Consider the following 144179-nt stretch of genomic DNA (forward strand, 5'->3'; position numbering starts at 1 on the left):
ATTCAATTCTTAAGACTATAAGAAAGGGTACAAGAAATAGGAAAACAAAGGAACACATGAAAGGAATTTACGATTCCGTTTCTACCTATAAGTTTATGTTTAAAGAGAAGTAACCTAGCAATCAAACTTCCTTGGTATCATATACCGCTTGAGGTTCTTACTTCGATAATAACTCAAACAATGGAAGCTAGGATACACTAATGACCTACAAGTGGAAAATGAAGCATGGCAATGCTACATTAGTTGTAGGGTCATCTAGTTTGTTTTAAGTCCTTTCAAAGAATGAACTTAATGGCTATTTTGTTCCATAATCAGCATACCTAAATTTCTGCTTCAAACACAGAAAGACTCACATTCAGAAGAACAAAAACAATGCTTGATTGTTTGTTCATTTGAATGAAATGGTCATTTACAGAATGAGTCAATATGCTTGATTAAAACAAACAACTCTTTAAAGAACTTTACTAGGTTCAAATCAACCCCTTGATTTGAGTTCCACTAATCTTTGGCATTGTTGCTTAGACCATATCAACAAGTTAACATTCAAAAGCTCTATTTTAACGGACTTTTAAAAGTTGGTTGATTTCTAGATCAACTTAAGACAAGCAAGTCTTACTTGTTGAAAGTAACAAAAGATATGAACTATTGTTAGAACGCCTAGACGATAGAGTTCAAAGCTAAAGAAAGATTTTATGACTTTATTATTTCACATGGATTTGAGTGAATATAGGTTTATTTACTCAAATGTGATATAAGTTGAATCTGTTTGGCTAGTTCAAAGATTCAGAAGTATAAAATCCACTTGGCAAGAAATCATAAAGATCTAGGTTAGATCATGTTGATGATTACTTGAGACCAAATATGATCATCAATGATTGTGTGTTGTAATTTCACAATCTAGCTCCATAAGATATGGCATATCTAAGTTGGAATGATCGAAGTCGATTAGTACTTGATTCAATCAATGATGGATCATAAAGACTTTTCCTATAATTTCTAAAACAAAATGCTCAACTACCACCAAACTAAACCAAATTCGTCAAAGCTATTGAAAAGTAATTTCAGAATATCTTTTCATAATATATCTAAAGAGTTCTTAAACTCAGTGGGAGCTTAGTGTTTTTTATTCAACAAACTAAGGTCCAAGTATAGATATATGTTTCATTGTGATTTATTCAAATGAGACACAAGGGTATTGTTTCTACCACGAATTTTTGAGAACATAATGTTTGTTTGCTCGAAATAATGTCCTTTTGGAGATTCGTTTCCAAAATGACAAGTGGGAGAAAATAGACCTCGAAAGTCTTCGAGGCGAACAACAAACATAAACGGACATTCCGGAGGCTTTTCGAAGTGCTTCAGAAAATCCGAACTTATTCTTTAAGGACTTTAGAAGTGGCTTTAAAGAATAGATATCTCTTAGAAGACTTTACAAGTGCTTCAAGGAGAACAGAATATTCAAAGGACTTTCAAGTGGCTATTGATATTCTATTGTTTGATGTTCTATACCCAAGTAGGCATAGAATTCAAGTCACTGAAACTATGAGATTCTTCTATTAGATAGTAAAGAAACATAGAGATCAGGTCAATGAAACTATGAGATTCTTCTATTAAATAGTGAAGAAACCTACAACTTGCAGTCAAACTATTATCATGTAGATTAATGAGTTTGTGACTTGTAAGAAAGCTATGACGAAACCTAGATTCCCTAAATTGGTTAGAGGCCATATATAGACTCAAATGTTTTAAATGGTTAGAGGCCATAAAACATACTCAATGTTTTGATGACAAAATTGAAATTTTGTTGATTTGCAAGAATGGGTTCACACCTATTGGTTGCAAGTTTGTTTTAAGGATAAAAACCATCAAACATGGAATTGTGTTCACACACAAAGCTAGATTAGTTGCTAAAGGTTACAAGCAAATTCATGGCATGGATTGTGTTGAAACCTCATGCAAAATCGTAATGCTTAAGTCTATAATTCAAGCAATGTTTGCATATTGGTACATATGGCAATTGGATGACAAAACGTATTCCTCAATCAAATGATGGAATACAATATGTACATGGTATGTCATAGAGTTTGTGGATCCAAATAAATGCTTGAAAAGGAAATCTAGCTTATAAAATCTAAGTACAGATTTAAGCAAGCAATTGGGAATTGGAACTGTATTTTAGTGAAACTAATAAGTATTTTAGTTTCATAAAATATACATGATTCTTATAGATATATAAGAAGTTTAGTGGGAGTACTTAAAACTTAATTGGTCCTATGTGTATCACACACATATCTCTCTATTGTGAAATAACATTCAAATGCTAATGACTTAGATTTGAAATTATTCATCAATAATGGACCATGGCGAAACTTAGTACATACTGGGTATTAAGATCTATTTACAAAGATCTTATGATATTATTTTGGATTAAGTAATGGCATTTACTAAATCAAACACGAAAGTCTCCATTGGAGATATTCGACCCATGTGAATAAATCTAAGTAAAGAATGTTTGAACTATGTATAAGCATTTACTATGTTAACATCAAAGAATCTAATGAGATTCTTCACCTATATTATATGTCAAAGAATTTAGCTGGATTCAGTATCTACTGAAATTGAATGAGCTAAAGTTACATGAATAGAATTCAATTGGGAATTATTCTACAAAAGAATTTATCATGTATGATATAATATGAGGATCGCCAAAAACGTATCGTATGACTTTAGGCATGACGAACATATACCAATCTCTATTGATCTAAGTGAAGATCAACTAGATTGAGATCAAGAATACTTATGGTACTTGAAAAGGTACATAGGAATAGTTCTTGATTCAAGGAAATAAAGATATGCTAAATATTGATGCTACACGCATAAACACTGGCAAAGGATCAAGCAAGACCCTTTGGAGTTAACCATTGATAAGGACGAGCTATAGAGCATCGTGTTTTGAAATGGCAACATGGATTGGAGACCATGAGTTGTTGCGTGGGAAATTAAAATAATAATTTCTATGTTCTAAGATATAGTTGGAGAGTCTTCCACATATCTATGAACTGCTTGGATAGGTAAATCCAAACAAAGCATCACTAGCAACCTATACAGTTGAAGTAAAAGTGATTATTGCCTAAGAAGCAATAAAACAGGGTTGTTTAAAGTTCTTCACTGAACTTGGGTAGATCACCTATCTGCTGGCTTGATGGTTCTTCATTGAAAAATGCGTAGAACCACTCTTGAAGCAAGAAAAACGTCTGCTAACTTGATGGTTCTTCATTGCAAAATGAGTAAAACCACCATCGAAGTAAGAAAGACTAGATCACATAATAAACAAACTCGAAAAGATCTTATCATCATATCTCGAAGAACATTCGATGAAAAGGATATTAAGATTGGCAAAGCATGATAACTAAACCTATGCAACAAGTGAGAAGCAACACTCACGTTGTAGCACTAGAAATCAAGCATAGCTTTGAATTCCATGAATTGTTTTAGAAGATGGGTTTGAGGCCCATGGTTATAAAACATTGGGGTTGAACATTTATCATATATGAAATGTGTTTTCATATTCCATTTAATCTTGGTTTAGTATTAAATGATGAGTCCCTTCAATTTGATAATATATTCAAGATAGACTGTCAGGACCAGTCCTGTGACTAAGAAATGTCTATCAAGTGAACTTGAATGTCAAAGGTTGAAAATGGTCCCTAGTCGGAGTTTTCTATAAAATTGGACGCATAGAAAACGTTAGACGATTAGAATGCAAGATGACTAGTAGTTCTGTTTCTTGAACTATGTGGACATGGCAATGTCATAATCATTTGCATAGATACTTACTTTGGGAAGACTAGTATCGGACAAGACCTATGAAACTTTACTGTAAGAGATGAAAATCTGTCATAAGTAAATTTCATTAAAATTATTAGACACTAAATCCTCAATACCTGAGTGATTTGAGATTACTTGTTTGAGAACTGGTTGCTTTGACGTTGACCAACCGTCGCACCGTAAAAGGAGGCTATAAAGGCAACGCTCAGGTAATCACCTATCAAACGAAGTCTAATCTCAAGATCGCAAGATTGGGATTGTCCTCCCATAAATCGGGATGAGATGCTTAAAAGTTGTACAAGGCCACTCGGAGAGCTAGAAACTGTGAAATGCATGGCCGTGCTCGGATGAATCATAGGCTATGATTATCTGTTTATTTGATCAGTTGAACTCTGAAACCGAGGAACACCTCTGGACGTAATAAGGGTGACAACTCTTACCTTATGTTCAAGAGCAAGCATCGAGCGACAAAGGAATTAGGAAATGCACACTTGTCCCTAAGGACAAGTGGGAGACTGAAGGAAATAATGCCCTTGGTCCAAGTATGCATTCTATGATAAGTCTAATAAATGCGGTTCAGTATTAATTAACAAGTTAATAATTCAGTGAGATCAAGTGAGCTGAATGCCTAGCTAGAGGCCGCTTCAGTTCAAGTGGAATTAATGATATTAATCCACAGCTTACTCTTGACTGAACCCGTAGGGTCACACAAATAGTACGTAAACGGATCAAGTATTTAATGGCATTGAATACTCCATCTATGAATATTCGGAACCGACGGATCTTGGTTTCAGTGGGAGCTAAGATCGTCACAGGCAAGAAATGAATACTCCGGAAACGATGATATTGCCGGAAACGGAAATATGGATCGTATCGGAAATATAAATATTATCCAAGTCGTAGATGTTGCCGGAAACGGAAACATGGTACGTATCGGAAAATATTATCGGAAATGGAAATATTACCAGAATAGGAAATATTGCCGGAAACGGAAATATTGTCAGAATCGGAAATATTACCGGAATCGGAAAATAATTCCGGAAACGGAAATATTAAATATTTGTTCGAAACGGAAATTAATTCCGGAATCGGAAATATTAAATATTGTTCGTATCGGAAATGAATTCCGGAATCGGAAAATTTAATCGGAAGCGCATCGTACGAATAAGCATCGGACGAGGCCTGCCGGACGAGGCCCAGCACGAAGCCAGGCCATCGCCCAGCAAGCCAAGCGCGCCGCACAAACAGCCTCGCCAGGCCCAGCGCAAGGCCAGGCCCAGCAGGCTGCGCAGCGCGCACAGCGCGCACAGCACGCGCAGCGCGCAGCGCGCGCGGGCGCTGCGTGGGCTGCTGCTCGCGCGCACGCATGGGGGCCCATCGTGGCTGCCGTGCGTGTGTGTGCAAGTGTTTGTGTTCGTGCACGTTTCCTAAAACATGCAGAGTTCGGTTAATGATTAAATTCCTAATTCTATTTGATAAATTAATTAAATTAGAGTTCTTGTAGGATTCTAGGTTTAATTAATTTGTATCTGAGTAGGATTTCGATTCCCTTTCCATACCCCTATAAATATGAGGCTAGGGCTCACAATTTATAACAAGTTTTCAAAGTATTCAAAGTGAGTTTTTGAGAGAAAAATTCAGTCACACATTTGCCTATAAAGTGCCGAAAATAATAGTACCTTAAGGGCGATTCTAGTTGGTCAATCTTAAGGCGGATCCGGACGTGCTGTGGACTATCTACGGAGGGACGACACTTGGAGTCCTAAAGACTTGTTCTTGTTCGGTTCGGGCGCAGCTAGGGAAGGCACGCAACAAAGAGTATGCATCTAAACTATGCTAAATGATTATGTGTAAATAATATGTTTTCCTGGCTTTATGGTTTTTCCGCATGATTTATGAATTGTCATATGTATCATAACCTAACAAATGCCTTCCTAATAGAGTAAGGATCAAACTTTTGATAAGTCAGTCCACTTGTAGCCTCACTAAGAGGTTTAAATTCCAACCTAATTTGAATTAGAATCCTTTGGGGTATTATAAGGATACTTTGTGCATTTACGGAGATGAGCCCAACACGAACTAGCTAGTTCCAGATTTCTTAGTATTATAATTGTATTTGAGTGAACAGTACTTACACTTAACTTTTGCACCTCCATCTGCAATACCGCCTTCGGCAATTTCAAAATGATCCCAAATTTCATAACGACCCTTCATCGTCTTCCTCTTTGATGCAACTTTTTTTTGCTTAGTATTTGAGACCTGAGGGATGTCGTCCAAGTCAATACGAACAACATCAAGATGATCATTTGACATCTGAGGAAAAGTAAAGAAAAATCATAAAATTAAAGAAAATATCAAAAGAAACAAAAAAATAAGCCATCTTGATGAGTTGATACGAAAAAAGAATTAATAAACAAAGTAAATCATCAAAATAACGGCGATAAGTAGTGTAAAAGTATATATATTACCTTGATTACTGGTGTTATGTTGGAATTGATGATAATTAATGGACTTTGTTTAGAAATTAAAGCTTGAGCTTTAGAATAATGTCGAGAAGAATGGTGGAGAAGTAGAGAAAGAAGGCACACAACCACCAAGCTAGAGAAAGGTTGAAAGTATAAGTTCAGTAAAAATATTAGGTTTAAGAGTTTTATATGGAGTGGTAAAGATAAGTTCAGCACGACCTGTTTATTAAAGGATCAAATGATACCATCATCTTTTTTGTGAAATACTTCATCCTTAGACAATACTTTTTAACGTTGATGTAAAAGTTTGTACTCGCTTTCTTCTAAAGACATATATTATTGAAGAGTTACTAGAATCACAACTTTCACAAGACGTTGCGAGAATAAACTTGCTTCTTTTGAGAAAGAGGCAAGGGGTGAGAAAAAGAAACCAAGCATTAGTTTAAGCATGTAAAGGTCATTAAGGCATAAATAACTTTAAAAACATTTTAAAAATCCCCGTTGCCAAATTTAGTGTATATATATATATATATATATATATATACATATATATATATATAAAGGTGTGTTCTTACGGTAAGAACACTATATGATAATGACATTTTCGTAATTTTTATGAACAAATATTCCAATTTAATTATTCTTTAACCGTTTTTTTTCATTATTTCCAGCCCTATTTCTCTCTCTTCAATTCCTCTCTCTCTCTCTTCAATTCCTTGCTGCTCAGTTCGCCGCCGTTGCTCGCCGCCGCCTCTCGTCGCCGCCGCTCACCGCTGCTCCCAGCAACTCCATCTTTGGTCGCCGAACCTGAAATCGAACAAAAAATGGTGGTGGCGGTAGTCGTGGCTCGCGAATCAGGTAAAAAAAAATTTCAATTCAGCAATTCAATCTCGTTGAAATTCAATTCAATCGATTTCTTAATTCAATCTCGCTGAAATTCTTCGAAATCGAATTCAATCGAAATCGATTTTAATCACGCCAAAATCGATTTCTCAATTCAATCTCGCCTAAATTGATTTCAATCTCGCCGGTCGCCGCTCGTACCTTGCCGGTGCCGCTCTTAGTTCGCCACTCGCAGCAATCCGGCGACGTCGCATCCTCCTCCTTCCTTCTCCAATTCCTCAATCAACACTTTCAATTCAAAATCAATTCCTTCTCGCATCCTCCTCCTTTCTTCGATTCTAAAATCAATCAATTTTGATTTTCTGAGATTCTAAAATTAATCGCTTTTTTCCGTTATTAAATCAGTCGATTTTCGATTCTTAAATAAATCAATTTCTCAATTCAAAATATTAACCGATTTAAATTTTGGTGGCCACGAATCAGATCTCGTTTGAGCGTATATCAGGATTTAGAACACTGTTAGATGAAGTTTAACACATTTGAATAAAATTTGAAATTAGTACACGCTTTAATAAATTTAGAACATATTTGATTAAAGTTCGAACATGCTTGAATAAAGTTTGAACATGCTTTAATAAAGTTTTAACATGCTTGTATAAAGTTAGAACATGCTTGAATAAATTTAGAACACTGTTAAATAAATTTAGAACATGCTTGTATAAGTTTATAACATGCTTGAATGGATTTAGAAATGCTTGAATAAATTTTGAACATTGTTGAATAAAGTTAGAACATGCTTGAATAAATTTTGAAACACGGTTGAATAAAGTTAGAACATGGTTGAATAAATTTATAACATGTTTAATAATTTAGAACATGCTTGAATTAATTTAGAACATGCTTGATTGAATTTAGAACATGCTTGAATAAATTTAGAACAAGGTTGAATAAATATATAACACGTTTAATAATTTTAGAACATGCTTGAATTAATTTAGAACATTAAATTGAATTTTTAGAACATTGTATATATGTATATGTGTTGACTAGGTTCCATGTTCTAAATTTAGAACATTGTTGAACAAATTTAGAACATGGTTGAATAAAATTAGAACATGGTTGAATAAATTTATAACATGAGCTTGAAAATTGAGAACATGATTGAATAATTTTAGAACATGCTTGAATTAATTTAGACATGAGCTTGAAAATTTAGAACATGGTTGAATAAAATTGGAACATGCTTGAATAAATTTAGATCATGTTTGAATAAATTTAGAATATGGTTGAACAAATTTAGAACATCGTCGAATAAATTTAGAACATGTTTGAATAAATTTAGAACATGAGTTTAAAAATTTAGAACATGGTTGAATAAATTTAGAACATGATTGAATAAATTTAGAACATGATTGAATAAATTTAGAACATGATTGAACAAATTTAGAACATGCTTGAATAATTTTAGAACATTATTGAACAAATTTAAAATATTTTTGAATAATTTTAGAACATGGTTAATAAAATTTAGAACATGCTTGATTAAATTTAGAACATTAAGAGTGTGAAAGTGTTCTTACCGTAAGAAGTGTTCTTACATAAGGAGGTGTTCTTACCGGATCCCTCCCCTATATATATATATATATATTAAAGCTGATCATCATGGGCCCGACCCAAAAATTAGAGGGTTTTGGGCAGCCTATTCCAGCCCGGTTTTCGGGCCCGACCCGACCCGAACTTTTAAAAAAAAAATTGCGGGCTTTGGGCAACGCAAAACAACATTTTTAGTTATAAATTTGGCCCGGCCAGAAAATAGCCCGAAAAGCCCGCTAATTTTGGCCCGAAATAACGGGTTTTGGACACACAGAATTGGCTCGAACCTTGGTCCGGCCCTGCTCGACCCAAATTTTTTTATGATCAGATAAAAAATTATTTTCAGAACACAATCTTGTTTGCTGGCATATTTTAAGTTGTGATCAGATGCAACATTTTAAGCTTTCCATTTGAAAAAAGCTTTATAATTCTTTTTGTAGTTTAACGTATTCTAATTGTACATGTACATCAGAATATTTTGATTTACTTTTGCTTTATTATGATTTACTTTTGAGTTTCTTTTATTTACTTTTTTTTTTACTTTACTTTTCGAGACAACCTATGTAGGAATCGAACCTACATCCCCTATGCATATGCTTATTTGAGCTAATAGGTTTAAGCACATCTACTAAAAAAATACTCAACTCCAAATGACATCACGCCATACATAGAAACTTTAATATTCAAATCGGAAAGAATCTATGCCATCAACAGAAGCTAATGCTCCAAAGGAGACAATATTAAAACATCTTCACATTGATTGACAATAAAACATGCTCTAAAGCCTAGCATGTCAATATTCATTAGAGATCAAGAGCTTATACCTGATAGATACAGGGGTTAATCTTGCACCAAAGTCAACGAGTCAACTTTGGTCTACTAAAACAAAAAAAAAATCAGCTTCAGCCCGACCAGAATTTGCCTTTTCTTTCATCTAATCATATTGTCCATAACCTGACCACAAGAAGTGCAACCATCCTTATAACGAAAGCCTAATGCAAAGCTTCTACGTAGACTGTATCTGATGTGAAGTATATCAAGTTCATACTACTGATCTATACCAAGAACTAGGTGCTCATCTGAGCCACACCAATCCTCAACTTGCAGCATCATGTATCAATTGAACAAAAAGTAAACGGAACTAATTTAAAAGTAAATGGAACTTATTTAAAAGTAAATAGAACTGATTTAAAGTAATTCACATAAACAAAATCTCAAGTTTCATCACATTTTCAAAAGTAGATAAATAACTAAAAAAAAGTAAATGGAACTAATTCAAAAGGAAACAACTAATTGCAAGCACATGCATCATGGGAAATTGCATTTCTTCATCAGCATCTCGGTTCAAATTCCTAAATGACCGACACCATATGAACTTGAAGTTGTAATTTGTAAGCTACGCACAGCTCGAAGGCAATGGGTGCTTATATTTAACAGAGTCTTCCACCAACAATGTTGAAAGAAAAGAATAAGAAAACTTTGTAACAAAAGTAATACTCAGTACACTTTTCAAATGTAAGAGACTGAAGCAAAAGCAAATGTCAATCGGCAGGGTAGTATGGAAGAAGTTCCTTCTTTCCTTTTATCTGTGCTGACACATGATTTTATGAACAATGTTGGTTAATAAATGACATCTAGATAAACCAATAGCAATGGACAGTTTCTTGCTTTGTGTTGAGAGACAGGATTGAGACCCCTGCGCAAATGGAATATAACAGTGAGAGGCGTCAAGTGATGCTGGACAGGCTTATATGGAGTACTCAGTTTGCGAGTTTCTTAGCAACTAAGTGGACTACAATGCGAGTTTGCGAGTTTCTTAGCAACTAAGTGGACTTTGGTCTTGAAGGTTGTGAAACTCTCATTCCTTGTATGAAGGAGATGTTTGATAGATCAACATATCTTGGGGTTGAGAATATTGTCATTGGAATGTCTCACAGAGGTAGGTTAAATGTGTTGGGTAATGTTGTAAGAAAGCCACTTCGACTGCAACAACTAGACGCTTCAGACAACTATGAACCTAGTCCCTAGATTGATTCTAAGCCACCAACACTTAACAAACTGAAGTGACCCTGATGTTGGCCTGCTGCTAAGCAGAAATAAATCCCAAGATCACAAAATGTACACTCCAAATTCAAGCCAGAAAAAAAAAAAAAAAAAAAAAAACAACTCCCAACCACGAGCACTTACCTCTGTCTTTGAGAAATTTTATCAACATCTCTAAACATTGCACGTTTTTTAGCATTTAATTTTCTGCAACTACGGGTAATCAACTACTTACTTTTCTGCACTTTTCTTCTGCAACACATTTAGCTTTCCGATTGATTTAAGATATTTCTATGACATCAAATAAGCTTGGCCATTATGTTCTAACAAGGAAAAGAGCACAAGTGGGAGTGGCGAGTGCTAATTTACTTCTTTAGGGGAATTTTTTTGGACAACAGATGCAAATATGTATAAATTGTTAGGTTATGATACATATAATTGAATATAAATCATGCAGAAAAACCATAAAAGCCAGGAATCCAAATTAATTGCCACATAACAATTAGCATAATTTAGGATGCATACTCTTTGTAGCGTGCCCTCCCTAGCTGCGCCCGAACCGAACAAGAACAAGTCTAGGACTCCAAACGTCGTCCCTCCGTAGATAGTCTACAGCACGCTCGGATCCGCCTTAGGTTTAATTAACTAGAATTGCCCCAAAGGTACTATGAAATTTTTGGATTTTTGTGACAAATAAAAGTCTGAGTTTTAAGCCTAAAACTTGAATGAATACTTGAATAACTCGTTATAAATTGTGAACCATGATTACCTATTTATAGGGTATGGGTATCGGATATTTGAATCCTACTAGGAAACAAATTAACTAATCTGAATTCAACTTAAATTCATTTAATTAATTATCTAGTAGATTTAGGAAATCAATCTAAACGAATCCTAATCGATCAAGGTTTCGTACACAAGCACAAACTCACACACACGCACAGCAGCCCACGAGGGGCACCATGCGCGCGCGCTGAGGCCTGTCCCAGCAGCTGCTCGCAACCCATGAGGCGCGCCAGCTCGCTGGCCTTGCTCGCGGTTGGTTGGGCTTTGCTTGCTTGGTCGCGCGGGCTTCGCTAGTCGTTGGGCCTAGCTTCGTGCTAGGCCTTGCGTCTAGCAAGCTCGTCCGATGTTTATTTCGTACGTCGCGCTTCCGATTAATTTTCCGATTCCGGAATTCATTTCCGATACGAACAATATTTAATATTTCCGATTCCGGAATTAATTTCCGTTTCGAACAAATATTTAATATTTTCGTTTCCGGAATTATTTTCCGATTCCGATAATATTTCCGATTCTGGCAATATTTCCGTTTCCGGCAATATTTCTGATTCTGGCAATATTTCCATTCTCGATAATATTTTCCGATACGTGCCATGTTTCCGTTTCCGGCAACATCTACGACTTGGATAATATTTATATTTCCGATACGATCCATCCGTTTCCGGCAATATCATCGTTTCCGTATTATTCATTATTTGCCTTTGACGATCTCAGGTCCCCTTGGAACCAAGATCCGTCGATTCCGAATATCCATGGATGGAGTATTTAATACCATTAAATACTTGATCCGTTTACGTACTATTTGTGTGTAATCCCCCGTAATTTTATACATTTCATTTATATATTTTAACGTATATTTAATATATTTAAATAAGAATTTATGAATTTTGGAAATAAATATATAATTAACGTATATTTATTTATTACATGTTAATATTTTCAACGATTTACGAAATCGAAAATGATTTTAGAATTTTAAGTAGAAAAGAATTTGAATTACGAAAATTGATTGAATTTAGAAAATGATCCTATTCAGTTTTGGATTCGAATCATAAAAGCTAAATCCTAATTCTACCCCACTTGGGAAAGCCCAACATTAAAACCCAAAACTCAAACCCTCCCCTTACTCTAATTCACGTGAAACCCAAGCAAGCCATACACTCCTCCCTTCAATATCACGTACAGCAAACCCTCATCCCTAGCTCTCAGCCGATTTCTCTCCTCCTTCACGTCGTTGCTCCAGTCGCCGGTCAACCACCGCCCGCCGCCGGTAAGTACCCTTTTCTTCGACCATCTTCTTCGTCGTTCTCCTCCTTTGCTGTTCTTCTTTCTTTTCCTTTCGTTGTTCTCGCCATTAACTCCTCCCCTTGTTCGTTTCTCACAAGCAGCCACCGCAAGTGTCGCCGTCCTCCACCTTGCCGCAGCCCCGCCGTCTAGCACGGTACATCTCCTTCACCTTCTCCTCCTTCTTCGTCTTTCTTTCTTTCCCTTCACGTTCTGTTCTCCTTGATTTTCGTGGCTGACCCTCTTCTACTCGCGCAGCCGCCACCAACGCACCACCGTGTGCCGCCATCCTTGCCCCTGTCGCCGACAATCTCTCTCTCTCCTTCATTACTTGGTTATTTCTTAAACCCTAAGTAAACTAATTACTTTAATTATATTTTATTAATTTAAATTTATGCTTTGATTCAATATATTTATAAATTTTATGGTTTGATTATGATTTTCAGATTGGGTGTTGATATTATTATAAACTAATTATTTTCAGTTGTGGTTGATTAAAATATAATTAGGGCTTAATCATGTTTTATTAATTCGAATTATGTTTCTTGAATTAAAGTTATAGTTTTTGTGATTTAAATTATAAATTTTAGATTATGCAAATTATATAATAAAGTTATTAATTTTCAGATTATCAAATTACTTTGAAATATTAATTTTGATTGTTTAAAGTATGAAATTCAAGGTTTTTATGATTATAAATCATGGTAGGTTGAGTATGGATTATTTAATTTCTTGTTTTGAGATACTAGGAACGTAGATTGACCTTCGTGAAGCTTTTAAATGAATTTATATTGCTGAAAATTTAAAGTACGATGTTTGCAAAAAGTTTTCAACGAATTTCAATCACTAGTTCAATAATTATGGTGCTAGGAAATCAAATGTTTAAGTTTTGATATTGGGGAACGTTCTAAATATGCTTAGGATGCATTTAGAATGTTTTATTATGGTTGTCAATGATTAGAAATTGATTGGGATTATTTGTTGGTTGTTTTAGGCGGAGAATTCTCTCTAGGCGACTTTTGAAAGTGTTAAAGTGGCCTATCAGTTTGTTTACACAAGGTACGTACATACCTGTGTGCTTGGAATGTGTGCTAATTGTTGAAACCATGTTGAATTTGTTAGTGAACTTGGTTGTGTTGAGATTGTTGTTGAACTTGGTTATGTTGATATTATTGACGAACTTGGTTATGTTGAAATTGCATGTTTAATACTGTTGGACGGACATATTAAACTTATTTGCATTATGAGAATTGTAACATGTTAGTATGGATGATTGATACAAACATGTTGGTTGGGAACGCTAGATTATTCTATATATGTTGGTTTGGATCGATTGATTGTTGTTCCCTTTTTAGCTTTTCACTACTTTATAAGGGCGGTGGACCTTGTTTATGTTAGGTTATGATTCATATGACAAAACATAAATCATGCGGAAAAACCATAAAGCCAGGAAAGCATATTATTTACACATAATCATTTAGCATAGTTTAGATGCATACACTTTGTTGCGTGCCCTCCCTAGCTGCGCCCGAACCGAACAAGAACAAGTCTTTAGGACTCCAAGTGTCGTCCCTCCGTAGATAGTCCACAGCACGTCCGGATCCGCCTTAAGCTTGACCAACTAGGATCGCCCTTAAGGTACTTAGAATTTTCGGCTATTGTAGGCAATTATATGACTGAATTTTTGCTCTCAAAAATCACTTTGAATACTTGAATACTCGATATAAATTATGAGCCCTTAACTCATATTTATAGACCATGGAATAAGTAATCGAATCCTACTAGGATACGAATTAATTAAATTAGAATCCTAGTAGAATTCTTATTTAATTAATTTATCTTTTAGGATTAGGAATTTTAATCATTAAACAAATCCTATACTCTTTAGGTTTCGTATGTGAACACAAACTCTACACGAGCATGACCCGCAAGCGTGTAGGCCATGCCCGCGCACAGCCCACACGGCCGCTCGGCCCACGCGAGCTACAAGCCCACGCGAGCTGCAGCAATGCTCGCAGCCCATTGCTGCGCGCGCTGCGCGCGCTGCCATGGCCTGCTGGGCCTGGCCTTGCGCTGGGCCTGGCGTGGCCTTGGCTGTTCGTGTGGCGCGCTTGGCTTGCTGGGCGATGGCCTGGCTTCGTGCTGGGCCCTCGTCCGGCAGGCCTCGTCCGATGCTTATTCGTACGATACGCTTCCGATTAAATTCTCGGTTCCGGAATTCATTTCCGATACGAACAATATTTAATATTTCCGATTCCGGAATTAATTTCCGTTTCGAACAAATATTTAATATTTCCGTTACCGGAATTATTTTCCGATTCCGATAATATTTCCGATTCTGACAATATTTCCGTTTCCGGCAATATTTCCGATTCCGGCAATATTTCCATTTCCGATAATATTTTCCGATACGTACCATGTTTCCGTTTCCGGCAACATCTACGACTTGGATAATATTTATATTTCCGATACGATCCATATTTCCGTTTCCGGCAATATCATCGTTTCCGGAGTATTCATTTCTTGCCTGTGACGATCTCAGCTCCCACTGAAACCAAGATCCGTCGATTCCGAATATCCATAGATGAAGTATTTAATGCCATTAAATACTTGATCCGTTTACGTACTATTTGTGTGACCCTACGGGTTCAGTCAAGAGTAAGCTGTGGATTAATATCATTAATTCCACTTGAACTGAAGCGGCCTCTAGCTAGGCATTCAGCTCACTTGATCTCACTGAATTATTAACTTGTTAATTAATACTGAACCGCACTTATTAGACTTAACATAGAATGCATACTTGGACCAAGGGCATTATTTCCTTCAGTCTCCCACTTGTCCTTAGGGAGAAGTGTGCATTTCCTAATTCCTTTGTCGCTCGATGCTTGCTCTTGAACATAAGGTAAGAGTTGTCATCCTTATTATGTCCAGAGGTGTTCCTCGGTTTCAGAGTTCAACTGATCAAATAGACAGATAATCATAGCCTATGATTCATCCGAGCACGGCCATGCATTTCACAGTTTCTAGCTCTCCGAGTGGCCTTGTACAACTTTTAAGCATCTCATCCCGATTTATGGGAGGACAATCCCAATCTTGCGATCTTGAGATTAGACTTCGTTTGATAGGTGATTACCTGAGCGTTGCCTTTATAGCCTCCTTTTACGGTGCGACGGTTGGTCAACGTCAAAGCAACCAGTTCTCAAAACAAGTAATCTCAAATCACTCATGTATTGAGGATTTAGTGTCTAATAATTTTAATGAAATTTACTTATGACAGATTTTCATCTCTTACAGTAAAGTTTCATAGGTCTTGTCCGATACTAGTCTTCCCAAAGTAAGTATCTATGCAAATGATTATGACATTGCCATGTCCACATAGTTCAAGAAACAGAACTACTAGTCATCTTGCATTCTAATCGTCTAACGTTTTCTATGCGTCCAGTTTTATAGAAAACTCCGACTAGGGACCATTTTCAACCTTTGACATTCAAGTTCACTTGATAGACATTTCTTAGTCACAGGACTGGTCCTGACAGTCTATCTTGAATATATCGTCAAATTGAAGGGACTCATCATTTAATAAACCACAAATTAAATGGTAAAATGAATTCTCTTCATTTATTGTGAATGATTAACCAATAATGTTTTACAAAGATTTAAACTCTAAAACTTTAAAACATTAAACAGGGATATCAAAGCCATTCTCCAATATGCTTGATTCCCATAGCTGCAGTGTGCGAGTTGTGCTTCGCCTGCGGCAGAGGTTTAGTCAATGGATCTGATATGTTGTCATCAGTTCCAATCTTGTTTATCTCGACTTCTTTTCTTTCAACGAACTCTCGTAGAAGGTGAAATCTACGAAGTACATGCTTGACTCTCTGGTGGTGTCTAGGCTCCTTTGCCTATGCAATAGCTCCGTTATTATCACAATACAGGGCTATTGGTCCTTTAATGGAGGGGACTACACCAAGTTCACCTATGAACTTCCTTAGCCATATAGCTTCCTTTGCTGCTTCATGTGCAGCAATGTACTCCGCTTCAGTTGTAGAATCCGCAATGGTGCTTTGCTTAGCACTTTTCCAGCTTACTGCACCTCCGTTGAGGCAGAAGACAAACCCAGACTGTGATCTGAAATCATCTTTGTCGGTTTGGAAACTTGCGTCCGTATAGCCTTTAACAATTAATTCATCATCTCCACCATAGACCAGGAAGTCATCTTTGTGCCTTTTCAGGTACTTCAAAATATTCTTGGCAGCAGTCCAATGCGCCTCTCCTGGGTCTGACTGGTATCTGCTCGTAGCACCGAGTGCGTACGCAACATCCGGGCGTGTACATATCATAGCATACATTATTGAACCAATCAATGATGCATATGGAATCCCATTCATTCGTCTACGCTCATCAAGTGTTTTTGGGCACTGAGTCTTGCTTAGAGTTATTCCATGAGACATGGGTAGGTAGCCTCGCTTGGAGTCTGCCATCTTGAACCTATCAAGCACCTTATTGATATAAGTGCTTTGACTAAGTCCAATCATCCTTTTAGATCTATCTCTGTAAATCTTGATGCCCAATATGTACTGTGCTTCTCCTAGATCTTTCATCGAAAAACATTTCCCAAGCCAAATCTTGACAGAGTTCAACATAGGAATGTCATTTCCGATAAGTAATATGTCGTCGACATATAATACTAGGAAAGCAATTTTGCTCCCACTGACCTTCTTGTATACACAAGATTCGTCTGCGTTCTTGATGAAACCAAAGTCACTGACTGCTTCATCAAAACGTATATTCCAGCTCCTGAATGCCTGCTTCAATCCGTAGATTGATTTCTTTAGCTTGCATACCTTTTTAGCATTCTTTGGATCCTCAAAACCTTCAGGCTGTGTCATAAACACAGTTTCTGTTAAAACACCGTTTAAGAAAGCAGTTTTGACATCCATCTGCCATATTTCGTAATCGTAATATGCAGCGATTGCTAACATTATCCGAATAGACTTTAGCATTGCAACTGGTGAAAAGGTTTCATAGTAATCCACACCGTGGACTTGCCTGTAACCTTTTGCAACCAATCTAGCTTTGAAAACTTCAAGTTTCCCATCCTTGTCCTTTTTCAGTTTGAAAACCCATTTGCTTCCAATGGCTTGGTAGCCATCTGGCAAATCGACCAAATCCCATACTTGGTTTTCAGACATGGAGTCTAATTCAGATTGCATGTCTTCTTGCCATATTGCTTGGAGCTAGGGCTCGTCATAGCTTGTTTGTAAGTCGCAGGTTCATCACTTTCAAGTAATAGAACGTCATAGCTCTCGTTCGTCAAAATACCTAAGTACCTTTCCGGTTGAGATCTATATCTTTGCGATCTACGCGGGGTAACATTTCTAGATTGACCATGATTCTCACCAGATTCTTCTAAAGATCTCTGAGTTTCATCCTGAATGTCATCTTGAGCATTCTCTAGAGTTTGTTGTTCGACTCGAATTTCTTCGAGGCCTACTTTTCTCCCACTTGTCATTTTGGAAATGTGATCTTTCTCCAAAAAGACACCATCTCGAGCAACAAACACCTTGTTCTCAGATGTATTATAGAAGTAATACCTCTTTGTTTCCTTTGGATAGCCCACAAGGATACATTTGTCAGATTTTGGATGAAGTTTGTCTGAAATTAATCGTTTGACGTATACTTCACATCCCCAAATCTTAAGAAAAGACACATTTGGAGGCTTTCCAAACCATAACTCATATGGAGTCTTTTCGACAGCTTTAGACGGAGCTCTATTTATAGTGAGTGCAGCTGTATTTAGTGCATGTCCCCAAAATTCTAATGGAAGTTTGGCCTGACCCATCATTGACCTGACCATGTCTAGCAAGGTTCTGTTCCTCCGTTCCGACACACCGTTCCATTGTGGTGTTCCAGGAGGAGTCAATTCTGATAGAATTCCACATTCTTTCAGATGGTCATCAAATTCATAGCTCAGATATTCACCGCCTCTATCAGACCGCAGTGCCTTAATCTTCTTGCCTAATTGATTCTCTACTTCACTCTGAAATTCCTTGAATTTTTTAAAGGATTCAGACTTATGCTTCATTAGGTAGACATAACCATATCTACTGAAGTCATTAGTGAAAGTGATAAAGTAGCTGAAACCACCTCTAGCATTTGTACTAATTGGTCCACATACATCTGTATGGATTAAACCCAATAGTTCATTTGCTCTTTCTCCAACTTTAGAGAAAGGTTGCTTTGTCATTTTTCCAAGTAAACATGATTCGCATTTACCATAATCCTCTAAGTCAAATGGTTCTAGAATTCCTTCCTTTTGAAGTCTTTCTAAGCGTTTCAAGTTTATATGGCCTAATCGACAATGCCACAGATAGGTGAGATCTGAATCATCCTTTTTGGCCTTTTTTGTATTTATGTTATATACTTGTTTGTCGTGATCTAATAAATAAAGTCCATTGACTAATCTAGCAGATCCATAAAACATCTCTTTAAAATAAAACGAACAACTATTGTCTTTTATTAAAAAGGAAAATCCCTTAGCATCTAAGCAAGAAACAGAAATGATGTTTTTAGTAAGACTTGGAACATGGAAACACTCTTCCAGTTCCAAAACTAGCCCGGAGGGCAACGACAAATAATAAGTTCCTACAGCTAATGCAGCAATCCGTGCTCCATTTCCCACTCGTAGGTCGACTTCTCCCTTGCTTAACTTTCTACTTCTTCTTAGTCCCTGTGGATTGGAACATAAGTGTGAGCCACAACCTGTATCTAATACCCAAGAAGTTGAATTAGCAAGTATACAGTCTATAACGAAAATACCTGAAGATGGAACGACTGTTCCGTTCTTCTGATCTTCCTTTAGCTTCAAGCAATCTCTCTTCCAATGCCCTTTCTTCTTGCAGTAGAAGCATTCGGATTCAAAAGTGGGTTGACTGACCTTCCTCTTTACAGATTTGGCGCCAGTTTGCTTAGTTGGGCTGGCCTTGTTTCCACCTTTCTTAGCATTCCTCTTCTTTCCAGATTTCTTGAACTTGCCCCCACGCACCATAAGCACATCCTGCTTATCACTTTTGAGCGTCTTTTCAGCGGTCTTCAGCATACCGTGAAGCTCAGTGAGCGTTTTGTCCAGACTATTCATATTGTAGTTCAGTTTGAACTGATCATACCCGCTATGAAGAGAATGGAGGATGGTGTCTATAGCCATTTCCTGAGAAAATTGCTGATCCAGCCGACTCATATTCTCAATGAGTCCAATCATTTTGAGAACATGTGGACTTACGGGCTCGCCTTTCTTAAGCTTGGTCTCAAGAATTTGCCTATGAGTCTCGAATCTTTCGACTCGAGCCAGATCTTGGAACATGTTCTTCAACTCACTGATGATTGTGAAAGCATCTGAGTTGATGAACGTTTTCTGCAGATCTGCACTCATGGTGGCGAGCATTAGACATTTCACATCCTTGTTGGCTACAATCCAACGATTGAGGGCTGCCTGAGTGACCCCGTCGCCTGCGGCTTCGGGCATCGCCTCTTCTAGGACATACTCCTTTTCTTCCTGCATAAGAACTATTTGCAAGTTCCTTTGTCAGTCAAGGAAGTTTTTCCCGCTCAACTTCTCCTTTTCGAGAATTGATCGAATGTTGAATGAATTGTTGTTTGCCATAGTTAAAACTACAATTGAAAAGAATAAACAAATAAATAACCATTCACAGTTTCTCTTAATAAACTTAAATTCTAGCATACATGCATAATTCAATGTTCATTAAGCATTTTATTCAAGTTATGTGTTCCGGCAGGTGTGAATAAAATGATTCCAAGATCCTAAAATCATTGAAGAACTAAGCACAGTTTGTCGACTTAATCCTAAAACATCTTAGGTAAGCAAAAGCCTTTTGCTAATAGTCTAGAAACTATTCTTGGTTGATAGGTACGTTTAAGAACTTATTAGGTAAACCTATCGATTTTGCCACGACATATAAGGACTCCTTACTTATATCGTTGAGTTTCACCAAAACTAACATGTACTCACAATTATTTGTGTACCTTGCCCCTTTAGAACCAATAAGTAACACCTCGCTGAGCGAAAACTATTACTAGAATGATGTAAAGGATATCCAAGCAAGTGTATATTTTGGCATGGCACCTTTTAACTCAATTTTTAAGTTTGGAACTTAAGGCTCTTACTATGTTGGTTAGATTTTAAGTGAACTAAAATCCTTAATCATGCAACATAATCAAGCTTTGATCTCATGCATTTTAAGACATATTTAAAAGCAATAAATAACTTAAAACATGCATAAGATAAATGTGATCTAGTATGGCCCGACTTCATCTTGAAGCTTTAACTTCAAAGTCCGTCTTGAAAATCTCCGTGGGAGGCACCATTTTCTTCAAATAGGATAAGCTATAATTAAAACTAATTACAACTATTTGATGGTACGCATACCATATTTGAATTGAAAAACAACTTTGGTACTTTAGACCAATTACATTCAAATTAATGGTACGCAGACCATATTTTCTATCCTATTTGGGCCATACTAGTCACTTCATAACCTGCAAAACAGTACATATACAATATATACCATTCACCCATTCATTATCATGAATGGCCCACTTAGCTGGTTAGTGAAACACATTATGCATCACATAAACATTTGCAGCAACTAATCAAGGGCACCAATAATCTACAAATTATTCAGTCCTTATTAATTCTAATCAAGTTGTTTTAACCTTAAGGATTTGTAGACCTAATCAAGAGTTTATGACTAAAAAAGGGCTCCCACTTAAACCAATAAATTCATATGCTTTACTAATTTTAAACATAAAAATGTATTTCTAGTCTAACCGGAAACATACAAATTTAATTAAAATTTAAAGCTCATATATAATTGAATCCGAAAAGTTTAATTTAATTTCAGACGTATTTAAATTAATTCATGATTTTAATTTTAGTAAAATAATTAGAATAAATAAAATTTATTATAATTACAATATTCAAAATTAAAATCCAAGAAAATAATTTAAATTATTAATTTTAAAATTAATTAAAATTACGTAAACTGAAAATTTCAAATTAAAATTTCAAAACGATCTAATCGCAACGCAACAATCCCACGCAACGCACGCCCATGGGCCACACGCACACAGCCATCGCTGGCCATGTGCGCGCAGCCCATGCGCTGCGTCGCATCGCTGCTGCTCACCATCGCAAGGCATCAATCGAACTCGCGAGCTGGTGCTCGCTGCGCGCGCCAGCGCTCGATGCACGCGAGCCATCGCTCGCTGCGCTCGCTTGCCAGCGCTCGATCCATGCGAGCCATCGCTCGCTGCGCGCCTGCCTTTCCCGCACGCGAGCTTGCGCTCTTCGCACGAGGCAGCAGTATGCGAGCTGGCGCTCGCTGCGCGCGAGCCATCGACGCTGTGCGTAGCGCTCGTGGCACGCGAGCTTGCGCTCGCTGCGCGCGAGGCTCCGCATGCTTGCGCGAAGCAGTGCGCCCTGTGGCGCAGCACGCTTGCTGCCCACACGCGACTGCTCGTGCCTTGCTCTCGCCCCTGCCCACACGCCCATTGCTCACAGCCCACGACACAAGGCAGGGCTACTGCCTTGTGCTCGTGCACCATGCCCTTGCTCGTTGCATTCGTACCGCATGGGCGACGAGCTCCCTTGCTCGTCGTCGCATGCCCGCACTATACAACACCCCTTAAGGGTTACACGTAGCGTCCATTGCTTTGTGCGTGCAAGTTATATGAGCTAGTCGCATAAAAATTAAAAATTTATATTCAAAATTAATGACAAATTAATAAATATATTAATTTCATAATTTTAGGGCGAAAAATCGAAAATTTATTATTTAATTGATTTCCGATTAACATGGATTCAAGTCTAGGTCATAAAAATTAAAATTTAACATAAATTTACAATTTTTATGGTGGTTTTTAATCATAGGTATCTAATTAAATTATAACTAATTATCAAAATCAAATTAATTCTAAATTATTCCAATTTTCAACAAATTAATCATAATTACAAATTAGATTGCATAATTAACAAGGCTAGGCATTCAAACTTGTTAAACATATATAGTAGGTCAATCAAAAATTCAAGATTTATCAACAAGAATCGCAAATATTTAATTTAACATCTTAAATTTACGAAATTTTGCATTCGAAAAACTAAAACCTCCGAAAAGTCATAGTTAGGCTTCGAATTTAAGAATTGGCCTTGGCTGTTCGTGTGGCGCGCTTGGCTTGCTGGGCGATGGCCTGGCTTCGTGCTGGGCCCTCGTCCGGCAGGCCTCGTCCGATGCTTATTCGTACGATACGCTTCCGATTAAATTCCCGGTTCCGGAATTCATTTCTGATACGAACAATATTTAATATTTCCGATTCCGGAATTAATTTCCGTTTCGAACAAATATTTAATATTTCCGTTACCGAATTATTTTCCGATTCCGATAATATTTCCGATTCTGACAATATTTCCGTTTCCGGCAATATTTCCGATTCCGGCAATATTTCCATTTCCGATAATATTTTCCGATACGTACCATGTTTCCGTTTCCGGCAACATCTACGACTTGGATAATATTTATATTTCCGATACGATCCATATTTCCGTTTCCGGCAATATCATCGTTTCCGGAGTATTCATTTCTTGCCTGTGACGATCTCAGCTCCCACTGAAACCAAGATCCGTCGATTCCGAATATCCATAGATGGAGTATTTAATGCCATTAAATACTTGATCCGTTTACGTACTATTTGTGTGACCCTACGGGTTCAGTCAAGAGTAAGCTGTGGATTAATATCATTAATTCCACTTGAACTGAAGCGGCCTCTAGCTAGGCATTCAGCTCACTTGATCTCACTGAATTATTAACTTGTTAATTAATACTGAACCGCACTTATTAGACTTAACATAGAATGCATACTTGGACCAAGGGCATTATTTCCTTCAGTTTTGTAAGTTGAAACTTTATACCCATATACAGGGGTTGATCATGGTTAAAGGAAAGGTTGGATAAATTGGAATGAGTCTTGATTGATGCCTTTGTGATCACTTACTTAATTCCAAGATAAAAACAGTTGTGAACAAATGTGGATTGCATGCCTTATGTCATTGTTGAGTCATAACATAGTCTCAATTTGTTAATCATGTAAAGTGAAACTGAGTAGCAATAGCTTTAGACCGTGCACGTCTAAAGTGACGGACAAACAGGAGTTGGGGTTCATGGTGGTAGCCCATGGCCTTTTCTGGGACCGGATTGATCATCGTGTTCTATTTTTATTCAAACGTTCCTCGATATCGCAGGTCACTGAGGTTACGGAGTCGCGCCCGTACCTCGTCTTCCTTAGTGAAGACTTCTGGATGGACAACTCGGTCCATTGTCTATTTCAACTAAAATAATATTATTGTTATAAGTCTAGCCTAGTCTAGTCTGGTCAAGTATGGTCGTCAAACTATCATGTTTTGTCTGCCCTTATTTATGTTCATTAGTATCATGTTAGGGTTGTTCGTTTAATAGTATCATCTTAGGATTATTATTGTTTTAGTATGTAGTACTCAGCTTTGCTGATTACGTGCTTTGTTTGTGTGTGTTGATCATGGCTATGCCTTATTGATCCTGTGATGACCCATCTTTGGTGAGCAGTCTCTAAGGATCAATAAGCGTTGCCCATCTACAGGTTTGAAGATGATGCATCATTGGGATCGGGATTAGAGAGCTTGTAGTTATATTTGTTTTGTTAAGTGATTTGGTTTGTTAATTTGGATTTGAAATTTGTCGTACTATTCACGTTTCCTTATTTCCGTTAATTGGTTTTTTGACTTAATATGTAATCGATTATTTATGAACCTAAAAGTTAGTTTTATGTTTTCCGCTGCAAAATTCTGAATAAGCCGTTACGTTTTCACACGGGCGATAATACTTTGATAATTCTCTATAGTTATATTTATAAAAGGGTTGTTTTAGAAAAAGGGAATTGTCGGGGTGTTACAAAGTGGTATCAGAGCTAAAGGTTTTACTGACATTTCGTGTCTACCTTTTTAAATTTTAGGCGCCTAACTAACTAATTAGTTACGTAAAAAGAATTTCGTTGAATGAAACTACAACTAGTGAATAAATTGAAAGTTATTAGTTAGAAATGTTTGAATTTATTTTAAAATTGACTCTTGAATTACGTGCTTTGAAATACGTTCTTGATTATGTGAATTAATGTATTTCGTTTCTTTTTCTAAAATTTAAATTAATATTTTCGGAATTATTTAAAAAAAAAAAAATTACTGCTGCTGCTACAGTACCGTAAAAAAAATTGATTTATTAATTATTTGTCGTTTAATAATTATTCGTTTAATCAAATTAATTCTTATAAATCATTCTTGTTTTATTCTTTTTATGCTTCAATGTTTGATATATTATGTTTATTTTGAGAGATGGGTAGCATAGGAAAGGGCATATAGAATAGAAGAATTGTGTCTGCATTATGTCAACATGATTGTACTTTCTCTACCTGCTAACTGTCGTGTCTTTCCTATGCTTTGCCATTGATATATATTCTTACTTATTGTGTATTGTGGGATCATACGGTAAGTGAGAGTACTAATTACTAACATAGAAACTATGTTTAATTGTTATAGATCACTAATCATGTCTGGCATGGAAGAAAATAGAATAGGGAGCAATCCTAACCCTATTGTTCTGAGCGATGATGAAAATGAAATGGATTATGAGTCTGACATTAATAGTTACACCAGCTATGAACTTGTTCTGCGTCAAGTTTCAAGAGCAGGAGAACATGATACTCTGATAGTGATGATGAAGCCCTTCGTGAGTTTGATCGTGCTATAGGGCAAACTAGGGTCGATATTTATCAAGCTGTTTTGAGACCTGAAAGCGATTCGGAGCCTGAGTTTGAGCCTGAATTTGAGTTTGAGTTTGAGCCTGAATTTGAGTTTGAGCCTGAGTTTGAGCCTGAGCCTGAGCCTGAGCCTGAGCCTGAGCCTGAGCCCGAGTCTAAGCCAGAAGAAGATAATCATCAACTTCAAGGTCTACGAAGATCCTCAAGGCCAAGAAAAGAAGCTTATTATTTTGATATGGATGATGATGATGAACTTAAATATGAGTTATTCACCCTAGAAGGTTATAGCGAATCAAAGGACAAGTCTGATGATGTCTCCCTTTAGCCTTGCTTACATATTTAGTTGTGTGTGAGAAAAATGTTGGACAATTCGCCCAACCATAGTTTATGTTTATATCGTAGAACCTTTTTACTTTATTTTGAGAACAGGTGTGTGTTAATATTTAGGATTGTTATCGACATTCTTCTGAGGAATAAAAGTTAGATTATTGACTATCTAAGGGATCAAAGTTTATTACGGGCACGCAAGGGGAATGTTTTCTTCTTTTATTCTACCTTATTATTCGTGATAATTGAAGTTAGTCCTTGTCTCTCAGTTGAATGTTCTGCATGATTGTTCATTTTGTGTGAATTTTGAATGTTGATGTGATATTACATTTGAAGGAAATAATGCCCTTGGTCCAAGTATGCATTCTATGTTAAGTCTAATAAATGCGGTTCAGTATTAATTAACAAGTTAATAATTCAGTGAGATCAAGTGAGCTGAATGCCTAGCTAGAGGCCGCTTCAGTTCAAGTGGAATTAATGATATTAATCCACAGCTTACTCTTGACTGAACCCGTAGGGTCACACAAATAGTACGTAAACGGATCAAGTATTAAATGGCATTAAATACTCTATCTATGGATATTCGGAATCGACGGATCTTGGTTTCAGTGGGAGCTGAGATCGTCACAGGCAAGTAATGAATACTCCGGAAACGATGATATTGCCGGAAACGGAAATATGGATCGTATCGGAAATATAAATATTATCCAAGTCGTAGATGTTGCAGGAAACGGAAACATGGTACGTATCGGAAAATATTATCGGAAATGGAAATATTACCAGAATCGGAAATATTGCCGGAAACGGAAATATTGTCAGAATCGGAAATATTACCGGAATCGGAAAATAATTCCGGAAACGGAAATATTAAATATTTGTTCGAAAACGGAAATTAATTCCGGAATCGGAAATATTAAATATTGTTCGTATCGGAAATGAATTCCGGAATCGGAAATTTAATCGGAAGCGTATCGTACGAATAAGCATCGGACGAGGCCTGCCGGACGAGGCCCAGCACGAAGCCAGGCCATCGCCCAGCAAGCCAAGCGCGCCGCACAAACAGCCACGCCAGGCCCAGCGCAAGGCCAGGCCCAGCAGGCCGTGGCAGCGCGCACAGCGCGCGCAGCGCGCGCGGGAGCTGCGTGGGCTTGCAGATCGCGCAGGCCTCGCTGCGTGGGCTGCTGCTCGTGCGCACGCATGGGCGGCCCATCGTGGCTGCCGTGTGTGCGTGTGTAAGTGTTTGTGTTCGTGCACGTTTCCTAAAACGTGCAGAGTTCGGTTAATGATTAAATTCCTAATTCTATTTGATAAATTAATTAAATTAGAGTTCTTGTAGGATTCTAGGTTTAATCAATTTGTATCTGAATAGGATTCCAATTCCCTTTCCATACCCCTATAAATATGTGGCCTGGGTTCACAATTTATAACGAGTTTCAAAGTATTCAAAGTGAGTTTTTGAGAGAAAAATTCAGCCACACATCTTGCTCAAAAGTGCCGAAAATTCTAGTACCTTAAGGGCGATTCTAGTTGGTCAATCTTAAGGCGGATCCGGACGTGCTGTGGACTATCTACGGAGGGACGACACTTGGAGTCCTAAAGACTTGTTCTGGTTCGGTTCGGGCGCAGCTAGGGAGGGCACGCAACAAAGAGTATGCATCTAAATTATGCTATATGATTATGTGTAAATAATATGTAATCCTGGGTTAATGGTTGTTTCCGCATGATTTATGTAATATCATATGTATCATAACCTAACAGTGGTATCACGAGCCCCTTATTATTTTCATAATCTAAATTGCATGAACATGGTTAAATATTACAAATTTGCAAGAATTAAAAGGGGTGATTAATTTTCGTAATTGTTAATTAATTGCAAATTGCGTTTATTTAATTATACGTACGCAGTTTTTCGGCAGTTTCTTCGTTACTCATCCAAATCGAGTGATTTTTGTGTCAATTTCGCATGTAAAAGGCATTCTAAAATTTTGACAAAAAAATAGTATTTTTCTGCCGAACCCAGAATTCTCAAATTCGAAGCCTAACTATGACTTTTCGAAGGTTTTAGTTTTTCGAGTGCAAAATTTCGTAAATTTAAGATGTTAAATTAAATATTTGCGATTCTTGTTGATAAATCTTGAATTTTTGATTGACCTACTGTATATGTTTAACAAGTTTGAATGCCTAGCCTTGTTAATTATGCAATCTAATTTGTAATTATGATTAATTTGTTGAAAATTAGAATAATTTAGAATTAATTTGATTTTCATAATTAATTATAATTTAATTAGAAACCTATGATTAAAAACTACCATAAAAATTGTAAATTTTTGATAAATTTTAAATTTTTATGACCTAGACTTGAATCCATGTAAATCGGAAATCAATTGAATAATAAATTTTCGATTTTTTCGCCCTAAAATTATGAAATTAATAATATTTATTAATTTGTCATTAATTTTATAAATTTTAAATTTTTTATGCGATTCGTTCATATAACTTGCACGCACAAAGCAATGGACGCTTCGTGTTACCCTTAAGGGGTGTTGTATAGTGCGGGCATGCGACGACGAGCAAGGGAGCTCGTCGCCCGTGCGGCACGAATGCAATAAGCAAGGCATGGTGCACGTGCACAAGGCAGCAGCCCTGCCTTGTGTCGTGGGCCACGAGCAATGGACGAATGGGCATGGGCGAAGGGCGAGCCAAGGCAGTCGCGTGTGGGCAGCAAGCGAGCTGCGCCACAACGCGCACTGCCTCGCGCAAGAGCGCGCAGCCTCGCGCGCAGCGAGCGCAAGCTCGCGTGCCACGAGCGCTGCGCCCAGCGTTGCTCGCGCGCACAGCGAGCGATGTCGCGCGCCCAGCGAGCGATGTCGCGCGCCCAGCGAGCGATGGCTCGCACGCACAGCGAGCGATGTCGCGCGCCCAGCGAGCGATGTCGCACGCACAGCGAGCGATGTCGCGCGCCCAGCGAGCGATGTCGCGCGCACAACGAGCGATGGCTCGCGCGCACTGCGAGCGATGGCTCGCGTGCGACGAGCGCTGGCGCGCGCGCAGCGTGCGATGGCTTGCGATGGAAATGCAGCAGCTATGCGACGAGCGCATGGGCTGCGCGCACATGGCCAGCGATGGCTGTGTGCGGGCGGCCCATGGGCGTGCAATGCGTAGGGTGTTTGCGTTACGATTAGATCGTTTTGAATGTTTAATTTGAAAATTTCAGTTCACGTAATTTTAATTAATTTTAAAATTAATAATTTAAATTATTTTCTTGGATTTTAATTTTGAATATTGTAATTATAATAAATGTTATTTATTCTAATTATTTTACTAAAATTAAAATCATGAATTAATTTAAATACGACTGAAATTAAATTAAACTTTTTGGATTCAATTATAAATTTATATGAGCTTTAAATTTTAATTAAATTTGTATGTTTCCGGTTAGACTAGAAATACATTTTTATGTTTAAAATTAGTAAAGCATATGAATTTATTGGTTTAAGTGGGAGCGTTTTTTAGTCATAAACTCTTGATTAGGTCTACAAATCCTTAAGGTTAAAACAACTTGATTAGAATTAATAAGGACTGAATAATTGGTAGATTATTGGTGCCCTTGATTAATTGCTGCAAATGTTTACGTGATGCATAATGTGTTTTACTAACCAGCTATGTGGGCCATTCATGATAATGAATGGGTGAATGGTATATATTGTATATGTACTGTTTTGCAGGTTATGAAGTGACTAGAATGGCACAAATAGGATAGAAAATATGGTCTGCGTACCATTAATTTGAATGTAATTGGTCTGAAGTACCAAAGTTATTTTTCAATTCAAATATGGTCTGCGTACCATCAAATAGTTGTAATTAGTTATAGCTTATCCTATTTGAAGAAAATGGTGCCTCCCACGGAGATTTTCAAGACGGACTTTGAAGTTAAAGCTTCAAGATGAAGTCGGGCCATACTAGATCACATTTATCTTATGCATGTTTTAAGTTATTTATTGCTTTAAATATGTCTTAAAATGCATGAGATCAAAGCTTAATTATGTTGCATGATTAAGGATTTTAGTTCACTTAAAATCTAACCAACATAGTAAGAGCTTAAGTTCCAAACTTAAAAATTGAGTTAAAAGGTGCCATGCCAAAATATACACTTGCTTGGATATCCTTTACATCAATCTAGTAATAGTTTTCGCTCAGCGAGGTGTTACTTATTGGTCCTAAAGGGGCAAGGTACACAAATAATTGTGAGTACATGTTAGTTTTGGTGAAACTCAACGATATAAGTAAGGAGTCCTTTTATGTCGTGGCAAAATCGATAGGTTTACCTAATAAGTTCTTAGACGTACCTATCAACCAAGAATAGTTTCTAGACTATTAGCAAAAGGCTTTTGCTTACCTAAGATGTTTTAGGATTAAGTCGACAAACTGTGCTTAGTTCTTCAATGATTTTAGGGTCTTGGAATCATTTTATTCACACCTGCCGGAACAATAAAATCGAATAAAATGGTAATAACTTGTTTGAATTGCATGATTGCTTTAATTTCAAGTTATTATTCATGATAAATGTTTAGACTTTGCATGCTTCAATATATGTTTTAATTATTGTTTATAATTAAATATCTTGCACTGAAGTAAATCCTTTTAGAAAGGTAACAGTAAATTTCCTCGATTGGTAGTGAATCCAAGAACGATTCACGGAAATGAGAGAAAGTGAGCAATTTAAAATGTACGTTTCTTATAGCGACTTTCATGGTTGTTTTCGAATATCAAAGTTGAATGGCAAACCAATTGGTGCTTGTGAATTCAAAATACACTGTAGTTTTGAGATCATAAAGCATTGAGTCTAATACGCTCAGCTTTACCAATGGTTAACAACCTAATATCTTTGTCCATTTAATTCTCGAATGAGTCTAGTCCCTAGACATTCGAATAGATCGATGCTTAGAGAACTTTAGAAGCTTCTGGTAAGATCATCTAGTTGAAACTTAATATTCAACATAAATTAAATGTTAAGAACCTTGTTGGTGACATTGGACATGTCTAACAAAGTATAAAAGTCAACACTAAAGAATTCAATTCTTAAGACTATAAGAAAGGGTACAAGAAATAGGAAAACGAGGAACAAATGAAAGGAATTTACGATTCCGTTTCTACCTATAAATTTATGTTTAAAGAGAAGTGACCTAGCAATCAAACTTCCTTGGTATCATATACCGCTTGAGGTTCTTACTTCGGTAACAACTCAAACAATGGAAGCTAGGATACACTAATGACCTACAAGTGGGAAATGAAGCATTGCAATGCTACATTAGTTGTAGGGTCATCTAGTTTGTTTTAAGTCCTTTCAAAGGCTGGAACTAAATGGCTATTTTGTTCCATAATCAGCATACCTAAATTTCTGCTTCAAACACAGAAAGACTCACATTCAGAAGAACAAAACAATGCTTGTTTGTTTGTTTATTTGAATGAAATGGTCATTTACGGAATGAGTCAATATGCTTGATTAAAACAAACAACTCTTTAAAGAACTTTACTAGGTTCAAATCAACCCCTTCATTTGAGTTCCACTAATCTTTGGCATTGTTGCTTAGACCATATCAACAAGTTAACATTCAAAAGCTCTATTTTAATGGACTTTTGAAAGTTGGTTGATTTCTAAATCAATTTAAGACAACTAGTCTTACTTGTTGAAAGTAACAAAGAATATGAACTGTTGTTAGAACGCCTAGACGATAGAGTTCAAAGCTAAAGAAAGGTTTTATGACTTTATTATTTCACATGGATTTGAGTGAATATAGGTTTATTTACTCAAATGTGATATAAGTTGAATCTATTTGGCTAGTTCAAAGATTCAGAAGTATAAAATCCACTTGGCAAGAAATCATAAAGATCTAGGTTAGATCATGTTGATGATTACTTGAGACCAAATATGATCATCAATGATTGTGTGTTGTAATTTCACAATCTAGCTCCATAAGATATGGCATATCTACGTTGGAATAATCGAAGTCAATTAGTACTTGATTCGATCAATGATGGATCATAAAGACTTTTCCTATAATTTCTAAAACAAAATGCTTAACTACCACCAAACTAAACCAAATTCGTCAAAGCTATTGAAAAGTAATTTCAGAATAACTTTTCATAAAATATATCTAGAGAGTTCCTAAAACTCAGTGGGAGCTTAGTGTTTGTCATTCGACAAACTAAGGCCCAAGTATAGATATATGTTTCATTGTGATTTATTCAAATGAGACACAAGGGTATTGTTTCTACCACGAATTTTTGAGAACATAATGTTTGTTTGCTCGAAATAATGTCCTTTTGGAGATTCGTTTCCAAAATGACAAGTGGGAGAAAATAGACCTCGAAAGTCTTCGAGGCGAACAACAAACATAAACGGACATTCCGGAGGCCTTTCGAAGTGCTTCAGAAAATCCGAAAATTATTCTTTAAGGACTTTAGAAGTGGCTTTAAAGAATAGACATCTCTTAGAAGACTTTACAAGTGCTTCAAGGAGAACAGAATATTCAAAGGACTTTTAAGTGGCTATTGATATTCTATTTGTTTGATGTTCTATACCCAAAGTAGGCTTAGAGTTCAAGTCACTGGAACTATGCAATTCTTCTATTAGATAGTGAAGAAACCTACAACTTGCAGTCAAACTATTATCATATAGATTAATGAGTTTGTGACTTGTAAGAAAGCTATGACGAAATATAGATTCCCTAAAATGGTTAGAGGCCATATATAAACTATATGTTTAAATGGTTAGAGGCCATAAAACATATTCAATGTTTTGATGACAAAATTAAAATTTTGTTGATTTGCAAGAATAGTTTCACACCTATTGGTTGCAAGTTTGTTTTAAGGATAAAAACCATCAAACATGAAATTGTGTTCACACGCAAAGCTAGATTAGTTGCTAAAGGTTACAAGCAAATTCATGACATGGATTGTGTTGAAACCTCATGCATAATCGTAATGCTCAAGTCTATAAATCAAGCAATGATTGCATATTGGTACATATGGCAATTGGATGACAAAACATATTCCTCAATCAAATGTTGGAAGAAAACTATGTACATGGTATGTCATAGGATTTGTGGATCCAAATAAATGCTTGAAAAGAAAAGCTAGTTTATAAAATCTAAGTACAGATTTAAGCAAGCAATTGGGAATTGGAATTGTATTTTAGTGAAGCTAATAAGTATTTTAGTTTCATAAAATATACATGATTCTTATAGATATATAAGAAGTTTAGTGGGAGTACATAAAACTTAATTGGTCCTATGTGTATCACACACATATCTCTCTATTGTGAAATAACATTCAAATGCTAAATACTTAGATTTGAGATTATTCATCAATGACGGACCAAGGCGAAACTTAGTTCATACTGGGTACTAAGATCTATTTACAAAGATCTTATAATATTGTTTTGGATTAAGTAATGGCATTTACTAAATCAAACACGAAAGACTCCATTGGAGATATTCGACCCATGTGAATAAATCTAAGTAAAGGATGTTTGAACTATGTATAAGCATTTACTAAGTTAAACATCAAAGAGTCTAAATGAGATTCTTAACCTATATTATATGTCAAAGAATTTAGCTGAATTCAGTATCTACTGAAACTAGATAAGCTAAAGTTACATGAATAGAATTCAATTGGGAATTATTCTGCAAAAGAATTTATCATGTATGATATAATATGAGGATCGCCAAAAACGTATCGTATGACTTTAGGCATGACGAACATATACCAATCTCTATTGATCTAAGTGAAGATCAACTAGATTGAGATCAAGAATACTTATGGTACTTGAAAAGGTACATAGGAATAGTTCTTGATTCAAGGAAATAAAGATATGCTAAATATTGATGCTAAACGCATAAACACTGGCAAAGGATCAAGCAAGACCCTTTGGAGTTAACCATTGATAAGGACGAGCTATAGAGCATCGTGTTTTGAAATGGCAACATGGATTGGAGACCATGAGTTGTTGCGTGGGAAATTAAAATAATAATTTCTATGTTCTAAGATATAGTTGAAGAGTCTTCCACATATCTATGAACTGCTTGGATAGGTAAATCCAAACAAAGCATCACTAGCAACCTATACAGTTGAAGTAAAAGTGATTATTGCCTAAGAAGCAATAAAACAGGGTTGTTTAAAGTTCTTCACTGAACTTGGGTAGATCACCTATCTGCTGGCTTGATGGTTCTTCATTGAAAAATGCGTAGAACCACTCTTGAAGCAAGAAAAACGTCTGCTAACTTGATGGTTCTTCATTGCAAAATGAGTAAAACCACCATCGAAGTAAGAAAGACTAGATCACATAATAAACAAACTCGAAAAGATCTTATCATCATATCTCGAAGAACATTCGATGAAAAGGATATTAAGATTGGCAAAGCATGATAACTAAACCTATGCAACAAGTGAGAAGCAACACTCACGTTGTAGCACTGGAAATCAAGCATAGCTTTGAATTCCATGAATTGTTTTAGAAGATGGGTTTGAGGCCCATGGTTATAAAACATTTGGGTTGAACATTTATCATATATGAAATGTATTTTCATATTCCATTTAATCTTGGTTTAGTATTAAATGATGAGTCCCTTCAATTTGACGATATATTCAAGATAGACTGTCAGGACCAGTCCTGTGACTAAGAAATGTCTATCAAGTGAACTTAATGTCAAAGGTTGAAAATGGTCCCTAGTCGGAGTTTTCTATAAAATTGGACGCATAGAAAACGTTAGACGATTAGAATGCAAGATGACTAGTAGTTCTGTTTCTTGAACTATGTGGACATGGCAATGTCATAATCATTTGCATAGATACTTACTTTGGGAAGACTAGTATCGGACAAGACCTATGAAACTTTACTGTAAGAGATGAAAATCTGTCATAAGTAAATTTCATTAAATTATTAGACACTAAATCCTCAATACCTGAGTGATTTGAGATTACTTGTTTGAGAACTGGTTGCTTTGACGTTGACCAACCGTCGCACCGTAAAAGGAGGCTATAAAGGCAACGCTCAGGTAATCACCTATCAAACGAAGTCTAATCTCAAGATCGCAAGATTGGGATTGTCCTCCCATAAATCGGGATGAGATGCTTAAAAGTTGTACAAGGCCACTCGGAGAGCTAGAAACTGTGAAATGCATGGCCGTGCTCGGATGAATCATAGGCTATGATTATCTGTTTATTTGATCAGTTGAACTCTGAAACCGAGAAACACCTCTGGACATAATAAGGATGAAAACTCTTACCTTATGTTCAAGAGCAAGCATCGAGCGACAAAGGAATTAGGAAATGCACACTTGTCCCTAAGGACAAGTGGGAGACTGAAGGAAATAATGCCCTTGGTCCAAGTATGCATTCTATGTTAAGTCTAATAAATGCGGTTCAGTATTAATTAACAAGTTAATAATTCAGTGAGATCAAGTGAGCTGAATGCCTAGCTAGAGGCCGCTTCAGTTCAAGTGGAATTAATGATATTAATCCACAGCTTACTCTTGACTGAACCCGTAGGGTCACACAAATAGTACGTAAACGGATCAAGTATTTAATGGCATTAAATACTCTATCTATGGATATTCGGAATCGACGGATCTTGGTTTCAGTGGGAGCTGAGATCGTTACAGGCAAGTAATGAATACTCCGGAAACGATGATATTGCCGGAAACGGAAATATGGATCGTATCGGAAATATAAATATTATCCAAGTCGTAGATGTTGCCGGAAACGGAAACATGGTACGTATCGGAAAATATTATCGGAAATGGAAATATTACCAGAATCGGAAATATTGCCGGAAACGGAAATATTGTCAGAATCGGAAATATTACCGGAATCGGAAAATAATTCCGGAAACGGAAATATTAAATATTTGTTCGAAAACGGAAATTAATTCCGGAATCGGAAATGTTAAATATTGTTCGTATCGGAAATGAATTCCGGAATCGGAAATTTAATCGGAAGCGTATCGTACGAATAAGCATCGGACGAGGCCTGCCGGACGAGGCCCAGCACGAAGCCAGGCCATCGCCCAGCAAGCCAAGCGCGCCGCACAAACAGCCACGCCAGGCCCAGCGCAAGGCCAGGCCCAGCAGGCCGTGGCAGCGCGCACAGCGCGCGCAGCGCGCGCGGGAGCTGCGTGGGCTTGCAGATCGCGCAGGCCTCGCTGCGTGGGCTGCTGCTCGTGCGCACGCATGGGCGGCCCATCGTGGCTGCCGTGTGTGCGTGTGTAAGTGTTTGTGTTCGTGCACGTTTCCTAAAACGTGCAGAGTTCGGTTAATGATTAAATTCCTAATTCTATTTGATAAATTAATTAAATTAGAGTTCTTGTAGGATTCTAGGTTTAATCAATTTGTATCTGAATAGGATTCCAATTCCCTTTCCATACCCCTATAAATATGTGGCCTGGGTTCACAATTTATAACGAGTTTCAAAGTATTCAAAGTGAGTTTTTGAGAGAAAAATTCAGCCACACATCTTGCTCAAAAGTGCCGAAAATTCTAGTACCTTAAGGGCGATTCTAGTTGGTCAATCTTAAGGCGGATCCGGACGTGCTGTGGACTATCTACGGAGGGACGACACTTGGAGTCCTAAAGACTTGTTCTGGTTCGGTTCGGGCGCAGCTAGGGAGGGCACGCAACAAAGAGTATGCATCTAAATTATGCTATATGATTATGTGTAAATAATATGTAATCCTGGGTTAATGGTTGTTTCCGCATGATTTATGTAATATCATATGTATCATAACCTAACAACATTGCTAGAGGATAATATAAGTAAAGTTTGGAACCTGAATTAGAGTATATTAATTTCAAGTCGCGCTCTAGGATGGCCAGTAATAACGACCTAGCTGCTGCTATTCGCCTCTTGGCGGAAAGATTAACCCAGGAAAGAACTGAGCGCCCCGATTCTGCAGGGGACATGTTTGAAAGGCTTGCGAAAGTTAAGCCACCATACTTTAAGGGGCAGACAGACCCCACCTTCCTTGAAAACTGGATCAGGGAGTTTGAGAAACTATTTGGGGCGGTAAACTGTCCTGAGCATATGAAAGTAAGCCAAGCTGTCCTCTACCTGAAAGATGAGGCCGACCTTTGGTGGAGGGAAAATGGGACTAGACTAAGTGCTGCTGAGGGGTTCAATTGGGACTCATTTATTGTTGCCTTAAGGGGGAAGTTTTATCCTCCTTTTATGAGGAAGCAGAAAACGCAGCAGTTTATCAACCTTAGGATGGGGAATATGACCATTGCTGAATACTATAGTAAGTTTGTAGCTTTGTCGAGGTTTGCACCTGAGGTGGTAGCTACTGAGGAGCTAAAGGCTCAGAGGTTTGAGCAGGGGTTAACCGATGAGATCCAACTGGGATTAGGCGGAAAAACCTTTACGTCCTTAGACATTGTGTATGGGAGAGCTGATCATATTTATGGCCGGCAGACCAGGAGAGACAAGAAGAATGTTGTTGTTGGGGATAAAAGGAAAGAGTTTAATGCTGGGGAAAGTCAGGGGAACTTCAAAAGTAAATGGTAATGGTAATGGTAATGGTAATTTCCAGGGAAGAAACAACCAGGGGAATAACTATAACAACATAAACCAAACTGACAGGGCGTACCACTGCAGGAGGTGCAACAACAACCACCCTGGGAAGGATTGTAAGGGGGAATTGGTAATTTGCAACTATTGTCATAAGAAGGGACATAGGGAGTTTGAGTGCTTCACAAAGCAGAAGAAAGAACATAATGGTAGTGGGAATAGTAACCAAGGGAAACCAGGGTTTAACCATTCAGGGAACCAAGGTTCGAAGCCGTCTGGGGCACCAAATAACCAGGGAAACCAAAACAAACCTGTCAATGTGAACAACAATAACAACAAGGCTCCGGGAAAGCTGTTTGTAATGAGTAGAAATGAAGCTGAACGTTTTGCAGATGTAGTTTCGGGTACTTTCTCTGTTAACTCCTTACCTGTTAAAACGTTGTTTGATTCAGGGGCAACTTATTCTTTTATTTCGACCTCTATTGTTAAAAGTTTGAAGTTAGTAGATTTTGAGGCAATTGATTTACCTGTTAGTATGCCTACTGGTGCAACCATAAGGTGTACGAAATTATTTAAGAACTTGCCTTTGAAGATAAAAGATTGCATTTTTCCATCCAATTTGATAGAATTTAGTTTGGGGGACCTAGATGTGATTCTGGGTATGGATTGGCTAAGTTTATACAAGGCCAGGATAGATTGTGAGATTCAGAAAGTAAGCCTAAAGAACTCTACTGGGAAATCGATATCATATAGGCGTTTTGAGAAGTCTAAGAACTTTGGGGTGATCTCTGCGATGCAAGTGAGGAAGTTGGTCAATAAGGGGTGTGAATTATTATTCTGTAGTGTCCAGGATGTAAGTAAAGAAGTTGGGGTGAAGATAGAGGATGTTCCAATCGTAAATGAATTCGTAGATGTATTTCCGGATGAGATTTCAGGTATGCCACCTGCTAGAGCCCTTGAGTTTACCATAGAGTTAAATCCCGGAACTGCACCCATATCCAAGGCACCCTATAGAATGGCACCTCCAAAAATGAGTGAGTTGAAGACCCAATTGCAAGAGTTGTTCGACAAGGGGTACATTAGGCCTAGTGCATCACCATGGGGAGCTCCAGTATTGTTTGTCAAAAAGAAAGATGGGAGTATGCGGTTATGCATTGATTGCAGGGAGTTGAACAATGTAACAATCAAAAACAAATATCCTTTACCTAGGATAGATGACCTGTTTGACCAATTGAATGGGGCAAGTGTGTTCTCAAAGATTGATTTGCGTTCGGGATATCACCAATTGAGAGTAGCTAAGAAAGACATTCCTAAGACTGCATTTAGGACTCGTTATGGTCATTATGAGTTTACAGTAATGCCTTTTGGTTTAACCAATGCACCCGCCATATTTATGGATTTGATGAATAGGATTTTCCATGAATTCCTAGATAAGTTTGTGGTGGTACTCATTGATGATATTCTTATCTATTCGAGGAGTGAAAAGGATGAAGGAAATAATGCCCTTGGTCCAAGTATGCATTCTATGTTAAGTCTAATAAATGCGGTTCAGTATTAATTAACAAGTTAATAATTCAGTGAGATCAAGTGAGCTGAATGCCTAGCTAGAGGCCGCTTCAGTTCAAGTGGAATTAATGATATTAATCCACAGCTTACTCTTGACTGAACCCGTAGGGTCACACAAATAGTACGTAAACGGATCAAGTATTTAATGGCATTAAATACTCTATCTATGGATATTCGGAATCGACGGATCTTGGTTTCAGTGGGAGCTGAGATCGTCACAGGCAAGAAATGAATACTCCGGAAACGATGATATTACCGGAAACGGAAATATGGATCGTATCGGAAATATAAATATTATCCAAGTCGTAGATGTTGCCGGAAACGGAAACATGGTACGTATCGGAAAATATTATCGGAAATGGAAATATTACCAGAATCGGAAATATTGCCGGAAACGGAAATATTGTCAGAATCGGAAATATTACCGGAATCGGAAAATAATTCCGGAAACGGAAATATTAAATATTTGTTCGAAACGGAAATTAATTCCGGAATCGGAAATGTTAAATATTGTTCGTATCGGAAATGAATTCCGGAATCGGAAATTTAATCAGAAGCGTATCGTACGAATAAGCATCGGACGAGGCCTGCCGGACGAGGCCCAGCACGAAGCCAGGCCATCGCCCAGCAAGCCAAGCGCGCCGCACAAACAGCCACGCCAGGCCCAGCGCAAGGCCAGGCCCAGCAGGCCGTGGCAGCGCGCACAGCGCGCGCAGCGCGCGCGGGAGCTGCGTGGGCTTGCAGCTCGCGCAGGCCTCGCTGCGTGGGCTGCTGCTCGTGCGCACGCATGGGCGGCCCATCGTGGCTGCCGTGTGTGCGTGTGTAAGTGTTTGTGTTCGTGCACGTTTCCTAAAACGTGCAGAGTTCGGTTAATGATTAAATTCCTAATTCTATTTGATAAATTAATTAAATTAGAGTTCTTGTAGGATTCTAGGTTTAATCAATTTGTATCTGAATAGGATTCCAATTCCCTTTCCATACCCCTATAAATATGTGGCCAGGGTTCACAATTTATAACGAATTTCAAAGTATTCAAAGTGAGTTTTTGAGAGAAAAATTCAGCCACACATCTTGCTCAAAAGTGCCGAAAATTCTAGTACCTTAAGGGCGATTCTAGTTGGTCAATCTTAAGGCGGATCCGGACGTGCTGTGGACTATCTACGGAGGGACGACACTTGGAGTCCTAAAGACTTGTTCTGGTTCGGTTCGGGCGCAGCTAGGGAGGGCACGCAACAAAGAGTATGCATCTAAATTATGCTATATGATTATGTGTAAATAATATGTAATCCTGGGATAATGGTTGTTTCCGCATGATTTATGTAATATCATATGTATCATAACCTAACAAAGGAACATGATGAGCATTTGAGGATTATCTTGGAGACGCTTAGGAAGAACCAGTTGTATGAAAAGTTCTCTAAGTGTGAGTTTCGTCTGGAAAAGGTAGCATTTTTGGGACATTATGTGTCAAAGGAAGGAGTCTCTGTGGATCCTGCCAAGATTCAAGCTGTGAGTGAGTGGCCTACTCCAAAGAATGTGTCTGATATTCGGAGTTTCCTAGGCCTAGCTGGTTATTATAGGATATTTGTGAGAGATTTCTCAAAGATAGCAAAACCCATGACCAACTTGATGAAGAAAGAATCAAAATTTGAGTGGAGCAAAAAATGTGAGGAAGCTTTCCAAATTCTCAAAGAGCGTTTAACCTCAGCACCTGTTTTGACCTTGCTTGATGGGAATGAAGGGTTTGAGGTATATAGTGATGCGTCGAAGAATGGGTTGGGGTGTGTGTTACAGCAAAATAGGAAGGTGATTGCGTATGTGTCGCGTCAATTGAAACCACATGAGGCTAATTACCCTACCCACGATCTAGAGCTAGCTGCAATTGTTTTAGCTTTGAAAATTTGGAGACATTACCTCTATGGTGCAACATGTAAGATCTTCATAGACCACAAAAGCCTAAACTACATTTTCACCCAGAAAGACCTCAACATGAGACAAAGAAGATGGTTAGAGTTGATCAAGGACTATGATTTGAACTTTCAGTACCATGAGGGGAAAGAAAATGTAGTTGCCGATGCATTGAGTAGGAAATCTAGCCATAGTATGAATGTCTTGGTAGTGCCTGAAGAGTTGTGTCGAGATATGCAGAGACTTAGCCTGGAAATAGTAAATCCTGGGGAAACCAAGGCAAAACTGAGTGCATTATCATTGGGGTTGTCCATATTTGAGGAGATTAGAGAAAGTCAAGCTGGGGATGAGTACTTAGAGAAGATCAAAGAAAAGATGGGTCAAGGGAAGGAAGTAGATTTCAAGATTCATGAGGATGGTAGTTTGAGGTTCAAAGGGAGATGGTGTGTACCACAAAAGTGTGAAGAACTCAAAAGACGTCTTATGGATGAGGGGCATAATACTCCATATTCTGTGCACCCTGGGGGTGACAAGTTGTACAAAGACCTGAAGCAAATCTATTGGTGGCCTAATATGAAACGGGAAGTTGCTGAGTTTGTGTCTAGATGCCTGACCTGTCAGAAAGTCAAAATATGAAGGAAATAATGCCCTTGGTCCAAGTATGCATTCTGTGTTAAGTCTAATAAATGCGGTTCAGTATTAATTAACAAGTTAATAATTCAGTGAGATCAAGTGAGCTGAATGCCTAGCTAGAGGCCGCTTCAGTTCAAGTGGAATTAATGATATTAATCCACAGCTTACTCTTGACTGAACCCGTAGGGTCACACAAATAGCACGTAAACGGATCAAGTATTTAATGGCATTAAATACTCCATCTATGAATATTCGGAACCGACGGATCTTGGTTTCAGTGGGAGCTAAGATCGTCACAGGCAAGAAATGAATACTCCGGAAACGATGATATTGCCGGAAACGGAAATATGGATCGTATCGGAAATATAAATATTATCCAAGTCGTAGATGTTGCCGGAAACGGAGACATGGTACGAATCGGAAAATATTATCGGAAATGGAAATATTGCCAGAATCGGAAATATTGCCGGAAACGGAAATATTGTCAGAATCGGAAATATTACCGGAATCGGAAAATAATTCCGGAAACGGAAATATTAAATATTTGTTCGAAACGGAAATTAATTCCGGAATCGGAAATATTAAATATTGTTCGTATCGGAAATGAATTCCGGAATCGGAAATTTAATCGGAAGCGTATCGTACGAATAAGCATCGGACGAAGCCTGCCGGACGAGGGCCCAGCACGAAGCCAGGCCATCGCCCAGCAAGCCAAGCGCGCCACACAAACAGCCACGCCAGGCCCAGCGCAAGGCCAGGCCCAGCAGGCCGTGGCAACGCGCACAGCGCGCGCAGCGCGCGCGGATGCTTGCGTGGGCTTGTGGCTCGCGCAGGCCTCGCTGCGTGGGCTGCTGCTCGCGCGCACGCTTGGGGCCCATCGTGGCAGCCGTGCGTGTGTGTGCAAGTGTTTGTGTTCGTGCACGTTTCCTAAAACATGCAGAGTTCGGTTAATGATTAAATTCCTAATTCTATTTGATAAATTAATTAAATTAGAGTTCTTGTAGGATTCTAGGTTTAATTAATTTGTATCTGAATAGGATTTCGATTCCCTTTCCATACCCCTATAAATATGAGGCTAGGGCTCACAATTTATAACAAGTTTCAAAGTATTCAAAGTGAGTTTTTGAGAGAAAAATTCAGCCACACATCTTGCTCAAAAGTGCCGAAAATTCTAGTACCTTAAGGGCGATTCTAGTTGGTCAATCTTAAGGCGGATCCGGACGTGCTGTGGACTATCTACGGAGGGACGACACTTGGAGTCCTAAAGACTTGTTCTTGTTCGGTTCGGGCGCAGCTAGGGAGGGCACGCAACAAAGAGTATGCATCTAAATTATGCTATATGATTATGTGTAAATAATATGTTGTCCTGGGTTAATGGTTGTTTCCGCATGATCTATGTAATGTCATATGTATCATAACCTAACAGTGGTATCACGAGCCCCTTATTATTTTCATAATCTAAATTGCATGAACATGGTTAAATATTACAAATTTGCAAGAATTAAAAGGGGTGATTAATTTTCGTAATTGTTAATTAATTGCAAATTGCGTTTATTTAATTATACGTACGCAGTTTTTCGGCAGTTTCTTCGTTACTCATCCGAATTGAGTGATTTTTGTGTCAATTCCGCATGTAAAAGGCATTCTAAAATTTTGACAAAAATAGTTTTTTTTCTGCCGAACCCAGAATTCTCAAATTCGAAGCCTAACTATGACTTTTCGAAGGTTTTAGTTTTTCGAATGCAAAATTTCGTAAATTTAAGATGTTAAATTAAATATTTGCGATTCTTGTTGATAAATCTTGAATTTTTGATTGACCTACTGCATATGTTTAACAAGTTTGAATGCCTAGTCTTGTTAATTATGCAATCTAATTTATAATTATGATTAATTTGTTGAAAATTAGAATAATTTAGAATTAATTTGATTTTCATAATTAATTGTAATTTAATTAGAAACCTATGATTAAAAACCACCATAAAAATTGTAAATTTATGATAAATTTTAAATTTTTATGACCTAGACTTGAATCCATAACAATCGGAAATCAATTGGATAATAAATTTTCGATTTTTCGCCCTAAAATTATGAAATTAATATTATTTATTAATTTGTCATTAATTTTAAATATAAATTTTAAATTTTTTATGCGATTCGTTCATAAAACTTGCACACACGAAGCAATGGACGCTTCGTGTTACCCTTAAGGGGTGTTGTATAATGCGGGCATGCGACGACGAGCAAGGGAGCTCGTCGCCCGTGCGGCACGAATGCAATGAGCAAGGGCGTAGTGCACGAGCACAAGGCAGCAGCCCTGCCTTGTGTCGTGTGCCACGAGCAATGGACGAATGGGCATGGGCGAAGGGCGAGCCAAGGCAGTCGCGTGTGGGCAGCAAGCGAGCTGCGCCACAACGCGCGCTGCCTCGCACAAGAGCGCGCAGCGAGCGCAAGCTCGCGTGTCACGAGCGCTGCGCCCAGCATTGCTCGCGCGCACAACGAGCGAGGACTCGCGCGCACAGCCAGCATTGCTCGCGCGCACAGCGAGCGATGTCGCCCGCCCAGCGAGCGATGGCTCGCGCGCCCAGCGAGCGATGTCGCGCGCCCAGCGAGCGATGTCGCGCGCGCACTGCGAGCGATAGCTCGCGTGCGATGAGCGCTGGCGCGCGCAGCGAGCACCAAAGCGTGCGGAGGCTTGCGATGGGGATGCAGCAGCTATGCGACGAGCGCATGGGCTGCGCGCACATGGCCAGCAATGGCTGTGTGCGTGCGGCCCATGGGCGTGCAACGCGTAGGGTGTTTGCGTTACGATTAAAGATCGTTTTGAATGTTTAATTTGAAAATTTCAGTTCACGTAATTTTAATTAATTTTAAAATTAATAATTTAAATTATTTTCTTGGATTTTAATTTTGAATATTGTAATTATAATAAATTTTATTTATTCTAATTATTTTACTAAAATTAAAATCATGAATTAATTTAAATACGACTGAAATTAAATTAAACTTTTGGATTCAATTATAAATTGATATGAGCTTTAAATTTTAATTAAATTTGTATGTTTCCGGTTAGACTAGAAATACATTTTTATGTTTAAAATTAGTAAAGCATATAAATTTATTGGTTTAAGTGGGAGCATTTTTTAGTCATAAACTCTTGATTAGGTCTACAAATCCTTAAGGTTAAAACAACTTGATTAGAATTAATAAGGACTGAATAATTGGTAGATTTTTGGTGCCCTTGATTAATTGCTGCAAATGTTTACGTGATGCATAATGTGTTTTACTAACCAGCTATGTGGGCCATTCATGATAATGAATGGGTGAATGGTATATATTGTATATGTACTGTTTTGCAGGTTATGAAGTGACTAGTATGGCCCAAATAGGATAGAAAATATGGTCTGCGTACCATTAATTTGAATGTAATTGGTCTAAAGTACCAAAGTTATTTTTCAATTCAAATATGGTCTGCGTACCATCAAATAGTTGTAATTAGTTATAGCTTATCCTATTTGAAGAAAATGGTGCCTCCCACGGAGATTTTCAAGACGGACTTTGAAGTCAAAGCTTCAAGATGAAGTCTGGCCATACTAGATCACATTTATCTTATGCATGCTTTAAGTTATTTATTGTTTTAAATATGTCTTAAAATGCATGAGATCAAAAGCTTGATTATGTTGCATGATTAAGGATTTTAGTTCACTTAAAATCTAACCAACATAGTAAGAGCCTTAAGTTCCAAACTTAAAAATTGAGTTATAAGGTGCCATGCCAAAATATACACTTGCTTGGATATCCTTTACATCAATCTAGTAATAGTTTTCGCTCAGCGAGGTGTTACTTATTGGTCCTAAAGGGGCAAGGTACACAAATAATTGTGAGTACACGTTAGTTTTGGTGAAACTCAACGATATAAGTAAGGAGTCCTTTTATGTCGTGGCAAAATCGATAGGTTTACCTAATAAGTTCTTAGACGTACCTATCAACCAAGAATAGTTTCTAGACTATTAGCAAAAGGCTTTTGCTTACCTAAGATGTTTTAGGATTAAGTCGACAAACTGTGCTTAGTTCTTCAATGATTTTAGGATCTTGGAATCATTTTATTCACACCTGCCGGAACAATAAAATCGAATAAAATGCTAATAACTTGTTTGAATTGCATGGTTGCTTTAATTTCAAGTTATTATTCATGATAAATGTTTAGACTTTGCATGCTTCAATGTATGTTTTAATTATTGTTTATAATTAAATATCTTGCACTGCAATAAATCCTTTTAGAAAGGTAACAGTAAATTTCCTCGATTGGTAGTGAATCCAAGAACGATTCACGGAAAAGAGAGAAAGTGACCAATTTAAAATGTACGTTTCTTATATCGACTTTTATGGTTGTTTTCGAATATCAAATTCGAATGGCAAACCAATTGGTGCTTGTGAATTCAAAATACACTGTAGTTTTGAGATCATAAAGCATTGAGCTTAAACGCTCAGCTTTACCAATGGTTAACAACCTAATATCTTTGTCCATTTAATTCTCGAATGAGTCTAGTCCCTAGACATTCGAATAGATCGATGCTTAGAGAACTTTAGAAGCTTCTGGTAAGATCATCTAGTTGAAACTTAATATTCAACATAAATTAAATGTTAAGAACCTTGTTGGGGTGACATTGGACATGTCTAACAAGTATAAAAGTCAACACTAAAGAATTCAATTCTTAAGACTATAAGAAAGGGTACAAGAAATAGGAAAACGAGGAACAAATGAGAGGAATTTACGATTCCGTTTCTACCTATAAGTTTATGTTTAAAGAGGAGTGACCTAGCAATCAAACTTCCTTGGTATCATATACCGCTTGAGGTTCTTACTTCGGTAATAACTCAAACAATGGAAGCTAGGATACACTAATGACCTACAAGTGGGAAATGAAGCATGGCAATGCTACATTAGTTGTAGGGTCATCTAGTTTGTTTTAAGTCCTTTCAAAGGCTGGAACTTAATGGCTATTTTGTTCCATAATCAGCATACCTAAATTTTCTGCTTCAAACACAGAAAGACTCACATTCAAGAAAAACAAAAACAGTTTGTTTGTTTATTTGAATAAAATGGTCAATTACAGGTTGAGTCAATATGCTTGATTAAAACAAACAACTCTTTAAAGAACTTTACTAGGTTCAAATCAAACCCTTGATTTGAGTTCCACTAATCTTTGGCATTGTTGCTTAGACCATATCAACAAGTTAACATTCACAAGCTCTATTTTAAATGGACTTTTGAAAGTTGGTTGATTTCTAGATCAACTTAAGACAAGCTAGTCTTACTTGTTGAAAGTAACAAAGAATATGAACTATTGTTAGAACGCCTAGACAATAGAGTTCAAAGCTAAAGAAAGATTTTATGACTTTATTATTTCACATGGATTTGAGTGAATATAGGTTTATTTACTCAATGTGATATAAGTTTGAATCTGTTTGGCTAGTTCAAAGATTCAGAAGTATAAAATCCACTTGGCAAGAAATCATAAAGATCTAGGTTAGATCATGTTCATGATTACTTGAGACCAAATATGATCATCAATGATTGTGTGTTCACAATCTAGGTCCATAAGATATGGCATATCTACGTTGGAATGATCGAAGTCAATTAGTACTTGATTCGATCAATGATGAATCATAAAGACTTTTCCTATAATTTCTAAAACAAAATGCTCAACTACCACCAAACTAAACCAAATTCGTCAAAGCTATTGAAAAGTAATTTCAGAATATCTTTTCATAATATATCTAAAGAGTTCCTAAACTCAGTGGGAGCTTAGTGTTTGTTATTCAACAAACTAAGGCCCAAGCATAGATATATGTTTCATTGTGATTTATTCAAATGAGACACAAGGGTATTGTTTCTACCACGAATTTTTGAGAACATAATGTTTGTTTGCTCGAAATAATGTCCTTTTGGAGATTCGTTTCCAAAATGACAAGTGGGAGAAAATAGACCTCGAAAGTTTTCGAGGCGAACAACAAACATAAACGGACATTCCGGAGGCTTTTCGAAGTGCTTCAGAAAATCCGAACTTATTCTTTAAGGACTTTAGAAGTGGCTTTAAAGAATAGATATCTCTTAGAAGACTTTACAAGTGCTTCAAGGAGAACAGAATATTCAAAGGACTTTCAAGTGGCTATTGATATTCTATTGTTTGATGTTCTATACCCAAGTAGGCATAGAATTCAAGTCACTGAAACTATGAGATTCTTCTATTAGATAGTGAATAAACATAGAGATCAGGTCAATGAAACTATGAGATTCTTCTATTAAATAGTGAAGAAACCTACAACTTGCAGTCAAACTATTATCATGTAGATTAATGAGTTTGTGACTTGTAAGAAAGCTATGACGAAACCCAGATTCCCTAAAATGGTTAGAGGCCATATATAGACTCAAATGTTTTAAATGGTTAGAGGCCATAAAACATACTCAATGTTTTGATGACAAAATTGAAATTTTGTTGATTTGCAAGAATAGTTTCACACCTATTGGTTGCAAGTTTGTTTTAAGGATAAAAACCATCAAACATGGAATTGTGTTCACACACAAAGCTAGATTAGTTGCTAAAGGTTACAAGCAAATTCATGGCATGGATTGTGTTGAAACCTCATGCAAAATCGTAATGCTTAAGTCTATAATTCAAGCAATGATTGCATATTGGTACATATGGCAATTGGATGACAAAACGTATTCCTCAATCAAATGATGGAATACAATATGTACATGGTATGTCATAGAGTTTTTGGATCCAAATAAATGCTTGAAAAGGAAAGCTAGCTTATAAAATCTAAGTACAGATTTAAGCAAGCAATTGGGAATTGGAACTGTATTTTAGTGAAACTAATAAGTATTTTAGTTTCATAAAATATACATGATTCTTATAGATATATAAGAAGTTTAGTGGGAGTACTTAAAACTTAATTGGTCCTATGTGTATCACACACATATCTCTCTATTGTGAAATAACATTCAAATGCTAATGACTTAGATTTGAAATTATTCATCAATAATGGACCATGGCGAAACTTAGTACATACTGGGTATTAAGACCTATTTACAAAGATCTTATGATATTATTTTGGATTAAGTAATGGCATTTACTAAATCAAACACGAAAGTCTCCATTGGAGATATTCGACCCATGTGAATAAATCTAAGTAAAGGATGTTTGAACTATGTATTTACTAAGTTAACATCAAAGAATCTAATGAGATTCTTCACCTATATTATATGTCAAAGAATTTAGCTGGATTCAGTATCTACTGAAATTGAATGAGCTAAAGTTACATAAATAGAATTCAATTGGGAATTATTCTACAAAAGAATTTATCATGTATGATATAATATGAGGATCGCCAAAAACGTATCGTATGACTTTAGCCATGACGAACATATACCAATCTCTATTGATCTAAGTAAAGATCAACTAGATTGAGATCAAGAATACTTATGGTACTTGAAAAGGTACATAGGAATAGTTCTTGATTCAAGGAAATAAAGATATGCTAAATATTGATGCTACACGCATAAACACTGGCAAAGGATCAAGCAAGACCCTTTGGAGTTAACCATTGATAAGGACGAGCTATAGAGCATCGTGTTTTGAAATGGCAACATGGATTGAAGACCATGAGTTGTTACGTGGGAAATTAAATATGTTCTAAGATATAGCTGGAAAGTCTTCCACATATCTGTGAACTGCTTGGATAAGCAAATCCAAACAAAGCATCACTAGCAACCTAAACAGTTGAAGTAAAAGTACTTATTGCCTAAGAAGCAATAAAACAGAGTTGTTTATATTAATGAGTTCTTCATTGAACTTGGGTGGATCATATGTCTGCTAACTTGATGATTCTTCATTGCAAAATGCGTAGAACCACTATCGAAGTAAGAAAGACTAGATCACATAATAAACAAACTCAAAAGATCTTATCATCATATCTCGAAGAACATTCGATGAAAAGGATATTAAGATTGGCAAAGCATGATAACTAAACCTATGCAACAAGTGAGAAGCAACACTCACATTGTAGCACTGGAAATCAAGCATAGCTTTGAATTCCATGAATTGTTTTAGAAGATGGGTTTGAGGCCCATGGTTATAAAACATTGGGGTTGAACATTTATCATATATGAAATGTATTTTCATATTCCATTTAATCTTGGTTTAGTATTAAATGATGAGTCCCTTCAAATTTGACGATATATTCAAGATAGACTGTCAGGACCAGTCCTGTGACTAAGAAATGTCTATCAAGTGAACTTGAATGTCAAAGGTTGAAAATGGTCCCTAATCGGAGTTTTCTATAAAATTGGACGCATAGAAAACGTTAGACGATTAGAATGCAAGATGACTAGTAGTTCTGTTTCTTGAACTATGTGGACATGGCAATGTCATAATCATTTGCATAGATACTTACTTTGGGAAGACTAGTATCGGACAAGACCTATGAAACTTTACTGTAAGAGATTAAATTTGTCATGAGTAAATTTCATTAAATTATTAGACACTAAATCCTCAATACCTGAGTGATTTGAGATTACTTGTTTGAGAACTGGTTGCTTTGACGTTGACCAACCGTCGCACCGTAAAAGGAGGCTATAAAGGCAACGCTCAGGTAATCACCTATCAAACGAAGTCTAATCTCAAGATCGCAAGATTGGGATTGTCCTCCCATAAATCGGGATGAGATGCTTAAAAGTTGTACAAGGCCACTCGGAGAGCTAGAAACTGTGAAATGCATGGCCGTGCTCGGATGAATCATAGGCTATGATTATCTGTTTATTTGATCAGTTGAACTCTGAAACCGAGGAACACCTCTGGACGTAATAAGGATGACAACTCTTACCTTATGTTCAAGAGCAAGCATCGAGCGACAAAGGAATTAGGAAATGCACACTTGTCCCTAAGGACAAGTGGGAGACTGAAGGAAATAATTCCCTTGGTCCAAGTATGCATTCTGTGTTAAGTCTAATAAATGCGGTTCAGTATTAATTAACAAGTTAATAATTCAGTGAGATCAAGTGAGCTGAATGCCTAGCTAGAGGCCGCTTCAGTTCAAGTGGAATTAATGATATTAATCCACAGCTTACTCTTGACTGAACCCGTAGGGTCACACAAATAGCACGTAAACGGATCAAGTATTTAATGGCATTAAATACTCCATCTATGAATATTCGGAACCGACGGATCTTGGTTTCAGTGGGAGCTAAGATCGTCACAGGCAAGAAATGAATACTCCGGAAACGATGATATTGCCGGAAACGGAAATATGGATCGTATCGGAAATATAAATATTATCCAAGTCGTAGATGTTGCCGGAAACGGAGACATGGTACGAATCAGAAAATATTATCGGAAATGGAAATATTGCCAGAATCGGAAATATTGCCGGAAACGGAAATATTGTCAGAATCGGAAATATTACCGGAATCGGAAAATAATTCCGGAAACGGAAATATTAAATATTTGTTCGAAACGGAAATTAATTCCGGAATCGGAAATATTAAATATTGTTCGTATCGGAAATGAATTCCGGAATCGGAAATTTAATCGGAAGCGTATCGTACGAATAAGCAACGGACGAAGCATGCCGGACGAGGGCCCAGCACGAAGCCAGGCCATCGCCCAGCAAGCCAAGCGCGCCACACAAACAGCCACGCCAGGCCCAGCGCAAGGCCAGGCCCAGCAGGCCGTGGCAACGCGCACAGCGCGCGCAGCGCGCGCGGATGCTTGCGTGGGCTTGTGGCTCGCGCAGGCCTCGCTGCGTGGGCTGCTGCTCGCGCGCACGCATGGGGCCCATCGTGGCAGCCGTGCGTGTGTGTGCAAGTGTTTGTGTTCGTGCACGTTTCCTAAAACATGCAGAGTTCGGTTAATGATTAAATTCCTAATTCTATTTGATAAATTAATTAAATTAGAGTTCTTGTAGGATTCTAGGTTTAATTAATTTGTATCTGAATAGGATTTCGATTCCCTTTCCATACCCCTATAAATATGAGGCTAGGGCTCACAATTTATAACAAGTTTCAAAGTATTCAAAGTGAGTTTTTGAGAGAAAAATTCAGCCACACATCTTGCTCAAAAGTGCCGAAAATTCTAGTACCTTAAGGGCGATTCTAGTTGGTCAATCTTAAGGCGGATCCGGACGTGCTGTGGACTATCTACGGAGGGACGACACTTGGAGTCCTAAAGACTTGTTCTTGTTCGGTTCGGGCGCAGCTAGGGAGGGCACGCAACAAAGAGTATGCATCTAAATTATGCTATATGATTATGTGTAAATAATATGTTGTCCTGGGTTAATGGTTGTTTCCGCATGATCTATGTAATGTCATATGTATCATAACCTAACAAAATAGACCACAGAAGACCCATGGGGAAAGTTCAACATTTAGAAGTGCCTGGATGGAAGTGGGATTCCATTTCTATGGATTTTGTTACTGCCTTGCCTAGATCAAAGAACGGAAATGATACCATTTGGGTGATTGAGGACCGTCTAACAAAATCAGCCGTGTTTATTCCAATTAAAGAGACATGGAAAAATAAACAGCTTGCAAAGACATACATTAAGCATGTAGTGAGGTTGCATGGGGTCCCAACCGGTATTATCTCAGACCATGATTCAAGATTTCTCTCGAAATTTTGGCAAAAGGTCCAGTTGAACCTTGGGACAACATTGAAAATGAGCACTGCTTTCCACCCTACAACCGATGGTCAGACTGAGAGAACTAACCAGACTATGGAAGATATGTTGAGGGCTTGTGCGATTGACTTTAAGGGTAGTTGGGAAGACCATCTAGACTTGATCGAATTTTCATACAACAATAGTTACCATGCAAGCATTAAGATGGCACCTTTTGAGGCACTATATGGGAGAAAGTGTAGAAGTCCCACCTGTTGGAATGATTTCAGTGAAAATATAGTTTTGGGAACAGAATTCATTGAGGAGACTGTCAGGAATGTAAAAATGATTCAGGCTAGAATTCAAGCTGTCCAGGATAGGCAAAAGAGTTATGCTGATTTGAAAAGAAGAGATGATGAATTTGCAATAGGTGATAAAGTGTTCTTGAAAGTATCACCAACCAAGGGTGTGATGAGATTTGGGAAAAAGGGCAAGCTAAGTGCCAAGTATGTAGGCCCATATGAGATTCTGCAACGAGTAGGGAAAGTAGCATACAAGTTAGCCTTGCCAATGGAGTTCGAAACGATGCACGACGTGTTTTACATTTCCCAACTAAAGCGCTATATCCCTGATGAGCGTCATATCTTAGAGCCTGAGAGAATCCAGATTGATAGTAGCCTCACATACGAAGAAAGGCCTGTGAAAATCCTTGATAGGAAAGTGCGTAGTACACGCAATAAGGACGTCAGCATAGTGAAAGTGCTTTGGTCGAACCACGAGTACGAAGAGGCAACGTGGGAAGCCGAAGCTGAAATGAAGATCAAGTATCCAGAGTTATTTTCTGAGGTGAGTTACGAGGGCGTAACTCGTTTTCTTTAAGGGGGTAGAATGCGATAGAAATTCGCGCTTTTTACCTATTTTATGATATTTTTATGCATTTTATGCTTATTTTTAGCAACTTATACATGTTGATGCAAGTAAATAGATTCTCCGCATAAGAAGATGTGTTCATGAATATAACAAGTAACTCTTAGTTGGCAAAAGGGTGCACAAGAGTGGCACAAAGTACTTCTACAATAAGAATAAGTTGAAAAAGTTTGGAAAGATATGTGAATTTTCGTGTCAAGTTTCGGGACGAAACTTCCTTTAAGAGAGGTAGATTGTAATCCCCCGTAATTTTATACATTTCATTTATATATTTTAACGTATATTTAATATATTTAAATAAGAATTTATGAATTTTGGAAATAAATATATAATTAACGTATATTTATTTATTACATGTTAATATTTTCAACGATTTACGAAATCGAAAATGATTTTAGAATTTTAAGTAGAAAAGAATTTGAATTACGAAAATTGATTGAATTTAGAAAACGATCCTATTCAGTTTTGGATTCGAATCATAAAAGCTAAATCCTAATTCTAGCCCACTTGGGAAAGCCCAACATTAAAACCCAAAACTCAAACCCTCCCCTTACTCTAATTCACGTGAAACCCAAGCAAGCCATACACTCCTCCCTTCAATATCACGTACAGCAAACCCTCATCCCTAGCTCTCAGTCGTTTTCTCTCCTCCTTCACGTCGTTGCTCCAGCCGCCGGTCAACCACCGCCCGCCGCCGGTAAGTACCCTTTTCTTCGACCATCTTCTTCGTCGTTCCCCTCCTTTGATGTTCTTCTTTCTTTTCCTTTCGTTGTTCTCGCCATTAACTCCTCCCCTTGTTCGTTTCTCACAAGCAGCCACCGCAAGTGTCGCCGTCCTCCACCTTGCCGCAGCCCCGCCGTCTAGCACGGTACATCTCCTTCACCTTCTCCTCCTTCTTCGTCTTTCTTTCTTTCCCTTCACGTTCTGTTCTCCTTGATTTTCGTGGCTGACCATCATCTACTCGCGCAGCCGCCACCAACGCACCACCGTGTGCCGCCATCCTTGCCCCTGCCGCCGACAATCTCTCTCTCTCCTTCATTACTTGGTTATTTATTAAACCCTAAGTAAACTAATTACTTTAATTATATTTTGTTAATTTAAATTTATGCTTTGATTTAATAAATTTATAAATTTTATGGTTTGATTATGATTTTCAGATTGGGTGTTGATATTATTATAAACTAATTATTTTCAGTTGTGGTTGATTAAAATATAATTAGGGCTTAATCATGTTTTATTAATTATAATTATGTTTCTTGAATTAAAGTTATAGTTTTTGTGATTTAAATTATAAATTTCAGATTATGCAAATTATATAAAAAAGTTATTAATTTTCAGATTATCAAATTACTTTGAAATATTAATTTTGATTGTTTAAAGTATGAAATTCAAGGTTTTTATGATTATAAATCATGGTAGGTTGAGTATGGATTATTGAATTTCTTGTTTTGAGATACTAGGAACGTAGATTGACCTTCGTGAAGCTTTTAAATGAATTTATATTGCTGAAAATTTAAAGTACGATGTTTGCAAAAAGTTTCCGACGAATTTCAATCACTAGTTCAATAAATATGATGCTAGGAAATAAAATGTTTAAGTTTTGATATTAGGGAAGGTTCTAAATATGCTTAGGATGCATTTAGAATGCTTTATTATGGTTGTCAATGATTAGAAATTCATTGGGATTATTTGTTGGTTGTTTTAGGCGGAGAATTCTCTCTAGGCGACTTTTGAAAGTGTTAAAGTGGCCTATCAGTTTGTTTACACAAAGTACGTACATACCTATGTGCTTGGAATGTGTGCTAATTGTTGAAACCATGTTGAATTTGTTGGTGAACTTGGTTGTGTTGAGATTGTTGTTGAACTTGGTTATGTTGATATTATTGACGAACATGGTTATGTTGAAATTGCATGTTTAATACTGTTGGACGGACATATTAAACTTATTTGCATTATGAGAATTGTAACATGTTAGTATGGATGATTGATACAAACATGTTGGTTGGGAACGCTAGATTATTCTATATATGTTGGTTTGGATCGATTGATTGTTGTTCCCTTTTTAGCTTTTCACTACATTATGAGGGCGGTGGACCTTGTTTAGTAAGTTGAAACTTTATACCCATATACAGGGGTTGATCATGGTTAAAGGAAATGTTGGATAAATTGGAATGAGTCTTGATTGATGCCTTTGTGATCACTTACTTAATTCCAAGATAAAAACAGTTGTGAACAAATTTGGATTGCATGCCTTATGTGATTGTTGAGTCATAACATAGTCTCAATTTGTAAATCATGTAAAGTGAAACTGAGTAGCAATAGCTTTAGACCGTGCACGTCTAAAGTGACGTACAAACATGAGTTGGGGTTCATGTGAAGGAAATAATGCCCTTGGTCCAAGTATGCATTCTATGTTAAGTCTAATAAATGCGGTTCAGTATTAATTAACAAGTTAATAATTCAGTGAGATCAAGTGAGCTGAATGCCTAGCTAGAGGCCGCTTCAGTTCAAGTGGAATTAATGATATTAATCCACAGCTTACTCTTGACTGAACCCGTAGGGTCACACAAATAGTACGTAAACGGATCAAGTATTTAATGGCATTAAATACTCTATCTATGGATATTCGGAATCGACGGATCTTGGTTTCAGTGGGAGCTGAGATCGTCACAGGCAAGAAATGAATACTCCGGAAACGATGATATTGCCGGAAACGGAAATATGGATCGTATCGGAAATATAAATATTATCCAAGTCGTAGATGTTGCCGGAAACGGAAACATGGTACGTATCGGAAAATATTATCGGAAATGGAAATATTACCAGAATCGGAAATATTGCCGGAAACGGAAATATTGTCAGAATCGGAAATATTACCGGAATCGGAAAATAATTCCGGAAACGGAAATATTAAATATTTGTTCGAAACGGAAATTAATTCCGGAATCGGAAATGTTAAATATTGTTCGTATCGGAAATGAATTCCGGAATCGGAAATTTAATCGGAAGCGTATCGTACGAATAAACATCGGACGAGGCCTGCCGGACGAGGGCCCAGCACGAAGCCAGGCCATCGCCCAGCAAGCCAAGCGCGCCACACAAACAGCCACGCCAGGCCCAGCGCAAGGCCAGGCCCAGCAGGCCGTGGCAGCGCGCACAGCGCGCGCAGCGCGCGCGGGTGCTTGCGTGGGCTTGTGGCTCGCGCAGGCCTCGCTGCGTGGGCTGCTGCTCGTACGCACACATGGGCGGCCCATCGTGGCTGCCGTGTGTGCGTGTGTAAGTGTTTGTGTTCGTGCACGTTTCCTAAAACGTGCAGAGTTCGGTTAATGATTAAATTCCTAATTCTATTTGATAAATTAATTAAATTAGAGTTCTTGTAGGATTCTAGGTTTAATTAATTTGTATCTGAATAGGATTCCAATTCCCTTTCCATACCCCTATAAATATGTGGCCTGGGTTCACAATTTATAACGAGTTTTAAAAGTATTCAAAGTGAGTTTTTGAGAGAAAAATTCAGCCACACATCTTGCTCAAAAGTGCCGAAAATTCTAGTACCTTAAGGGCGATTCTAGTTGGTCAATCTTAAGGCGGATCCGGACGTGCTGTGGACTATCTACGGAGGGACGACACTTGGAGTCCTAAAGACTTGTTCTTGTTCGGTTCGGGCGCAGCTAGGGAGGGCACGCAACAAAGAGTATGCATCTAAATTATGCTATATGATTATGTGTAAATAATATGTAATCCTGGGTTAATGGTTGTTTCCGCATGATTTATGTAATATCATATGTATCATAACCTAACAGTGGTATCACGAGCCCCTTATTATTTTCATAATCTAAATTGCATGAACATGGTTAAATATTACAAATTTGCAAGAATTAAAAGGGGTGATTAATTTTCGTAATTGTTAATTAATTGCAAATTGCGTTTATTTAATTATACGTACGCAGTTTTTCGGCAGTTTCTTCGTTACTCATCCAAATAGAGTGATTTTTGTGTCAATTTCGCATGTAAAAGGCATTCTAAAATTTTGACAAAAATAGTAATTTTCTGCCGAACCCAGAATTCTCAAATTCGAAGCCTAACTATGACTTTTTGAAGGTTTTAGTTTTTCGAATGCAAAATTTCGTAAATTTAAGATGTTAAATTAAATATTTGCGATTCTTGTTGATAAATCTTGAATTTTTGATTGACCTACTGTATATGTTTAACAAGTTTGAATGCCTAGCCTTGTTAATTATGCAATCTAATTTGTAATTATGATTAATTTGTTGAAAATTAGAATAATTTAGAATTAATTTGATTTTCATAATTAATTATAATTTAATTAGAAACCTATGATTAAAAACCACCATAAAAATTGTAAATTTTTGATAAATTTTAAATTTTTATGACCTAGACTTGAATCCATGTAAATCGGAAATCAATTGAATAATAAATTTTCGATTTTTCGCCCTAAAATTATGAAATTAATAATATTTATTAATTTGTCATTAATTTTATAAATTTTAAATTTTTTATGCGATTCGTTCATATAACTTGCACGCACAAAGCAATGGACGCTTCGTGTTACCCTTAAGGGGTGTTGTATAGTGCGGGCATGCGACGACGAGCAAGGGAGCTCGTCGCCCGTGCGGCACGAATGCAATGAGCAAGGGCGTAGTGCACGAGCACAAGGCAGCAGCCCTGCCTTGTGTCGTGGGCCACAAGCAATGGACGAATGGGCATGGGCGAAGGGCGAGCCAAGGCAGTCGCGTGTGGGCAGCAAGCGAGCTGCGCCACAACGCGCACTGCCTCGCGCAAGAGCGCGCAGCCTCGCGCGCAGCGAGCGCAAGCTCGCGTGCCACGAGCGCTGCGCCCAGCGTTGCTCGCGCGCACAGCGAGCGATGGCTCGCGCGCACAGCGAGCGATGTCGCGCGCACAGCGAGCGATGTCGCGCGCCCAGCGAGCGATGGCTCGCGCGCACAGCGAGCGATGTCGCGCGCCCAGCGAGCGATGTCGCGCGCACAGCGAGCGATGTCGCGCGCCCAGCGAGCGATGGCTCGCGTGCGACGAGCGCTGGCGCGCGCGCAGCAAGCACCACAGCGTGCGATGGCTTGCGATGGAGATGCAGCAGCTATGCGACGAGCGCATGGGCTGCGCGCACATGGCCAGCGATGGCTGTGTGCGTGCGGCCCATGGGCGTGCAATGCGTAGGGTGTTTGCGTTACGATTAGATCGTTTTGAATGTTTAATTTGAAAATTTCAGTTCACGTAATTTTAATTAATTTTAAAATTAATAATTTAAATTATTTTCTTGGATTTTAATTTTGAATATTGTAATTATAATAAATGTTATTTATTCTAATTATTTTACTAAAATTAAAATCATGAATTAATTTAAATACGACTGAAATTAAATTAAACTTTTTGGATTCAATTATAAATTTATATGAGCTTTAAATTTTAATTAAATTTGTATGTTTCCGGTTAGACTAGAAATACATTTTTATGTTTAAAATTAGTAAAGCATATGAATTTATTGGTTTAAGTGGGAGCGCTTTTTAGTCATAAACTCTTGATTAGGTCTACAAATCCTTAAGGTTAAAACAACTTGATTAGAATTAATAAGGACTGAATAATTGGTAGATTATTGGTGCCCTTGATTAATTGCTGCAAATATTTACGTGATGCATAATGTGTTTTACTAACCAGCTAAGTGGGCCATTCATGATAATGAATGGGTGAATGGTATATATTGTATATGTACTGTTTTGCAGGTTATGAAGTGACTAGTATGGCCCAAATAGGATAGAAAATATGGTCTGCGTACCATTAATTTGAATGTAATTGGTCTAAAGTACCAAAGTTATTTTTCAATTCAAATATGGTCTGCGTACCATCAAATAGTTGTAATTAGTTATAGCTTATCCTATTTGAAGAAAATGGTGCCTCCCACGGAGATTTTCAAGACGGACTTTGAAGTTAAAGCTTCAAGATGAAGTCGGGCCATACTAGATCACAAATATCTTATGCATGTTTTAAGTTATTTATTGCTTTTAAATATGTCTCAAAATGCATGAGATCAAAAGCTTGATTATGTTGCATGATTAAGGATTTTAGTTCACTTAAAATCTAACCAACATAGTAAGAGCCTTAAGTTCCAAACTTAAAAATTGAGTTAAAAGGTGTCATGCCAAAATATACACTTGCTTGGATATCCTTTACATCAATCTAGTAATAGTTTTCGCTCAGCGAGGTGTTACTTATTGGTCCTAAAGGGGCAAGGTACACAAATAATTGTGAGTACATGTTAGTTTTGGTGAAACTCAACGATATAAGTAAGGAGTCCTTTTATGTCGTGGCAAAATCGATAGGTTTACCTAACAAGTTCTTAGACGTACCTATCAACCAAGAGTAGTTTCTAGACTATTAGCAAAAGGCTTTTGCTTACCTAAGATGTTTTAGGATTAAGTCGACAAACTGTGCTTAGTTCTTCAATGATTTTAGGGTCTTGGAATCATTTTATTCACACCTGCCGGAACAATAAAATCGAATAAAATGCTAATAACTTGTTTGAATTGCATGGTTGCTTTAATTTCAAGTTATTATTCATGATAAATGTTTAGACTTTGCATGCTTCAATGTATGTTTTAATTATTGTTTATAATTAAATATCTTGCACTGCAATAAATCCTTTTAGAAAGGTAACAGTAAATTTCCTCGATTGGTAGTGAATCCAAGAACGATTCACGGAAATGAGAGAAAATGAGCAATTTAAAATGTACGTTTCTTATATCGACTTTTATGGTTGTTTTCGAGAATCAAAATCGAATGGCAAACCGATTGGTGATTGTGAATTCAAAATACAATGTAGTTTTGAGATCATAAAGCATTGAGTTTAATACGCTCAGCTTTACCAATGGTTAACAACCTAATATCTTTGTCCATTTAATTCTCGAATGAGTCTAGTCCCTAGACATTCGAATAGATCGATGCTTAGAGAACTTTAGAAGCTTCTGGTAAGATCATCTAGTTGAAACAAAATATTCAACATAAATTAAAATGGTAAAGAACCTTGTTGGTGACATTGGACATGTCTAACAAAGTATAAAAGTCAACACTAAAGAATTCAATTCTTAAGACTATAAGAAAGGGTACAAGAAATAGGAAAACAAAGGAACACATGAAAGGAATTTACGATTCCGTTTCTACCTATAAGTTTATGTTTAAAGAGAAGTAACCTAGCAATCAAACTTCCTTGGTATCATATACCGCTTGAGGTTCTTACTTCGATAATAACTCAAACAATGGAAGCTAGGATACACTAATGACCTACAAGTGGGAAATGAAGCATGGCAATGCTACATTAGTTGTAGGGTCATCTAGTTTGTTTTAAGTCCTTTCAAAGGCTGGAACTTAATGGCTATTTTGTTCCATAATCAGCATACCTAAATTTCTGCTTCAAACACAGAAAGACTCACATTCAGAAGAACAAAAACAATGCTTGATTGTTTGTTCATTTGAATGAAATGGTCATTTACAGAATGAGTCAATATGCTTGATTAAAACAAACAACTCTTTAAAGAACTTTACTAGGTTCAAATCAACCCCTTGATTTGAGTTCCACTAATCTTTGGCATTGTTGCTTAGACCATATCAACAAGTTAACATTCAAAAGCTCTATTTTAATGGACTTTTGAAAGTTGGTTGATTTCTAGATCAACTTAAGACAAGCTAGTCTTACTTGTTGAAAGTAACAAAAGATATGAACTATTGTTAGAACGCCTAGACGATAGAGTTCAAAGCTAAAGAAAGATTTTATGACTTTATTATTTCACATGGATTTGAGTGAATATAGGTTTATTTACTCAAATGTGATATAAGTTGAATCTGTTTGGCTAGTTCAAAGATTCAGAAGTATAAAATCCACTTGGCAAGAAATCATAAAGATCTAGGTTAGATCATGTTCATGATTACTTGAGACCAAATATGATCATCAATGATTGTGTGTTGTAATTTCACAATCTAGCTCCATAAGATATGGCATATCTAAGTTGGAATGATCGAAGTCGATTAGTACTTGATTCAATCAATGATGGATCATAAAGACTTTTCCTATAATTTCTAAAACAAAATGCTCAACTACCACCAAACTAAACCAAATTCGTCAAAGCTATTGAAAAGTAATTTCAGAATATCTTTTCATAATATATCTAAAGAGTTCTTAAACTCAGTGGGAGCTTAGTGTTTGTTATTCAACAAACTAAGGTCCAAGTATAGATATATGTTTCATTGTGATTTATTCAAATGAGACACAAGGGTATTGTTTCTACCACGAATTTTTGAGAACATAATGTTTGTTTGCTCGAAATAATGTCCTTTTGGAGATTCGTTTCCAAAATGACAAGTGGGAGAAAATAGACCTCGAAAGTTTTCGAGGCGAACAACAAACATAAACGGACATTCCGGAGGCTTTTCGAAGTGCTTCAGAAAATCCGAACTTATTCTTTAAGGACTTTAGAAGTGGCTTTAAAGAATAGATATCTCTTAGAAGACTTTACAAGTGCTTCAAGGAGAACAGAATATTCAAAGGACTTTCAAGTGGCTATTGATATTCTATTGTTTGATGTTCTATACCCAAGTAGGCATAGAATTCAAGTCACTGAAACTATGAGATTCTTCTATTAGATAGTGAAGAAACATAGAGATCAGGTCAATGAAACTATGAGATTCTTCTATTAAATAGTGAAGAAACCTACAACTTGCAGTCAAACTATTATCATGTAGATTAATGAGTTTGTGACTTGTAAGAAAGCTATGACGAAACCCAGATTCCCTAAAATGGTTAGAGGCCATATATAGACTCAAATGTTTTAAATGGTTAGAGGCCATAAAACATACTCAATGTTTTGATGACAAAATTGAAATTTTGTTGATTTGCAAGAATAGTTTCACACCTATTGGTTGCAAGTTTGTTTTAAGGATAAAAACCATCAAACATGGAATTGTGTTCACACACAAAGCTAGATTAGTTGCTAAAGGTTACAAGCAAATTCATGGCATGGATTGTGTTGAAACCTCATGCAAAATCGTAATGCTTAAGTCTATAATTCAAGCAATGATTGCATATTGGTACATATGGCAATTGGATGACAAAACGTATTCCTCAATCAAATGATGGAATACAATATGTACATGGTATGTCATAGAGTTTGTGGATCCAAATAAATGCTTGAAAAGGAAAGCTAGCTTATAAAATCTAAGTACAGATTTAAGCAAGCAATTGGGAATTGGAACTGTATTTTAGTGAAACTAATAAGTATTTTAGTTTCATAAAATATACATGATTCTTATAGATATATAAGAAGTTTAGTGGGAGTACTTAAAACTTAATTGGTCCTATGTGTATCACACACATATCTCTCTATTGTGAAATAACATTCAAATGCTAATGACTTAGATTTGAAATTATTCATCAATAATGGACCATGGCGAAACTTAGTACATACTGGGTATGAAGATCTATTTACAAAGATCTTATGATATTATTTTGGATTAAGTAATGGCATTTACTAAATCAAACACGAAAGTCTCCATTGGAGATATTCGACCCATGTGAATAAATCTAAGTAAAGGATGTTTGAACTATGTATAAGCATTTACTAAGTTAACATCAAAGAATCTAATGAGATTCTTCACCTATATTATATGTCAAAGAATTTAGCTGGATTCAGTATCTACTGAAATTGAATGAGCTAAAGTTACATGAATAGAATTCAATTGGGAATTATTCTACAAAAGAATTTATCATGTATGATATAATATGAGGATCGCCAAAAACGTATCGTATGACTTTAGGCATGACGAACATATACCAATCTCTATTGATCTAAGTGAAGACCAATTAGATTGAGATCAAGAAAAACTTATGGTACCTGAAAAGGTACATAGGATTACTTCTTGATTCAAGGAAATAAAGATATGCTAAATATTGATGCTACACGCATAAACACTGGCAAAGGATCAAGCAAGACCCTTTGGAGTTAACCATTGACAAGGACGAGCTAAAGAGCATCGTGTTTTGAAATGGCAACATGGATTGAAGACCATGAGTTGTTGCGTGGGAAATTAAATATGTTCTAAGATATAGCTGGAAAGTCTTCCACATATCTGTGAACTGCTTGGATAAGCAAATCCAAACAAAGCATCACTAGCAACCTAAACAGTTGAAGTAAAAGTACTTATTGCCTAAGAAGCAATAAAACAGAGTTGTTTATATTAATGAGTTCTTCATTGAACTTGGGTGGATCACATGTCTGCTAACTTGATGATTCTTCATTGCAAAATGCGTAGAACCACTATCGAAGTAAGAAAGACTAGATCACATAATAAATAAACTCAAAAGATCTTATCATCATATCTCGAAGAACATTCGATGAAAAGGATATTAAGATTGGCAAAGCATGATAACTAAACCTATGCAACAAGTGAGAAGCAACACTCACGTTGTAGCACTGGAAATCAAACATAGCTTTGAATTCCATGAAATGTTTTAAAGATGGGTTAGAGGCCCATGGTTGTAAAACATTGGGGTTGAACATTTATCATATATGAAATGTGTTTTCATATTCCATTTAATCTTGGTTTAGTATTAAATGATGAGTCCCTTCAATTTGACAATATATTCAAGATAGACTGTCAGGACCAGTCCTGTGACTAAGAAATGTCTATCAAGTGAACTTGAATGTCAAAAGTTGAAAATGGTCCCTAGTCGGAGTTTTCTATAAAATTGGACGCATAGAAAACGTTAGACGACTAGAATGCAAGATGACTAGTAGTTCTGTTTCTTGAACTATGTGGACATGACAATGTCATAATCATTTACATAGATACTTACTTTGGGAAGACTAGTATCGGACAAGACCTATGAAACTTTACTGTAAGAGATGAAAGTCTGTCATAAGTAAATTTCATTAAATTATTAGACACTAAATCCTCAATACCTGAGTGATTTGAGATTACTTGTTTGAGAACTGGTTGCTTTGACGTTGACCAACCGTCGCACCGTAAAAGGAGGCTATAAATGCGACGCTCAGGTAATCACCTATCAAACGAAGTCTAATCTCAAGATCGCAAGATTGGGATTGTCCTCCCATAAATCGGGATGAGATGCTTAAAAGTTGTACAAGGCCACTCGGAGAGCTAGAAACTGTGAAATGCATGGCCGTGCTCGGATGAATCATAGGCTATGATTATCTGTTTATTTGATCAGTTGAACTCTGAAACCGAGGAACACCTCTGGACATAATAAGGATGACAACTCTTACCTTATGTTCAAGAGCAAGCATCGAGCGACAAAGGAATTAGGAAATGCACACTTGTCCTTAAGGACAAGTGGGAGACTGAAGGAAATAATGCCCTTGGTCCAAGTATGCATTCTATGTTAAGTCTAATAAATGCGGTTCAGTATTAATTAACAAGTTAATAATTCAGTGAGATCAAGTGAGCTGAATGCCTAGCTAGAGGCCGCTTCAGTTCAAGTGGAATTAATGATATTAATCCACAGCTTACTCTTGACTGAACCCGTAGGGTCACACAAATAGTACGTAAACGGATCAAGTATTTAATGGCATTAAATACTCTATCTATGGATATTCGGAATCGACGGATCTTGGTTTCAGTGGGAGCTGAGATCGTCACAGGCAAGAAATGAATACTCCGGAAACGATGATATTGCCGGAAACGGAAATATGGATCGTATCGGAAATATAAATATTATCCAAGTCGTAGATGTTGCCGGAAACGGAAACATGGTACGTATCGGAAAATATTATCGGAAATGGAAATATTACCAGAATCGGAAATATTGCCGGAAACGGAAATATTGTCAGAATCGGAAATATTACCGGAATCGGAAAATAATTCCGGAAACGGAAATATTAAATATTTGTTCGAAACGGAAATTAATTCCGGGATCGGAAATGTTAAATATTGTTCGTATCGGAAATGAATTCCGGAATCGGAAATTTAATCGGAAGCGTATCGTACGAATAAACATCGGACGAGGCCTGCCGGACGAGGGCCCAGCACGAAGCCAGGCCATCGCCCAGCAAGCCAAGCGCGCCACACAAACAGCCACGCCAGGCCCAGCGCAAGGCCAGGCCCAGCAGGCCGTGGCAGCGCGCACAGCGCGCGCAGCGCGCGCGGGTGCTTGCGTGGGCTTGTGGCTCGCGCAGGCCTCGCTGCGTGGGCTGCTGCTCGTACGCACACATGGGTGGCCCATCGTGGCTGCCGTGTGTGCGTGTGTAAGTGTTTGTGTTCGTGCACGTTTCCTAAAACGTGCAGAGTTCGGTTAATGATTAAATTCCTAATTCTATTTGATAAATTAATTAAATTAGAGTTCTTGTAGGATTCTAGGTTTAATTAATTTGTATCTGAATAGGATTCCAATTCCCTTTCCATACCCCTATAAATATGTGGCCTGGGTTCACAATTTATAACGAGTTTTAAAAATATTCAAAGTGAGTTTTTGAGAGAAAAATTCAGCCACACATCTTGCTCAAAAGTGCCGAAAATTCTAGTACCTTAAGGGCGATTCTAGTTGGTCAATCTTAAGGCGGATCCGGACGTGCTGTGGACTATCTACGGAGGGACGACACTTGGAGTCCTAAAGACTTGTTCTTGTTCGGTTCGGGCGCAGCTAGGGAGGGCACGCAACAAAGAGTATGCATCTAAATTATGCTATATGATTATGTGTAAATAATATGTAATCCTGGTTTAATGGTTGTTTCCGCATGATTTATGTAATATCATATGTATCATAACCTAACATCATGGTGGTAGCCCATGGCCTTTTCTGGGACCGGATTGATCATCGTGTTCTATTTTTATTCAAACGTTCCTCGATATCGCAGGTCACTGAGGTTACGGAGTCGCGCCCGTACCTCATCTTCCTTAGTGAAGACTTCTGGATGGACAACTCGGTCCATTGTCTATTTCAACTAAAATAATATTATTGTTATAAGTCTAGCCTAGTCTAGTCTGGTCAAGTATGGTCGTCAAACTATCATGTTTTGGCTGCCCTTATTTATGTTCATTAGTATCATGTTAGGGTTGTTCGTTTAATGGTATCATGTTAGGATTATTATTGTTTTAGTATGTAGTACTTAGCTTTGCTGATTACGTGCTTTGTTTGTGTGTGTTGATCATGGCTATGCCTTATTGATCCTGTGATGACCCATCTTTGGTGAGCAGTCTCTAAGGATCAATAAGCGTTGCCCATCTACAGGTTTGAAGATGATGCATCATTGGGATCGGGATTAGAGAGCTTGTAGTTATATTTGTTTTGTTAAGTGATTTGGTTTGTTAATTTGGATTTGAAATTTGTCGTACTATTCACGTTTCCTTATTTCCGTTAATTGGTTTTTGGACTTAATATGTAATCGATTATTTATGAACCTAAAAGTTTTTTTTATGTTTTCAGCTGCAAAATTCTGAATAAGCCGTTACGTTTTCACACGGGCGATAATACTTTGATAATTCTCTATAGTTATATTTATAAAAGGGTTGTTTTAGAAAAAGGGAATTGTCGGCGATAATACTTTGATAATTCTCTATACTTTGATGAAGCTCGTGTCTGAACTCGCTTAAGAAGAATGAACATGAAAGTATTAGTTTCCCGCTTGATTCAACTCACATAGTCACATATACAATGATGATTCTCGTTTCACAAGGGGTGCAAAGTACCAATACCAATGAAATCTTGGTCCAATGGTTAAGATTAAGTGCTTGTGCACAATAGATATCAGTTCGGTTTCCTCCTCGCCATTTATAATTTATGTTGCCATTTATGATTCATTCGGAAAAGAAAAAAGAGGGGTGCAAAGTGCAAACATTGCTTTCCTTCAAAAAAAAAAAAAAAAATTGCTAGCTTGACCCGGGTCCAGCATGGGCACAACGCACAAGCCCAACTTTAAACCCTTACGGGCCTTAACAACTTAACCCCTGCTTAAACCCTTATTATCCCCCTTTTCTTCTTCAACTTTCTTTCCCGCCACCTCCAACCGCTCTTCAATGGAGAACCACCGCCACCAACGCTTTCCTCCACCACAACCACCGCAACCTCAATCTCAACTTCAACATCAGCAGTTCGACCCCAATCTCCTTCTCCTCCAAAGCAGCATGGGTTTATACAATCCCAATCAAAACCCCTACTTTCAGAACCCTAATTTATCATTACAAAATCCCAACTTGTTTAATAATAATTTCCCAATTCAGAACAACCCCCTCCAGTATCATAATAATCAGGGTGCTTTTCCCATGGGATTTCACCCCAATAATCCCAATTTATCATCCCCTGCACCGCCGACCACCACTACCACCATTAACAACAACAATCCTAGCCCTAGCAATTCTTTTCAGAATCAACTACGAAAGAGCGAGGCGATTAACATTCGGCCTAATCCCAAATTTCCAGTTCAGCGGAAAAATGATTCCATTGGTGGTGATCGTAAGGAAACCTTTGATAAGATTGAGACCGCAGTTGCCAGTGCACGCCGTCAAATCGTTGAAGCGGGAGAGCATGTTTCCGTTTGGAAGCTATCACAATGCGCACTGGTTAAGCTGCAAGCTGACTCTTGGGATTCCTTAGGATTTCAGCTCCATGAAGTTCCTTCCCTCCACCAACTTATTCTTATCGAAGCAAAGGTCAGACATTGGAATTCTTATGTTTTTCTTGTATTTATTGTGGTGTTAAATGTGTTGTTGGATATGAGTTCATTTGTTGATTGTGATTTCTTTTTTGTATGCTAGGTCAATGCCTTTATTCGATGTCATGTAGCGGTGTTGAAGATTACTTCTTTGTTTGATTTACAAGAGGCCATATGCAAGAATGAGGGTATTGAGAAGTTTGAAGAGCTTGAGTTGGGCCCTTTTTTACGACACCCCCTTGTTGTGCACTATTTTTCTTTAAGTAAAGATGTACAGGAAGTATACAAGATAACAAGCGAGGAAGTTGTTTCTTATCTTTTTTTGTTTTTCTGTAAGAAAAAGAAGGTTGTGATCGAGGAGTTCCTGGATTATGTTGCAAAGAAATCTAAGGTGACGAACCCCAGGGTACTTGGTTTGCGGATCCAGAGTTTGGGGTATGCAGCTGGCACTTGTTACTTTTATCTTTTAAGAATATTTCATAATAGGTTCTTGACTACCTAACAAAACTTATATAAGCTTCTAGAAAATGCATGAAAATAATGTTTGCTTTTTTGATACTTGATAATTTACATTGCTACTTGCGTTGAGGCGTTTTGTTTTCATGTTTCTTTGTAGTGCATTGGTAACTTTATGACCCCCCTTGCGAAGATTAGCATTGAACATCATACTGGACTACTGGAGTTAGATAATTTAGGGTCATTGTCTCAACTTCTCAATTGTTGCTTACTTCCAAGGTCTAAAAAATGAAGAGGAAAAGAAGAGCCTTTCAAATAGGGAATGTCAGGCAGAAAAAAAAAAAAACTCAGGAAAGGTGACTAGGCATGACTTGCTTTTGTCAATCTATCCAATCCTCTAGGACATGTCCCTTGCTAAATATTATTTATTTGAGGAGGATTCATATAGAAGACCTAGCACAAGGGTGTCCTTTTTCGAAGATTGGTGCCTTTTTATTTGGGGTTTGCATGTTTTTTCCATTGCGTTTTCAGTTCTCGCTTTATTGTAATTGACGGTGTACTGAAAGTATCTTTCTCTTGGAGAGGCCTGTAAAGTAAGATTGTCTACAACTTACCCCTTCTAGACGCCTCTTTATTGGGATTCTGGCAGTAGTTATTATGTGTTAAAAATTCACAGCTACATCAGTTATTGCGTTGTTATAAGTGGTGCTATCTCCATTGGTGGGTTCTTCGAATTGCTTCTTGTTATTATTTTCTTACTCTTCAGGTTTTAGACAAGTACAATATTGGCATGAAAGTTTTGAACTTTGTGTGGTCTATTAGTAACCAAATGAGGAAAAAAGAAGCCTAGTAACTTTTTGCATGGTCCTTCCTTCAGAGAGAGAGGGGGGGGGGGGGGGGGGGGAGGGGGAGAATGAAGAGTTGAGTGTCATGTAACAGCTTATATTCTCAATAAATTTAAACTTTTGAACTGGTCCAAGTTCAATATGCGCACTACACTTACAAGCTGTCGCAATAAATGAGTGTGCTTGCCTACTTGGTGCCCTGGGATTGTGATAGATATGTAAGAATCCAATATTAAATCCTTGCTAACTAAGTATATCTTTGGAAGAAGCCCTTCCTGTCTAATAGTTAAAAGTCGATGATGCTGAATTGATGTTTACCCAGATTTATTAAGCTTTCTCTGCGGATCACCACCAGTTGATTTAATCTTTGCAGGAAAATAACAGTTTCGCTGCTAGAGAAATAGTCTTTTAGATGTTTTCAATATTCAGTAATAAAGGGAAAACTAAATTTGGAGTATCACAGCTGTTTAGAGAAATGTAATTTCACTTGAACCTGTGTTCTCTGGCTAGAAAATGAGGCTATTTGTAGCCCATATAAGTTAATTTACGTTTGCCTTGGCCCTAAGGAAATCTTAATTAAAAAAATAGTTAAACATGTAAGGAGAATACAAAAGTAACTTCTCTTTTCAAGATCCTAGCCATTCAATCTTTGCAATGACCCTTTTTTCTTCAAGTAAAAATGTAAAATACAAACCTGGTGGTTAACTGTTTACTCACTTGACTTGAAGCAATGAAAACTCGAGCAAATTTCCCACGTATAAGGAAGTCAAACAGAGCTTAAACTTGGGACATCAAGTTTCTATCTCCGATCTGCTGCTTCATCGGCTCATTGCTTTCTAAAGTTTGTCTCCAGTCAGGTCCTTAATGAAGCATAGGAGAGTTGAACTTGAAACTAACCTTTTTTTCTGGTAAAATTGCTTACTGTTGTCAACCACATTTTCGTAAGGTCATTATCCCATATTAGTGTAATTTTCCAGATGAATCTTTATTGAACAGTTAATGAACCTCTCTTCCGTCACATGTTATCTGGTTTACTGTAGCAGTTGAAGAAATGATCTCAAAATGGTTGAGATTGGTTTCTCAGTACTTGTAATTGGATCATAATGTGTGGTTGTTTTATTCACAACTTTGAGCGGTGTTTGTTTCCAAACTCTAAAAATCCTGTTAGTTGTGGTACTTGGAAATTCAAACCCTGTAGTACGCTAGTAGCCATTTGACAAGAAAGTCTTGTACTCTTGTCTTACGTTATAAGATGTGGGCTCCATTTATGTCAGTTTTTCTCAGAACTTTCTTGTGCACAATCACTGATGACGAGTGTGATCTAATACTAACTATACTGTTTCAGATTGCACATTGGTTTTCTACACAAGGCCAGAAATGCTCAAAATCATGTCTTGGGGAAGTGTATGGAGGCAGTGAAAGAAAAAAGAGATAAGCCAAGAAAAAAAAGGCCACTTTTCTCTTTGCAGAAAGAAGAGCTTGATAATCGTTTCAGTGCCATAAGTGAGCGTGTTACATCCTTTGCTTCTGTGAACAAGGAGTTCCGTGTGCAGCACATACGATTTGTTTCATCTAGTTCTGATGAGGATGAGGATATGACAGATAGCTCTGATAGTGAAAAAGTAGGGAATGACAGTTTAAAGAGTAACCAGAGTCAGTCCTCCTCAGTAAAAAGGAAAAATGGAGACAGGGTGAGTAGCTGTCCTTACCCATCTGTAGCTGAAGAGAGGACACGGCTGGGTTTGAAAGAAGAAATTGATGAACCTTCTTCTCCATGTACTCAGGGCTTAAAAAGCAATCAGAAAAGTGAGCTACCAAAAAAGAAAAGAAAATTGAAAACTCGGAGTCATGGGAAGGCAGTTGAACAGGGTTCCTTCTTACTCTCTCGAAGCACTGAGCTAGAGGAGGAAATTAATTCAAACAATGCTGATGCCAATGATTCTATTAGGATGTTCATCACAACCTGGAAGGAGGCGTGCCGGGGACACACAGCAATAGAGGTATGCTGGTGTCTTTTTTGGAACCACATTTTAGATTCTGAATGCCTCTTTTCTGCAGCTAACAGTGTTCACTTTTACTTTTCCATTATCTTTTTTCTCCTCCCCCCCTCTAAATCCCTATTTTTATACACTTGAATTCTTTTTTCTTTTCTTTTTATTTTGAACAATATTTTGAGAAACTAAATTATAGGGCAAGGGTGGTAGCCAGGTACAAATAAAATGGAAAAGGTTATCTTATTTCTCATTAAAGCCACCCATATGCTTTGACAGTCACTTCTTACACATAAACGATAATCATGCAAGTCCGTCCATATCGTATAATATCTTCTCTGCCTAAGCTCACCTTTAGAACCACTCTTTGCAAAAAATGTCTTACAAACTATGTAACTACTGAGAAAGTTGATCATTTGTGACATACGTCTGATTTTGTCATTGCCGAGGATCTTATGCAAACCCGTATTGAAGTGAATACGATTTGTGATTTTCTTCTATACCGTGGAATGAAATAGTAAAAGAAATAGATTTCAAAACCTTGTTGTAATTAGATGTGAATTAATTGCTGATAAGAAAAGAAAATCTAAGTATGTTACGGAAATGACCATAAACACTACATCACGATTGTTAATTTGCTAGGCTTGCATAGAAATATTCGCCAAGCTGTGGCTGCATGTGGAGAGGCCCATAAATGTAATGGACTTGCCCTTATAATAGATAGTCTTCTTGTGTCTACTCCGTACAAGTGGGAAAAAGGTCAAATATAAGAGGAAACCAGTTATAGCAACTTTGGTTCTCTTGTGTCAGCTCGTGTTGTGCTTGAGCAATAATTACTAGTTGCAGAAATTAAATGTTTTGGAATTGAGATATTGCTTTTGATTTCCATTTTTATTTACCAAGTGATGAAGAGATATATTAAAAAGACACCAAGGGAAACTTGTCCATTTTCATGGCAAAAATAATCTTAGAAGTTAAAAGTAGGCCTAGCTTTATTTAAGGAAGTAAAATTTCTCTAGGTATGTCTTTAAATAACTTTTATTGGCTTCAATTCTTTGTACTTAAACAAATAGTATGCTGGTTAATGTGATTCGCCTTGTCTTTTGGTGCAGGTTTTGGAAAAAATGCTGGAATTCTGTAAGATGAAAAGTGGACAAAGAAAAAAGATAAGACAAGCATTCTCAGCTTACCCTCTTGTAGGATTGCTAAATGTTGCGGTGAGTGGTTTCTATTTGATCTTGAGAATCTTGGCAGTCTTTTATAGTCTCATGATACAATCATATAGTTTGTCTGGGCAACTAATTTGATGTGTGATGACTATATGGTTCTGAAATCTGAATTCTATCAGTTGCTGTTTATGCTCTGTGGTTGGGAAGGAATAATAAGGTTTTAGGTGTACAACCTTGAATGGTCAAGTTCTTTGGGATAGGGTGGTTTTTCTAGCTTCCATGATTCCATCTAGTGTTACACCATGGGCCTATTTTTGGGGATGTCTTTTAATTTTTATTCTGTGTGATTGGACCTCCATTTACTTTCAACCCCTACTCCTCTAGTCCTCCTTTGTTGTAGTTTGATGATATTCTCCTTTGATGAAATCTTGGTACATATAAAACAATAGCTAGTGATAGAGTTCAAGGATGGAATATATTTGAAGAGATTAATTCCCTTATAAAGTTTGACTAGATGGAGTTTCTTTTATAAGATGGCGAAATGGTGAACTCTTTGAATAAGGTGATAATGGGATAATGGCATGATACTTCTAATCTTACTGGCATACTTTCTATTTTACCAAGTTTATTTTGTTTATTGCAACGACTTGTCATTAGCTTTCTGAATCTTCTACATTTAAGTGTTTGTAGTGGGTAATTTTTGTTTGATTGATAGTGTTGCTACGTTTTTTTGATGCAATGATAGTGTTGCTACGTGATGATGAATTAGCCTCCCTTTCCGATGTATGTGTGACTGTGTACAGTAATTAGTTTGTTTATGATGTAAATATTCTATTTAAAAGACATGATATCTGCACAATGCGCTTGTGAATAAATGGTTTGAGAACATGAATGTAAAAGGTTAACCCTAATGTTGCAGGTAACATCTGTTAGAAAGGGGATGTGGGATAGCATGTATGATACATTTCAATTCATGGGTGAATTGGGACAGGAAGACACTCAAGCGAACGAGCTAACGGAGTATGAAAGCATTGATATTGAACCTATTGAGAAGGATCTCGGCAGTCTCAATAGGGATACGTCAAATACTGCCCCATGTAAGTAATTCAATTGGTTTCCATGTAAGTGTCTTGCAAAGTAATTAAGTCAAAAATCCCAAATGGCCATATTTTGGATTCTTGACTTAGTCATTACATTGGCTTTCGAAAAGTGCAACCCTAGGATGTGTTGGAAGCCTCTGTTTTCAGCATGGCTGAAATTAATAGAAATAATCTAGATGTGAAGAACTAATATGGAGTGTAATGAATAGTTTATTGAGATTGAGTGAGAATTTGGAAGAATATCGGATCCACCACTCCTGAATTTCAATTTTCTTAGAAAAATGAGATACTGGTAGGATTAATCGATCATACTTTCAAGTCTTCATATGTTTCTCTCCTTTTGTGCTGTTGCCTCTCAATTTGTCCTTTTTGAAGAAACTATTGGCGCTCTCTTCAGTGTGAAACTACGCTATGATTTTAGCGCTTGGGTGGAATTCGAATTGCAGTTGTCTAACTTGGCTTAACCTATCTCTTGAAATTTGTTAGGTTTCCTCTTTATGAGCTGCATAATTTTATATTTTCTATTAGATAAATATCCATAGTAAAATAGTATAGTGGTGTAGATGAGGACCAGAATTCCTCTTGAAAAATTAATGAGAGAAAACATTATGTTGAGTTTGCAGAAATCAGATACAACTAGTTATGGAAATACATCATAGAGACGCAACACACAAGAATCTGTTTCATAAGACTCTCAATAAAAGAACTCTTGGGATAGAATAGGGTCTCAACCCTATTCGAAAGCCAATGTAAAGAACTCTTGGGATAGAATAGGGTCTCTGTTTCAAAGTTGACTATCAATTAATATTCTCGACCTTAAAGTCCAACTGGAGGGTTGAAATTGGGAAGTAGTGATGTTTATCTATCAGCTGAATTCCATTTTTCTTGCAAGTCAGGAGCATGCTTCTCAAAATTTATTGGAGAGGACAGGTAGCTGAACAGCTGCAAAGCCATAAAAATTATCTTAGGTTGCCAAACATAAAATTTGTATTGTGAAACGTAGGGAGGAGAAAACATCAGGATGCTAATTGTCGAGAAACGAGAACAAAAATGCACCAAAATTTGAACTCACAATACTCGTAGTGGACTTTCACTGTACATGGTTTCCAAACTAGTTCCTATTATGCTATATATTAACTAACGAAAATAATATTCAGTTGGGGAGGGTGGGGAGGGGGGGGGGGAGTTGGTTCTTAGACCTTGCTTGTCCTCTTAATTTTGCCCCTGAAGCTGATTTCTATTATGCTTTCTCTTTTATTCCTTTTTCCTCCCATTTGGAGATCCAAACATGCTCTTAGAGGGTCTCTTCCTTCATACAACATAATTTCCCCCCAAAATTGCAATTAATCTGTTGCAGAAAAAGGAGCTACCCACGGTAGTGTTTGGTACCATGGAGAGCAACTAAGTCATTTAATAAAGTAGCGTGAAAGGAGATAGTGAAAGGAAGTAAAAAACAACAAAAAGCTGGTGGGACCATGCCATGAAAGGAAGTTTTCAAACTAATTTGGTCCAGATGAAAAAAGAAAGTGTTAAAGTTTGTCCATTAGAGTAACTCCAATGGTTAAAAAGGGACATGCTCACAAAAAAATGAACAAGTGAGCAGGTAGCCCACCATTGATTGGTACAACAATGACATAAACACCTGTTAAAATCTTGTAGCTATTTTGGGCAGGTAGCTCAAAAAATATAGCTCAAATAAATTAATTATAGAAATTGAATATTATAGGGAGCTACAAAGTATTGTAACCCACCAATGTGAAAATTTGTAGTTTTAATCAATTGTAGCTAGAGATTTGATGTGGCAAACTTAGCCACAACATCTTGTAGCTCACCATTGGAGTTGCTCTTACCGTTCCCTTCTGTGTGACTCCATGCAACCTAGTAAAAATCTCCCATTGGTTTGGGCCATATCCTGTTCTTTAATAGCTAAAAGTTTCAAACTGGACTAAAGAGGAAGGAAGGAAGGAATGAAGAGGTACATTACTTGTTCTACGCTGGTACAAATGAGAGGATCTGTAGTGGTAAATCATGAACCTTCTAACTTTAAACTGCTGGATACCTTCCAATGTGTCAATTTGGTGAACCTTAATCTACTAAGGTTTCCACTCCTTCCCATGCAAGGGTTTTCCTTGCCACCAGATTTTCCAGTTTCTTGTCAGGATGCCCAACTTTTTTAGTATTCCACTTTTTGATGCTATGTTTTGAAAGAGGTACTTTCTTTTTCTTTAGTTCCTAGAAACTCTGATGACTGACCACCAAGGTTTCCCTTAGTAATGGAGCCAAATGTGCTGCATGAACTTGAAGAAGGATTGAGAAAAAGATGTTGTAATATCTGGTAGAAAAGAACGTGATAATTATTAGATAACGTTGGAAGTTCTCTATTGATCAAGTGAGAATAATAAGATTGTTTCACTATGGATCTCAGGTTTAATCTTAAACAAGAAATTCTTGTTTGAAGGAAATTGGATACATTAGATGATTCTATCTTTTCTCTAACCCCATTTATAATGGAATACGAGGTTTATTTGGTTGATTTATCAAAGGATTACTTTCATTCTAAGCCACCTAATGGTAAAGATGAAATTCTTTTTAAGGAGACTTTTTTAAGAGTTGGAGATGATATCATGAGGACTCCACAAATGAGGAGATGAAGACAACACTTGGCTGAAGCGTCACTTAATAAAATCTGCTTGAACATTATAGACACTGGTGCAATAACTTTTTGTCCTTTTTTGTTACTGGCTTTGATTTAGATGCTAGCATTGAAGAATTTCTTTGATTGAGGTGGGTAGAGGACTATTGGCCATGGATCAACAATAAAATATAATTATTGTTATTTTAGTGACATTATTTGTATTCTTATGAATCAGTAGAGTCAGTTTTTCATATTGAGTTTCAGGATCTTGGGGGAATCTTTTCTATACCTGTGATAGAATGATCAATGCCTAGGATATCTTTGAGAGAGGCATATGGAAGCAACTTAATGCTCTGGAAGCTGAACCTAGGTTAGTTTATCAGACTACAAGATGTGGAACACGGTATCTGCGAGGTTCCTTGAATCCTTGGTCAGTTCAACAGTGTAATATAGTATGGTACAGGAAACTGGAACTTTTGAGAAGGGATAAAAAGCAAAACCTGCTAATTGACATCACCAAAGACCTTTTATCTAAAGTGAGGATTTCTGATATAGTAGTATAGCGCATCAGTAATCGCTTTTCCTTTTTTTTAATTGTTTCCTGGTTTGCTTTATTCTCCACTACTGTTTCCTCCTTTTGGGAATAGATGGCCTATCTGTTCTCTTGTATTCATGCACGTGGTGTTGTATTTTGTTGTTTCAAGCAATTTCGTACACTTGAGGGAGATAGGAAATTGATTTTGGCTTCTGCAATCCGAACTCTCCACACCCTCTTTAGAATACCTCTTCAAAAGGAATACTTCTGCTTTATCTTTCATTAGCTTTTCTCGTTTTCTTCTAAGTGTAGTTGGGTTGCAAGATCTTGTTATGTTATGAATTCTTAGCTGTGTCCTTGGTTCCCTTTGAGGCTTTGTGGAGTCCATATTGTTTTTAAGTATTATTTTTGTATGTAATGCCTTTTCCGTTTTTAGGTGTTAATTTGGAGGATATCGTCCGAAAAGCCTCAGATTATCTTGCTGAAAGCACTGTGTTATCTGGTGGAAGTTCTCTTGTGGATAGGTTACTCATGTTCGTAAAAAAACTTTCCAGTTGTGAAGTTTGGTTGACTGAGAAATTTTCAGTTAAAGAATTTAAGTTGCTTGGTCATGGAGATTTTTTTTCGTTCTTGGAAAGAAATTCCTCTTTACTCCCTAAAGAGTTTCTGAATTTTGTAAGAGGGGAGGTACATGAACACCAGTTATTGGAGGTAAGCATGATACAGAAACAACTGGTTATGTTATTGTCTCAAGCTGCAAGCAGCCTCTGGGAGGAAGGCGTTGTAACCAAGGAAAAAATATCTGAACTGCTTATGCGGCAATTTCCTTTCATCAGTTTCAGAATTATTGAAAGTGGTAGTACCCAAGAGCTCCTAGAGTTAGTAGGGAAGCATGGAGACAGTGCTTCATTCAATTGTGTTATTTTCTCTGCAACACTGCCGGGCACCTCTAAGTATGTTGATTCCGCTGGTGCTGATGTAGCTGACAATTCTGGGTTGATAGCAGACATGGAAAGTATTGATGGTAATTTTGGATCAGTTACATCAAGGGATGCCATTAACATTTTACTTAAAACACCATTTTTGACAGATCTAAACTCGTGGGTGCATTGGGATCATGTATATGCTCCTTCACTTGGGCCTCTTCTGGATTGGCTTCAGACAGAGGTAAATGTGGAAGGCTTATTATGTCTTTTGACGAGAGATGGTAAAGTTATTCGGATTGACCATTTAGCTTCTGGGGACCTGTTCTTTCAAGCTTTACTTCGAGAATCTTCTTTTGAAGTAGCAGTGCAGCTTCTGTCGTTGTTTGTGCTGTCTGGTGGGAAAAGACATGTACCCTTGTCCCTTTTAAAGTGCCATGCACGACAAGGATTTGAAGTTGTTATGGCAGATTTTGTGCAAAACGTGGATGTTAGTGATGGCAGGAGGAGTGAGAAAATACTGAGTGAGAATGAGGCCGTGAATTCAAGTATGAATCTTGTCAAGAATTTTGGTGGGATGAAAAATGCTGTTCACCTTGCGTCAAGAATTGTTATTGATTGTCTAGTTTTCCTGCCTTCAGAATTTCGCTGTTTTGCAGCTGATGTGTTACTTTCTGGAATGCAGTCTTTGGTAAAAGATGTTGCTTCAGCTATTTTGGTTCAATGCAAAGGAAATATAGAGCGTCTCATGCTGCATGAAATTGGTTTCTCGTTGGGTATAGTTGAGTGGATCCATGATCACCATTCAGTTTGTCCAATAACTGATTACAACTCCTTGGTACTAACTGGAGCTCCATCACTGACATCTATGGGTTCTGATGCGAAGCGGATTGACCTTACACAGAGTCCATCAGAAAAGACACCGCCTGCTGTTAACAAACATGACCTGCATAATGAAACTGATGCATTCATCGTCATGGGTGGCTCAGCAGTGCAGTATTCTGAAAATAATTTATCGCATCACCTAGCTGAACAAGACATCGAGAAGGCTGCTCTTGTTATTGAATCAATTAGGCGGGATGAATTTGGGTTGGACTCTAATATCTCCGACATGGAGAGTAGTTTGTTGAAGAAGCAACATGCCCGTTTGGGGCGAGCACTTCATTGTCTCTCAGAAGAATTGTATTCACAAGACTCACATTTCCTTCTTGAGCTGGTATGTCATGTGTGCTTATATGCTCATTTTGATTTCATTTTGAGAGTAATATAGGTTTTTTTTTTAATGTATCGGCTGCTTGATTGGGTATGTAGTCTTAATGTCTGACAGAAACATTATTGAATACTGCAAGCTCATGGCTGATTTAGTGTTATCTTGTTAAGTTTATTGTTAAAATGGGTTGGACTTGCCAGTTAGAAATTAAGAGGAAGGAGAAGTTTGGTTAGGGTTTCAAAAACTTTGCTTCAGAAAATCCAGGCATCTAATCATAGAGGAAGAAAAATATGTTTTCTGGTTGCCGGTGCTCTTGCATGCTGCAGGGAGAGAGAGCACGGCATGCATATGCGTAGGAGTGGGGGAAGGAAAAGAATATGTTTAAGCTCATTTTTTTTACTGACGGAAAAAATAGCTTAACTTCTGACTTGTTCTGGAGCAAGGTCAGATATTCACCTTCAGCATCTTTATGGGTTAAGGCGAGTGGGGCATTAAAGACTTACTTGATTGGGGAGGTATAAAGAAATTGGGCGATCTGTAGTTTTGTTTTCCAGATTAGAGGGCTGCTTGTCCTCATTGTTTGTTCTCCTTTTTTCCTACTGTTATTAAAATCTCTTTTGTATATTAGAAAATGGTTCACTTAATTACTTTATTCTGTTACAATGGCATCATCGCCTTTTCTCTAATTTATAATAAAACCCACTTTTTTCTATTAAGTTGCTTTGTATAAAGCTAGTTCTTTGTTGTCTGTCAGTTGAATAAATTGGAGGACTCCATAAGTTATTAAGTTCTATTTAATTTGAACTTTTTAAAATTTCAACGTAATAGTATTTTTTATGGCTGTGTCCCCAAGTACGTATCTGATTTGAACACTTAAACATATATAATTGTCCTTTAATTAAAAAATATCTGATTGTCTATCCAAGTCTCGGCATTATACCCTTACAGTAGTAGTGTATTTGAAGAATGTAAGTGTCTTAGCTCATCATTTAGAATTTGCAGTGCAAATCTGGATGGGGTTTATGGAATTTTTCTTACTAAATTACATAACTGATTGCACTGAGGTATTGACAGGATTTAGGGTTTGGATGGGAGATTCTTTGGGTGTCTTTTTGTGTAAATCCTTATTTACATGCCTGACTTAACCCCCCAAGTATGGCCTTTCCATCAGCTAATTTCTTATGGAAGGAGGAAGTTAGGAATAGCAACAGGTCAGTCGGATAGTTAATGGACCCTAAATCTGACTCCGAATCCGACAGCCTCCGTATTGCCAACCCTGAGTCCGATCCACCCGGATTTCTGGACATCCGGATCCAAATCAATTTTTCCAGTTACTAATTCATTTCGGGGCCAAAAATTTGTGTGTTATATAACGAAATTTATGAACTGATGGGTCTCTACTAATTCGCACCTTATGACGGTTCATGTTGACCCCAAGTCATTTTGGGACTAAGGCTTTGTTGTTGTTGATGATGGTGGTGATCTGGTATAGGATGATGGTTAAAACCTGTTAAATTCTCTAGATTATGTAAGAAACTTTGACTACAGCATTTCTTCTGCACTCAAATGTTCCGAGAGAGTGGTTGTTTTTTGTGTGTCTGCGTGGGGGGATTCGTTTGTCTGCCACTTTAGGTGTCCAGATTAATAATACTTAGGTTTACCTTGTATTTTTATTTTTTTGCTGCTGTACTACTTTTGCTCTTGTAATAGATGTGTAACATGGAGAATGCGATGATTTTCTCAATTCTCAATTGTTACACATTTGACCTTTCTACTTGTTTAATCTCTAAATTCACAGGTCCAGAATGCTGATGATAATGTTTACCCTGCAAATGTTGAACCTACTCTAAGTTTCGTCCTTCAAGATACCGGAATTACTGTTCTTAATAATGAGGGAGGATTTACTGCAAAGAATATAAGAGCTCTTTGTGATGTTGGGAACTCTACCAAAAAAGGGTCTTCTGCCGGCTACATTGGACAAAAGGGAATTGGTTTCAAATCAGTTTTCCGGGTATGCAAACAAATGTTCATTTAATCATGGAATGAAATATAAGTGAGAGTATCTTTTGGTTGAGCGGTCTTGTTTCCATGACATTATCACTGGTCATTTTATTTGTCTTATTGTAATGTGCTTATCAACTTATTTCAGGGATTTGGGTGGATGATATGTATGCTTGCTTATTGGTAATTCACGGTGATTTGAGGAATGTTTTTTACTTATATGCATGGATTGCTGCATGTATCAAGCACTCTAGGAATTTTCCAAACTTGTTGGACATTGCCAAAAGAGCTTAAAAAGCTTTGTGCTTTCTAGAGTCACCAAAATGAAATTTGTGGTTGAAATTTGTATGGGTTTATAGATTAGATATTGACTGTAAATCAAATAATTAGAGGTGGGTGAAGAGTAAATTTGACAACATAAGAGCCCTGCATGTATCAAACACTCATATTAAATTTTTTTGCATTCTTGGTATTGATACATCTGGAAAATCTTGAATCTAAATACTTTGTACTTCCCCAGGCCCCCGTCCCAATTCACACTTTCCTTTTTCGTACATCTCAATTTAATTATCATATTTCCTTTTATGGCATGCACCTACTAATATTTTATTACCTCTCTCTCCCCACTATCAAAAGTTAGGGTCCCACTCCTTCTCTCATCAAATAAAATATTTCTCCACTATCTCCCACTACACCTACTTTTTTTTATTAAAATATAATAGATAAGCCAACATCTACTTATTGCATAAAACTCCGTGAAAAACTTAATGCGACAATTAAACTAGGACGGAGGCAGTAATCTGTGTACTGTACATTTCTGTTAATTAGTAGTTGTTTCTACAATTATTTGCACAAACAACCAACATCTGTTTAGAGCATCTTAAGAAGTAGATTGATATGAAGTTTCCTGGTTTGTAAAGTCCTGGTTCCAACTTTCTTGAGCAAAGCAGGGTTGCTTGGATTTTTTTTCTTTTATATCTTAAAAGTAATTGCCTAGTCATCTGACTTTTAGTTGCTCTTCATGCAGGTTACAGATGCTCCAGAAATTCACTCAAATGGGTTTCATATTAAGTTTGATGTTGGTCAAGGTCAGATTGGTTTTGTATTACCAACAATTGTACCACCTTGTGATATTGAGATGCTTCAAAGATTGGTACCCGGAAATGATATTCTAAAGGGCTTGAATTGTTGGAACACATGTATAGTGCTTCCTTTCAAATCAAAATTACTGGAAGGAACAGCAATGAGTAGCATTTTGTCTATGTTTTCTGATCTTCATCCCTCTTTGTTACTTTTCCTTCACCGTCTTCAGTGTATCAAGCTAAGGAATGTGCTAAATGACTCACTGATTGTTATGAGAAAAGAGATATTAGGAGATGGTATCGTTAAAGTATCTCATGGAAAAGAGCAGATGACTTGGTTTGTGGCATCTCACAAGTTGCATCCTAAAGTTATCCGGTCCAATGTTCATATGACTGAGATATCCATGGCTTTGACACTAAATGAAACAATGAATGGCGACTATGAACCCTTTTTAGGTCAACAGCCTGTGTTTGCTTTTCTTCCATTGAGAACATATGGCCTTAAGTTTATACTTCAAGCTGATTTTGTTCTTCCTTCTTCTAGAGAAGAAGTTGACGGAGATAGCCCATGGAATCAGTGGTTATTGACAGAATTTCCTGTTTTATTTGTTAATGCGGAGACATTATTTTGTTCTCTTCCTTGTTTCCGAGAAAATCCTGCGAAAGCAGTGAGTGTTTATATGAGCTTTGTTCCCCTTAGGGGTGAAGTGCATGGTTTTTTTTCTGGACTCCCTCTGATGATTATTGCTAAACTGCGCCAATCAAACTGCTTACTTCAGGATGGGTGCAAGGACAAGTGGGTTCCTCCATGCAAGGTTCTAAGAGGTTGGAATGAGCAAGCACAGATGCTGTTGCCTGACACTTTGTTGTATGAACATCTTGGACTTGGGCTTTTACACAAGGATGTGAATTTGTCTGATGGACTTGCTAGAGCACTTGGTATTGAGGAATATGGCCCAAAAATATTGGTACAGTTCATATCTTCTTTGGGCCGAATTAAAGATGGTATAAAATCAATGGGTCTTCATTGGCTTTTCTCTTTGCTTAATGAACTTCACAACATGATTCACTCTTATGCACTAAACTTTAAGAATTCAGGGTCAGAATCGGATATTACAGATAGCCAAAAAACAATTCTGAAAAAAGTTCCATTTATTCCACTGTCTGATGGCACGTATGGTTCTTTAGATGATGGAACCATTTGGTTTCATACTGACTACATAAGCACTGGTCTTGATGGTGAACTTGGTAACGAAGCTTTTCCCTGCTTATATGCTACATTGAGGATCGTAAGGCCTGCCCTCTTTTCTGAGGCATCTGGTGATGTAACTTTAATTAATAACTGTACAAAAATGCTGCGAAAGATTGGTGTTCAACAGATGTCGGCTCACGAGCTTATTCGAGTTCATATCTTACCATCCATTTCAGATGACAGATTGACTGATAGCAAGCAGTTAATGAGAGAATACATCACCTTTATAATGCTTCATCTGCACTCTAGTTGTGTAGATTGTCATATTGAAAAAGAACATATTATTTCTGAACTATGCAGTAAAGCTCTAATTCTAACAAATCATGGGTACAAGCGACCGGTTGAGGTGCCAATTCATTTTAATAAAGAATATGGAAATTCTGTTGATGCAAAGAAATTGGTAAGTGGTTTGGATTATAAATGGCATGAAGTTGATGCCATGTATTTGAAGCACCCCCTTACCGAGACAGTGCCACGTAGATTGATGAAGTGGAGGGAGTTTTTTCAGAAGTTAGGAGTCACAGATTTTGTCAAAGTAATTCCCACTGAGAAATCTGTTGCTGACTTGTCTCCTACTGTTCTTAGTCAGATGATGTGTGACAGACAGCTCATTTCCCCAGGATTGATTGTTAGAGATTGGGAATCTCCCGAGCTACTTCACATACTTACCCAGTTGTCTAAGGATGGCAGCCAGGAGAGGTGCAAATATCTCTTGGAATCTCTAGATGAGTTATGGGATGATCATTTCAGTGATAAAGTTTTGGGGTGTTGCAGCAGTAAGTCTGGTCTGAATGACTTATGTTTCAGATCTTCGTTCTGGCATTGCATATCTGATATTAGGTGGACGGTTTCAAGTGTATCAAACGAGCTTCACTACCCAAGAGAGTTATTTTGTGACTGTGATACCGTCCGTTCGATTCTTGGTTGTCATGCTCCATATGTTGTACCAAAGGTCAGTTTTATTCATATTCTTTGTAAGAAGTTCAATGTTAAAACAAGATCCAATCTGATTTGCGTGGTAATATCAACCTTTATGTATGATTTTCCATCAAATAGCTTCACTTTGTCACTATAATTTGAGATATCCTTTGTTTCTTCCCTTTGGATCCCCTTGATGAAATGCCTCTCTGACCAATGTTCTTTAGTTTCGTGTTTAAAATTATTGAAGTATCATGTGACTCAGTTTCTTCACCTACCTTGCCTTACATGTGGCAGACATGGGCGCGATCCTTCAAAATTAACAGATAATTGAGGAAACACTTGATGTATCTGTGTTGAACACCGTATCCAAGTCCAATATATTCTGTTAGCCTGAGGTATATTGATAAAGTAGAATAATGAGTATAACTGATGGGATACATAGTCGACATACCCTAGTGCCAATTATCTGAATTTATGTATTTACCTCAAATAGGTTGTATCTCTTAATATTAAGGTAAAACTGAAGGGATAGGGTTCATTTATTTGTGTAAGATTGATCCCAATTATATTAATGGCAACTGTCTAAGATGATTTGGAAATTTCTCAGATATGTTGTTATTTTGAAACAGGTCAAAAGTGTTAAATTATTAACAGAAATTGGTTTCAAAACTCAAGTTACACTTGATGATGTATTGGAAATACTTCAAACTTGGAGAACAATGAAGTGTACATTAACAGCCAGGTAATAATTTTGTGCGGTGATTGTCATTTTTCTGCCTACTCATGACATTGGTTGGTGAAAATTGAAAAAGCTGCGCATTTCTTTTCCTTTATCATAATTGCTGATCTTTTGATTTAGGAATGCATTGAAATCCAGCCCTAATATATTGTACCCAATCTTAAACAATCTCGTTCATACCAGTGTGCTGTTGTGGTTCTACCTGTGATAAGACTGTAAGAGAGAATCAACGACACTGTACTTTGTCACCGTCCAATAAAGATAATACATTTAATTTTCTTAATAAATAGTCATGAGCATATAGGGTCTATAGCAGGAGAGCACATGAAGTTCTCTGGCTGAAATTGCTTATGAAAAAACAGAGCTCGTTGCCTTGTCAACAAAATTGTGGAAACTTTTGGTGGTAAAATTTCATGTGAAGGTAAGGAAAACAATTGAACTGCAGAAACCCTATTTAAAAAGATTATTTTATTCCTTCAGATTATAGCACCCACATAGTAGCCTAACCAATAGGGAGATCTTCTCACGTAGTACTTCCCGAAATCAATATATTGAGCTGGAAGCAGTGTAGAAAAGCGAGGTGTAGGAGAGAGCTATCACCTTTGTGGTTTTGGATAGGTGAATTTACTGTGGCATAATGAGGTGCCGTCAGACACAGTAGCCACTCGGCCCACTCCTCTTGGAACCCCATGAAAGTTCTGTCCTTTATGTTAAAGTGAGAAAGTCATGAATTCTAATTTACCTTTTCTTTATGACTATGCTTTCTGATGCATTATTATGAATAGGCTAGTTTGTACCCGAAACCATGTTACCGTCTAACTAATTATGACTACATTTTAGAATTGGGAATTTGTTCTTCATCTGCCAAGACACAAGTCTTGACCGTTCTCCTTCCACTTAGGCTCTGGGATCATATCATTTTTGTGTCCCTGATGTGTTTAAAGGTTTAGAACATGCATAGAAATACTGTAAAATAAGAGCTGGAATATCAATTGGCCAATGGTCATAGACATCCATTATCAACTCATTGGTGAGAGCTGGAATATCCATTGGCCAATGGTCATAGACATCTATTGTCAACTCATTGGTGTCGGTGCAAATTATTTGTCTTACTACAACCCTCCCTTATGGTATGGATGATGAGATTCCATAAATTACATTTCAAGGATCATTGGTGGCCTGATATTGGTAAGGAGGAGGAGAGAGAGAAGCCGAGGGGTGCCTATCATGGCCGATGGGAGATGATTAGTCACTTATGGTGGGGAAAAGGGGGGGGGGGGGGTAATGGAATCAAGAATTTCTCTTTTTTTTTCTTAAAAATTATCAGTGTCCAATTTTTTGAAGATGGAGATGCTTCTCATAAATGGTATTGAAGATGGTGATAAATGAACATGATTGTCTTGAATTGATTGATAAATGACAAACATAGTAGAGAAGAAAATGAGAGGTTTCCAAATATGGGATTGGGTAAATTGGCAGAGGCAATCATGGTGGAGATTAATGGTGTGGGGTTAGAGATTATCAGATGAATGTATTTGCAAGAAGAGAGACAATCATGGTGGAGATTTGAGTGGCAAGAATTACATGTACTTCGTAATCAAAGAGCAATTTACTTATTATTTTGTTTTTGGGTTAAGAGGTTGTTTAATGTACTAGTTTTAATCAGTTTTGATAATGCTGAATTAAACCAAAATCAGGTTTGTGCTATGTTACTCAGATACGGGTGTCGGTGTCGTGTCCGACACGGGTGTCGGAGTATCCGACACTCCGATTCAAATAATTGCAGACACTCCGACACGGTCAAAGGAGTGTCTTGACTTAATTTTTAGACACGGCTCCTATACAAAGTGTCGGATAAAAAAGCGACACTTTTTATAAAATAACAAAATTAGTTGTCAAATAAAAAAAATATGAAGATAGTGAGGTACAAAGAATAGTTATGTTTTTTTGAGGGAAAGGTACAAAGAATAGTTCTTTAAAAGTGTTACTACAAATTACAAAGAAATTAAAAAAAATGAAAAAGTTGACTAATGGTTGTCTGCAAACTACAGTAATGGAAAGATTCCCTTAAAAAAGTATTCCGTATGACAGATAGCACGTGGGTTTGTTTCCCACCTGGCACACCTCCCAGGCTCCCACACGGGCCACACTTACCCTTGTTTATTTTATTTTTTTTAAAGGTTAAAAAAAAAATTGTGCAATGAGTCAATGACCAGCAGTTTTACCATTTGACCAACAACCACAAAACAACCGACGGGAAAGAGAAACCTCTTCAGCCATGACTATGGCTGATTCTCAAGAAAATAATCAATGAAAACGAAAATTGAAGAGTTCATTATGCTTGTTTTTCCTTCTACAGCAAAAGCCCCAACATATTTTTTCTTCTCTCGCCTTCCCCGACCATCAATTGTTAGATCTAGGGTTTCGAATTCTTCAAGATCCATTGTTTTTTGGTCCGGGTAAGACTAATTTTATCATCTACTACGTATATCTTCATCTCGAATGCATTTTATTTTTATTTTTTTAGTTCTTTTCTTTTCTCCTCCCGATTTCGACACTGCAATTCGGACCCTTTTCCGACACCGGTGTCGACACCTCCCCGGACACGTGTCGAGTGTCGTGTCGCGGGTCGGGTCGTGTCGACACCGACACACACCTTCCACCGGAGTGTCGGAGTAACATAGGGTTTGTGTTTAGAGAAACAAAAAACAAAGAAAGTAAAATGATACCGAACAAGCCCTAAAGTTCTAATTGCAAAAATATTGAAGAAAAGGATTATACGAAATCCTGTGATTGACACCATCAAATAATTGGAGTGTCAACGGAGGCATTTTGAGAAAAAGTAAGACAATTGTCACCTTCTCTACCAGAGCTGGTGATCTGTGCTTCTTTCTTTTAGCAAAACCTTATACGAAGTATATAGAAATCACTAGCTTCAGACTTTTAGTATCCTTGTGTGCTTGTGGGTGTGCTGATTTATCGTTGAGCGGGGTTCTCACTGTTCACATGCAAATTGATTTTGAGCATTTCAATATTCTGAAAAAGGGATATGATTTCTGAAGGTTAAATTTTCCAACATCTATTGGTATTTATATTGCAATGTGCCTAACACTTGATGTATTATTCTTACAATGATGGTGTTTTAGAATTGTGTTTTAAGGCTCTAGATTGACAGTTTTTCTACTTTATGTTGTACTCTCTATAAACTATTGATCGAAGGAGCTAATTTTGTAAGAACTTGATATTTCCAGCTTGTCACAAATGTCCAAAATGTATTCATTCATTTGGAAGGAAATGACAACATGTAGGGAACAAGTGCTGGATGCTTTAAAATCAGGACCCTTCATATTCATCCCCCGTGCCTCTTTCAAACTCTTTGAGGATGTTGTATCTGGTGTGCTTCTTTCACCTGATGAAGCATACTGGCATGATTCTACTGGTGCTTTGGACTGTGGAAAGCATGTAGAGTTCTCCATAGAGACTAGTAGCAAGACATTATGCTCTATTTATCCAGGCCTTCATGACTTTTTTGTGAATGAGTGTGGTGTCAATGAGGCTCCTTCTTTTAGTCATTACCTTGAGATTTTGCGACAGTTATCCAAGAATTCTTCGCCTCTTCAGTCAGCTAATGCGGTATGTTTTGTTCATAATTGATTGAAACTATTGACCTGTGTAGATTTACTGCTAACAATGTGTTTCATGTATTAGGTTTTCCAAGTTCTTCTCAAGTGGTCGGATGGCCTTAAGTATGATGCTTTCAGTTCTGATAATGTGTCTTACTTGAAGGAATGTCTCTTGCAGTCAGAATTTAGAGTACTTCCAGCATTGCAAGATAAGTGGGTTTCCCTACACCCATCTTTTGGCCTTGTATGTTGGTCTGATGATGATACATTAAAGAAAGAATTTAAGCACTCAGAGAATATTGAGTTTCTATATTTTGGAGAGCTTACCGATGATGAAAAAGAGATGCTTCAAACTAAAGTGTCTGTACTGTTACAGAACTTAGGCATACCTGCTCTTTCAAAGGTATGCATTTTTCCCTTTTCTGTCTCTCGTGAAAAGAGCTCTTTGTCACTGCTCGATGATTGTAGTGCAAGGTGAAATTTTGGTATCACATATTCTATACTGTTTGGTAACTGTTAGCTGAAAAAAGTGGTTTTCAAATCCTTCATTTTGCAGTGACTTGACAAAATTTGGTGATATAAAGCCATAAGGTTGAACTCTATGCCTCCGTGTTACGGGAATTATTGGCCCGTTCATTGTAATGTACAGAAATCAAAGTCAGCAGTGAATTTTTGGGTGCATTATGTTTCTATTGGAACTCATTCAGCTTTTAGAGGCTGATAGTGCTACTGAAATGGATGTCGTTCCTTACATGAAAAACTGGCCATTTTTCACTTTTCATCTAGATTTATTTACAATCTGGGTGAATTAAGGATTAAATTTTGGCTATATTCGTTGCAAGACTCCTGTTTTGCACCCAATGGATGCTGCTGAAATTTCAAAAAGGAAGGCTTTACATTTGCTGGCTGTTTTGAAGCTTCATTTTAGTTTTTATAAAAAGAAGTTACTTTGATGATATGCATGGCTAAAAATTCATAGATGTCTATTCCTAGTGTTATCTTGTTTAAATTGTCCTTTGTGCTAAATGTATTGTGCTGGTGTTTTCTGCTTCAGTTTCTTTTTTGTCATATGCTTTCTTTTTTGTCATATGCCCTGCCTGTGTTCTTTACATATGTTTTTCAAATCCGTTATGGCCGAGGTGGGCAGAAGGGAGGGAAAGCTTGTTGTGCGGATGAGCCAGAACATGTTGCTAACGGTCTATACCAATCTATGTTACTCCGACACTCCGTCCGGAGGTGGGTGTCGGTGTCGACACGACCCGACCCGCGACACGACACTCGACACGTGTCCGGGGAGGTGTCGACACTAGTGTCGGAAAAGAATCCAAAAATCTGGTGTCGAACTCTTTTTCTTTGCCCTAGATCTGAATTTTCGCCCAAAAAATATTGGGGCTTTTGAGGCGAATCAGCCGGAAAATATAGGGTGTATGCGGCGGTGAGTCAGTGACCTGTGCATACGGCGGTGAGTCGGTGACCGGAGCTGGCGGTGCATGTGGCGGTGAGGGAGAGGAAAGAGAAAACATGTGAGGAGGAGAGAGATCGTGAATCAGGAGGGTAGCAACTAGCAACTGATGTACTTCATCTAACAAAAATAAGTGGGCCTACCTTTTAACTAAAATATAAAATATATACAGTGATAGTTGTCACATGCCACGCGAAGTTTCAAAGTATCTTTATTTATTTTTTCTTTTAGTTTATTTACAGCTGCCTAGTTTATTTTGTACTAGACTTTAGCCCGTGCGATGCACGGTTTCTATTAAATTGTTACGTTAAAATACAACTCCCACATATACCAACTATATTTTATATATTAGATTAAATTGATTTTTTTTTTTTTGGATTGAATTTCATTTTAGATTTATTTTTTTAATTATTATAGTGTTTGATTTTGGATGAAATTGCATATAAGTAATATTAATAATTATTTAATAAAAATATTTACGTGGCACCTAATTATTTATCTACGTGGCATTTGACTTTTTAATTCAAAAATAATTTTGAAGTCTTATTTTTCATTGGCTGAAACCATTATATTTCCTACATGGCGCTCTAATATTGGATTAATGTTTGATTTTGGATTGAATTTAATTTTAGATTAGTGTTTGATTTTGGATGGATTTTATTTTAGATTTATTTTTTAATTATTAGAGCATTTGATTTTGGATGAAATTGTTTATATTAGTAATTAATTAATTAATTAATTTAAATATCTACGTGGCACCTAATTAATTATCTACGTGGCACTCGATTTTTTTAATTCAAAAATAAATTAGAAATCTTATTTTTCATTGGCCGAAACCATTAGTAATCCTAGGTGGCGCTCTAATAGTTTAGCAAATATGCCTCCTTTATATATGTATATTAGATTAATTATTGTTTTACTTTTTTACCACATTCACCTCCCCTAGATAAAGAATTTTACATTCCCTAGACAAAGACTTTCATCTTACCATATTAAATACAGAATACCATATTATTTTTCTTTATTTTTAATGTTTATTTTGAGAAGATTTTTAATTTGTTTATTTAATTTGTAAAAAGTGTCGTTTTTTATTCGACACTTTGTATGGAAGCCGTGTCTAAAAAATAAGTCAAGACACTCCTTTGACCGTGTCGGAGTGTCTGCAAATATTTGGATCAGAGTGTCGGATACTCCGACACCCGTGTCTGACACGACACCGACACCCGTGTCTGAGTAACATAAATACCAATATATTCTAGAACGGTGCTAGTTTTTTATATTCTCTAATAAAGAATTTGTTTTATGACTTACTTCGTTGCAGATTGTGTCTCGTGAAGCTATATACTATGGGCCTTGTGATTGTGGCTTTAAAACCTCGATGGTGACATGGGTGCTTCCTTTTGCCCAGCGTTACCTTTATAATCTACATCCAGAAAGATACAGTCAAGTCAAGCAGTCTGGGTGCGAATTACATCACTTAAAAATTTGTGTTGTTGAAAAGTTGTTCTATCGTAATGTCATAAAGAGGTGTGACTATTCATCCAAGAAGAGGACTGAATGCCACTCCCTGCTTCAGGTACTTTTGTTGTTTTGTGGACTTCTATATTGAAAAATATGTTTTCTTTTTCTTCTTCTCAGAGGTCTTAACTTGGTTTCTTTCTGTAGGGCAACGTTCTGTACACAACTCAAGAATCAGATTCACACTCTGTGTTTATGGAACTGTCCCGATTACTCTTTGATGGTTCTCCCGAGTTACATTTGGCCAATTTCCTTCACATGATTGCTACTATGGCAGAATCTGGTTCAACTGAAGAGCAAATGGAATTTTTCATCCTTAATAGCCAGAAGATGGGAAAGCTTCCCGTTGAGGAGGCTGTCTGGTCCCTTTCTTCTTCTTCTTCGCTGTCCTTGGCCGAGAATGATGAAACACTAACTGGAAATGCCCTTTCAACAGATATCAATGACCAGATATCTTCCCAATCCACGAAAAAGCGAGCACTGTCGAGTTGGCCTCCTGTGAACTGGAAAACAGCACCCGGTTTTAGTTATTCGAAAAGGTTCAAGACACAACCTGTGATCATGGATCAAAGTGGTAATCCAAGTGCAGGTGAGGGTTATTTTGAGGGCTCGGTACAGGAGGAAGCTGAAGTGACTTTAACTAACATAAACGAAGATGTTGTTATTGAAGATGATGGAGTCGTAGGACCTGATTCATCTGTTTTCCCTCAATTTGAAAATCAAAATGAATTTATAAGCAACATAGCGAATCCTACCAATATTCTGGTTGAGTCCCTTTGCCCAGAAGAGGGTCAATCAAAAAGCAGAGATCAGGCTAATACTCCGGGTGCACAGGAAGCAATGAGAATTGGTCGAGTTGGAGAGATGGTGGCTTCCAGATACTTTGAAGGAAAAGCTGATGGAACAACAAAAGTGGATTGGGTGAATCGAGATAAGGAGACAGGATTGCCATATGACATTATAATTGGTGATAAACAGAAGCAGGAATACATTGAAGTGAAAGCTTCTCGATATTCTAAGAAAGACTGGTTTGTCATATCAACACGAGAGTGGCAATTTGCAGCAGAGAAAGGGGATTCTTACAGCATAGCATATGTTGTTCTATCTGGTCAGAATCTTGCCAGGATCATGATTTATAAGAATCCTGTAAAACTCTGCCAACTCGGAAAGCTACAGTTGACTGTTACCATTCCAAGATCATATCAAGAATCCTCTCAGTGAGTGATGTTCTCATCTCTTTCTCTAAGATACAAGATCTCCAATAGCAGAGCGGATTGTAATAGTTAAAGCTATGCTTTAGAATTCTTTTTGTATCACTTTGTAACATGGCTCTAGGAGCCTTTTTTGTTTGTTATTAAATATGTAAATACATAGTTTTGACTGGTAGATGAAAAGCTATATGGAAATTCCTGCATTGATGCATAAGTTTTCATGTTGCACTTTATTCTAATCTGATTCTCTCTTTTGTTTTCTCCCTGACTTTCTTCTTCCTTTGTTTATGTTTCCTTTGAACCTTCCATTAAGATCAAACCATCGAGTTTCTGGGATTCTAGCGATAAGGCTTCCAGACGGAGTTACATTCACTGATAGGTTACAGAACAAATCATGTGTTGCGCAAGGGACAATGGAAGACTTCTCAGTTTCCATAGAGATTTTATGGCTGCTGGAAAACAGTAACCTTTAAAATGCAAATTAGCATTGTGAAAAGACGATCAAAATGGCTCTCAAAACTTCTTCGATTCCTTTGATTGTCCTGTTAGCCTTTCTCCAATTGCAGAGGTAAGGTTGTGTATTTTTGACTTTTTCTTACCTCGCTTGTTGCGGGAGCCTATTGAAAGGGGTAACGATAATGATAACCATTTTGTAGAAGGCAATATTGCTCTATTCGTGCTTAAATGCCTCTTACAATGTTACAGAGATATTACTTCCTCCATTTTGAAATAGTCGCACCACTTTAAATATTATGTTTATATGTATAACATACGCCGTTAATATGTTTAATTTACCAACTACTAAAAACTAGAAGAAGAAAAAAAAATGATAATTTGAATAGTGAGAGTCAAATTATACAACTATTTTGAATTGGGGGAACTAATAAAAAGGAAAGAAATCTTAATAGTAAGTTGCCGACTCTAACAATCTTCGGATTGAGTATGACCAGTGACCATTACATAAAGTTTTCATCTACTCCGTACATATCAAAGCTTCAAAGGTAGTAATATCCACACTAAATCACATGAAGTTTTCACCTACTTCATACACATCAAAGATTCAAAGGTAGTAATATCCGCACTAATCGTTAAATAGAAATACAATAGCCAGCCAAAGAATCTATCAACCATCGGCCATCTGAAAAGCGCCTTCAGCATCGTACTTTGATGGCACTAGATGCCTACTGAAAGTATTGAGTCATTTCAGCAGTACAGGTACAAAAAAACAGTCATAAATAGTATTCTTATGCAGATTCAATTAGCAACAAGATGAGCAGCGAAAATTCATGACCATTCCAACACTCTGGTACTACAAACCAGAGTTGGCAGCAAACAAAAAGGCAACTCCAAAACTGGTTGTTGCTACTGAGGAATTACTTAAATATGGTACACGTGATCATGCACTCAGATTCTACATTTACTATTCTCACTCATATCCAAAACCAAAATTATCATTTACATCTCTTGGGAAAATGCCTACAAAAAAATATTAATTGAAGAAGCCAAAACCACACAGCTATTCTAAGTCTATTCTTCTCTTCACATTACAACTTGTTTTCATTGGGTCTTCGGTTTGTCAATCTTCACATAAGGGAGAAACCCCGTGAAATGGGCAACTTTGGGATTCCATCCTAATTGCTGCGCCCGACAAAACATCAAAAATGTATTTGCAAAATATGAATTGAAACCCATGAAAACATGCCACAAGGCATGACCCTGAGGGTTAAAATCCCAACTAGAAAATTTCTTGCAGAACTCATGATCCACAAACCAACAAACGCTACCCAGAAGTAGTGTTACCAAGTACCACTTCGCCAGCCATTTAGCACAGACATCATTGGTGTGGATATAGTACTTGTACATCCGAGGTATGCAAAGAAGACACAGTAACATATAGTGTAACTTAAACCCAATATCAAGACCAACTAGATGATGAACAAGACCAAATGCAGCACCATAGAAAAAGATGAAAGTCGGCATTGTGCTCTTATAGTGCCAATCTGGAGAGTAGAGTATGTAGAGATAAAGCAGCATTTCCCACACCATTGGTGTCTCATCACTATGTTGATGCCTGGCAGCAGATAGTGACAGTAATAAATAGTTAAGAAAGCCAAGACAATAGAACTTCAAAGCTAAAAAGACAAGCTAGTCATTTGCTAAATTGGTCATTTGTTTGAGACATTTGACGGACAACACTCGCAACAGCACAGTTGAAGAGCTATATTACTAATATGTTCTCAACTCCTGCATTTTTACAAGGTCTCACAAAAAAGGGAAGACAAGAGTACAATACTATGCCGTCTTAACTACAAAGCTTATTAGAAGAAAAATAAGGGAAAATCCAACTACATTTCCCTATTTATTTTCATTTACTCCCTTCCTTTCCGAGTTAAGTATTCATGCATTTACTCAAATGTTTCAAGTTGTTAAAGATCATAAATCACAATGACAATGACAAAAGTTGGGTTTGAAAACTAGGATTTCAAAAAGGAGGAGTAAGTCTATGTGCTAGAAATAAAACCTCATGCTCCACTGCAGAAACAGGAAGAGTTTCACCTTACAAGTTACAACAACATGCCACATTAATAAACTACCATTTATAAACACCACTAAAAGCAGTAACTACTAATGGGCCATCATAAACGATCCTAGAGATAATAAGGTTGTAATAATATATTTTCCACTTTCTCTATGTGTCAAAACCTCCACATACACAAAGCTATACAGAAAATAATGTTTATAGAGATGTGGCTCTCAAACAGTACCAGGAAACAACAGCTAGACTATATCAACTTTCTATGACATAGACACAAATGAATAGAAAAAGCAAGAAAAACTTACACACGTTGCAGCGTGGCATGATACAACATATTACCAATTGCCAATGCCATGTTGGACATGTGAAGAAAACTGAACCTCTTCTCAAAACGTTGTCTCAGGGCATTTAGAAGACCTATAAGTGCCAAAATGATGCCTGGAACATTTGAAATAGTGTTGAAGAACTCCGCAATGTAAGATGAGTAAACATAGTTATTCTCACAACACTCAATGGTAGACGTCACAGGACCCCAAAAGCTTGAGATTCCATCGTCCATAATTCGATAACTGAATGTTGAGTAACAATATGCAGGTACAGGAGCTTTATTCTCACACACGGAATTTGAGAAAAAAGAGCTTTCTCTACCAGGTTAAAAGGATCTACACAAAAATTTTGGGTAAGGATCACATAGAAGAATGAGGCGTGCTTATTTCAAATTTATGCTTCATAAATCTAGTCAACTAATGATAAAATCAAGAGGTCGCAAGAATGCAAGATGAGGCCAAACTAATAGCAGCATTCTACTTTCGGGGCATTGAGCTGCAGAAGCAGTACTACAACAGAATGAGTTGCTAAACATTTTCGAAAACAATAATACCATCACATTAACTAAAAACAACAAGAATACAAGGAAAGAAATACATAGAGTATATGCAAAAGCCAATAAAAAAGATAACAAACATTGTTTATTCTACTGACTTCAGTAAATACATTACATTTGTCTTGTGTTGGAATACAATGAAATTGGTACAGGGGTATAGCACTTTAAGGGTAAATCCATACAGATACAAATTAGCCCACATGCCAAAAAATCCTATAGACTATCACGGGCCGAATCTTCAATGACATCAGATGGTCCAAGTCTTAATTACCTGTTCCAGAAAAAGATACTTACGCCCCCTCTAACTCTCTTGAAATCTGTAAAGGTACTTCTCCTTCTGTTTCCCTTCTTCTGAGAGCTCTAGCTACCTTTGCTTAATATTCTGGTTTGGTTGTGAATCTGGATATATCTTCAATTTATTGTTCTAATGTTTCTGATGCTGACAAAAATAGCTTCTTACATTTATCTGGCTTCTCTTTGGGCTCCCTCCCTTTCAAGTACTTGGGTGTTCCTATCTCTACAAGAAGGCTTTATGTTCATGATTGCGACATTCTTGTCACAAAGTTATCTGCCCGTATTCGAACTAAGATTCAAAGACCTTATCTTATGCGGGAAGAGTTCAACTAATAAATTATGTCCTGATTTCTATTCAATGTTACTGGGCGAGCATTTTCATTTCTCCCAAGACTGTTATTCATAAACGGAATGCTATTTTGCCGGAATTTTCTATGGGATGGTAAGTCTACAAGTGTGAAAATCCCTTTAGTTGCCTGGATTTTGGATTTTGTCTGCAAACCAAAGGCTGCCCGGGGCCTTGGTTTGAGATATGGCTTGGTTTGGAATCAGGCTGCAGTGACTAAATATGTATGGAATATAGCTAATAAGGCCGACTCTCTTTGGGTCAAATGGGTGGATCATCTCTATATTAAGGGGGCTGAGCCAGATGGATATGGAAAATGATTTGTTCAGTTAAGAACAAAATGGCAGCTGGCTTCTCTGGTCAAGATTGGTCCTTAGATATTCATGGAAAGTACTCTATTAAGAGTGGATACACATGGCTGTTGGGTCATCTCCAGTGGCAAAAATGGGTTTGGAATAGATATAACATTGATACACATGGCTGTTGGGTCATCTGGATATGATCCAGTGGCAAAAATGGGTTTGGAATAGATATAACATTCCCAAGCGTGCCACGCTTCATCTGCTGGTTACTCATGCTAGGAAGGTTAAGAAACAGAGTGTTTTTAACCTCCATTTGGGTCTGTGATGAAGACAAGTGCGTCATCTGCGCACTGCACCCTGAGACTCTTTCCCACCTTTTCTTCTCTTGTCAGTTTGGTCTGAAGAGTATGGAACAAATTCTTGTTTGGTTGGGTCTTCCAGCTAAGATTTATCCCTTTAACATGTTGTGGAAATGGGTTGACAAGCTGAATATTTCAAGATTTCACGATTCAGAAACAAGACTTATTTTTGTGCTATAGCTGCTTGTGTCTACAAAGCGTGGCATGCCAGGAATGAAACACTTTGGAACCAAAAGACTCCTAATATCTCTACTGCAATTAAAGAAGTCAAATTTGAGGCTCTACATCGGATTTGCAACGTTCTTCGTAAGAAGATTACAAGTGTTGACAGAGTATGGTTTGAGAACTTGAGACATTAATTTCTTTGGTTTTTTTTAATTTTTATTTTAGCTTGTTTTAGCTTTCTGGTTTCTTGCCTTTCCTGTTTGGCACTCTTCTTGGTTTTGTTCCTTTTTTCGGGTGGCCTTTTTATTTTTGGAAACCCGTCCTAGAAGGTGTGCCTTCCATTGTCTACCCTGGGTGAGGGTATGCCCTCATTACCCTTGTCTTTGTTTGCTTATTCAATGAAAGAGTTACCTTTTATCAAAAAAAAAACTCTTGAAATCCAATTTTTTTTTCAAATCCTCATTAAAGGATTTAGGGCCACCGTACTAACAATCCCAAAACAATATATGCCTCGTAACTTACTATGATATATAAGACTACAACAATCATATCCCGAATCACCACATTATATTTTATATTATATTTCCCAACAATGGAAGTGTTTTTTATATTCAACTAAAGAGAAAATAACAAATTTTCAATGACATATAGCAATACAAATACCAAAGATACCCCCCGAATAAAACATCCTCTAAAAAGAGTATTATTGAGATTCTTTCTGGTATTGCATAACTAAAAAACAAAGCTTGCATCATCCAAATAAAAATTACGTACTTAAGCTAGATCAAAAGTAAAGAGTTCCCATCCTTCTCCAATCTTTCAAGCATCAAAATAAAAACATGCTCATGTATACATCATTTTTTTTTCTCTCATGACAAAAGGCCCGTCTTAAAACTAAAAGGGACTGTCTTAGAAGTTAGAACCAATAAAAAACTTATCTCACATCAGATTAAAAGTGATTTCAACCCATAACTTACAAAAAATGAACAGAAAATCAGACCAAAACCCAATTCAATTTACAATGCCTAACACAATTTTCGATTTTTTAGTAGACTTGCCGAATTCGAGCTTTAAAATTTGAAAAATTCTCACACATATCTTTGTTTCTCAGTTATCAACATAGGGAGAAAAACACCAAAACAAAGGGTAACAGATTTTACACACAGCTGACAAAACCATCTCGATTCAGGAAAAGTGAACAGGGTCACAAACTTCCTAACAATCCAATTTCTGATTCCAGTCACAAACTTCCAAACAATTCAATTGCAGAAAACCCCATCAACCAAAAACTACAAACGCAAAATTCGACGTTGCACCCATTAAGCTAGAGAAAACATCAAAGAGATCCACACAGAAATCAGAAGACAAAAAATTGAACAGAAACCGATTAACAAGCATAGAAAGACTACCTATACCAGAAGGACAAATTAGAAAAATACCTGAATCAGAGAGTGTAGGATTCAATTTCAGATCTTCAAAAGGAAAATAAGGAGAGAGAAGAATGATTCAATACAAATGTTGAAGGGGAAATGAGGGAAAATGCAGAGTTCCCGGCGATAGGGTGGCGTCGCCGGCAAAGAAGCGGGGGACGGTGGAGGGAACGATAGAGGGAGGAGAGAGAGTGTGTGTGAGATTGAGATCGCGTGAAACCCTAACTATATTATTTTTCAATTTCTATTTACTATGACCGGGGAAAACTGTATTCAATAGATATTTTTTTTCAATAAAATACTTCTACACTTCTACCGAATAAAATAAGATATTTTTATTCTATAAGTGAAGATAATTATAGTAAGGATTTTTTTTAAAATTACCACCTTTTTAAATTTACTTTTTCAAACTATTGCCTTATAAAATTTTATTTGAAAAATTAACACCTTTAAAATATTTACACTAATATAAATCTGGTCCATGCTAACTTAGCGTGGACCAGGGCAACGGAGTAATTTGTATGGGAAAAATATGTAACTGTCACGTGACAGTTATTTTGTGATTTTAAATAGTAACTATATGCGTATTACAGTAACTATGTGTTTTAAAGAGTTACTATGTGTTTTGTAGAGTTTCAATGCGATTTGTGTCTAGCCCACTTTATATACGTTTTAAACTTTTTTATTTTTCAAAATTTCAGATCTACATTCTGTTCATTCTCTTTCATTTTCTCTCTCTTCATTTTCTCTCTATGCTTTTCAAAATGAAAAATTTGTAATTATTAATCCAACCTTTGCCCGGTTTTCTTTAATTAAGCCTACCTATGCGATATTTCTAAATAATCCAACTTTTATGACCCAACTACTATTATTAAGCCTGGATGACCGGTTACCTGCTACAAAGTCAACGTTGACAACCTAAAGTTGGTTTCCCTGCTAAAATATTGGACACGTCATCATAACTTGCCACCTAAACAAGAATTTCATTTTTTTTTCAAAAAACCCTTAACCCTTCTCTTCTCTGTACCGTGTTTCAATTCCTCTCTCCTCCATTACTGCTGCTTCAACTACAATTGTACTGGTTCATGACATCATCGGCGATTTTCTTGTGGAAATAGGTGACTTCATCCACGCAGATTCAAATTTCGTCTCCAAAATCGTACAATTGAAGGTGAACTTACGAACCTTAGCGTTTTGTTCCTTTTTTGGTAAATTTTGAATTTTGGGTTTCCTTGATGGTCAGTTCGTAAAAACCCGAGCTGTTGCAATAATATAGTTTTTTTTATATTGTGGGATGTTGGTTGTTGTAATCTTGTTGAAAATTTAGAAAGAAAAAAAAACCTTGAATTTGAAGAAGATCCATATCCAACAGGCAATTGTTTTACCCCAGCCATAGCAGTTGCTGATTATTTTTGATGAACTTCGAATGGAGAGGTATGAGTGATCGACAATGGTGGAGAAGAGGTAGAAGAGAAATAATGGAGAGTGGTTCAGAGATGAAGCAGAAAATCGCAGAAGAGAGAGGAACGAAAATTAAAATAGCAATTAAAGAAAATAAGGGGAAAAAATAATTTATAATTGTTATATGCCACGTAAGGGTGAATACCGCCTATAGCAGGTTAGTAACTTGTTAGGCTTAATAATAGTAGTTGGGTCATAAAGGTTGGATTATTTAGAAATACCGCATAGGTATGCTTAATTAAAGAAAATCGGGCAAAGGTTGGATTAATAATTACAAATTTTCCTTTCAAAATTTAGCCCAAATTTCTAGGTTTTGTTCGATTTTCTTCGTAATTATCTTATAATTCTTATAATTGGATCTATTAGATGAGGAAAAATTGGAGGAAATAGTAGATCAAGAAGGAGGTTCGTCGTTGCCGAAATCGAATCGATGAATTTGCGCTCGCCTACAAATCTTCGCAAGAATTTTTAGAGATCACATCTCGATTTGTTGTTCTTTAAAGAATTTTAAGTCTATTTTTATTTAAAATTGAAAATATTTGTTGTTTTGAAGAATTAATGTTTGTGTTTTACCGAAATATCGTTTTCACTTCGCGAATTCGATCAGTGACTTCACGATTTTAAATAGTAAATATATGAGTAATACAGTAACTATATGGTTTAAAGAGGTACTATGTAATTTTAATGGTTACTATATGTGTACAATAGTTACTATATTATTTTAATGGTTGTTATATGTGTACAACAGTTACTATATGTGTACAATAGTTATTATTTTGTTGAGTGATTTGAAATGTTTGTTGTTTTGTTGAAATTAGGGTTAGTGTTTCACATAGTTAGTATATAAATGATATAGTCACCTTTAATTTATGTTGCGAAATAGTGTTTTTAATAGTCACCGGAATGTTCGTTGTGTTTATGTTAGTAGTAGTTTTTAGAGTAGCTATTTTTTTTTAAAGTTACTATAACTTTAAAACAGTAACTATGTGTTTAAAATAGTCACTATATTTTTTAGAAAGTTATTATAAGTTTAAAACAGTAACTATGTGTTTAAGATAGTTATTATGTTATGAACAGTTTATAGTGACTTTTTGATTAATAATAGTTACTATACGATTACATTATGTACTATGTTATTTAGAGTATGTTTTTGTCCGCTTCTTAGATAGTGACTATATGATTATAATGGTTACTATATGTGTGTAATAGTTACTATATTATAATAATAGTCACTATATGTTTTATATGGTTACTATATGGTTTATATAATTACTATATATTTGAAATAGGTACTATGTTTATTTTATCATGATTTGTTACCATATGTTTATTTTCTTCAATAGTTAATATATTGTTTAAATAGTTACTATATGTTCGAAATATGTATTATGTTTATTTTATCATGATTTGTTATCATTATGTTCTTTTTATATTCATAATTTTTTGTTCTCTGTGTTATTAATAATAAGAGTGACTATATTATTATGACAGTAACTATATGACTATAACAATAACTATATCTGCAGTTTTGCGAGTATCTTACCATCATTAAATCTAAGAGTTACTATATGATGTATAATATAAACTATATGTTTAAAATAGTTACTATGTTACTTTTTCATATTTAAATGTTAAATTATTAACTTAGTTTATATGCTATTGATTCAGAAATACAAAGATGATGCATCCATAATTGAAGTCGTGCAAATAATAACTTTTGTAAGGATCGAAAATAAAAGTAGGAGAAGAAGAAGAAGAATAAAATCTTGACAACAATGAAAACCAAGGACGTGATAGAGGAATGAAGGATGTGCGTGAAAGTGGCGATTAATATATTTTTTAGTTCAAAAATCATTTGAGTTTAATGTGATTTATTTAATAGATGCAAATAATTAGAATGTCATAGCTTAAAATAACTAACTATGTAGTTAATGTTTTTCTTAATTATTGTTCAAGAGTTATAATTACTCTTACTTTTGATATACTTCCTCTTTTTTATTTAGTAACTATATGATATATAATAATAACTATATAATAGAAAAAGTTACTATATTACCTCTAAACCATCAATATCATTATGTTTATCTTATAATATAGTAATTGTTCTATAGTTAATTTTTTATATGATATTGTTACTCTTTGGATTGAATAGTTATTCTTATCGAAATGGCTATATTTGTTTTTTTCATAGTTACAATTGTTGTGGGATCTTTTACGGTGCTGATGTGGCACACGTTCCTCGGAGGTATCAAGTATGACCTGGCACGAACTTCTAGCAACCTGCAAAACAAGAATATTCCCGTAGGAATATTCCCTCCGATGCTTAAGTAAGTATAAGCTAGAGAGATAAGTAATTTGTAGAGAGAAGGCAGAGCAAAGATAGTTTTAGGCTGGTGGGCATGAATTGATTGCCTTTACCTTGGGATCTGAGCTATTTATAGTGCTAGAGTTTCTTGGGAATTGATCCCTCAACCCTAGCTGTGGGGCGTGTGCCCCTTGGGGATTTAGGACACGTGTCATTTGGCCAACAATGATGAGCCTCTTACAAATTGGACCTGGCTTCTCAGAGATGACGGGCTTTCCAAAATGGGGATGTGCTCTTATTTCGTTTAGGTACCAAGGTTTGGGCCTACTTCCTAGGCTTGGGTCCAGCTGGCCGGTATTGGTCATTGTAGCCTCTTTGGTCCTTGTGGTGGAGATATTCAACCCCACATCAACAATTATGAAGATATAGTTATTAGTTTCTAATTTTTTATATTATATTGTTTATTTTATAATATATTTTGTAGTAACTGTTCTACAGTTAAAATTACTTTTTATATGATATAGTTACTCTTTGGATAGAATAGTTATTCTTATCGAAATGACTATATTATTATTTTTCATAGTTACTATTGTGAGGGGGTCGAAAAAGCACGAGGCTAATGCGTGACCTCGTCCCTCGTGGGTGTGACGATTCTTTTTATTCAATCAAGTGTAATTAGATTTCCTGTGAGTTTACACCCAATTGACTAGTAATATAGGAGTCGCCATTCAGTTTTTAACGACAATGAGAAAAACTGACAAAACCCGGTTATCGTGACATAAAGGGAGTGCAATTATGTTTGACCACGACGGCCGTAGGTTCCCTTGTGATCCCTGGTGTGGGGATCTCTCAACATACACCCGCAAGGTAGAGATTGAGGGTTCGGGGGACTGTAACTACCGAGAGGAGTATTTCGCTCGTCGATAACTCCAGAGGCAGGATATCCTTACTAGCTCAACATAAATAATTGAAGGGACATGCGTTAACTATTAAACTAAACTGAGTTGATTTTAGCAACATGCAACATATAATACTAAATCGATCGCGATTATCTGATTTAGATTGCATTAAGGGACCTAGCATGATAATCCAATTTCCCAAAAATATTATATTTATTAAGCGTGATAGAACAATCAGATTTAGTTAGTTTAACAGTTCATAAAAAGGGCGAGGAAAGCAATTAAATCATAGAAAAGGGGCACATTACGACGCACCCTTGAGAGGTGCGTCACGGTTCTCAGAAAACTAACCACTTTGACTTTGCTATTTCTCCTTTTTATTTAACGAATCTCAAATTATGGGACAGGATACGTTCTGTTCGATTTATGGATCGATTGCGACAGAACGCGTGAACAATTTCGCAGCGTAAGGCTTAGGCTAGGGGTTTGAGTCAATAATCAGAATATGAATTGTGTGTTCCTTTCACATCGAATTTGGGGCTGTATTTATAGGGAAGAGTTCGTGGAAAGATAGAATTGCAGAGTTCTAATCCACAAAGAATTAGGAAAAAAACACGTACCCAAGTATTTTTAGCGCCCAGGCCTGGGCGTCGAAGATTTCGGCGCCCAGAGCCAGGCGTTGAAAATAGGGTATGGGCTGTTTTCTTAGTCAGATTCGGATTCCTGGAATCCGTAGTGTTTGAGACTTAATCGAGTCTTTTAGTGCGTATCAATTTCATGACGGAATGCGTTTGGGCCCGTTACGAACTCTAGGCTCGTTAGGATTTTAATTAATACGTAACTCTTATTTCCGAATCATATTAGGAATAGGATTCTCGCAGTTTTCTATCTCATTTAGGATTTATGTTGGAGTGCAACACCTAATTCTGACAGGTTTATATCTTTTATGATTTGCCACTTTTAGAATCTACCCTTTACGGCAGTTACTATTTTTAGCAGGTTTCCATAAATAGCAGGTTTCTATAAATAGCAGGTTTCGGGTGAAATGAAAAGGGGAATTGAGATTCGTTATTTTATAGGAGATGCGTTGTCAAGTGGAGATTTATGCTTTCATCATCGAACCTTTCCCTTTCGGGAATGGGGACAAAAGTAGGTGTCTACAGTTAGCCCCCACTTTGACTGAGTCTTGGAGTAAGACGATGGTCAAAGTATTAGACGGAGTGCGTCACACAAGCCATGGTGTATGTGACCTGTTTTGCGAGGGTCTCACGAGCCCCCGAGTGATAACATTTGACTTAAGGGTCATCACTTGAAATGTCGACATATCCCTCACGTGTCATTGGGATTTGTCAACGGATAGTATAGAATACTCCCTAACTTTGTCATTGGAAGTATCTAAAGAGGCGTAGAAACTCCCTCACTTTGTCATTGGGAGTAGCTACAGATGTTTTCGAAATCAAAGCTATAAAGTGTAATTGGGCCTGGCCAAGCCCAATCACGAGGTAAAAATGTTTTTTTAAAGATTCTCATTTTCAGGGTTAGCTAAACGAGAAAACCCCCTTGTTTTTATGGGACGTAAAACGAAGGAAAATCCAGCACATCGTTCTTTTTTGGAAAAACGGAAAACCAATCTTTTAAATTTTGGAAAAAAGGGAAAACTACTCACATCGCTTTTTTTGGAAAAAACGGAAAACCAAAAGCTACTCACATCGTTTTTGGAAAAAACGGAAAACCAAAGGCTACTCACATCGTTTTTGGGAAAAACGGAAAACCAAAGGCTACTCACATCGTTTTTGGGAAAAACGGAAAACCAAAGGCTACTCACATCGTTTTTGGGAAAAACGGAAAACCAAAGGCTACTCACATCGTTTTTGGGAAAAACGGAAAACCAAAGGCTACTCACATCGTTTTTGGGAAAAACGGAAAACCAAAAAAGTTATCGCTGCAGCGACTAAGGACCTGCGCAGTTAGTGACGCAGACCCCGCCGGCTAAAGATGGCGAGCCTGTCCGCTAAGGGTGGACACCCCGTCCGATAGAAGTGGACGAATCTGTTTTGAAATTTGTTTGTGTTTATTTTTTTATTTTTTTTTTGAAAATAAGGACCTACGTGGTTTGCGCCGTAGACCCCGCCGGCTGAAGATGGCGAGCCTATTTTTTGAAGATTCTATTTTTCGAAAACTGAGGATCTGCGCGGCTAGTGACGCAGACCCCGCCCGCTGAAGGTGAGCGAGTCCTGTCCGCTGAGGGTGGACGTCCCTGAATTCGTTTTCCTATTTGGAACTCGCGCGGTTCGTGGCGCGATCTTGCCCGATTGAGGTGGGCAAGTCCCTATTTCATTTGTTCTCGTGATTTCTTTGAGAATTTCTTTTCTTATTCATTCTTGCAAAAGCGAATTCTTTCGAGGGATGCTCGGATTTAGTTGTAACCTGAACGTGGGTTGACAACGGTTTAGACGGACCTTTGTCTTGCGACCGTCTGCTTTCGTGGTTTTGAGCTAGTCTTTACGGCTCGATTTTTGCCACTACTTAGTCTTTGATCAGATGACCATGCACAAGTGTGAATGACGACCTTTTCCTGAGGTCGAACCTGCTTTTTTTTTTTGAGATATCCAAACATGAGATGGTGTATGGCGTAGTCCGGGAATGTGATTTTGATTGTGCGCTCCTTGTTGGAGTATATTTTTTCCGCGAGCCCCCAAGCACTGGGGCTCGTCGGTCGTTTCTCGTATCTTGTAATCATGTTTGGGGTCATGCTCGTATGTGCGAGCGACCTTTTATAGTAGTGTGCTACTTTAGCGAAGCCGTGGAGTGTGACTTCAGTTTTCAGGCGACATCCGGTTTTAGCTTGGCCCGGATTAATCCTTTGACAGACAAACATTTTTTATTTGGAAAACCAACGACTTAACGACACACATTTTTGGTGTTTCGAAGAATGACCATGATATTTATTTTGATTTGAAAAGTGTACATAAGCATTTTTTGAGACAAGTCTAAGTTTCGACCAAGTTTTTTATTTTTTGCTTATTTGGGAGCTAAAGGTGCTTTGGGCTTGATCCTACTTACAATAGGGCCTCGTGTTTAGCAACACGGTTTTAAGTCCTTTCCTGTTCCGCGTTTTTGTGAAATCTGGGCCTTGGGCTGCATTTCCGGCGCCCAAGGCTAGGCGTTAAACATTTTGGCGCCCAGCCATGGGCGCTGGAAGTCTTTTCCTGGTGATATTTGACTTTCGGATTTCTTAACGCGTTTCCGAATGGGATCAGGATGTCACTGGGTGCGTTCAGCTATATATAGGGGCTAGACACGTCCCTATTTTCCACCACTCTCAATTTCCTTCTCTCTTTTTTGTTGTGTTTTAATTACTCATTGCTTTTGCCATGTCGATCCCTACTTTCTCACTCCAACGAACTGTTAGGCGTTGGCTACGGGCCCTTACCCCCACAGAAAAAACTTTGTTAAAAGAATACCACTTAGAGGCACTTTTAGGCTTACAACAAATTAATATTGATTATAACTTTCTGCATGCTGCCCTAAGCTTTTGGGACTCCGATCATCATGTTTTTGCCTTTCGGGGCAACGAAATGTGTCCTTTGCCAGATGAATTTGCTGTGATCCTGTAGGCACCTACTTTTGTCCCCGTTCCCGCAAGGGAAAGGTTCGATGATGAAAGCATAAAAACTCCACTTGACAACGCATCTCCTATAAAATAAACGAATCTCGATTCCCCATTTCATTTCACCCGAAACCTGCTATTTATGGAAACCTGCTAAAAATAGTAACTGCCGTAAAGGGTAGCTTCTAAAAGTGGCAAGTCATAAAAGATAGAAACCTGTCAGAATTAGGTGTTGCACTCCAACATAAATCCTAAATGAGATAGAAAACTGCAAGAATCCTATTCCTAATAGGATTCGGAAATAAGAGTTACGTATTAATTAAAATCCTAACGAGCCTAGAGTTCGTAACGGGCCCAGACGCATTCCGTCACAAAATTGATACGCGCTAAAAGACTCGAATTAATCTCAAACTCTACGGATTTTAGGAATCCGAATCTGACTAAACAAAACTGCCCAGACCCTATTTTCAACGCCTGGCTCTGGGCGCCGAAATCTTCGGCGCCTAGGCCTGGGCGCTGAAAATACCTGGGTACGTCTCTTTTCCTAATTCTTTGTGGATTAGAACTCTGCAATTCTATCTTTCCACGAACTCTTCCCTGGAAATAGGCCCCTAGTTTCGACGTGAAACAACACACAACAACACATAATATATTCTGAGTATTGACTCTAAACCCCTTAGCCTAAGCCTCTCGCTGCGAAACTGTTCACGCGTTCTGTCGCAATCGATCCATAAATCGAACAGAACGTATCGTGTCCCATAATTGAGATTCGTTAAATAAAAAGGAGAAATAGCAAAGTCAAAGTGGTTAGTTTTCTGAGAACCGTGACGCACCTCTCAAGGGTGCGTCGTAATGTGTCCCTTTTCGATGATTTAACTGCTTTCCTCCCCCTTTTTATGAACTGTTAAACTAACCTAATATGATTGTTCTATCACGCCTAACAACTATAATATTTTTGGGAAATCGGATTATCATGCTAGGTCCCTTAATGCTATTTAAATCAGATAATCACGATCGAATTAGTATTATATGTTGCATATTGCTAAAATCAATTCAGATTAGTTTAATAGTTAACGCATGTCCCTTCAATTATTTATGCTGAGCTAGTAAGGATATCCTGCCTCTGGAGTTATCGACGAGCGAAATACTCCTCTCGGTAGTTACAGTCCCCCGAACCCTCAATCTCTACCTTGCGGGTGTATATTGAGAGATCCCCACACCAGGGATCACAAGGGAGCCTACGGCCGTCGTGGTCAAACATAATTGCACTCCCTTTATGTCACGATAACCGGGTTTTGTCATCAAGTTGGGACGACCTGAAAATCAGCATATTAATGTGAACGGGCAGAACATCATAACGAATCTCGGCTCCCTCGGGAGTTGGGACTAAGGATACCTTTTTTCGCCAATAGGGGGGTGCATACGCCGCGCATGTTTCCCACTCGGTACTTGTGCAGGTAGTACACCTATCCCGAACCCAATCGCTCGCCCATTAGGTCCCTCTCGCCTGCATGCCCCCTTGGCTTGCACTTGCGGGTTGGCCTCTTGAGCGAAATTCGTCTGTTGAAGACACTACCTCGACCGGGGCATGTGTTGGATCTACGATAGAAGCGGTACCAAGCCAGGCGCAAATAAACTACCCATAGAAGCCTATCATAAACTATGTGGCATATTTAGTTTCCAAATCCGTGTTTGTAATGTAGTTATGTGTAGCGAAATATGTGATTGTGTGACAAACTATTCCAGAAAACCAACGACCTTCAAAATTGCCCAAACATTCATAGACTAATTTGCCAAAGAGTTATACCGAAGCACGTGTTCCGCAAACCCGAATGATCGCCACATAATAAGCGACGCTCGGGATGGCCTATAACGAATCCCACAAACGCTGTTACGCGTAAAGGACGTTATTCGGCAAGCACGCAAATCGAAGTCGCATAAACAGAAGACAGAAAACGAGAACCAGCCAGGGACGCATTTTCAACGCCCCTGGATGGGCGCCAGAAATTCTCACGCCCCTCGCTGGGCGCTGAAATTGCTGCTTGGCCTTCTGGTCAGGCGCAGCAGCTTCAGTGCCCGCACGAAAGGAAAATACGTAGCGCAAAAAAAAAATGTTCGTCAAAAGAACTGCTACGAGGGCGTAAGAAAAGCACTCGATTTCAAAAAGCGACTCATGAGAAATTAATAACTCTTTGTGTCGTTGTTAGGCCTCATACGACGGCAATGCTCGGCACCAAAACCGAACATGCTAACAACTATGAATGTCACACGGGCAAGTGTTTCGAAAATCCAAAGAATGACCAAAATAAAAAAAAAACCCAAAAAGTGTACCGATAAAGAGCAATAAAAACCAATTTAGAGAGTCGAAGTCTAGACTAAGTAATGCCTGAAACTTTGGGAACCTAAACTTTAGCTTATCTTATGCCTAGGACTGGTCCTGCCACTTGGTGCCGATCAGGGAATCAACGGCTAGTGCGTCTCGAAGATACATCACCAACATGAAGTTTAGTAACTCCAAGCTCCGTCCGTCGTCCCTCATTTCAAGGATCTCCGCTTCCCCAACCTCGATTCGCACCTTCAAACATGTCCATCGAAGATTTACGAGACCAGATGGTCCAAATGACCCAACTTATGGGCCAACTGAAAATGGAAAATGAAGCTTTAGCGGCTGCGCAAGCAAAAAATGATCTCGAAAACGAGAAGAGGATTGAAAAAATGGTCCTACAGCAAACCATGGGGAGCAAATACTTCTCCCTCGAGCCTGAACCTTTTCCTGGCAAATTACCAGAAAAGTTCAGTTCATCTGATTTACCAAAGTTCAAGGCCACGGACAACCCCCGTGATCATCTACTGAGCTTTGTGAATACCATGAACTTGAAAGGCGTGGACAAGTCCATGTACTTACCTGCCTTTCCTTTGTCCTTGGAACCTGTGCCGCTCAAATGGTACTATCACCAGGACCCTAAGCTCTTCCCCACTTGGGAAGGCATTGTCAATGTCTTCATCAAGCAATACTCGTCGAACATGGATTTCCAAGTCACCATGCGCGAGCTGGAAGTTCTCTTCTAAAAGAAAAATGAGGGTTTCACAACCTACTTTGCTAGATGGAGGGACCAGGCGGCCCAGCTAATCAATAGGCCTCCCGAAACAGAATTGGTCCAAAAATTCATTGACAATCTGGACCCAGCTTACAGACAACACCTTAGGTACCTGGGACTCGACACTTTCAAAAGAGTTTATGATGTGGGAATAAAAATCGAGGACGATCTCGCCAAAACCATACAGAGCAAACCTACATATAAGACCAACACCTATAATCGGGGTAACACATCCCAAGCCCAAGAAGTCCATGCTGTAGAAGAGGCTCCCGCCCGAAGGTACCCTATAAGATGGGTCCGAGACCGAAAGTTTGCCCCACTCGGGTCAACTTTGGTACAAGCCTTTGAAAGACTAACCAATCAAGGAAAGTTGAGACCTATAGGCCCCACCCGTGTCCCTCCTGTAAAAAACAAATATTGGGTCGAAGGTACTTACTGCAAATTCCATCAAGGAAATGGGCATGACACTGAAAACTGCTGGAATCTAAAACATACGATCCAGGACATGATAGAGGATGAAGTAATACCTCTCCCTAACGTTGGCAAACCCAACAACAACAAGAGCCCACTCGGCTCTTGTCACATCTCCCTCGACCAACCAGAGAATTTCGACCCCACGGTGTATATTACACCTCAAGGTGCACCACTCGCTGTGGTACCTATGGATCAAATCGAGGGGAAAGTGTGCGGTGTGTGGAACGATGATGCTGAAGATATTTACCTATCTCAAGTCTCGGGCCAGGACCTCTTCACTGAAACTTGGCCCGGGTATGCTCTCATTGACACCACCCCTCAGGAGCCCGAGGTCAACAACCTCACCCGATCCGGAAGGATATACCAACCGGATATTCACCCACCTCCTATGGACGACATCCCGGTCAGACAAACTCCTGAGAACGGGCGGCACGCCACCGTCGCGGAAGTCATTGAAAATCCTCTGCTGAAACAACTAAAAAGAACCAAGGCTGAGATTACCATCTGGGATCTTATGTGTACTTCAAAGGAACATCGCGAAAAGCTTATTCGCTCACTTGACCTCAGCTCAGTACCTACAGATATCACACCTGACTCATTGGTTAGCCATGTCACGAGAGATGCCGGAGAAAAGGCCATAGTTTTCACTGATAAAGACTTACCCAAAGAGGGGGGTGCTCACAATAAAGCCTTTTACCTAGTGGTTGGATGCAAAGGACAAAACATCCCCCTAGCGCTCGTAGATAATGGTTCGGCGGTTAATGTCTGCCCATTGCGAACCGCCCATTGCTTGGGGCTAGGAAACGATGATTTCCAAACCTCCACGCAAGGGGTACGAGCTTATGATAACTCCCGAAGGCCTGTATTGGGAAGAATCAACCTTACCATACAAACCGGGCCTGTGGCACGCACCACGGAGTTTCAAATTATCGACATCAAGCCCACTTTCAACCTCCTCTTGGGGCGACCTTGGCTCCATGACTTAGGAGGTGTGGCTTCTACCTTGCACCAAATGGTTAAACTTAACCATAACGGGGTAATACTAGAAATCCGCGCCCCTCCTCTCGACGTCAGTTGTACTATGGTTGGAACGGCCGAAACTGCAGACGACCTTTATGGGTTTCAAATGGAAGAAACAATCCAGTTCATCGAATATTATGATCCAGCATTCCTAGACCCGCATGCATCCCGAGTCATCCCTAGAATGCTGTTAGCTCAAGGCTATTTTCCAGGAACCCCATTGGGCATAAGGAAGAAGGAATTCACATTCCATCCTTTTCCCGACAAATCTACTCCCTTTGGCTTAGGTTATGAACCAACGGAGGAAGATATTACTGACCGCCTATCCAGGCTGCGCCTTAACAAAACCAAACAAACCACCCTCCTTCCCCCATATCAAAGGACCCTTAACGGGATGTTCATTCGGGAAGGAGAAGAACACCCATGCTGTGATTTCCCTGAACCCTTCGTGCAGGATGGCTTGCTAAAACCCGGATTTGAAATTTTCCATGACTGCCACACCTTGGATGAGGCACCCCACCTCACCAAGACTAAAACAGCTGAAATATTGGACAACCAGGCTCTGTGGACATTGTTTAACGAATCGAGGCCTATGGAGGACGAGACTGTGATGACTACCCTAGCTTTACAAGATGAAGGATTCGATCCAACCCGGTTAATCTCTCCTGCATCAACACTAGAAGAGGTCGAGAACGGATGGGTGAAGACATATCAGTGGGTCAACGCAAAAGGAATGGAATTCAAGATGAGTACCGGTGAAGGACCGAAGTTTTATGAGACTAAACCCCAGGCTTGAGCCACATAGAGCACCGATAAAAAGCGCCTAGTAGTTCTTTAAGATTGATAGGAAAAAATAATAGAGACTTTAGATGGTCCTAAGGCCCTTTAGAATATGGGTCAGTTTTATTTCAGTGTGTTTTCCTTACTTTCCGAATCAATAAAGGCGTAATACTTCTCCTAAATTTTTTATTCTAACACTAAATAAACACCAGATGTACTTGCAAAATAAAAATAAAGAAGCGGCCCACTATAGGCCCAACAAACAAAACCCACTCGGTTTTGAAATAATGCCATTCCCGAAACCCACAAAATAAACCATACTATCCCATTCACGTCCCCAAAACCTAAAAAGCCAACCAGTGTCAGAACCAATCCATGCAACCTAAAATCAAAGGAAATCAAAAATTCAAAACAATGCAAATGTTACCAAAAAACAGATTCATAAAACATAGATTCCATCATACCCTTCACTACCAACCTACCTCCAAAGCCTACACAAAGATCTTCATAAGTTCCGCACCCTAACTCCATTTTCAAAACTGTTTTGAGTCACCAATAGAAAAAATTAATCTGGACAAAAATGCGTTTCACGCTAACAGTCAAAAAAGCCTCCAAAATAACCTCAAAATTAACTTTAAATACGAAGCAAAATATCAAAGGCACAAAAAAACGAAATAGAAATAAACGCAAGAACATGTGAAGCAAAAACGTCAAAATTGACCGCCCAAGTTATTTTCAGCGCCCAGGGCTGGGCGCCGAAATTTCTGACGCCCCAGCCTGGGCGTTGAAACTCTCTGCCTGCCAAAAGTTTTCTTTTTCGAAAGTGCTCGTCATTTTATCCGCACACAACGGAAAAACAACGAACACTTGGGGGGTACAGTACGTATCCAAATAGGTTTACCAACAAATTGGTCGAATTTTTTGCAACCTATATAAACGGCAGATGAAAATAAATAGCAAATACTTCACTCATTTGACCGATTAAGTAATATGTTTCCACTTCAGGACATATCTACCGAAATCCAGCATACTAGAACTTATTCTAAAGCTAGAACTACGCGCGACCTGATTCTGACAAGATACGTATGCAATCCTTACCAAGGATTCGGTCCAAATAATAATAAAAAAAATTATATTCTTTGTGTAAAAAAAAAGTGTTAGACATATAAACAAAATTGAATGGAAACTAAAAATAGGCCTTTATTAAAATATAATAAGAAGGAAAACAAAGTGCTAGGAATAAAAACAAACACAACTGAAATAAATAAAGGGCACCTACACCCTAGCAAAGAACTACACTACTCTAGTTCTTCCGGATCATCAAATAAAGTCTTGAAGAGAGCAATGTTCGCAGGATCCACCCCCATAGTCTTCTGCGCTGCCCCAATATCAATCTCCATAAGAACTGGCTCCTGGACACTAACTTCCAAAGATGCCAAAGCTTCAGAAACATTCTCAGTTATAGCCCGCTCAGCCTCAAGGGCACAAACAATGGTGGGAGAAGGATTACTATCATCAACTGGACTAGCCACTGTTTCTACAGGCGGCTGAGCCTTCCTAACCCATACATTGTTCCGGCGACGATCTCCGCGAGAGCTTGCATTTGTTTTAACAACAGCAGGCCCCTTCATGTTAGGCATCTTTTTAGGACTGACACTGGAACGGGGAAGAACTTCCTTTCGCTTTCGATCAGGACGAGCTTTCACAGTCTTAAAACTATAGGTACGAGGTCTGGCAGAATCAGGACCCTCATACTTAACACGAATACGAGGTATCAAAAGCTCAGCCGGCTCCCCATTACGAGCCTCGGTCCTCACATCCTTGTCATCGGAACTCATCCACAACTTATAGTTTTCAGAAAGACCCACAAACCCATTTGTAGCTACAGCCCAACGTGGGAGACCATCATAATACCTAGCCCATGCTAAGACCCGTGTTTGTGCAAAGGTCGCTACCTTAGGTGGTACCGTATAAAAAAGGGGATAGTCTGCCTTAAACCATATTGACGCATGACTTGGTAAGGGAAAATATAAATGGGACAAGATAGCCCCAACAAAGAAACATAAACCAATACATCAGACCCCCCTGTCATAGTAGTCAAACCCCACCATGGTACCACCCACTTAATAGAACAAATACCATAAGTAAAAAAGGAGGTCCATTCGGCCTCGTCCTGGCCTTGGTGCAAGTATTTTCGGTTACCCAAGCTATAGGGCGATAATGTTTAGGATCGGCAGGAGCTTCCAAAAGTCTAAGCCGTTCCGCAAGCCAAATCTGCAAAAACAGGTACGATCGAATCAAAAGAATGAAAAGAAAGAAAAAAGGTTCATGGGGCGCAGTTTCAACGCCCAGGACCAGGCGCCGAATATTCCAGCGCCCAGTCCTGGGCGCTGAAACTCAGCCCCAGGCAAAAAGAAATATATAAAAGTGGGGTATGTGTGCGCAAAGAAAAAATAGATTACCTGCAGTAATAGGGGGCTTCCCTTAAAATTTTTGGATTTGGCATCCTTCTTCAGCTCATCCGCACTCAACAAAGTCTCAGCAACAACCAACGGCATAATAGAATAGCAACTTTCCATCTGGCTAATCAGGGGGATCAGCCTTATGTCACCGAACTCACCATTATTATTCGACAGCAAATAATGATTCAACAAGCAAAATACAAGGGCTCGAATATTCAATTTTTGTTCGGTCATATTCTTACTAGGCCTAAAATTATGTTTTACGAGTTTTGCCAAGTTGACCTTATCGTCTACAACAAGTTCAGCGAACATGTTATCATCTAGCCCTAGGAAAGCCCTTATGGTTGTTTTACCCTCTTCAATAGTGCCAAGGGTAACAGGAGTAGCATTAGTAGGATAACCAAGGATCGCAGCAAATTCATCAGGCAAAGGACATATTTCATTGCCCCAAAAAGAAAAAACATGATGATCGGAGTCCCAAAAGTTTAGGGCAGCATGCAGAAAATTATAATCAATATTAATTTGTTGTAAGCCTAAAAGTGCCTCTAAGTGGTATTATTTTAACAAAGCTTTTTCTGTGGGAGTAAGGGCTCGTAGCCAACGCCTAACAGTCCGTTGGAGTGAGAAAGTAGGGGTCGACATGGCAAAAGTAGTAAATAATTAGAGCACAACAAAAAGAGAGAAAGAATTTGAGAGTGGTGGAAAATAAGGACGTATCTAACCCCTATATATAGCTGAACGCACCCAATAACATCCTGATCCCATTCGGAAACGTGTTTAGAAATCCGAAAATCAAATATTACCAGGAAAGAACTTTCAGCGCCCACCTTTGGGCGCCGAAATTTTTAACGCCTGAGCTTGGGCGCTGAAAATGCAGCCCAAGGCCCAAATTTCACAAAACACAGAATAGGAAAGGACTTAAGACTGTGTTGCTAAAACACGAGGCCCTATTACAAGTAAGATCAAGCCCAAAGCACCTTTAGCTCCCAAATAAGCAAAAAAATAATAATAAGAATAACATTAAAACTTGGTCGAAACTTAGACTCGTCTCAGAAAACGCTCATGTACATTTTTCAAAAAAAAGCAAGTTAAATATCATGGTCATTCTTCGAAACACCAAAAATATGTGTCGTCAAGTCATTGGTTTTCCAAATAGAAAATGTATGTCTGTCAAAGGGATAATCCGGGCCAAGCCAAAACCGGATGTCGCCTGAAAACTAAAGTCGCATTCCACGGCTTCACTAAAATAGCACACTACTATAGGAGGTCGCTCGCACATACGAGCGTGACCCAAACATGATTACAAGACGCAAAAAACAACCGACGAGCCCCAACGCTTGGGGGCTCGCGAAAGTGGACTCCAACAAGGAGCGCGCAATCAAAATCACATTCCCAGACTGCGCCACGCACCATATCATGTTTGGATATCTCAAAAAATATATTGTTAAACAAAAATACACACAGTGTGGATCCACTTACAGGACACATCTAATCAGGAAATATTACGACCCAGCAACAGGTTGTAATCACCAAAAGCTCTTCTACATAGGCAAAATAAGAAATTCAAAATGGGCCCGCCCACCCTCAGCGGGCGGGGTCTGCGTCATTAGCCGCGCAGGTCCTCAGTTTTCGAAAAATAAAGTCTTCAAATTTAAAATAGGCTCGCCATCTTCAGCCGGCGGGGTCTACGGCGCAAACCACGTAGGTCCTTATTTTCAAAAAAAAAACAAAATAAAATTTCAAAACAGATTCGTCCACTTCTATCGGACGGGGCGTCCACCCTCAGCGGACAGGTTTGCCATCTTCAGCCGGCGGGGTCTACGTCACAAACCGCGTAGGTCCTTATTTTCAAAAAACATCAAAACAGATTCGTCCACTTCTATCGGACGGGGGGTCCACCCTCAGCGGACAAGCTCGCCCACCTTCAGCGGGCGGGGTCTGCGTCACTAACAGCGCAGGTCCTTAGTCGCTGCAGCGATATCTTTTATCGGTTTTCCCTTTTTCTGAAAATTAAAGGATTGGTTTTCCCTTTTTCCAAAAATTAAAGGATTGGTTTTCCCTTTTTCCAAAAATTAAAGGATTGATTTTTCGTTTTTCCAAAAAAGAACGATGTGCTGGATTTTCCTTCGTTTTACGTCCTATAAAAACAAGGGGGTTTTCTCGTTTAGCTAGCCCTGAAAATGAGAATCTTTAAAAACGTTTTACCTCGTGATTGGGCTTGGCCAGGCCCAATTACACTTTACAGCTTTAATTTCGAAAACATTTGTAGCTACTCCCAATGACAAAGTGAGGGAGTTTCTACGCATCTTAAGATCCTTCCAATGACAAAGTGAGGAAGTTTCTATACTATCAGTTGACAAATCCCAATGACATGTGAGGGATATGTCGACACTTCAAGTGATGACCCTTAAGTCAAATGTTATCACTCGGGGGCTCGTGAGACCCTCGCAAAACAGGTCACATAAACCATGGCTTGTGTGACGCACTCCGTCTAATACTTTGACCATCGTCTTACTCCAAGACTCAGTCAAAGTGGGGGCTAACTGTAGACACCTACTTTTGTCCCCGTTCCCGCAAGGGAAAGGTTCGATGATGAAAGCATAAAAACTCCACTTGACAACGCATCTCCTATAAAATAAATGAATCTCGATTCCCCATTTCATTTCACCCGTAACCTGCTATTTATGGAAACCTGCTAAAAATAGTAACTGCCGTAAAAGGTAGCGTCTAAAAGTGGCAAATCATAAAAGATAGAAACCTGTCAGAATTAGGTGTTGCATTCCAACATAAATCCTAAATGAGATAGAAAACTGCGAGAATCCTATTCCTAATAGGATTCGGAAATAAGAGTTACGTATTAATTAAAATCCTAACGAGCCTAGAGTTCGTAACGGGCCCAGACGCATTCCGTCACAAAATTGATACGCGCTAAAAGACTCGAATTAATCTCAAACTCTACGGATTTCAGGAATCCGAATCTGACTAAACAAAACTGCCCAGACCCTATTTTCAACGCCTGGCTCTGGGCGCCGAAATCTTCGGCGCCCAGGCCTGGGCGCTGAAAATACCTGGGTACGTCTCTTTTCCTAATTCTTTGTGGTACTCTGCAATTCTATCTTTCCACGAACTCTTCCCTGGAAATAGGCCCCTAGTTTCGACGTGAAACAACACACAACAACACATAATATATTCTGAGTATTGACTCTAACCCCTTAGCCTAAGCCTCTCGCTGCGAAACTGTTCACGCGTTCTGTCGCAATCGATCCATAAATCGAACAGAACGTATCCTGTCCCATAATTGAGATTCGTTAAATAAAAAGGAGAAATAGCAAAGTCAAAGTGGTTAGTATTCTGAGAACTGTGACGCACCTCTCAAGGGTGCGTCGTAATGTGTCCCTTTTCGATGATTTAACTGCTTTCCTCCCCCTTTTTATGAACTGTTAAACTAACCTAATATGATTGTTCTATCACGCCTAACAAATATAATATTTTTGGGAAATCGGATTATCATGCTAGGTCCCTTAATGCTATTTAAATCAGATAATCACGATCGAATTAGTATTATATGTTGCATATTGCTAAAATCAATTCAGATTAGTTTAATAGTTAACGCATGTCCCTTCAATTATTTATGCTGAGCTAGTAAGGATATCCTGCCTCTGGAGTTATCGACGAGCGAAATACTCCTCTCGGTAGTTACAGTCCCCCGAACCCTCAATCTCTACCTTGCGGGTGTATATTGAGAGATCCCCACACCAAGGATCACAAGGGAGCCTACGGCCGTCGTGGTCAAACATAATTGCACTCCCTTTATGTCACGATAACCGGGTTTTGTCAGTTTTTCTCATTGTCGTTAAAAACTGAATGGCGACTCCTATATTACTAGTCAATTGGGTGTATACTCACAGGAAATCCAATTACACTTGATTGAATAAAAAGAATCGTCACACCCACGAGGGACAGGTCACGCATTAGCTTCGCGCTTTTTCGACCCCCTCACAGTGGCGACTCTGCTGGGGATAGTGAAGGAAATACTCGTGCTTGTAGGTAATCAAAATAGCCGAAGGGTGAAACGATCCTACCCCGCGTTTATTTCCCCATCAAGTTGGGACGACCTGAAAATCAGCATATTAATGTGAACGGGCAGAACATCATAACGAATCTCGGCTCCCTCGGGAGTTGGGACTAAGGATACCTTTTTCGCCAATAGGGGGGTGCATACGCCGCGCATGTTTCCCACTCGGTACTTGTGCAGGTAGTACACCTATCCCGAACCCAATCGCTCGCTCATTAGGTCCCTCTCGCCTGCATGCCCCCTTGGCTTGCACTTGCAGGTTGGCCTCTTGAGCGAAATTCGTCTGTTGAAGACACTACCTCGACCGGGGCATGTGTTGGATCTACGATAGAAGCGGTACCAAGCCAGGCGCAAATACTACCCATAGAAGCCTATCATAAACTACGTGACATATTTAATTTTCAAATCCATGTTTGTAATGTAGTTATGTGTAGCGAACTATGTGACTATGTTATGATTGTGTGTACGGATAATGCTAGACAAATAATGCTAGAAAACCAACGACCTTAAAAATTGCCCAAACATTCATAGACTAATTTGCCAAAGAGTTATACCAAAATACGTGTTCCGCAAGCCCGAACGATCGCCACAAAAATAAGCGACGCTCGGGATGGCCTGTAACGAATCCCACGAACGCTGCACAACGCGTAAAGGACGTTATAAGGCAAGCACGCAAAATTAAAGTCGCAAAAACAAAGTATACGCAAACAGAAAATGAGAACCAGCCAGGGACGCATTTTCAATGCCCCTGGCTGGGCGCCGAAATTTCTCACGCCCACTGCTGGGCGCTGAAGTTGTTGCCTGGCCTTTTGGTCAGGCACAACAGCCTCGGTGCCCGTGCATGAAAAAATATATGTAGCAAAAAAAAACTTTTCAAAAAAAAATGCTATGAGGGCGTATGAAAAAGCTCTCGATTCTAAAAGCGACTTACAAAAAAATAAATAACTCTTTGTATCGTTGTTAGGCCTCCTACGACGACAATGCTCGGCACCAAAACCGAGCATGCTAATTAAACGACCTTGAATGTCACAATGGGCGAATTATTAAAAAAAATAATGTTCGAATAAAGTCTTCAAGAAAAAAAAATAAATGTTCAAATAAATCCGAGTCTAGACTAGGCTATGCCAAAATACAATCTAAATCCTAAGTCTTAGTTGTCTTATCCATAGAATCGGTCCCGATGCTTGGTGTCGTTCTGCAAGTTAAAAGGTTAAACCATATTGAGTCTCCCCTCCTAGCATTTAAATCAATAAGCACCCATATGTAATTGTCATCCCATGCTAAGAATCCACGGCCTCAATACTCTCTCACCAATAAAAAGAATATACTATAGTATTTGCAAAATGGAAACGGTCACATTCTGAAAATCATTCCCCCATAGTCGCACAAACCCCAAAGTGAACCTAAGGTGTCAATACCGTTAGCAAAAATTAATGGCCTCAGGGCTTAGGATCACATCGGGTCACGACTATCATAGTCCTCTCGAGTCACTCACTCCATGAAATACTACTAAGTAGGGACTAAAAGATTTTCCATGAATGCAACATGACCAACCATGAAAATACCCAAATCGGCATGCCATAAGACAACCATTGGGGTAAAAGCAATACACACTAAAAGAGAAGCCGCACTAATGACTCTAGTCTTGCAAAAATAAAATTCGATCTCCCCAATTAACTACCTTGCCAACATTAAACAAAATGGAGCATGACGAATAAACACCCAAAGGTTAAAATCTAAAGTGTCAACCAACGAAAGTTATGGTCCAATTAGCCTAAGTCTGAGAGTCGCTTGGTCAAGTATTATAGGCTTACGCCACGTCATTATTTTGAGTCTAGGCCACCTCCTTGTATTCATACACGGGTTATAATCAGAAAGATTAATGAAAGTTTTAGTCTAAATCACAACTTCCAATTAAATCCCAGAAACTGGAATCTCAAAGAAACAAAAAATTACTTTCGATGTAATTCTTTCGTTAAAATTCAATAAGGTAAAAACAACATTTTGAATCTACACTATTTGCATATTTTAAGAAACGACTAAATACGCTTGCAAAGTAAGACAATTTAAAGGTCCACCCTAGGCCTACTAAAATTAAAGGTCCACTATAGGCCTACTAAACGAGGCTCACTCAGTCTCGCCTCGTGACTCAAAGACCACAACCATCTACCTTTTAGCCCAAATTAAAAATTGAAGAATTTATGTTGGGGGGGGAATCCTAAGGAAAAAAGAAAGAAAAAAAATAGAAAGAGAAAAGGGAGAGCGAAAAGAGCAAGCCATGGAATACTTATCCCGTAGTGCAACATTTACCTAAGTAAACGAAGGAAAAGAATTGAGTCAACCAATCCAAATCATAAAATTCTACGATGTCTACCCTTTCCAATCCTTATTCTCTTAGACGCCTTCGCTCTGGGGTCCCTGTTCAGCTCATTTAACCTATCCATGTTCTCATTGCCATGACCCAAGAAACCATTACCTCGACTCTTGTTCTTGAACTTGTTGTCAACCGCAAACCACGCATGGCCATTGACACGTGCGTCATACCCATCATTTCCAAAGCCCAAAACCCATTATTACACCACCGTTAGCATAATAACCATATACCTTGTTCAGACACATCCTGTTGATATACCCTTGAGCTGTCCCCATGCTACTCGTTGTCCTTGGTTGATGTAAGCTCATGCCACTAGCTTGAGGCCGTAAAATGTGAATCCTAGCAGATGTAATCCTTATGCTTGACCAAAACCTATACAAATTACCCTATCTCATTCAACCCATCTTTCAAACCGTCTTGAGTCACGAATAAAAAAAGAAGACAAATGAAAAGTACAAAAAAATAATAAATAATTAAAAAAAAACGAACTTTGCAAAGCGCCTTTAAAAATTCGTTTAAAAAGAAAAAGAACATTTAGCGCACAAAAAAAGATTCACAAATATTTGGCACAAAACCAAAAAAATCTGCCCAGGTATCATTTTCAGCGCCCAGAGCTGGGCGCCGAAATCTTTAGCGCCCCAGCCTGGGCGCTGAATCTCTCCGCTTGCTAAAATTTGTCCAGAAGTGCTCGTCATCTTATCCGCACATGCACGGAAAAATAACGAACACTTGGGGGGTACAGCACGTATTCAGATATACGTACCACCAAAAAAATACATGTACTCAAACGAAAAATATAAAATAAATTTTTGGCTTACGGCAAAGCAGCAGATTAAAATAATAATGAACTTCACTTATCTCATCCTATTTCAAATAACACGTTTCCACCTCAGAACGTACTTGTTTAAAATCGGCATTCCAAGAAACCATTTTCTAGGCTAAGAACTACACAAGACCTGATTCCAAATTAAAATTATTTAAGGCGGATACGTAGGCAATCCATGATTCGGTCCAACCAATTTGCAAAAATATTAAAGCCTATAGAATAACAAGAATAAAAATAGAAGTCCCTTGTTGAAATTTAATTACTTGCAACCCAAGTCGAAAGAAAAATTTAAGTCAAAGGAAGAATCCAAGTCACCAAGATGCCAAAATTAATGAGCACACATCGAAAAATAATAAAGGCACGTACCTTGCCAGAAGAAGCACTCACACTCCTAGGGCGCATAGCCAAGACTCAAAAGATCGCTGTGCCTCAATTGAATGGGGGCTAGAGCAAGCGTCCATGACCTCTAAAGTACTCGACTTGACCCTCCCTAAAAGCGAACTAACTCACTTAAAGACTTTCTTTCACCACTAGACATAGTCGTTCGCTTAAAGACCTTCTTTCACCACTAGACACAGTCATGATCGCCAACAAATAGTAAGGGCAGTAAGCTTGCAATAAAGAGGATTGTTCTACGGCATCGCCCCATCGTTCCTCTGAACTCAGGGTATCCGTTCGTGGTAATTCAAATGCTTGCTAATCTCCTTTGAAAAAAAAGTCAGACATTGTCAATAGGACTTGGCACTTAACCAAGGCTCACCCTACTCAGACATATGACACGGGCATCTAAAATCGAAATCTAAAAACATCATTAATGGGAAGACATAACAGCAACTGGGGGCTAAAAATTGAAATGAAAGAGATAGGGAAGGAACTAAGTATACCTCGACCTTTTATACAGACATACACCAAGTAAATCTAAGTCAATTTGAAAACGGTTTATATTCCCGCAATTTTGGAAAAGATGGCCCTAAAAGCCTAAAGCATATGCCAAACGGGCACAAGTATATCTTGACGCCTGCACCCTGGCTTCCAGCAAATCCTTAGACAGCATTCCAAAAATCGTAACAGTATTTTGATTCACTCATGTAATTTTGTACGAACCCTTCTATAAGTCAAACTTACTTAGGACACCTCGGATTGTACATAGTAGGACTCGGATTCTAAATATTTTTCAAATGATTTTTAAAAACTTCTTCGAACATTAAAGTGTCGTTGGTTTAATCTAAATATGCGCTTTTCAAGTGAGTGAAAGATATTTCTAAATATAATTATAGGTAAAGAAAGGCACCTAGCTTTTGGTCAAGGCACACTCCAACATGTGACTACCTTGACCATGGCAATGTCGCACAATACGACATTTACAAAAGAAGTAGCAGATCACTACTCGAACGTACCTCACACTAAACGAGTCTGGTTCAAACTATTCATGATCCATGTCACCATGAATGCATAAAGACGTATGCAAAGCATTATAACACCAAGCCAATCCCGTAGCTACAATTGGGGGCTTGAGAAAAACACTCTAAAAATGCTCGAAATGACGATTTTATCGCAAATTCTCGACGCTAATGCTATACATATGTCATAGGGGCTCAATCCTAAGCTTTAATCGTGCAAAACGAACCCTAGAACGGTTACGACCCCTCCCAAATTCTAAGCACTACTTAGAATATATAAAGTCACCCCACTAACAAGGGTAACTGAAAATCGCGAGTCACCAAAACTTCGATCAAACTACTGCACGTAACGCTCACCCTACAAGCGCCCCCGTTACACAGTCTACCCCGTTCCAAAGCAAAAGCGAAAGAAAAAAGTCAAGGATAAAAACTGTCAAAATATACCCTGAGATAATTTTCAACGTCCAGAGCTGGGCACCGATATCTTTAACGCCCCAGCCTGGGCGCTGAATATCTCTGCTTGCTAAATCTTGCCCTGATATAAAAACAAGAAAGAAACACCTATGAATACTCGCATCGAACAAAGTAATAAGCCGTGCAAACCCACACAGAAGGTGCTACACTTATTCAAGCACCTGAACAAGGCGTGATGAAAGTACTCCAATACAAAAAATAATAATATCCCAACACCTGGAGGAATGTTCTAAGACACGCCGTTAGGCCACACAGGCCTACGTCGCACCATAAGTTCAACCGTCCCACGGTACAGGTCTAAAAAAGGTAAGGCATATTGCACTAATGTAGGCACGACCAAAGAGCATGTGTAAAAGAGGCAAAAATTACTTATCAAAATGCAAGCCACACTACTTCTACATTAAGGATTGAAAGTAGAAAAGTATTACCTACCACGAAAGGGATAGCTCGCACCTACACGAGCGGAACCCCAGGGCATCTTTCTCGAAAGAACCTATAAAAATCTTACGCCAAAAGGAAGCATCCCAACATGCATACTTTGGGGCTCCAAAGCTTTGAAACAACCATGGCAAAATAAAAAATCTCGAAGAAAATGTTTGAACAATCAAAAGGGCACGATGTTTGAGACCACTTCATGAATGGACCTGACCCCTATCAAGCTTCTAAGCAAACTATTCAAAATCAGTCATTGCTCAAAAAAAAAAAAATGATTCAAGCACACTGATTAATGGACCGCACACAACGGCCATTCTACGAACGCTCGTTCGCACATGCATATCATCATTCACGAACACGTTCAAAAAAATATAAGAGCGATCAAAGTCTTACACCTCAAGGTATGTTCCTCGGGCCATATAGACTCGCCCGACTATTACAATAACTGTACGCCTTAAGAGCAACATTTCCTTAAAATAATCGCCCCGAAGCGACAAGCACCATAGTCCACCAATCGGCTACGGCTTCTCAAAGAAAATCACCACGTTCTAAAAAAAAAGAAAAAACAAAAGAAAAGAGAATACATAGAACTTCCAAGTGAAATAAACGAATGAACAAGAGGCCAACTGTGTCATCAAAAGACCAGCCCAAACAACATTTTCAAGGCCCCACCTGGGCGTGAATTATTTCAACGCCCAGGCCTGGGCGCTGAAAATGAATCCAGGCTCAAAAGGCCCTAACTTCTATTGGGCCCTGCCATATTCATTCGGCATGAAAATTGCCGATTTCTTCACTGAAAGTCGCACCTCACGGCTTTGTTAAAAATGGCACACTACTATAGGAGGTCGCTGATGCAAAAACAACCGACGAGCCCCAACGCTTGGGGGCTCGCAAAAAAGGGGACTCCAACAAGGAGCGCGCAATCAAAATCACATTCCCAGACAGCACCACACACCATATCATGTTTGGATATCTCAAAAAAATATATTGTTAAACAAAAATATACACAGTGTGGACCCACTTATAGGACACATCTAATGAGGAAATATTACGACCCACCAACAGGTTGTAATCACCAAAAGCTCTTCTACATAGGCAAAATAAGAAATTCAAAATGGGCTCGCCCACCCTCAGCGGGCGGGGTCTGCGTCACTAGCCGCGCAAGTCCTCAGTTTTTCGAAGAATAAAGTCTTCAAAATAGGCTCGCCATCTTCAGCCGGCGGGGTCTACGGCGCAAACCACGTAGGTCCTTATTTTCAAAAAAAAAAAAACAAAATAAAATTTCAACACAGATTCGTCCACTTCTATCGAACGGGGTGTCCACCCTCAGCGGACAAGGTTCGCCACCTTCAGCGGGCGGGGTCTACGTCACAAACCGCGTAGGTCCTTATTTTCAAAAACATCAAACAGATTCGTCCACTTCTATCGGACGGGGTGTCCACCCTCAGCGGACAAGGTTCGCCACCTTCAGCGGGCGGGGTCTACGTCACAAACCGCGTAGGTCCTTATTTTCAAAAACATCAAACAAATTCGTCCACTTCTATCGGACGGGGGGTCCACCCTCAGAGGACAGGCTCGCCCACCTTCAGCGGGCGGGGTCTGCGTCACTAACAGCGCAGGTCCTTAGTCGCTGCAGCGATAACTTTTATTGGTTTTCCCTTTTTCCAAAAATTAAAGGATTGGTTTGTTGGATTTTCCTTCGTTTTACATCCTATAAAAACAAGGGGGTTTTCTCGTTTAGCTAGCCCTGAAAATGAGAATCTTTAAAAACATTTTACCTCGTGATTGGGCTTGGCCAGACCCAATTACACTTTACAGCTTTAATTTCGAAAACATCTGTAGTTACTCCCGATGACAAAGTGAGGGAGTTTCTACGCATCTTTAGATCCTTCCAATGACAAAGTGAGGAAGTTTCTATACTATCAGTTGATAAATCCCAATGACACGTGAGGGATATGTCGACACTTCAAGTGATGACCCTTAAGTCAAATGTTATCACTCGGGGGCTCGTGAGACCCTTCGCAAAACAGGTCACATACACCATAGCTTGGACGCACTCCGTCTAATACTTTGACCATCGTCTTACTCCAAGACTCAGTCAAAGTGGGGGCTAACTGTAGACACCTACTTTTGTCCCCGTTCCCGCAAGGGAAAGGTTCGATGATGAAAGCATAAAAACTCCACTTGACAACGCATCTCCTATAAAATAAACGAATCTCGATTCCCTATTTCATTTCACCCGAAACCTGCTATTTATGGAAACCTGCTAAAAATAGTAACTGCCGTAAAAGGTAGCTTCTAAAAGTGGAAAATCATAAAAGATAGAAAACTGCGAGAATCCTATTCCTAATAGGATTCGGAAATAAGAGTTACGTATTAATTTAAATCCTAACGAGCCTAGGGTTCGTAACGGGCCCAGACGCATTCCGTCACAAATTGATACGCGCTAAGAGACTCAAATTAATCTCAAACTCTACGGATTTTAGAATCCGAATCTGACTAAACAAAAAACTGCCCAGACCCTATTTTCAACGCCTGGCTCTGGGCGCCGAAAATACCTGGGTACGTTTCTTTTCCTAATTCTTTGCGGATTAGAACTCTGCAATTCTATCTTTCCACGAACTCTTCCCTATAAATAGGCCCCTAGTTTCGACGTGAAACACACAACAACACATAATATACTCTGAGTATTGACTCTAAACCCCCTTAGCCTAAGCCTCTCGCTGCGAAACTGTTCACACGTTCTGTCGCAATCGATCCATAAATCGAACAGAACGTATCCTGTCCCATAATCGAGATTCGTTAAATAAAAAGGAGAAATAGCAAAGTCAAAGTGGTTAGTTTTCTGAGAACCGTGACGCACCTCTCAAGGGTGCGTCGTAATGTGTCCCTTTTCGATGATTTAACTGCTTTCCTCGCCCTTTTTATGAACTGTTAAACTAACCTAATCTGATTGTTCTATCACGCCTAACAAATATAATATTTTTGGGAAATCGGATTATCATGCTAGGTCCCTTAATGCTATTTAAATCAGATAATCACGATCAAATTAGTATTATATGTTGCATATTGCTAAAATCAATTCAGATTAGTTTAATAGTTAACGCATGTCCCTTCAATTATTTATGCTGAGCTAGTAAGGACATCCTTCCTCTGGAGTTATCGAGAAGCGAATTACTCCTCTCGGTAGTTACAGTCCCCCGAACCCTCAATCTCTACCTTGCGGGTGTATATTGAGAGATCCCCACACCAGGGATCACAAGGGAACCTACGGCCGTCATGGTCAAACATAATTGCACTCCCTTTATGTCACGATAACCGGGTTTTGTCAGTTTTTCTCATTGTCGTTAAAAACTGAATGGCGACTCCTATATTACTAGTCAATTGGGTGTATACTCACAGGAAATCCAATTACACTTGATTGAATAAAAAGAATCGTCACACCCACGAGGGACATGTCACGCATTAGCCTCGCGCTTTTTCGACCCCCTCACAATAGTTACTATGTTATTTTTTCACATTTAAACGTCAAAATTATTAACTTAGTTTATATATTACTAATTCAGAAATACAAAGATGATTCATCTAGAATTGAAGTCGTGCAAAGAATAACTTCTGCAAGGAAAACAAAAGCAGGAGAAAAAGAAAATTTTGACAACAATGAAAACCAAGGATGTGGTAGAGAAAAAAGAGGACGCGGACGTGGAAGGAGAGGACATGTTGGTGGAAAGAAGGGATGTGGACGTGGACGTGGTGTGAGGGGGTTGAAAAAGCACGAGGCTAATGCGTGACCTCGTCCCTCGTGGGTGTGACGTTTCTTTTGTCAAATCAAGTGTTATTGGATTTCCTGTGAGTTTACACCCAATTGACTAGTAATATAGGAGTCGCCATTCAGTTTTTAACGACAATGAGAAAAACTGACAAAACCCGGTTATCGTGACATAAAGGGAGTGCAATTATGTTTGACCACGACGGCCATAGGTTCCCTTGTGATCCCTTGTGTGGGGATCCCTCAACGTACACTCGCAGGGTAGAGATTGAGGGTTCGGGGGACTGTAACTACCGAGAGGAGTACTCGCTCTTCGATAACTCCAGATGCAGGATGTCCTTACTAGCTCAGCATAAATAATTGAAGGGACATGTGTTAACTATTAAACTAATCTGAATCGATTTTAACAATATGCAACACATAATACTAGATCGATCGCGATTATCTGATTTAGATTGTTTTAAGGGACCTAGCATGATAGTTCAATTTCCCAAAATATTATCTTTATTAGGCGTGACAGAACAATCAGATTTAATAGTTTAACAATTTATAAAAGGGCGAGGAAAGCAATTAAATCATGCAGAGGGACACATTACGACGCACCCTTGAGAGGTGCGTCACAGTTCTCAGAAAACTAACCACTTTGGCTTTGCTATTTCTCCTTTTTATTTAACGAATCTCATGTTTCCGGGCTTAATTCTTCAGCTACAAGGGACAGGATACGTTCTGTTCGATTTTTTGGATCGATTGCGACAGAACGCGTGATCAATTTCGCAGCGTGAGGCTTAGGCTTAGGGGTTGGAGTCAATACTCAGAATATCAATTGTGTGTCCCTTTCACGTCGAATTTGGGGCTGTATTTATAGGGAAGAGTTCGTGGAAAGATAGAATTGTAGAGCTCTAATCCAAGAAGAATTAGGAGAGAACACGTACCCAAGGCTGGGCGCCGAAGATTTCGGCGCCCAGAGTCAGGCGTTGAAAATAGGGTCTGGGCCGTATTTCCTTGTCAGATTTGGACTCGTGGAATACGGAGTCTTTGAGACTTATCCGAGTCTTTTAGTGCGTATTAGCTTTATGACGGAATGCGTCTGGGCCCGTTACGAAATCTAGGCTCGTTAGGATTTTAATTAATACGTAACTCTTATCTTTGAATCATATTAGGAATAGGATTCCTCTTGCAATTTCTATCTCATTTAGGATTTATGTTGGAGTGCAACACCTAATTCTGACAGGTATCTATCTTTTATGACTTGCCACTTTTAACAACTACTCATTACGGCAGTTACTTTTTTAGCAGGTTTCCATAAATAGCAGGTTTCTATAAATAGCAGGTTTCGGGTGAAATGAAAAGGGTGATTGAGATTCGTTATTTTATAGGAGATGCGTTGCCAAGTGGAGATTTTATGTTCTCATCATCGAACCTTCCCTTTCGGGAATGGGGACAAAAGTAGGTGTCTACAGTTAGACCCCACTTTGACTGAGTCTCGGGATGAGACGATTTTCAAAGTACTAGACGGAGTGCGTCACACAAGCCATAGTGTATGTGACTTGTTTTGCGAGGGTCTCACGAGCCCCCGAGTGATAACATTTGACTTAAGGGTCATCACTTGAAGTGTCGACATATCCCTCACGTGTCATTGGGATTTGTCAACGTATGGTATAGAAACTCCCTCACTTTGTCATTGGAAGTATCTAAAGAGGCGTAGAAAACTCCCTCACTTTGTCATTGGGAGTAGCTACAGATGTTTTCGAAATCAAAGCTATAAAGTGTAATTGGGCCTGGCCAAGCCCAATCACGAGGTAAAAATGTTTTTTTTAAAGATTCTCATTTTCAGGGTTAGCTAAACGAGAAAACCCCTTTGTTTTTATGGGACGTAAAACAAAGGAAAATCCAGCACATCGTTCTTTTTTGGAAAAATGGAAAACCAATCGTTTAATTTTTTTGGAAAAAGGGAAAACCGAAAAAAGTTATCGCTACGGCGACTAAGGACCTGCGCGGTTAGTGGCGCAGACCCCGCCGGCTAAAGGTGGCGAGCCTGTCCGCTAAGGGTGGACACCCCGTCCGATAGAAGTGGACGAATCTGTTTTGAAATTTGAAAATAAGGACCTACGCGGTTTGTGACGTAGACCCCGCCGGCTGAAGATGGCGAACATGTCCGCTAAGGGTGGACACCCCGTCCGATAGAAGTGGACGAATCTATTTTGAAATTTGTTTGTGCTTTTTTTTTTTTTTTGAAAATAAGGACCTACGTGGTTTGTGACGTAGACCCCGCCGGCTGAAGATGGCGAGCCTGTTTCATTTGTTTTTGAAGATTCAATTTTTCGAAAACTGAGGACCTGCGCAGCTAGTGACGCAGACCCCGCCCGCTGAGGGTGGGCGAGCCCATTTTGAATTTCTTACTTTCTTTTCATTTTGCCTATATAAAAATGGCTTTTGTGATTACAACCTGTTGGTGGGTTGCAATATTTCCTGATTAGGTGTGTTAGGTGTGTCCTATAAGTGGGCCCACACTGTGTATATATTTTTTTTGTTAACGAGATTTTAAAATACCGTTTTTTTCTGGGAAAGAAATATCAAGACAACGGATATCTTACACAAATAGGGGAATCGCGCGTGCCCCGACAGCGAATATTCGCTGTCTGGGAAACATTTTCAGCGCCCAGCTCTGGGCGCGAGAATTTCTAACGCCCAGGGCTGGGCGTTGAAAATGCAAAGGAGAGACTGTTCTTTAAAAGACGCGGACCGTCTCCTTCCTTTCCCATTTCCACCATTTTCGCTCAAACTTCCTCTCATCTTACTGATTTTTTCACTCGTTTTCTTCATTTTTCTTCACGAATTCTACTCCAAATCACTTCCCAATCCTCCCAATGTAAGTAATTTTCAGTAATTTTAAGCTTTTTTTGTCAATTTATAGCATTTTTGAGCTTTGCAATTAATTTGGGGTTTTCTGATTTTGTGCCCCTTTCTTTCAATTAGATAGTTGAAAATGTTCTTCATGACATGTTAATTAGTTTGTGCATGTTAATTTTCGCAAGTATGTTGGTTTTTGTTGAATTTGGGCATATTCATACTAGCCCCCAAGTGTACCTACGATTCTAGCATTTTCTTGTAATGTAGGTGTTCTTGGTATATTGCTTGCGTTCCTCATAATTCATGAGTGACAAATTATGGAAGAATTTTGATTTTGCCGGAGTTAATTTTTGTTTAGGGAATTTTTGCTCAATATGAACTTAGTACCATGTTTTTAGGGAACAAAATTGTATGACTCCATTTCATGAGCGGAATACACTCTTTTTGGGATTGGTGTGAGTGCCAATTTTGTTAAAGGTATAATGCCTTATTGTTGTATCATGGACCAGCATGTCTGACGAGTCGTCACCGCCCTCTGGTGACCACGCGGAGCGTGGCATGACGCCTCAGTCCACTGGCGCGGGACCCCTATGGGTGGGTCCTGAGTACTACGATGGTCGGGACCTGCACTACGACCTGGAGCATCACGTGACTACCCGCCTTCACGCGAGGAGGGATACTACAGTGCGCGGCTATGGTGCAGCGACGAGCGAGACTGTCTTCGGTTACCTGAGCTCGGACGCCCAGGCTTTGGTGAGGGAGAGTTCGCTGTTCCCGGTGGTTGAGATCTTCTGGGAGATACTGCGACTCAACATCTCCCTATCTTTTCTGCGGTCGTTCATGAGGTGGTGGTGAAGGAAATAGTGCCCTTAGTCCAAGTATGCATATAATATTAAGTCTAATAAATGCGGTTCAGTATTAATTAACAAGTTAATAATTCGGTGAGATCAAGTGAGCTGAATGCCTAGCTAGAGGCCGCTTCAGTTCAAGTGGAATTAATTTTATTAATCCACAGCTTACTCTTGACTGAACCCGTAGGGTCACACAAATAGTACGTAAACGGATCAAGTATTTAATGGAATTAAATACCCCATCTATGGATATTCGGAATCGACGGATCTTGGTTTCAGTGGGAGCTGAGATCGTCACAAGCAAGAAATGAATACTCCGGAAACGATGATATTGCCGGAAACGGAAATATGGATCGTATCGGAAATATAAATATTATCCAAGTCGTAGATGTTGTCGGAAACGAAAACATGGTACGTATCGGAAAATATTATTGGAAATGGAAATATTACCGGAATCGGAAATATTGCCGGAAACGGAAATATTGTCAGAATCAGAAATATTATCGGAATCGGAAAATAATTCCGGAAACGGAAATATTAAATATTTGTTGAAACGGAAATTAATTCCGGAATCGGAAATATTAAATATTGTTCGTATCGGAAATGAATTTCGGAACCGGGAATTTAATCGGAAGCGCATCGGACGAGGCTTGCTAGATGAAGGCCCAGCACGAAGCCAGGCCCGCACCCAGCAAGCCAAGCGCCCAACACGAAGGCCACAGTCTCGCCAGGCCCAGCGCAAGCTCAGGCCCAACAAGGCCGTAGGCGCGCGCGGAGCAGGTGCTCGTGGGCTGCGAGCAGCGACTGCTCGTGTGGGCCGCAAGGCCTGTGCGGGTGGTGCGATGCTCGTAGTCTTGCAACACTCGTGTTCGTAATGAATCCTAATCCTATCAGAATTCATGCATTGATTAAATCCTAATCCTAAAAGATTAAATTTATTATTTAGAGTTCTAATAGGATTCTAATTAATAAATCCATATCCTAGTAGGATTATAATTCCTTTCCATAAACTCTATAAATAGGTGCCTAGGATCACATATTTATATCGATTTTTGAAGTATTCTAAAGGTAAGATTTTGAAGCAAAAATCAGCCAAACACTTGCAACCTTTTAGCCGAAAATCCTAGTAACCTTAAGGGCGATTCTAGTTGGTCAAGCTTAAGGCGGATCCGGACGTGCTGTGGACTATCTACGGAGGGACGACACTTGGAGTCCTAAAGACTTGTTCTTGTTCGGTTCGGGCGCAGCTAGGGAGGGCACGCTACAAAGTGTATGCATCTGAATTATGCTAAATGATTATGTGTTAATAATATGTTTCCTGGCTTTATGGTTTTTTCGCATGATTTATGTTTATTCATATTTATCATAACCTAACAGTTGGTGGGATACCACCAACACTTTCCACTTTCCTTGGGGTGAGATGACGTTTACTCCCGAGGACTATACGGCTTTGACGGGCTTGACCTTTACAGGGACCCCCGTTCGTCTGAGGTCAGATGGCCCGCTGCCGACCGTTGCTGAGGGTACTAGGCTCATAGGCTCGTGGCTGGGTGAGAGATTGCCTTCGTACCAGGCCCGTGGGATACCCTATGCTGACCTGATGTGGGCCTTGGAGCATGGGGTGGAGGAGTCGTCTTTGAGACAGGCGCGGCTGTTCTACCTCCATTTCATCACTTCCACTTTTCTGTCGGGTCCTACTGACACCTTTGACCCGAGGTGGATAGGTTTGGTGGAGCACGTGTCTTTGCTGGGCGACTACTGCTGGGGCGATTTGGGCTATGCGACGCTCGTAAGCCAGATGAGTTTGGCGGTGCGAGACTCGGACCCGCGTAGACATCACTTTGTTATTGCATTGGCGGGAGTGCCGCGTTTGATTGAGGTGTGTGCCTAACTCTCCTTTTGCTTTCTTGCCTTTATTGGGCCTTTTTCTGATGTATTATTATTTTTTCTTTTATAGCTGTGGGCCTTCAGGCATTTGCCTTGGCTGGCTCCCCGAAAGGGGCAGAGACTTTTGGAGTACCCTGCCGGTCGTCGTTGGGGTTGGAAGAAAAAGCTGACGGCGCGTCCGCCGCCCGATACCGTGTGGGATCTTATCCGGGACGGGAACCCCGAGCATGTGCATCACCTTATCCTTTATCTCGTATTTCGCCATTTTTTTTGTTTCTATGTGCGAGATCTGATTGCGTCTGTATTCACAAAACAGGTGGTCTGGACCCCATGGCTTTCCTTTAGGGGTGCCTATTCTTCGGTCAGGGATAGTTATTCCCTGAGCCAGATGGAAAGTTGCTATTCTATTATGCCGTTGGTTGTTGCCGAGACTTTGCTGAGTGCGGATGAGTTGAAGAAGAATGCCAAATCTGAATATTTTAAGGGGAGCCCCCTATTACTGCAGGTAATCGACCTTTCCTTTGCGCACATATATTTTTTTTTTACATATTTTTACTCGTCCTGCCTGGAGCTGAGTTTCAGCGCCCATGGCTGGGCGTTAGAATTTTCGGCGCCTGGTCCTGGGCGTTGAAACTGCGCCCCAGGTTTTGTTTGCTTATTTATTATATTTTTTGATCTGATCGTACCCGTTTTTTGCAGATTTGGCTCATGGAACGACTCAGGCTTTTAGAAACTCCTGCCGATCCTAAACATTATCGCCCTATAGCCTTGGGTAACCGAAAGTATTTGCACCGAGGCCAGGACGAGGCCGAGTGGGCTTCCTTTTTAACTCATGGTATCTGTTCTATTAAGTGGGTGGTACCGTGGTGGGGTTTGACTACTATGACGGGGGGTTCTGATGTGTCGGTTTATGTTTCTTTGTTGGGGCTATCTCGGCCCATTTATATCTTTCCTTACCGAGTCATGCGTCAATACGGCTTAAGGCAGACTATCCCCTTTTCTGATACAGTACCACCTAAAGTAGCGGCCTTTTCACAAGCACGGGTTCAAGCATGGGCTAAGTATTATGACGGTCTCCCGCGTTGGGCCGTGGCTACAAATGGCTTTGTGGGTCTTTTTGAAAACTACAAGTTGTGGATGAGTTTCGATGATAAAGTTGTGAGGACCGAGGCTCGAAATGGAGAGCCGGCTGAGCTTTTGATACCACGTACTCGGGTTAGGTATGAGGGCCGTGATTCTGCCAATCCTCGCACCCATGGTAATAAGACTGTGAAAGCTCGTCCTGATCGAAAGCGAAAGGAAGTTCCTCCCCGTTCCAGTTCTAGGCCTAAGAAGATGCCTAACATGAAGGGGCCTGCCGTTGCTAAAAGAAATGCAAGCTCTCGCGGAGATCGTCGCCAGAATAATGTATGGGTTAGGAAAGCTCAGCCGCTAGTAGAACCAGTGACTAATCCAGTTGATGTTGATAATCCTTCTGTAACACCCTAATAATTCCTTGCTTTTATGTGGATCTCTCTCTCTTTCTTGCTGAGCGTGGTGCACGTTAAGGGTGTTTACTAACGTGCGCACCCCTCCATTGATGGGGAGGAAGAAGAAGGCTACTGCTCCGGTAACTTCTCCGGTGGCTTCGGAAGATGATTCTCGGACGATTCCTGCTACTTGTGATAACATTCAAGGCAATACTGATGCTCGAAATGGAAACCCAGATGATTCCAGTTCTGCGCTGATTGAAGACGATGATGAACTCATTCACTCAGATCTAGTGCATCCTTCGGCTGGTATGATTCCTAAGAAACTCCATAGAGTTATAATTGCACTAAATCGTGAGCTGGGCTTAACCTGGAATGGTCGATTGAATGAAAAAAATTGTACGGACTCTGTTTTTTCAGAATCCCCTGCTGTTGTCCCTGTTGTGATTGAACCAAGTAATGGAAACTATACTAACTGCAATGCTAGTGCTCATGTGATTATAGACCCTGTTGTTACTCTTCCTGCTGATCCTTGGAAACACTTATTTGTTGGTTCGAAAATGGCTTCGAAGGGGGCTGAGCTTGGATTTATTAATCCTCTTGTTAAAGATGGTAGGAAAGTAGCTCAACTCCAGCAGAAGGAGTTGGATTCTATGGCTGATAAGTGGCAGGCTGCGATAGTCATGTATGTGGTGGGTGATTCCCCCACTATTGCCTTTGTTAAGAGGTTTATGGCTGCTGTGTGGAGCAATATGACACAACCACAGGTCTTCTACCATGATGAGGGTTACTTCATCCTTAAGTTTGCTAATGTAGAGGACAAAAACACTATAGTTGCTGGTGGACCCTATACCTTCTATGGTAAACCTGTCATTATTAAGCCTTGGGTAGCAAATTTCAATTTCTATGAAGAAGTTCTTAAGGTTATTCCACTGTGGGTGAAATTTCCTAACCTTCCTCTCAACTGTTGGGGTAGTGATTATCTCAGCAGGATCAGCAGCTTGCTTGGAGTTCCTTTATTTGCAGATGGGTGCACAACAAGGCAAGAAAGGGTTTCCTTTGCTAGGGTACTAATTGAAATGGATGTCACTAATCCATTGCCTGGTCATGTTTGGATAGAGGATACTACTGGGAAAGCTTTTAAGCAACCAGTGTCATATGATTGGAAGCCACAATTCTGTAAACCTTGCAATGTAGTGGGTCATGACTGTGATAAACTACAAAAGGCTAAACCTGTCAAACCAGCTGTGAAGAAAGTATGGGTGCCAAAGCAGATGCAACAGGCTGAACAACCACAGGTTGTTAGTAACAATGCACATACACCACCTCACACTCAAGTTGTTCCACAAGCTAGTGGAAATGTTGACTGGCAGATTGTAACCAGAAGGACCAAAGAGCCTTCTAGAATGAGAAACATGAGTCCTAGTAATCCATTCACAGTTCTTTCAAGTGATTTGGGGTTCAAAGAAATAACTGATGGGGATATGACTGAAGTTGGAGATGACCACACTGTTACTCAAGCACCTAATCATGAAGAAGGTTAGTCTTTGTTCTTGGAATGTTAGAGGCCTTAATGATCATGGTAAGATTGTTGAGGTTAAGCAGCTTTTAAATAAGAATAGTATTCATGTTATAGCCTTAATTGAAACTAGAGTTAAAGAAACAAAGTTCAAGCAAATTTCTAGTAAGTTTGGTAGATACTGGAGTTGGGGAGAAAACTATAAAGACAATCCTAGGGGCAGGATTTGGTTAGGTTGGCAACACCTTGAGGTGGATTTATCTATCTTAACATGCCATGAGCAGTTTATTCACTGTGTGGTTAGAGATAGGACTGGGTGTGTTTATTTGTACTTCACTGCAGTGTATGGACTGCATACTATTGAGGATAGGAAAAGTTTATGGTCAGCTCTGTTACAGATTCAAGCCAGTGTGGGGGCATACCCATGGATCTTGTCAGGTGACTTTAACACCATATTGGCTGATGGTGATAGAATAAATGGATGTCCTATTACAGCTGCTGAAACTTGTGACTTTAACAATTTTGTTGTTTCTGCTGGATTGTGTGTTCTGCAGAGTGTTGGGGGTTATTTTTCTTGGCATAAAGGGGCTGGTGAGGGGAAAGTAGCAAGTAGAATAGATTGGTGCTTGGGTAATCCTGCCTGGGTGATGAAATTCAGTGGGGTGCCTGTGCAGTATTTAAACTTTTCTATCTCTGATCATGTGCCTTTAATGATCTCTTGCTTACCTGATGTTCCAGAAGGGGGTAAACCTTTTAGATTCTTGAATTTTCTTGCTGATCATACACAGTTTGCACCATTGGTGAAAGCAGTTTGGGATTCTCCTGGCGCTGGTACATGTATGTTCCAACTTTGGTGTAAACTGAAACAGGTGAAGTGTAAGTTGAAGAGTCTCCATAGCGAGGAATTTGCTGGTATTGCTGAGAAGATTGACAAAGCTAGAACCTTGTTGGCATCTGTACAACAAGATTTGGTTACTGCTCCTACCACTGAGTTGCACCTGCAAGAAATTGAATGTATAGCTGACTTGAGGAAATGGCTCAGAGTAGATGAGATTGCTCTAAGGCAAAAATCTAGAATTCAGTGGTTGCAGGTGGGAGACTCTGATCACCACTATTTCTTCTCATCACTGAAAGAAAGAAACAGAGTAAATAGGATTTCTATCCTATATGATGCAAATGGCAACAAATTAGTTGATGATGAGGCTATTTAGAAGGAAGTTATCTCTTTCTATAAAGCTTTGCTTGGCTCTTCTGCTCCTTCTCTCCCTTCTGTGCACTTGCCTACTTTGAGAAAAGGGCCAACACTTAGTGTTTCTGCTAAGAAGTGGCTGATTAGACAGGTTACTAATGATGAAATTGATCTAGCCCTGAAAGCTATTGGAGATGATAAAGCTCCTGGTTTGGATGGTCTTAATGCTGTTTTCTTTAAGAAGTCTTGGCATATAATCAAGGAGGATGTTTATAGAGCAGTAAAGGAGTTGTTCTTGTCTAACACTATGTTACCTCAGTTCAACACTACATCCATCACTCTTGTTCCCAAAGTTCTTAACCCTACTTTGGTTAAAGACTTTAGACCTATTGCTTGCTGCAATGTGGTCTACAAATTGGTTTCTAAAGTGTTAACCACTAGAATGCAAGCTGTGATTAGTGAAGTTGTGAATGAAGCTCAATCAGGGTTTATTCCTGCAAGATAGATTGCAGATAATATCTTGTTGGCTACTGAGCTGATAAAAGGTTACACTAGGGCTCATGTCTCCCCCAGATGCATGCTGAAAGTTGATTTAAAAAAAGCTTACGATTCTATTGAGTGGCCCTTCTTGAAAGATGTAATGTTGGGGCTTGGCTTTCCTGAGTGTTTTGTTGGGTGGGTAATGGCTTGCATTACTACTGTTTCCTACAGTATTCTGATTAATGGCTCCCCTACTCTCCCCTTTAGAGCTAGGAAAGGTTTGAGACAAGGTGACCCAATGTCAACTTTTCTGTTTGCTTTGGGAATGGAGTATCTTACCAGACACCTCCAGCACTTGCAATCTCTCCCTGATTTAAATTTCCACCCAAGATGTGAGAAGCTTGCTATCACACATCTGATGTTTGCAGATGACTTGCTAATGTTTGCAAGAGCTGACCCCCATTCTGTCTTGATGTTGTTTGATGCTTTTTCTAAGTTTTCTAAAGCTTCTGGTTTGGAAGCTAACTTGGACAAAAGTAATATTTATATAGGTGGGGTTAATGCTTCAGAAAGGAGAGCAATAGTTGACTTGGTTCATATCCCTGAAGGCCAGTTCCCTTTCAGATACTTGGGTGTACCTTTGTCTACAAAGAAGCTATAATCAATGCAGGCCTTTGATTGATAAAGTCATTAGTAGGGCTAAAACTTGGACAACTAGGAATCTTTCCTATGCTGGTAGACTGCAACTTGTTCAATCTATCTTGCTAAGTTTGCAGGCCTACTGGTGCCAAATCTTCATCCTTCCAAAGAAAGTAATCAAGGAGATCCAAAACTACTGCAGAATCTTTCTTTGGACAGGTCACACTGACCCATCTAGGAAGTCATTAGTTGCCTGGCATAGCTTATGTCTTCCTAAAAGTGCAGGTGGGTGGAACCTCAAAGAAATGAGCTTGTGGAACAAAGTTGCTGTCTCTAAGCTGTTATGGGCTCTTACTCATAAAAAGGACAAGCTGTGGTGTAGATGGGTGCATGCTTACTATATTAAAGGGAGATATCCTTTTCAGTGGCCTGCTTCAGTGTCTTGGTCATTAAAGAAGATTCTCACCTCTCACCAATATGTTGTTGCTGCTGGAGGGTGGGATGTAGTGTGTAAGAAGGGCAGATTCTCTATTAAAGCTATGTACCAGGCCTTAATTGGGGATCAAGTGAAAGTTCCTTGGAGGAGAGTTGTTTGTAATAATTCAGCCACTCCTAAAAGCTTATTCATTACTTGGCTAGTGTTATGGAACATGTTGCCAACTAAAGATAGACTACTTCAGTGGAAAGTAGTGACTGATGATCTTTGCCCCTTATGCTCAAAATGTCCTGAATCTGTTTCTCATCTCTTTTTCCACTGTGAGTTTGCTGCTGGTATTTGGCAATCCGTGTTAGACAGTTTACATTTTGCCAGGAGACCTTCTAACTTTGATCAAGAGCTGATTTGGATTCTGAAGGCTACAAAGAGGACTGGAGATAGACATAAGCTGCTGCTTATGTACTTTGCTGAATGTGTGTATGGCATCTGGATTCAGAGAAATGAGATGGTGTTTAATCACAAATGCAGAGATCCTAAGGCTGTGCTTCAGAATGTAAAATTTCGTGTTGCTTGTAGAGCTAGTGATAGCCAAAAGCAGTTGTTATTGAGCTAGGTTTTGTAGCTAGCTGTTTGTTGTTGCTGCTGTTGCCTGTGTGTTCTTGCTATCATTGTAAAGCTTGTTAAGCTCCCCTTTTGGTAATAATATAACTTTATTTGCCAAAAAAAAATTCCTTGCTTTTATAAAACCATTTTCCAACTTAAAATAAAGGAATTACTAAAGCATTACCGCCACCGTGATAACGGTTAAGGCTATTACCAGAATTACGCAGCGGAATTAAATGTCAACTAACTTTTAAAAACCATAATTAATAAAATATCGAGGCCTCTTACAAATTGGAACCATAATGGCCCAAAACCCAAAATATAAATAATCTAAACATTTCAAACATAATTAAAATATTAAATAAAATAGTTTCAAAAGACGAAAACATGCAACTCTCTCAATCATCCCAAGCCACATGATTTCGATCGTACTTGATCTACCAACCTGCTATATTATTCTACTCCCCAACAATGCAAGTGCAAATGATGGATCATCATAGGGTCATTAAGGCAAAGGCCATGACCGGAAACACACAAAGCACGTAGTCAGCAAAAGCTGAGTACTTACAAGCATAGAGTAATGAAACTAAAGCATGCATCACTCACTAAATACTAATCAACATGAAAAAGCCATATTCTAACAAATCAAACAATCATGAGATACAAGACTCGACTCTTGACTCGACTCTTGACTCACAATTTAATTAGAATAAGCTTCGAACGGGCCAAAAGAATAATCCACAAGGGGAAAAGGTGATGGGAGCCAACCAAACACCAAATATAATAATAATAAAATCGGGCCATACCGAGTGTCGGGCCATACTGACGGAATTCCTGCGCATAATATAAATGAAACAACGTCTTGTATCATTAGTAGGAGTACGAGCTTTCCGGCAAGACTCCCCCCATTGTTCATACTCAAGGTATATACGTTCCAAGAGTTTTGAAGCTTGTTCCGGTTGCACTTTACGTTTATTAATATTTTAATAAAGGCGAACTCAAAACTCGACAACATGCATACATACAATTAATAAACAACAACCAAAACAATCTTATTTTAATGCTTTAAGACTTGTGATCAACAAAGCAAGACACTTGTGATATTACTACCATCTTCCTCCTCTCCAAAGTGAGACTCCACATCATGCATATTAACATGAGGGTTGTGCCCTTGCACGACAAATCCTAATTCATTTCATACATAATATTCCCAACTGAACCCTACATGTGCGGTGGCTTACGTGAGCTAACCATTCACATGTGGTAAAATAAATAGTACAACGAGGTACAAATAAATGGCTCAAAGTATGCTAGACATCGCGTACAATAGCATACAAATAATTAATCCATCCCTTGCATGTGAATTGAACCATACATGCATAAATATTGAACAACATGATTGACAATGAAATCCATACTCATAATAATTTCAACATGCTTGTTCAACAATTAATTCAATAAATCCAACATCACAAAACACATGCTCGTTCACCAAAATAAACATGATTTCACATAATGTAATTCACATCATCAACAATCATGTAATGTCATTGACAAAAAGGTGTGGTCTCCCTAGACTTGTACGTACCTTGAATACCTAAGCGTAGGGGCCACTTTGCAATAACGAGCACTAAACTAGAAATCACCTCCTATCATCAAGATAATGAAACTTAAATTATTTCCATGTTCATTAAATTTCCAGCAACTTTATTAAAATTAAAACTTCCTTTAGACTTTAGAATTCAATCGTTTTTCAATAATAAAGTCGTCTCAATTTGCAAAATCAATCCCTAGTACAAAAACATACTTCTTCCGCATTTAAAATCAATAAAAATCAACACTTTAAACCTTTATTCAAATCTGAAAATATAATTGATTATCATAATTAAAATCATCACCTAATTATGCTAATCAATTGACTCATTAGGTCTAGGTTAAAACCCTAACTTGAAAATCCCAATAACACTAGTTTAATATCATAAAAATCAATGCTTTATTAAATAAACAAATCTGAAAATTCATCCTTTTATAATTAAAACAACCCTAATGAATCACAACACACAAATCCTCAAACCACGGTATTCATAACCGGTTCCCAGCATTTTAATTACTCAAAACAATATTAATATAATAATTTATAATACGGAATTTAAATAGAATAGGTAAGGAAGAAGAGAATTATACCAATCCGGCCTATAGCACGGAACAACCACGAATTAATTGTGATTGGGCGAAAAGAAATCGAATACGAACACACACACACACACACAAACGTGCGTGTGCGCAGCAAGGGCGACGAGCGCGAGCGAGGAGAGGGGGCGCGCGCGCGCTGGGCGCGAAGGAGAGCGAGAGGGCGAGCGGGCAGCGCTGTGCGCGAGGGCACGAGCGAGGGAGAGAGGGCGAGCGGTGCAGTGCCGTGCGCGAGGGCACGAGCGAGAGGGAGGCAGCAGGTGCAGCGTTGTGCGCGAGGGCACGAGCGAGAGAGGGGCAGCAGGTGTGCACGAGTGCACGAGGGAGAGAGGAGAGGCGAGGGCGAGGGCAGGCACGAGGGCACGAGGCCGTGCGGGCATGCGGGCGCAACACGAGGGCACGAGCGCAACACGAGGGCACGAGCCTTGAGGGCGTGCGGGTGCCGAGCAAAAGAGAGAGGAGAGATGGAGTGAGGGGCAAGCAAAGCAAAAAGGGGCTTTATGAAATTTTAGGGGTTCATTTAATGATGGGGGAGTCTATTTATAGGTTCCCTAATCCCTTGATGGGCTAGGCTTAGGATATTTGAGTTGGGCTTAGGAATTAAATGAATTGGGCTAGCTTAGGATTTAAATTAAACTGTTTGGATTGGGCTTGATTAATAAAACGAACTGGACTTTTTATTTAAAACCCGAAGCTTTAAAAATCATTTCCCAACTCAAGAATTAAATTCGTTTCGTAATTAATTAAAATAATAAATATTCTAATTAATTAAAATACATTAAATACATTTAAATATTATTTAAATGCTAATAAATCGTAAAATGCTTTATAAATATAGTAAAATATATTTATAAATATTATAAAAATACGAGGTATTACAGTCTACCCTCCTTAAAAGAAGTTTCGTCCCGAAACTTGGGTTCGGAAATCCAAAAATTCAACTCAACTTGAGACTTTCTGAGACTTTTCAATACGTTCATTTACAAAAGTTTTAAGTTGCTGTACTCTTTACATGATTAAACAGGACAATAATAAGTGAAAATTCAATAGAAAGAACTAATTTAAGCATAAAATAGGGGAAAAACAAGGTAAAAAGCGCGAAATTCTACCGCACTCTACCCCCCTTAAAAGACACGAGTTACGACCCCGTAACTCAACTAACCTCGGGAAAAAGCTCGGGATATTTCTTTCTCATTTCGTCCTCCGCTTTCCAAGTGGCTTCCTCAGATTCTTGATTAGACCACAAAACTTTGACAATTTTCACATCTTTAGTACGCGTACTACGCACTTTGCTATCAAGGATTTTGACAGGTCTTTCCTCAAAGGTTAGACTTTGGTCTAATTCTATGGTCTCCGGTTGCAACACATGCGATTTATCCGGGATATATTTCCTTAACTGAGATATGTGGAACACATTATGCACTCTATGCAAGTCCATAGGCAAGGCTAGTCTATAAGCTACCTTTCTGATTCTTTCTAAGATCTCATATGGGCCTATGTACTTAGGGCTTAACTTCCCTTTCTTCCCAAATCTCATGACACCTTTCATTGGTGACACTTTGAGCAACACTTTATGACCTATGTTGAACTCTTCATCCCTACGTTTTAAGTCTGCATAACTCTTTTGGCGATCCTGCGCCGCTTGAATCT

General features: G+C 38.5%; 3 protein-coding genes across 4 annotated transcripts; 2 read left to right on the top strand and 1 right to left on the bottom strand.

The window, feature by feature from the left end:
• The first annotated feature begins 67257 nt into the window (after positions 1–67257).
• LOC110802407 (protein NO VEIN) lies at positions 67258–92853 on the top strand. 2 transcript variants are annotated; one of them, XM_022007851.2, is made up of 14 exons: positions 67268–67964; positions 68070–68401; positions 70613–70958; positions 71052–71267; positions 72371–72475; positions 73347–73524; positions 77134–78836; positions 80629–80841; positions 81859–84117; positions 84716–84828; positions 88077–88458; positions 88534–88851; positions 91232–91486; positions 91576–92853. In XM_022007851.2, exons 1-14 carry the CDS (start codon positions 67332–67334, stop codon positions 92647–92649), a joined length of 8127 nt encoding a protein of 2708 aa, XP_021863543.1. In that variant the 5' UTR covers positions 67268–67331; the 3' UTR covers positions 92650–92853. The 2 variants fall into 2 exon arrangements, with proteins under 2 accessions (XP_021863542.1, XP_021863543.1); XM_022007850.2 differs by having other exon boundaries at positions 67258–67964; positions 70613–71267.
• A 1056-nt stretch (positions 92854–93909) lies between these two features.
• On the bottom strand, positions 93910–99212 carry LOC110802413 (alkaline ceramidase). The gene is made up of 3 exons (XM_022007855.2): positions 98964–99212; positions 95481–95837; positions 93910–94710 (listed from the first exon to the last, which is right to left on the bottom strand). Exons 2-3 carry the CDS (start codon positions 95732–95734, stop codon positions 94197–94199), a joined length of 768 nt encoding a protein of 255 aa, XP_021863547.1. The 5' UTR covers positions 95735–95837; positions 98964–99212; the 3' UTR covers positions 93910–94196.
• Positions 99213–135583: 36371 nt separating this feature from the next.
• On the top strand, positions 135584–138686 carry LOC110802405 (uncharacterized). Its single transcript, XM_022007848.2, has 3 exons — positions 135584–137012; positions 137110–138083; positions 138204–138686. Exons 1-3 carry the CDS (start codon positions 135584–135586, stop codon positions 138684–138686), a joined length of 2886 nt encoding a protein of 961 aa, XP_021863540.2.
• The last annotated feature ends 5493 nt before the right edge of the window (positions 138687–144179 follow it).

This window comes from Spinacia oleracea, chromosome 1 (genome assembly GCF_020520425.1).
Source record: "Spinacia oleracea cultivar Varoflay chromosome 1, BTI_SOV_V1, whole genome shotgun sequence".
NCBI lineage: Eukaryota > Viridiplantae > Streptophyta > Magnoliopsida > Caryophyllales > Amaranthaceae > Spinacia > Spinacia oleracea.

Coding starts and splice junctions, on each gene's coding strand:
- LOC110802407 (XM_022007850.2), top strand. CDS start 67,332: ATGGAGAACCACCGCCACCAACGCTTTCCTCCACCACAACCACCGCAA. Junction 88,459..88,533: donor CTCTTCAGTCAGCTAATGCG/GTATGTTTTGTT, acceptor TTCATGTATTAG/GTTTTCCAAGTTCTTCTCAA. Junction 88,852..91,231: donor GCATACCTGCTCTTTCAAAG/GTATGCATTTTT, acceptor ACTTCGTTGCAG/ATTGTGTCTCGTGAAGCTAT.
- LOC110802413 (XM_022007855.2), bottom strand. CDS start 95,734: ATGGACGATGGAATCTCAAGCTTTTGGGGTCCTGTGACGTCTACCATT. Junction 94,711..95,480: donor CATGCCACGCTGCAACGTGT/GTAAGTTTTTCT, acceptor ATCTGCTGCCAG/GCATCAACATAGTGATGAGA.
- LOC110802405 (XM_022007848.2), top strand. CDS start 135,584: ATGGGGAGGAAGAAGAAGGCTACTGCTCCGGTAACTTCTCCGGTGGCT. Junction 137,013..137,109: donor AGCACCTAATCATGAAGAAG/GTTAGTCTTTGT, acceptor TTCATGTTATAG/CCTTAATTGAAACTAGAGTT. Junction 138,084..138,203: donor CTAGAATTCAGTGGTTGCAG/GTGGGAGACTCT, acceptor GAGGCTATTTAG/AAGGAAGTTATCTCTTTCTA.